Genomic DNA, 126622 nt, shown 5'->3' with positions numbered 1-126622 from the left:
CACAAAGGGCCCCGCGCCACAAACGAATCAAGTCGCGCCAACGTTCATCGACCGCTTTGTTTTCCACTCATTTCCGCAACAAATGTACATCAGTGTCCCGGTTTCAATGAGACCTCAACCATGTCTGTGCGTACTGCGGTTGCTGTGTTCAGACATTTTTAGCCCGAAAAATGGCAAGAAGATGAATAATAATAATAATAATAATAATAATAAAAGTAGTGAACTGATTCTGATTAGCTATTATTAGCTATAAGCTTCATAGCTACGTTAGCGGACAGCATCGTACCCTCAGTGGAAGTTTCGGACATTTCCAAACCAGGAACCGTGGGTGGATAAATCCATCCGCACGGCCCCTTACAACAAAGGCTTTGTATACGGCAACATGGACAATTACAAAGGGGCGTCATACAAACTGCGAGGGGCGGTGAAGGATGATAAACGGACGTACAGAGACGCAGTGGAGCTACCGGTGGAGCAACGAGACACCAGACGCTTGTGGCAGGGGCTGCGGACTATTCCTAATTACAAGAGCAGCCCCTCCCCAGCCACGAGTGTGGACGCCTCCCTAGCCAACGAAACTGAACTCCTAATCCTCACCACCCCAACTAACGGACTGTTCCAGCTGCTGCGGTCGGGCAAGCGCCCCCGCGGTCACACAGCGAGGACAGAGAGACTGAGACAGAGTTTCTTCCTGCAAGTCATAAGGACTGTCAACGCTGAACTCACCAGGGGCCCTCACTGAGAGACACAGAGGCCCCACTGCCGTAGCTCACTGTATGTTGCCTACTGTACTGCATACTGAATCACTGTACTGGGTTACGGCATACTGTGTTGCTGTTCAGTGTTACTGTATTGCTGTGTCGTGCCGTTGTATTACTGTACATCTCAGCACACGCTACCCCTCTTTATTCACATGCCACTTTACTACACATATCTTTATATACGTAGTCTCTTCCTCTTATTTCTATTTTGTATTCCCACTCAGTTTATTACCTTTTTACTCTTATTTTATTCTATTTACTGACTGAATTACGTTTTCGGAATCAGTTAGTTAGTGAATTAGTTAGCTACTGTTAGTAGTTATTGTGCATAATCTCTGGGTGCGTTGCAATCACATTTCACTGCATATATGTACGCACGTATGTATATGTATGTGATAAATATACATCTTGAATATATGTATATACTTTATACTGTATATGTGTGTGTGTGTGTGTGTGTGTATATAGGTATATATATATATATATATATATATATATATATGCTTGTATATATATAAATCTTGAATCTTGTATATATGTATACAGTATATGTGTGTATATATGCTTGTATGTATACTGTATGTACTGTATGGGGTAAATAAAGATCTTCAATCTTGATTTAGAATACTTTACTTGGCCCTATTGCCTTTCCACAAAACATTTCCTTACTTAGTGTCTGTGAAAATTCAGAAATTAATGTAAAGTTTGGTGATTGTATTAGTACCAGACATGTTTAGTACAGTTTCCAGACATGTTTAAAACAGTACCAGATATGTTTAGCACAGTACCAGACATGTTTAGTACAGTACCAGACATGTTTAGTACAGTTTTCAGACATGTATAGTACAGTTTCCAGACATGTTTATTACAGTACCAGACATGTTTAGTAGTTTCCAGACATGTTGATTAAAGTACCAGGCATGTTTAGTACAGTTTCCAGACATGTTCAGTACAGTACCAGACATGTTTAGTATAGTTTCCAGACATGATTAGTATGGTACCAGCCATGTTCAGTACAGTTTCCAGACATGTTTAGTACAGTTTCCAGACATGTTCAGTACAGTACCAGACATGTTTAGTACAGTTTCCAGACATGTTCAGTACAGTACCAGACATGTTTAGTATAGTTTCCAGACATGATTAGTATGGTACCAGCCATGTTCAGTACAGTTTCCAGACATGTCTAGTACCGTTTCCAGACATGTTTAGTACAGTTTCCAGACATGTTCAGTACAGTACCAGACATGTTTAGTACAGTTTCCAGACATGTTTAGTATGGTACCAGCCATGTTCAGTACAGTTTCCAGACATGTCTAGTACAGTCTACAGACATGTTTAGTACAGTACCAGACATTTTGAGTAGTTTCCAGACATGTTTAGTACAGTACCAGACATGTTTAGTATGGTACCAGCCATGTTCAGTACAGTTTCCAGACATGTCTAGTACCGTTTCCAGACATGTTTAGTACAGTCTCCAGACATGTTTAGTACAGTACCAGACATTTTGAGTAGTTTCCAGACATGTTTAGTACAGTACCAGACATGTTTAGTACAATACCAGACATGTTTAGTACAGTTTACAGACATGTTTAGTACAGTTACCAGACATGTCTAGTACCGTTTCCAGACATGTTTAGTACAGGTTCCAGACATGTTCAGTACAATACCAGACATGTTTAGTACAGTTTCCAGACATGTTTAGTATGGTACCAGCCATGTTTAGTACAGTTTCCAGACATGTCTAGTACCGTTTCCAGACATGTTTAGTACAGTCTCCAGACATGTTTAGTACAGTACCAGACATTTTGAGTAGTTTCCAGACATGTTTAGTACAGTACCAGACATGTTTAGTACAATACCAGACATGTTTAGTACAGTTTACAGACATGTTTAGTACAGTTTCCAGACATGTTTAGTACATTACCAGACATGTTAAGCACAGTTTCCAGCAATGTTTAGTACAGTACTAGACATGTTAAGTACAGTTTCTAGACATGTTAAGTACAGTTTCTAGACACGTTAAGTACAGTACCAGACATGTTTAATACAGTTTCTAAACATGTTTAGTACAGTTTCTAGTCATGTTTAGTACAGTACTAGACATGTTTAGTACAGTTTCTAGACATGTTTAGTACAGTTTCTAGACATGTTTAGTACAGTACTAGACATGTTTAGTACAGTTTCCAGACATGTTTAGTATGGTACCAGCCATGTTTAATACAGTTTCTAGACATGTTTAGTACAGTTTCTAGACATGTTTAGTACAGTTTCTAGTCATGTTTAGTACAGTACTAGACATGTTTAGTACAGTTTCTAGACATGTTTAGTACAGTACTAGACATGTTTAGTACAGTTTCTAGACATGTTGAGTACAGTTTCTAGACATGTTAAGTACAGTACCAGTCATGTTTGGTAGTTTCTAGACATGTTGAGTACAGTACCAGACATGTTTAGTAGTTTCTAGACATGTTTAGTACAGTACTAGACATGTTAAGTACAGTTTCTAGACATGTTTGTTACAGTACTAGACATGTTTAGTACAGTTTCTAGACATGTTAAGTACAGTTTCTAGACATGTTTATTACAGTACTAGACATGTTTAGTACAGTTTCTAGACATGTTAAGTACAGTTTCTAGACATGTTTAGTACAGTTTCTAGTCATGTTTAGTACAGTACTAGACATGTTTAGTACAGTTTCTAGACATGTTTAGTACAGTACTAGACATGTTTAGTACAGTTTCTAGACATGTTGAGTACAGTTTCTAGACATGTTAAGTACAGTACCAGTCATGTTTAGTAGTTTCTAGACATGTTGAGTACAGTACCAGACATGTTTAGTAGTTTCTAGACATGTTTAGTACAGTACTAGACATGTTAAGTACAGTTTCTAGACATGTTTATTACAGTACTAGACATGTTTAGTACAGTTTCTAGACATGTTAAGTACAGTTTCTAGACATGTTTAGTACAGTACTAGACATGTTTAGTACAGTTTCTAGACATGTCTAGTACAGTACTAGACATGTTTAATACAGTTTCTAGACATGTTTAGTACAGTTTCCAGGCATGTTTAGTACAGTTTCCAGGCATGTTTAGTACAGTTTCCAGGCATGTTTAGTACAGTTTCTAGACATGTTAAGTACAGTTTCTAGACATGTTTATTACAGTACTAGACATGTTTAGTACAGTTTCTAGACATGTTAAGTACAGTTTCTAGACATGTTAAGTACAGTACCAGACATGTTTAATACAGTTTCTAGACATGTTTAGTACAGTACTAGACATGTTAAGTACAGTTTCTAGACATGTTAAGTACAGTACCAGACATGTTTAATACAGTTTCTAGACATGTTTAGTACAGTTTCTAGTCATGTTAAGTACAGTTTCTAGACATGTTTAGTACAGTTTCTACTCATGTTTAGTACAGTTTCTAGACATGTTAAGTACAGTTTCTAGACATGTTTAGTACAGTTCCAGACATGTTTAATACAGTTTCTAGACATGTTTAGTACAGTTTCTAGTCATGTTTAGTACAGTTTCTAGACATGTTTAGTACAGTTTCTAGTCATGTTTAGTACAATTTCTAGACATGTTAAGTACAGTTTCTAGACATGTTTAGTACAGTACTAGACATGTTTAGTACAGTTTCTAGACATGTTTAGTACAGTACTAGACATGTTTAATACAGTTTCTAGACATGTTTAGTACAGTTTCTAGTCATGTTTAGTACAGTTTCTAGACATGTTTAGTAGTTTCTAGACATGTTTAGTACAGTACTAGACATGTTTAATACAGTTTCTAGACATGTTTAGTACAGTTTCTAGACATGTTTAGTACAGTTTCTAGTCATGTTTAGTACAGTTTCTAGACATGTTAAGTACAGTTTCTAGACATGTTTAGTACAGTACTAGACATGTTTAGTACAGTTTCTAGACATGTTTAGTACAGTACTAGACATGTTTAATACAGTTTCTAGACATGTTTAGTACAGTTTCTAGACATGTTAAGTACAGTTTCTAGACATGTTTAGTACAGTACTAGACATGTTTAATACAGTTTCTAGACATGTTTAGTACAGTTTCTAGACATGTTTAGTACAGTTTCTAGTCATGTTTAGTACAGTTTCTAGTCATGTTTAGTACAGTACTAGACATGTTTAGTACAGTTTCTAGACATGTTTAGTACAGTTTCTAGACATGTTTAGTACAGTTTCTAGTCATGTTTAGTACAGTTTCTAGTCATGTTTAGTAGTTTCTAGACATTAGGGGACAGTACCAGACATGTTTAGTACAGTTTCTAGACATGTTTAGTACAGTTTCTAGTCATGTTTAGTACAGTTTCTAGACATGTTTAGTACAGTTTCTAGTCATGTTTAGTACAGTTTCTAGTCATGTTTAGTAGTTTCTAGACATTAGGGGACAGTACCAGACATGTTTAGTACAGTTTCTAGACATGTTTAGTACAGTTTCCAGGCATGTTTAGTACAGTTTCCAGGCATGTTTAGTACAGTTTCCAGGCATGTTTAGTACAGTTTCCAGGCATGTTTAGTACAGTTTAATCCCCTCTCTGTGCGAATTGGATGGAGGGCGCGCAGCGTTCAGCAGGTGGGGGGCGTTGCGTAGGTAGAGCCAGGCCGGAAGTGGAACGCCCCAAAGGATTCTGGGAAGAACGCTGTCAAACCTCCATCGCGGCGGCAGGGTGACACGCCAACAAGGAGTCTCTCCGCCGAGTTTTCCAGGTACATTCCCGTGTGGTGCTACGTCTCCGTCTACACCTTCTCCTACCGGTTGTAAAGACGCTGCCAGCGTGTTTGCTGTCCGCTAACGTGTCTGATTTCACTCACACAGCGTACATGCTGGCTCGCTAGCGTTAGCATGCTAACGCCAGATTCGCTAGCAGTGAGTGAGTGAGTGAGTGAGTGAGTGAGTGAGTGTGTGTTGGGGGATGGGGAAGTGGATTCCCATGGTTAAGACGGGGCGTTTACACCCTAAGTAGTGAGACAGTTCGCTCGAATGAGTTTCGATTTCCACCGAGACGATTGCGAAGTTTGAGGCAGTGGGGTAGTCTGGCAGCCTTCACTCATAAAATGATGAGCGTAAAAATCAGTCACTAAATCTCATCCGATCGCTCCTACGTTTGGGACGTCTGCAAAGCCATATAGATGCTGAGGCTTCTTGTCTGATCCTAATCTGCTTATCTTGTCGTTTACATCCATACTCAGTGCATGGCAACAGGATGAGCGAGCTGATAAGAATGTTTGTTTCCTTCTGAGAGACATACAGTCTAATGTAACATGAGCAAGTATTCATGTTTTTTCTCTAACATGTCACATACCAACTATTCGCCACTGAAATCTAGTCTTAGTAAGTACAGATGTGAGCTCTAGTCAGAGAATGTATTCTGTATTACATGGCTACTGTAAAATGTAACAACTTACTATAGATATTGTGCATGGTATATTGATCGGACCAAAATAAAAAGTTTTTGTTTCATATCTGGCACTGATTGCATCCCAATCTTATAAAACACTTTAAATACTATAATTTAAAATAAGTTAAGATTACACTTAATCGGTCCCTGAGGGAACATTCAAGATTCAAGAGGTTTATTTGTGACATACATACATGTTCATACATATATGTAGCAAAATGTCTTTGCAGGAAATACACCTACCCCTCATTTACAAGATCCAGAAATAGGGGATTTATTAGCTATATTATGAGCTGTATACATTATTAGCTTAATAGCTGTGTCTAACATTGACTACTTGACATGTCTTTACCAATTTATTAAGGTAAAAAAAAAAAAAATTGACAATCCAGCAATGTACTCATTCTCTGTATTGCCTCTCTTAGACCTTCACTTTCACTCTTATATCTACCCTTATAAACATGTTTCCCCTCACATTTCTGCAACCTTTCTTTTATCTGCCGCCCCACACAGGTCCCACAATGAAGAGTTTGAATCTTCTCTTGATCCCCACCCTGCTGCTGCTGCTGCTGCTGCCTCTCTCCAGCGGGCGCTACAATGATGATTTTGATGACAGGGAGGACCTCGCAGACTTTGACGACAATGACTTTGCCGAGTTCGAAGACATGAATGGGGATCTGGCGGCCGAGGCAGAAACGGTCCCTCCGCCCAGGGCTTCAGAGCCGGAGGAAGATGAGGATGAAGATGAAGCCACCGTTGAGCTGGAGGATGGCCAGGATGGCTTTGAGGACGCCGACGCAAATGTATGTTGTGCGGTTTAAGGCCCAGTATCTCAGCACGGATCTCATTGTGTTACTGGTTGGAGCTCATTGGTATCTCTTCTGTCTTTAAGGATCAAGATAGGTACAACAATTACGATCAAGAGGAGTTTGAGGGAATTAAGAAGCCCATTCATTCCATTCAGGACCCACTTATCATCCATAAGGTAAGACCATGTGAGCCATGTAGGATATGAACTGGCTTTGTAACCTCAGCAACAGCTTTTACGGTCAATTTATGCCTCAAATTAGGAATTGGGCAACATCCCACATCTGTTGTCCTCACACATCAAACACGACTACAGAGAAATTATAGATCCAAGTATGGCTGTTGCTGGGTTGATGACCTGCTCTGCCTCTCTGCCAGGTTCCTGCTCACCTACAGAACAGCTGGGAGAGCTACTACATGGAGATCCTGATGGTAACAGGCCTGCTGGCCTACATCATGAACTACATCATTGGCAAGAACAAAAACAGCCGCCTGGCTCACGCCTGGTTCAACTCCCACAGAGAGCTCCTAGAGAGCAACTTTGCCCTAGTGGGTCAGTACTCCCTTCTCCGGTTTGTCTTGTTATTGGTAGCAACAGTTTCTGTGCTGTTGTTTATGGTTAAAGAACAGTAGTGAGCTGAAGAGAAGTCTTCAGTTGTTTCTGCCTCACCAACCACTGTGTGATAATAGGCGATGATGGCACCAGTAAAGAGGCAGTCAGCACTGGAAAGCTGAACCAGGAAAATGAACACATCTACAACCTGTGGTGCTCTGGGCGTGTGTGCTGCGAGGGCATGCTCATCCAGCTCAAGGTGTGTGTCTGTGTGTGTGTGTGTGTGTGTGTGTGTGTGTGTGTATGTGTGTGTGTGTGTTTGTTTAATTACAGTTTTTTGTGTTTCACTTTTTGTGCCATTACTTGACCTATACCTTGCCCTCCTACGTTCCAGTTCCTAAAGAGGCAGGATCTGCTCAACGTTTTGGCCAGGATGATGAGGCCAGCCTGTGATCAAGTTGTAGGTACCAGCCAGACATCAGTCAGGCTGAATTTTGTGCATGTTTAATATGTTTCAAAAGGACCATAGAACCTCTTGAGCTGTTTTCATCAACAGTGTTTTCACAGCTCCTAATCTTACAACCATTTCCTTAGCAAATCAAAGTGACGCTGAATGATGAGGACATGGACACGTTTGTGTTTGCTGTGGGCACCAAGAAGGCCATGGCCAGGCTTCAGAAGGAGATGCAGGACCTGGTACATTTCCAACTTGTCTTGTAGTCTATTGGGTTGTTCTATTTTGTAAAAAAAAAAAAAAGAAACAAATACACTTGGTATAAATGAGTGAAAAGCCCCCTTTCCCCTAATTCTGTTCTTCCAACCCACCCACAGAGCGAGTTCTGCAGCGACAAGCCCAAATCTGGAGCAAAGTATGGCCTTTCAGACTCCCTCGCTATTCTCACAGAGATGGGCGAGGTCACAGACGGTGTGATGGACAGCAAGGTCGGCCGTTGTCCTCCTCATTTTCCCAGAGTGCTAAAAGTGATGACCCAGAAGATGGCTTCTGAGAATAAATGTTGACACAACGCTTCTGCTTACTTTCAGATGGTACATTTTATTACCAGCCACGCTGACAAGATTGAGTCCATCCATTTCTCAGACCAATTTTCTGGTCCAAAAGTTATGCAAGAGTGAGTATTTGTTTGAAGATTGCAATATTAAGCGTTTTGTAGTCACTCTGTATCGGTAGGATCTGGAGGATTTGTATTATTTGCGGTAAAATCGTTTGGTTTGCACTTCAGTATTAAGTGCGAACCAAGTGGGTGTTAGTTTGCTTATGTAGGTCGGGACTAAATGGATGAATGGATGCTTTATTAATATTATCCACCAGAACTATCACAGAGGCGGCAGATGTTTTATGACAGGAATTGGAGCAATGTAGTATAGGAGCTAATGTGTTATGGACTTTGTATTCCTGCTATCTGACGAATGGACATGTAGGTATAATGTAAGGAGTACTGGTATGCCTCCATCATTTCGGGTGAACCATTTTTGATCAGACATTACAATCATTTGAAAAGGAAACGGGTAAAACGTTTATTTGAAGGCGACACGTCAGTCATCCATCATCACAGCCTTGCAAGTGTCTCATTTAGTCTGTTAATGTGTTGTGTTTCAGGGAGGGCCAGCCCTTAAAGCTGCCTGACACCAAGAAGACGCTATTGTTTACATTTAACGGTGAAGAATTTCACTCAAATTATTTTCTCATTAATAGATTTGATTTGATAAATGTATTAAATTATTTGTTTTCCTTTTTTAACATATATGTATATCTAGTGCCTGGCATGGGCAACACCTCCCCCAAAGACATGGACTCTCTTCTCCCTCTCATGAACATGGTGATCTACAGCATCGACAAGGTCAAGAAGTTGCGGCTCAACAGAGAGGTGAACAGCTTCCCCGCACCCTGTCCCGTCGACGCCCGGGGACTCCCGCTAGCCTACCGTCCTGTCCTAAATCTCCTCTCTGCATCCAGGGCAAGCAGAAGGCCGACAGGAACCGCTCCCGCGTGGAGGAGAACTTCCTGAAGCAGACTCACGCTCAGCGCCAGGAGGCGGCGCAAACCCGCCGGGAGGAGAAGAAGAGAGCGGAGAAGGAGAGGATCATGAACGAGGAGGACCCAGAGAGACAGCGCCGCCTGGAGGTGCGTCTGCCGACATCACAGTTCAATACCAGTAGAGATTTCTAAACCAGCTGGTGGATAACTGCGAAATGGGGATTTGGACGTGTAATATACATGACATTTAACGCAGGTGCCTGCAGTGTGCAGCCCAAACCGTCTTTTTGCCAAGTAGATACAATAACATGGGGGAGATAAAACTTAAAACAGCATAGACTGACAAGGATGGCAAATACAGTAATTGTAAATTCTGCATATATTAACACTTTATTGATCCCGGGGGAGAATTCCAGTGGCGAAACAGTGAATTCCTAAATAAAATGTGTCAAGAAAATATAACTACATACACATATGAACAGAAGTTAACAGAGTTATCGCTTGTACAGCTGACTATGCTATAGTAAGCCCAATAGAGTTTATGTATATATAGCAAGCGTGTGCAACAATGATGGTACTTATGGAGCTGTTTAATGACTTTTATATTTTTAACTGTTTGTTACGTTTTTTTTTGTTTTTTTTTAATTGAATATTTAAATATAGGTCAATTGAGTGTATATCCTCTCACTCTATTCCCCACTGAGCTGTTGTACTCTTATCTCAAGTGTTTATCTTACTGCTAGTAGCAACCTGCATGTGACTTTCCACAAGTCTGCCAGTGTGTGTTGTTACAACAGCTGAAGTGCCTTTAAGCAAGGCATCTCAGCACTACAATCGCAGCAGTTTTTTTCTGAATTTCCCTCCGGTGATTAATGTTAGTGTTATCTTATCTTAGTTATGGTGACACAGCTAATGGCATTCTTCACTCTGCGGTCGCAGGAGGCAGCGCAGCGTCGTGAGCAGAAGAAGATCGAGAAGAAGCAGATGAAGATGAAGCAGATCAAGGTGAAAGCCATGTGAGCAGGAGCGGCTGCTGCGAGGGAAGAAGGACGCCCTCTCCCTGCCCTCTCTCACGTACCACAAACACTCCACGGGGCGTTCCCTATATTTGGGCGTGTCGCGCTCAACTTTATCCGTCTCCATGGAAACGGCTCGAGGTTGGCTGCGAGCGAAGTCGATGTCCAGTGAGAGGGGGTCGGGGAACTCTTCAGCATCACATCTGTTAGAACAACTCATGACAGTTCTTTTTGTTTTTCCCTGCTCAACAATCTTAAAACTCTTGTTTCACAGTGGTGTAGCTCAGTGAGCTTTTTTTTTTTTTTTTTTTTTTTTTTTTTCTTGATCTACAGGGATGGAGCGAACCATACGGTGATAATAACCAGCTCGCTTTTTAAATGTAATAAACGCATTCATGTCAATCGATTAAAATTTATGTTAACTTGTGACCTATCAAGAATTTTATAATTTATATCTATTATGTGATTGGTTTCTTTAAGGCAATGTTTCTCCGATAAATGTCCGAGCAAGTTCAATAAAAGGCACTGGAAACTAATGATCACCATGTTTTTTGGAAAGCCAAGTTCTAACCCTCTAATCCAAATAATGTTTAACGCAATAAAGGATGGTTAATCATCGTCGTGGACCAGAAATGATTGGAAAATGTATAAAAGGTTACCGGGCAATTTAGATATTTTTATACCGTTGACAGACTGGGTGTTTAGTGGCCAGAGAGCAGGGTGAGATGTATCCTAAATTTAAACTTCCTGTCAGTGTCTGGGCCGGATTGGGTTACAGGAGCGAGGGTGGCTCGGAGCGCCTGAAACAGAATACAATGTCTGGAAAATGCTCTCACATTGGATAGTTAGTTGGAAGGCAGTTTCCACTTGGGCTTATTTGTTTTAAGACGCAAGATTGCCGTCATTCACCTGCTTTTACAACAAAAATAGATCACTTTAAAAACAAACTGCTGTCACAGGACACAAAAACACTAGAAGAAAAAGGGTCAACCATTTAAAAAGAAACAATATATATAATTATACTGTATAAGTTAATTATATTTTTGAAATATAATAAAATAGCCAATAAGTTACAATACATAGTTTAAAGATTCTGATTTTATTGGACAAACTACTACACAAGATTTTTTAATTTTTCAGCAGCCACGAAAGTAGTACAATTCAGCTCTTGTCACCAAACGCCCAAATATGGCGAGAGAAAGACAAACACAAAACTGTCAACACCGATTATTAGTTAGTATGTTCGCTTAACGTGGTTCCATATCCTGTGTTGAATGTTTAAAAACATTCCAACTGCTAGGTCCAATATTTCTCTGGGCAAGAAAATCCTTTTTTCATGAATCATATATCACACACACACACACGTGAACAGAAAAACCTTGATTTAATGCCCAGGAAGCCCATCCCTCACGACGCCGCCGGCCATTGCTAACCCGAACTGATGTTGCAATTTGATTGGCTGGTGGCGGACATTTATTTGGACTAATACCGGCATGTCTGCCTCCTGTGCCAATAATGGGACAGGTTGTATAGCCTTCGGTGAGGAGAACGGAGTTATGGCGGATTATGTTAAACGGGTCCCGCCCAGACATTTTTTGTAAACTTTGAAAATTGTGGCCAAACTATGGCCAAAAATCCATTGGATAAATTGTATTCAGGCAGCTCAGACATGCTGTGGTCCAATTTTGGTGAACATTGGACCAAATTCTAAATGGATGCCATTGAAAGTAATACGATTGCCACAGCACCACCGAACAATGCCAATGAGATTGGCCCGGCCCTTTGGTTAATTGGCCCTGCCCAGGCATTTTTTGTAATTTTCAAAAATGCTTTTTTTCTCCTCCCACAGATATGGTCCAATGTTCATCAAACTTGGACCATATCATCTAGCCGGCCCTGAATACAATTTGTTTGTTTTTTCTCTGTGGGTTTCACGGTTTCTGAGTGCCGGGCACCTTCAGCCGGAGAATGTCTATAATGGTAATAGTAATAATAAATCTAGCTGCAGGCAGCAATACACAGGCTCCAGTTTAGTCGTGTTAGGTACGTCTTCGTGTTCCCGGTTCTCTGAAACGCAGCATGCTTTTCCGAGTTTACGTTGGAACGCCTCATTGGCTCCCCTGCAACCACTAAACCGACCGCAAACAACCCACACGAGGCCAGTTCATGATGTCACAAAGGGACCCGCCCCCGAAACGAATCAAATCGCCTCAACGTTCTTCTACTTCCGGTAAAAAACGATTTGAGTTTTATCCCACTCATTTCTGCTCCAAATGTACACCCGACATTGACGAACACTAAAAGACGTCCGAAATGTCCCGGTTCCGACGAGACCTCAGCTGCGGGCCGCGCGCGTACTGCCCCCTGTCGTGTTTGAGATTTGTTTTCTTTTTCGCCCCCCCCCCCCCAATAAACAGAAGAACGAAGAATAAAAAAACGAAACGCAGAGCGATAACAACGGGGCTCGGACCCGCAATACAGCTGCAGGCAGCGGTGCAGCGGCGGCAATAACGGGACCAATGGAGGGCAGAGGCATCAAACGCGGCCGCTGGCGCGTTTCACCTTGTTTCACGGACAATACGCCTCGGTCATGCCTTTGCCCCACAAATACCGGCTCGAGTGATGACGTCACAATGCGGCGATGCGTACTTCCGGCTAGCCCCTTTCCACGACTTCCGGGGACTCCGCTCCGCTGCTTCCGCTCGTTCTGAAAAACGAGCGGAAGCAGCGAACAAACACGTCGGCGTCGTTGTCAAATCGCCATTACAACGTTTGACGGACTGAACGACGCAGTAGCGCCCTCTGGTGGATGCACCCTGCGTCCCACATGACAAACCTCAGTGCCCTGTCGATCTGTTTATCTGTCTCGCTGTCTCTCTGGGGTTATTTGTATTTTGCCACTTTTTTTTGATTTTTCTTTTTTAAATGATTATTATTATTTTCCTATCCTACATTAATAACAGCTAGACAGGTATATTACAATGTTCCGTCACATTATTACTGTTATTTCGTTTTCATCATTAGAGTTATAATAGGTGGTGGTAGTAGCAGTTGTTGTCGTAGAAGTAGCGGTACTAGTGATAGTACTAGTTCTATAAGTAGAAGTAGTGGTACTAGTGATAGTACTAGTTATATAAGTAGAAGTAGTGGTACTAGTGATAGTAGGAGTAATATCAGTAAAAGTGGGAGTACTAGTGATAGGAGTAATATCAGTAGAAGTAGTAGTACTAGTGATAGTAGGAGTAATATCAGTAAAAGTAGGAGTACTAGTGATAGGAGTAATATCAGTAGAAGTAGTAGTACTAGTGATAGTAGGAGTAATATCAGGAGAAGTAGTAGTACTCGTGATAGTAGTAGTGTTATTAGTAGAAGTAGTGGTACTAGTGATAGTAGTCATATAAGCAGAAGTAGTCGTAGTATTTTTTTATATTGACGTTTTTTAGTGTTTTGGGTTGGAAGGTCCCGTTTCTCCAAACACAGCCCCAAGAGGGCGCGCTGTACCGCCGGCGCGCCAAGGGTCGAGCCTCAATCGGCAGATTCGACACTCTTTCCCCCAACGTCGGGTGTCCAGCGCGTCGCTCCCGGTGTCGCACCGCTGCACCGCAACGACGCGACAATTCCCCGCGAATTGTTGTTGTGCGCATCTTCGCCCGGAGCGCGGCCGCCTCCCCGCGCGGTACTCGGCGGTTGACAGTACAGAAAGTGCCGCCGAAGAAACGCCAGACTGCATTCGCCTGGGCCGATGGAGAACAGGCGAGGCTTTCAGGTTGGTTACGCGAATGGCCGCGGTGGCTCAATAATATTTTGATTTTTAGCCGAAAACAACGGGTTGGTATTTCCGAGCGGCGTCCCGAGGCGATCGCCGGGCACCGGAATGATAGCGGCACCGTTTGAGCGAGTCCGCTTTTGCTCAAGGGCACGGCCGACGATGCCGATTTAGTGTTTGGGGCTGTGTGTTTTTCTAGTCCGTCTCCGAGGCCTAAGCGGCGGGTTCGCTGCTCGGAATGAGCGGGCAACGGAGGCAGGTCCGGGCCACGGTCTGTTCGGGTCCAAATTGGACACTCGCCCGGCTACTTGAAGAGCGGGGGCAGAGGCGACGCCACGGACGATGTGTTTTCTCTAGCCGCCCAACGGGTTAACAAACAAGTTAAACGGAACGGTTTCCAACTCGGTGTGCTAGCTAGTAAGCTAACGTTAGCGTGTCCTCACCCCGGACCGGCCGAAGGGGTTTCAGCCGAGCCCAGGTCCGCCGGCGGCATTTGGACCGACTTCGCTCGAACCGAAGCACCCGGCACGGGCTCTCGCGTGGGGAACCTCGGCGTTAGATTGTTTTACCCGTCCCGTTGGTCTCTAGCTGAACTCGGAGGTCAGTGACGTCACGCTGCTTATTGTTGTGACAGCAGGACGCCTCTCCGTAGAGTGCGCTGGATGGAATCTGACGCCGTGTTTGGGTGGAAAGTAACTATTTGGTGACAGCGATCGAGTAAAGGGGTTGTCTGCACTGTGTGACGCAGTTTATTGCAACGAACATAGCTATGTAGATCGATATATGGATAGACTGCAGCTTATTCATCCCCCGAGGAAAATTGCTGTGTTTACAGCAGCTCACATAAGCAATAAGCAGAAACAATGAAGTTATAAGTTCGAAAAAGAAAATTCAATATGCAATAAGCCATTAAACATTAAGATAAAATAAATTGGCATCGAAGAAGAGTAAGAAATTACAGTAAACCCCTGTTTCAACAATTCAAGCTGTCTAAAAGGGAAAATTGTGCATGTTTTCATACATGTATATACAATGTAATATGTACATATACTATGTGTACCAGGGTAGGAAACAAAATGGTTGTAACAAAAAGACAATACATGTACTGTATACATATTGCTAACGGTGAGGGTTATAACACCCCCCTGTGTGACTTCTCTGCTCTGCCACAGTGTAATGTAGGGGTGGGAGGGACGGTGCTTTTGATGACCAGGGGGTTTCACTGTTGTCGTTTACCTTTTGGTTGAAAGTCGTGCTGTTTTTTATGCCGCTAAAATGGACATTTGCAAGTCAAACTCGGGACAATAATCTGAATGTTGTATTCTTGTGCTCACTTGAAATATTCAAATAGTGCCAGCTGTAGTATTTCAAATCAAGCTTTTCATTTTTGCACTCAGTCGTAGGATGGATCCAGACAGTGGGACGGAAACACAAAGAGCCCTCAGTTTGCAGTGGAAGAGCTACAAGCTTGTCCAGGACCCAGCAATCCGGAGGGTCACACAGAAAATATACAGATATGATGGCGTGCATTTCAGTGTGCCAGTGAGATCATTTTCCTTCCTCTGCTCTATCATGCATCGAGATGTGTTTCCTACTCGTTGCTTAAACATGTTTCATTTTATTTTTGTGCAAGGACTCTGGGTTTCCTCCTGTGGGAGATCTGCGGGACCCAAGACCTCGCAGAATCTGGTCCAGATACACAGAGCTGTCCCTGCCGGTGCCCAAATTCAAGGTGGGCGTGACTATCTATATTACTTGTGCCAAGCGACATCTCTTTTGATGTATCTCGGACCTTATCCAGTCTGCTTTTGCTTCGCAGCTCGATGAATTTTACGTGGGCCCCATACCCCTCAAAGAGGTGACCTTCGCCAGGCTCAACGACAACATAAAGGAGCCGTTCTTGGCCGAAATGTGCGCCAAGTTCGGTGAAGTTGAGGAGATGGAGATCCTGTTTCACCCCAAGACCAGGAAGCATCTGGGCCTGGCTCGAGTACTCTTCACCAGCACCCGAGGAGCCAAGGAAACTGTCAAGCACCTGCACAACACCTCTGTCATGGGCAACATTATTCATGCTCAGCTCGATGTAAAAGGTAAAGCAATGCACATGTGGCTTTTTATACTTCATATGTATCAACCATTATGATTTTTTTTTAGACACTTGAATTTTCTATTTCTAATGCTGTACAGTGGCATGTTATAACTCATTAAGAGCATGCTAATTTTCTATAAAGCTCATATTTGCATTTGCGCCTTAAGTGTTATAAGAGGATATTTGTTTTAGATATTCACCTTTTCATAATTAAAACCCAACAAAGATAATTGCACAAAGCTCCTGTCGAGCAAGTGTTACATTCTGTTATTTATTTGAGTGTTTTCCAAAATGATGTGCAGCGCTTTGTGTTTGTTAACTAATAATAGTTTTTTTGTTACTTGTTCTTCATTCACTTGTAGCAACCATGCAATTTTGTCTATGATCAGGATGGAGTTTGCCATATTACTTCTGGTGCACAGTGTGTCATACAGGGTGGCATTTCATACAAAGCTTAATTTAAAGTCAGCTTGTCAGTAAACATTACTGTCAAAATCAACATGCAACTATATCTGCTAAATAATATGCCTTCTAAAATATTTGTTGAACCTAGAGGCACAGAAACTTACACCAAGAATGGGCTTATTAAATTAGATTGTTGAAAGTTAACAACAACAAAGAAGTTTAGTCAGATTAATGACAATCTTTTAGTCGGCACAATGAGTCAAATTAATTTAACGTGTAAAAGTAAGAGATTTCTATGGTCATTTGTGCTGCATATGTGTACAAAGCTTTATCACTCACGTGTGGTGTCAGGTGAATTACCCAGCTCGTCCTTGTGTTTATCTTTCTGTGCCCTCGTTCTTTTCCAGGCCAGCAGAGGCAGAAGTATTATGACTTGATAGTCAGCGGCTCCTACACTCCTCAGACTGTTCCCCTCGGAGGAAAGGCATTGACAGAGCGGCTGCAACCTCAGGCTCCCACACAACCTGACACGGTTTGTGTTAAACACATAATATGCAGCTAGCTAGTCACGATAAGAATGTTAATGAGCAATGGTAATAATATAGTAATGTCATTCCTTTCAATAAATTCAAGTTTAGTCTGAAATAAATGGAACAAGAGCAGCAAAAGCTGTATGGTAATGAAAGAAACATCACATCAAAGCAGATTTTCTCAGATAAATTTGAGCCCTTTTGGTTGTTATTCATTTCGTTTTTTTTGCCTCTTGTTTCAGTCGTCGGATATTAGGCGGAGACTCTCCAGCGACATCGCTGTTCTGGCCGCCGGGGTGCAGGCCCTCACTCCTGGAAGCGCAACACCCTGCTCCGTCGACACAGTCTTTCCTGATCAGCGTCTGGACACGCCCCCCTCTGCCCTTAGCGGGCCCTACACCCCTGGCTCCTCTGCCTCCTCCCAGGGCGGTGGGACGCCCTACTCGTCCCGTTCGGGAACGCCTTTCTCGCAAGACTCTGGCTACGTTGGTGCAAGGTTCGTTGTTGTTGTTTTTTAAAGCAAGTGTGTTCAACTATTGTGGGTCCACAGCCTCTTCCACATTTATATCTTTGTATTTTTATCACCTTGTGTTTTTGCACTTTGGGTTTTCAGGGTATTTTAGAATGTGTTGATGCAGATGTATTTTTTTTTTTTTTTTTTTTTTTTCATCCCAAAATATTCACCTGTATTAATTACAGATCATTGGAAATATTGGCTTACATAGAAAACTGTAAAATCCTGCATTATTTGAATCTGCTCTCATCTTCTTTTAGACACCCTGGTTTTAACACCAGTGCTTTGGGCAGTGGCTACCCTCCCCAGGACATGCTCCCCTCTTCCTCCTCCTCTTCGGCTGTCTCTTCCTCAGTCGGGGGGTACAAAGTCTCCCGCAACCCTGAGGACCCGCAGGAGCCCTCCGTGTACCACAGAGGGCGCCCCATGTACCCCCACACGGCCTCCTACCGTCCTAACGAACCTCCCTGCTACCCTACGTACCCTAATGCCGGGATGCCCGGGCCATACATGGCGCACCACTCTTCAATGCCTCCGCCGCCACCCAGTGGGGCCCCGTTCGAGCAGCCCGTCCCCTCCGACCGGGACAGGGAACGGGAGCGAGATCGGGACAGGGACTCAGGCGGGCGATACAGCGGAGGGAACGGCTCCAGGAGATCCTCCTATCACCAGCAGGAGACCAACTCCTCATCCAAGCACCACTCTCACCACTCCCACCACCACTCTGAGCGCAGGGACGACAGGGGCTACCGGCGGGACAGCCTGGGGTCCCGCACTGGGGACCATGTCCACCAGAGACATCGCAACCACCACCACTCTCACAACCATCATGGCAGCGGCAGCCGGAGACGCAGCAGTCACGACCGGGACCGGGACCGAGAGAGCGACTACTCCAACAACTCGGACCCCCGATACAACTCCTCCAACTCCTACCGCTCCTCCTCCAACAGCATGTCTCCTCCTCCATCCTCTTACTCCGCCTATCCCTCCTCCAAGGAGCCCGCCCTGGCTCCTCCCCAGGAGCCGCCCGCCGCCTCTTCTCGCCTCGGGGAGAGGGGGGGCAGCACCGACAAGGACTACCATGCCGCTCACCACGGCCCCCTACCGACCCCTCCCCCGCCGCCACCGCCTCTCCCCCCGGCCTCTGTCATCGCGGCAGCTGTAGCCGAGACTCTGGGGGTGGACTTCAGCCAGGACAGCCCGGTGGAGGAGCAGTGGACCAAGCCCAAGCGGCGTCCCAGCACACCCCCCGCTCCCCCAAAGACACCCCTGCCCTCGTCGCCACCGCACTCCTCCATCGCCTCTTCTTCCACGTCGCCTTCCTCCACCTCCCTTCCTCACCACCTGCCGTCCTCCTCAAGCTCCCCCCCGCTCCCCCAGCGTGACTCCTCCTCTCCGGAGCCGGACTCCACCAACGAGAGCCTGCCCTTCGTCTACCACAGTAGCAGCCTGGACTCTCGCATCGAGATGATCCTGAAGGAGCAGAAGGCCAAGTTCTCCTTCCTCGCCTCCGACGAGGAGGAAGAGGAGGATAGGAAAGAGGAAGCACAGAAGGTGTCGGGCGGGGAAGGAGGACAGCGAGCAGGGGGGCCCGGGGACGCAGCGAGGGACCATAAGAGTGTGAATCAGAGGGGGGAGGAGGGGGATAGAGAGCAGCACAGGAGCAAAGGGGAGAGGGACGGCCGCAGGGGGGGTAAACTAGGCAAGGGAGGAGAGGGAAGGAAGAGCCCCCCAGTAATAGCAGCAGCCACCCCATCTTCCTCCACCTATTCCCCACACGTCCCAGCTTCAGAAGAGCCCCAGACCCAGACCGGCCTCCCTCGTACCGGGGCCCCACAGGAGGAGGCCCCGCAGGCTGGTGGTGCAGAGCCACAGAGGGTTGGTGCCCACACGCCACCGTACAATGGACAGAGTCAGGTAAGAAACTACTTTCTATAGCAGCGGTTCTCAACGTGAGGTCCTTCAAGAGGTTCGAGTGGGCGAAAGTTCAATTTAGCACCATCAGTTTCACTGTCTTCTCCCTAACTATAGGATAAACTGGGATGGAAGTTTGGACTAAATCATATCTAACATTAAAAATCTTCTCGGATTTAAGTCCGAGAGACAAAATCTCATATCAGATGTGGCCAGTAGGGGTGTAAAGGTTCACAAAAAACAGTGGTATCGCTTAAATAGGACACAGTGGTGTCACGGTTCAGAGAAATTTCCTTGGTTTTTAAAATACTAACAATAGTGGTGTCAAGATTTCGATTTGAAATTAAAAATGTATCAAAATGAGTTAAATTTCAAACTTCAAAATCCCAAGCAGGTGCGCGGCTCTCTTAATATTTTTGTGGGTAATATTGTCCGACATGGTTGCTATATTGGGGCGGTCGAAATCTTTTCTTTTTACTCATCAATGAATTTATATTGACATTTATTTATATATTTATTGCCTCATTTATTTATTTCAGGATTTATTTCATAGGCATATTTATTTTTATTTAGTGCTACGTCCACATACATCCTCTTTGTCTGCGCAAATGTATGAGCTCCGTGCGCTGCTGCTCCGTCTGTTGCTCTCCGACGCGGGGGTGGGGACCGGGACCGGGACTGTACCGGGTGACTTCTGCTGGACAGTCCCTTGCCCCATCAATTCCGGCATTATCATGGCATTTGTGAAAAGGTGCAAGATGGAAATTTTTCTGAATTTAGCTGCATGTGTGAGTAGTGATAGACTAGCAGTGCCAGAAAAGTTATCTCTGTAATTCACCAGGAACTATGTATGAAAGGAGCTTAACAATTTCATAACCGTCAGTGCTGAAAAAAAAATTACGTATGTTTAAATTGAAAATCTAATTTAATTGTGACCTTAAAATCAGTGTGTTTTTACAAATTTTCAACAAGATAAATCTATTAAAAGGTTAACAATATTTAAATGAAGGAATTTTGCACAACATCGTTATACACTCCAGACACGGCTATCGGGAAGGGTGAGCCCTGAATACATGTTCAAGTTAAAACATTACAACATTAGTAAAAATAAATAAATAAATCAAAATTAAATATTAATACAAAAGAGGTAAAATGTTTAGATAACAAAAATGTTTTTATTCTTTTAAGCATTAATTGAACATTCACAACGTAATTAGTATTTACTAAAGGCACGTAAGAGGACAGCTTATGCAGCCCTCGGGTCCTTCTTTCCCAACCAATTATACCGTTATTATCGTAAACAATGTGATATTGCACACCCCTAGTAATGGGATTAGCTCAACGAATCTTTCGGTTTGTCATGTGTACCGAACTGAAACCTCCTACCAATGAATGTGTGTTGTTACACCTCTAGTGGCCAGTCTTTGATGTCAAAAAGGTTGAGAATCACTGTTCTACCGAAGATGACTTTAAATTTAACTCATTGTTTGTAAAATTGTTTGTTTAAATCGTTGTGCCGGTGTCAACTGACAAGTCATTCCATGTGTCCGTTGTGTTCTGCTCAACCCTCGGTGTCGTGTTGCAGTTATCGCCTCATTCTTCTGGCGAAGACATGGAGATCTCTGATGAGGAGGAGGTGGAGAACCCCATCACCACGGTGACAACCCATCAGCCCTCGTCTTCTTCCGCGTCCTCCCCCTCTTCCTCCCAGGCCGCCCTGCCCTTGCAGGCTACGGACCCCTCCTTGTCCCCCGGGCCCCTCTCTGACTCGGCACAGCACTTTGGCACCTCCATGCACCCCCCCATCCCCTCCTACCCTCCTCACCTGCCACCGCCGCCTCCCCCGGGCTATTCCCTCCAGCCCCCGCCCCCTCCGGGCATCCCTCCTCTGCCCCACATGGAGCTGCACCCGGAGTACCCCCCTCCCATGCCCCACCACGTGTACGACTACGCCTCCTCGGTGGAGCTGATGAGCCAGTACAGCAGTGGCCCGCCCATGTCCTTCCAGATGCAGACGCAGATGCTCAGCCGCCTGCATCAACTGCGTCTCTCCTCGTCCAACGGCACCACAGCCTCGCCCGGTGACTCTGCCGCACCCCCAGCAGACTACCCCCCTTCCTACCACCTCCACTCCATGCCCCCGCCCCACGGACACCACCCGTATATGGACCAGGAGGGCGGCGCCACCGGGGCCCACTACGACCAGGACCACCGCTACATGCCCCCTCACATGCCTTACGCCTACCCTGAGCCCCACACCTCCCAGATCCCACCCCCTCCCCACCACGGCATCCCACTGCCGCACACCACCTGGCCCCCGCACGTCCTGCCCCCGCACTACCCGTCCTACCTGCCCCCTCCCGGATACAGCGCTGCGCCGCCGGGGGAGGGAGATGAGTACAGGGCTCCCGGGGAGGAGATCCCCCTGCTGGCCGACAACCCCAACGAGGCCACTGTGCAGATGGTCCTGTCCACGCTTATCCAGGAGATGAAGAACATCATGCAGAGGGACCTGAACCGCAAGATGGTGGAGAACATCGCCTTCGCCACCTTCGACGAATGGTGGGAGAGGAAAGAGACCAAGGCCAAGGTAACGGCAGCAGAGCCAGAGCAGCGTGTCAGTCCTGGGTTATGGTTGAAGTCCACAGGCTCATATTCTCTGCACCCAGTTGATTCAAATGAAAACTCTGATATTTTTCAACCTAAACCTTGTTATTCGATCATTTGGAGTCAACCTGTTGTACTACGTGTTGCAACTCGATGTGAATGTTTTCTCACAATCCTCGATCAATTTAAAAGATACTGATGCCACTCACTAAGGTTGACTTCCAATGATAAAAAATGGGGTTTAGCTCCAAAAATACACGTCTTCCTGTCAGCATAAAGTCATACATGGCATGTTCAGATAGATGTTTCATGGTAAAAGTCATTGTGAAGGAAGGCTGTGTAAAGGTTGGTCAACATGTCAGTCGACTCTCAGGCAAGTACCTCAATTCAAAATACCACTTCTAAGCAACTTGGTTGTTTATCAGCTAACGCATGTTTTGTGTGTGAAGCAACCAACCAATCAAGCAAGCAGCAGCACACATATGCACGCTGAACCCACTGCCTTTAAACATAGATACGTATGTAACCGTATAACAATACGCCACGTTACAGAAATCAATTCTTTAGAACTCAACAGAATTCATTGATTGGTTGAACGCCTGTGGGGTTGACATTGTGGCAAACTTATGTTTTTGTCACATGCAACGTCTAAAGCTGAGGCCACATCACGTGATTTTATTTTTAATTTTTTAATTTTTCTCCAATCGTGAATTGTCGGAGCTGACATTGCACACTCATGACTCGCCACAATTTCACACGGCACTCCTCCATTTCTGAAGTCTACACTCGACCACTTGCCGCTTTGTTTTGACTTTGTCGTTGACTATTGAAAATTCCCTTTGCGATTTGAGGCTGCACGCGCCAAATAATTATGAAATTGAATCATGACCTGGACGATTGGGCTCGTATTGAGAGAGAGAGGAGTCTTGAGTCGTTCACTCACACACACAAATACACACACATATCAATGTCAGATACGACTCTACAGCATGACTACCCTGGTCTACCACGACTCTTCCCAATCTCAACTCGTTGCCAAATCGGCCTTGAAAATCACGTAATGTGGCCCTATGTTAAAGCACTTTTTAAGTAGTCATCCTAGAGTTTGGGTTGTAGCAGCAGTCAAGCAATAGATCCGCTGCGTAGAGATGCATAATTATGGTAACATGGATGAATCGCCAACTCAAAGACCATTGCAATTACATTGTCTTTTCTGGACACCATGGCTGCCAAACAGTTTTGGGGTGCCTGTGATAATTATTACGCATTATTAGGCGTTTTCGCACTGAGCAGTTCTGGGGACACACTGAGGGGAACGAGGAACTGGGAAGGTCCCCCAAGAACTAAATACCGTCAAGGGCTTTTTTTTTTCTGGTTGCCTTCGCACTGCACCAGAACTCTGAAGTGAAGTCACCCGAGAGGGTTTCAGCGTAAGTTCTGTGCTGTATTTACTCTGTAACTTTCACTTATATCACCTTATCGGTCCACTAAAATCTCTTTCTGAACAAATTTGAGGCGAAAAATAAGCAATCCAGTTGCTCAATATTCACTCATATTAGATCTAAAAGCAATAATTTTAAAGTTTGTTCTAACCTTCATAATGCACAGGCTCGCATCGGGACAGCACGGGGATTACGAGGCGCAAGTTAATTCATTCAGTTAACGTTGAAAAATAAAATAAAATACGTCTGTAATAAAAATAAAATTTTTACTGTTTTTGTTTTTATTGGATTTTATATTACCGCTGTATGTGGGCTGGTCCCCACCCGGCGCAATGCGACTCGACCGGGCAGACTGTCCTTAGTGCGCCGGGGGCGAGGGACCGCGGACTTACGTTTGGACCAATCACCGTGCACCATCAGTGACTGGTGGTTCGTCTTGTGCCGTTTAGTCCTTGCCCTGGAGTAAGAGTTGAAAAAAAAAAAGTCCCTCAAAACAGAGATGTAAGAACTACCAACATGCCTAGTTCCTGCAGTGCGGACAGAAAAAAGGGATGGTTCCTCTTAAGAGTTCTTAGAACTATGAAAAGGTTCCTGCGGTACAAAAACTCCTATTGATTGTACATAACAATTATTCCTTTAGCCATTCCAGACAATGGTGAGGGGGGTGTCTGCAGTGCGGGACGAGGAGAAGAAGGAGGAAAAGGCCAGCCGTCCACGCGAGCCTCTCATGTCCTTGGTGGACTGGGCCAAGAGTGGGGGCATGGAGGGCTTCTTCGTGCGGGGGGCGCTGCGCCTGCCTTCGTTCAAGGTACAGACACTTTCATTTATCGTTACAAGGTGCTGCAATTCCACAATTCTAACTTCACTTCAGCAATTATTATCAACAATTTCAACCATCATCCGTGTCTGGCCAAGCAGGTGAAGAGGAAAGAGCCTCAGGAACTGGAGGAGGGCGACATGAAAAGGCCGCGACCTTCGACCCCGCCAGACGAGGATGACGAAGGTTAGCTAAGTCACTAATGTTAACACTTGGTTGGCGGGATTGAGGTGGGGAGGTGTTCTGACGTTCCTCTGAATGGCGTCCAGGTGCAGACAGCAGGCATCCCGACAGGGAGCGTCACCGAGTGGAGAGCGACAGCAAGAAGAGGAAGAAGAAGCTGAGGAACCGGAAACCTTGGGAACTAGACAGCGAGGGGGAGGAAACCTCCGACGGCTCCTCCTCGGAAAAGGTGCGTTTGATATTGATAAGTTGATTGAGTGACGGTTGATAACTGTGGTACCGGCTGGTGGCACTTTGTGTTGTTTATGTCGTATTAAAATCGTATTAAAAGTAACTTAAAATAAAAAAATGTAGCTAGTTAAAATGGCTCTGTTTGGTAAAAAAAAAAAAAAAAGTTATGCTTCTTATCCTATAGAAGGGTTAGCTGACTGTAATGTACAGTTGGTTTGACTACCAGCTACCAACAAAATGTACTTATTGTAAGTGGCTTTGGGCAAAGGCACGTCATAAATGATGTGTGTGTGTGTGTGTGTGTGTGTGTGTGTGTGTGTGTGTGGGGGGGGGGGGCCGTAGCTCCCGGAGGACTCGCATAGGAAAATAAAAAAAATATTCAGTAGTTACCAAAATACCAATAACTAATAAAAATAACTGTATACACATCTATCTACATATATACCTTCAAGTGCAAAAATATTGATTGAAATTGGTAATACATGTATAATACCTTATTTATACATTTTAACTCTGTCCGGTAATTTGGCTCATCAGTCGTCTGTTCAGATTGAAGTTGTCCAGAGCTACATTTTGAGGCTTTTTGTTATTAGAACTCTCAAAATCGGTGCAAGTAAAGTGTGTACAAACCCAGAGAAGAGTTCTAATCAGCAGAAACAAGTCAAAAAATGGGGTGGACACTTTAACACTGGATTGTTTAATATGAATACATGTGAAGGTTATGACATTTCACTGCATATATGTATGAATGTATGTATGTGTATGTGACAAATAACCACTTGAACTTGAACATGAACTTGAACTTGAAAAATGTCCTGGAAAATCTTCTTAGCGAGTAGGAACCTTGTGAGTTGCTTTTTGGTGTTCTCATAGTTTGGGCTAGGTGGCAGCATTTGACTGTACATGAATAGTTGAACCAACTTCCACACTTTCTTTTCTAATTTCTAGGAGGATGAAGAGGAGAGTGAGAAGGAATCTGACGGTAAAACCACATCAACAATTCTACAGTCTATTATCTTCTATTATTGTTGTAATAATAATATTCTATGTTATTATTATTATTATTATTATTATTATTATATTTACTTTTTCATTTATTATAATGTTTTACTATAAAGGCAGGAATCTCTGTATGTATGTATGCATGCATGCGTGCACGCGCATGTACAGTATGTATGTCCTTCATTCATCTCCACAACCATTCACCCGATGCACTTCACACTTGGTTGGAACCCATGGATGTGCAGTGTCGAATTTAGTGCAATTTGGACATGCGACGTGTATTATTAATAAACGATTACGCACATTTCAGTGTTTTTAGAGCTTATTGTGCATAATCTCCGGGTATGTTGCAATGACATTTCACTGCATATATGTATGAACGTGTGTATATGTATGTAACAAATAAGCCTCACTACTACTACTACTTTCAATAAACAGTGGGGACGGGCCTTCAGGTCTTTGCGACTGAGTTACAAAGACTGTCTTTCCCCGGTGTATGACTTCAACCGGCAGTTTCATCTTCCATTGTGGCGCACAGGACTGAATCATTGACATTTTGTTCAACTGTGCCACTAAAATGTATTAGAAAGTTTACAATTTTCAATGGGCATGTACTAGTAAAAATAATACTGATAATAATGAAAGAAATCACCACATGGCACACTATACCTCGTCTTTCATACCTTTCACCGTATGCTGTACCCTGGATCACCCTTCCTCAGATGACGCCCTCAGCGCCGACAGCGACGATGAAAGCCTCTCCTCGTCGTCGGATGGTTCCACCTCATCGACGTCCTCGTCCACGACTTCCTCTGAAGATGAGGACGAAGAGGAGGGCGAGAGGGCTGACAGCGAGGGCCCGGAGACTATGGACGAGTCGACCATGGACAGCACAATCTTGGACCGTGAGAAGCATGGCAACAGGTGTGACGACTGTGTTTGTGCTTTATTGAATACTGAACATTATTTTTATTTGTTCCCCCACGTCCATGTTTACGGGGTTGCTTGACCTACTGTGCTATCTTTGCAGACAAATTTCCACGGCGGCTGTTTTGAAAACGGATGGCGGGCCAGGTGGGTGAAACGTCAATTCCAGACTGCTTCGTCTGGCTGTTATGAAACTCCCCTAGTTCACATTCTAATTTTGCAACATTTCTAAGATTGGCTTCAAATAACCCTTTAATTTGGATGGAAACGTATGATAACAACTTATAATAACAGCTTTTCTTTTTATTTGTTTACTCATTGCATATTTTGCTTTAGGGGGAGTCGGGGAGCTCAAAACGAACGCAGGTGCCAAGCGCCCTCCCTCGCCCCCGTACCCGCGCCCCTGCTCCCCTGTGGTTCTGGTGCCCCCTCTCAAGAAACGCAGGAAGACTGTCTCCTTCTCCACGGAGGAGAGCGACAGCAAGTTGCCCCTGACTGTCCCCGCCCTGTCCCCGTCTCCCCAGCGGGTGGCAGGAGAGTCGCCCCTACTCTCCCCCTCCAGGCTTCCAGACTCCCCCCTAGCCGCCACCCACAGCATTCAGCTGCTCCCTTTTGCTTCCAAGCCCGGCGAAGGCAACGCCCTTATTGTGCCGCCTCCTGGACGCCACGAGGAGTCTAAGAAGAGCCCCGGGCCCCCGGCCTCTCCGCAGAGCACCCCCGTGAAATGTCCCGGGAAACGGGGTGTGGGCAAGGACTCCCCGAAATCCACCGCTCCACCAGTTATGGTGTGTCTCACTGTGCAGAACCTCCCTCTCGATCATGCCTCCATGTGCAGGATGGCCTTCGAGGAGGCCCCCCCACCCCCTCCCGCTGCCGCCAAACGTCCCAGGGGACGGCCCCAGGCATCCGGCCTGGCCACGGCCTCCCTCAGGGAGGAAGAGGAGGATGCAGAGGAAAGCGAGCAGAGGCTGAGACTCAGGGAACAGCTTGGGGCATCCAGCCTCCTGCAGCTGGCCTCCGCCCCGACTGCCGACCTCTCCGTGCTGGCAGATGTGGCCCTGAAGATGGACCCCGACGCAGGGGACTCCGAGGAGACGGAGACGTCGGACGAGGCCGAGGAGCAGAAGATGGACGAGGAGCTCTTCCTCTCCCCAGAGCCACTGGCCCTGGTCATGAACGCAGAAGGCGTAACAGTCCTCATGGAGCACAACTACTCCAAACCCCCCGTCCTGCTGGCCCCAGCCCCAAGGAGGACTTCCCTCAAACAGGAACCTTCGGTCCTGCTCCCAGCAGACCTCAACAGCATTTCTGGGGTGCTTGAGGCACCTGAGGAGGTTATCGGCGAGGCACCGGCCCTCCGAGCAGACACAGGGGACTACTTGTCCGCCATGGACGTGCTCTGCGAGGCAGGGGACGTCGCCAAGGCAACTGCTTTGCCTCCATCCTCAAAGAGGAAGGGTGCGGCCACCAAGGGACTCCACCTGGAGAAAGACAAGAGTAACAAGAGGAGAAGGAAAGACAAGGAGAATGTGGATGTTCAGCACAAAAAAAAGCAGACAGAACGACCAGCTAAAAAGCAGAAGAAGAGGAAGCTAGAGGTATGTATAATGTTGTGGTGTTTGCTCTCAGTTCCCCAGGATGTCCTAATTAATGCTCTTTGCATCCAAAGTTGCTTTCATTTCATGTTTACAAGTGTTCCACCGCAGAATGGTGACTCAGTGACAGGATGACAGATAGATAGATAGATAGATAGATAGATAGATAGATAGATATAGATATATATTAGTCCTTGGCCTCTGCACCGCGTCTCAGTGCTGATCGAACATTTCTCAATTTTAGGACTCTGAGGAAGATGTCGACGTGGAAGAGCTGGAGTCCGGAGAGTTGTCCAGCTCCTCTACGGAGGATGAGCTTGATGAGGTGAGGAAGAGCGAGCGTCTCTTCCTCCAGGAGGCGGGCATGACCTCGCCCCAGCACTGGTCCAAACCCGTGCCTGCTCCTGTGCCGCTTGCCATCAAGTTTGACCAGCGCAGCGAGTTTGAGCAGATGACCATCCTGTATGACATCTGGAACTCCGGCCTGGACACTGAGGACCTGATGCTGCTGAAGACCACGTACGAGAAGCTGCTGCAGGACGACCATAGCACTGACTGGCTCAACGACACCCACTGGGTCAACCACACAAATATCCTTTCTCACCCTGCTCAAAAAAAAAAAGTTACTGTGTGTAGCTGATCGATTTGAAAACGGATACTTTGTTATGCAAGTTATGTAACCATTATTGGAATATTTCAGATTCAAGATTCAAGAGGTTTATTTGTCACATACATACTTTCATACATAATTTCTTTATTATAATCGTAGAGTGAGCCATCTGATCAATATTGGAATCAATTAAATTCTGTCCATTTGTATAGAATTCGAATCGTGAGACCCAGCCCTAATAGCTACGAATACTGCCGAAAATCTGAATTGGCTAGATCTAATTGGATTTCTACATGTGCAAAACTATGCCATGGCAAAATCGTCTCGGGCCAGTACAACCAGTTTTTGCATCATAGATAATAGTACTAATGTATTTCATTTAATGTATTTAATACTTAATGCTAGTATTAAGTACTAATATTTAGTACTTAATACTAATTATAGAGTTAATAATAGAGATGCACTAATCGATCGGCCGGTGACCGGCTGGTTTTAAGCTTGATCGACTGTGACTGGCCAATCAGTGTATGATATGTGTGCAGCAGATATATCCGATTCTGTACTGGTCAAATTTACAGGGCTGATACAGTGCTCACATACTCGTAAAAATCTTTGATATTCAAGCCTGATACCAACGTAATGTCTTAATTGCGTAGGTTACGCTCAAAAAAGAGCGAGAGAAAGAAAATATAAGGTAAACAAAGATGATTAGATCAATTATTTATCTATTGCCGGACAATATTACAAAATTGGAGAATAAACAAATAAACAAAAATAAACTAGGAATATTATAGGAGTTATTTATTTATCGCCTGACAAAATTATGAAGACTAAATATTTATTGCTCTCACTACAGCCGAGCTTCTGCTCTGGTTGTTCCTCTTGCACTAGCCCCACTCCTGATGAAAGGTTTGACCCTTTTTGTTTTATTTATTTCTTTTACATTCATTAAAACAAGTCGTTTGATTTGATTCCGTTGGTTTAATGCACGGTGAGCGAAGGAGGAATTCCAGTGAACGAGAGTCAGAAGAGTTGGCCATTTATTATTATTATTTCAAATTTTTTTTTTTTTACAATGATTGTAATTTATTTTGGAATGGCAAGTACCATATAAAAATAACAGAAAGGTATATTTGCACTTAAAACTGAAAGAGACTTGACTTGACAGATTTGCATCTGTGTGCGTCGTTGTGTTGTTCCATTGTTGGCCTTGACCTTGGGCCTGCACTTACCAACTTGCCAAACCCTCAGCGTAAGAAGAAGAGCTCAGACAACCAGCTCCGTCAACACGTGACGGGCTGCGCCAGGAGCGAGGGCTACTACGCCATCAGCCGCAAGGAGAAGGACATCTACCTGGACCTGGACCTGCCGGAGCAGGTCATCCAGGAGATGGAGAATGCCGACAGCTCGGTACGCTTTCTGCCTTCAGCCATGTTCATCTTCCTCTGTGAACTTAAATCTAACTGCCTCTTAGGCTTTGGCGATCTTGCAAAATTCCAATTTCCAATCTCTGGGGTGCAGCGATAGCCCAATCAACGATTTTATCTGGAAGGGGTGGGGGGGTGCACAAGCATAGAACATAATGTAATGCGGCGAATGCTGTCTCTCTGTTACAGAAATGCAGGATTTATTATTTCCAAGTAAAGTATTTACACAAATTATGCAGTTTTTACTAAATTAATTCCCATAGCAACGGAAACAACCGGAAGATGGGGAGGCGGAGAGGGCGCAAGCCTCTGCCCTCTCCCTATCTCCATCTCTCCTTCTCCGCTCTAGTTTCAGAACACGGAAAACTGCACCAAGACTGTTTCAATGCTAAGATTTTTCCTGGCGGATAAAACTTTTTTTTCGTTTTTAATCATGTCATCAATGTCAATCGCTTGATGATTTGTGACCCACTGCGTACTTTGGGGTCATTTGGCAGTTTTCAAGATTTTTTTTTTCCGCACCATTTGGAAGTGGAGAATCAGAGCTTCCAAACTGGTGCAAATCAAGCAAATATTTTTAAAGCTATGACTTGTTAATGACAACGGTGTGGCAAACCATGTTTCTGAGATAATCACCTTCAAAGTTTTACCCACACCAGGTTCATTCAGACAGCTCCCAGAATGCAAATGCAGTTGGCGGACAAACAAAGCCTCATGGCTACTTAACATACTGCTGAATGGGCCAATCACGAACAGCTCAACAACACAACTAATTTTGCTTTTTAAAAAAAGGCTTTTATTTAACAGTAAGAATATACATGTTTTATAAAAGTGGAATTATTTTGGAGTTTATAAGCACGGACAACACAACAAAATATAATAGTATCAATATTATGGGTCTCAGAAAATCTGAAATCTGAAAATCTGTCACCAACCTCAACGGACTTCATCACGTCATCGACATCTTCTATTGTAACAACAACGGACGTATCGTCGGTCTCCTACGGTGGTTCTTGAAAATATTCAGTTTCATCGTCACATTAAATTAGAAATCCGCTGTTTGAAACGTTCTCCAAGACGGAGTAATATCAAATTCAGCAGCGCTGTCGTTCTCCACGTCGCTGTGGGAGAACTGACTATCATCGTGGAGAGTGAAGTCCAGTACACGCTGCTAACACTGACTTGGATCTATCGCACTGGTCAGATAAAGGTCCGAAATATGATTCAGAGCTTACGCCACCCGCTTTACGTAATCCATAACAATACGTAGAAGAAATTTTTCACAGACAAGTGAGACCGAAACACCCCCGTGCTGCGCCGCCTGTTTATGGAAGTGACGTAGATGCGTGACGCGAAGGGTTTTTCTTCTTCGCCGTTTCACAACAGTGGCTGTGTGTGTAAAAGTAGTACGATTTAAAGGTTAAATTCTATCAAAACGGTTGCAAATTGTGACTTCATATCACATGGAATATGGATGAATGATCTTCACCTGGACGCTCGCTGTTAAAGGAAACGATCGACTGGCATTATTCAGTGCTGGTAAGTAAACTGCGTTTCCCCATGTAATCTAACGGGAATATTTAACTCCACGGTTTAACATTTTTCAACTCTTTATAAATAAAAATCGGTTTTGAAACTCTGTGGGAAATAAAAAAAAAACCCACAAAGGAACACGAATCTGGAAAATCTTATTTTCCTCCAAGAAAGGTTTTTACAACTTATTTGACTGCTCCTGGCGATTTTAGAAATGCGCAAGATGGGGAGTTTTGCTGTGGTGGGACACATTTAATCAACAATCTGCTCAAGCCTACTCTCTTTGGTCACAATGCTGCATTTCAATGGGAAATTATGAATTATCATAACTCTGAATCTGCCTTCGGCAGATATGGGTCAAGGTGCCTTTTTTGTTGTTGTCGTGGTGGCGTCAAGGCCATTCAGTGGCGTAATCTTTGTCAGTAACCCTGTTTGCATGTTGTCTCCTTTAGGTCACTAACCGCCTGCTATCAGAGAGACGCTCTGAACAGCGCCGCCTCCTCACGGTCATAGGCACGCCCGCCGTCATGGACTCCGACCTGCTCAAACTCAACCAGCTCAAGGTAAAGATGTAATTCATTACCTAAAAATACCTTCAGCACTCTGATTATTGGGCTTTATATTGCTGTTCAGTGCCAGTGTACTTACCAAACATAGAGCTTTGTGATGAATTCCCATATTCTCACGTTGCTCTTTTAACTGTTAAAGGGGACCTATTATGCTTCTTTTCAACAAGTTGATATTGTTAATGAGGTGAAGTTATTGAGGTCCTGAAAACATGTTTTTGGAAATACCACTCAGATTATGCATTCTAGCTATTCCAACATGCCTCTAAACCATCCTGGAATAGGATGGTCTGTTTCTGTGGGGTGGTGCCACAGTCAATGAGGCCCCTAGTTCTGTGAGCCAATGGGGTTTGAGCATGACTTCTGGGGTTCTGTTGGGGTTCCGAACAGTTCAATAACATACTATGTATTGTGCATTCCTAGTTTGGAGAAACACAGCGGATTGCGCTACAGACTACAGTCGTCCTACTGCATACTTTTTTCTTTTTTCTTTTAGAAAGAAACACACAATAGAATTATTTTTTAAATACTTACATTTCTATCGTCTGCAGTTTTTTCACGGACAGTTGGCATTAATTCCGCTTTTAAGATTTGTGCTGGTCTGTAAGCCAACAGAGCAGTTCCCAGCAGCACTTGTTGTTCTCTAGCCGTAGGTGGAGTTACTCAGATGGAGGGTGGTTCTAATCCTAAAGCCCCCACTTGACATAGGCTGCAAATCCGAACAGCTTTTTGATGTTTTCTGAAATAGGCAGCTCACAAAAAAACTGACAGGGTTGTCCGATTTTATAGTTTGTGTTTGTAAACCCATCAGAGACCCAAATGTATGTGCACAAGCACTGAAAAAGTGAGTTTTTCATATTAACTTATTCATATTTGTGTTCATAAATAGCAGTGTCTGTCATTACACGTTTGGAGACACTACTATTAGGAGCAGAGATTTGGAGTTGAATGTTAAACTTGGCTTTGATTTGTAGACCTTTGAAGTGACTTATTTTGGACTTTTAAACTTCATGATCTGGTTAAACTTGATAACGCCTGCTTCTGAGATGTATTCATTAACCACGGCGATCAAGGTTTCTCCTTCTTGTCTCAATAGATTCGTCGAATGAAAAGCTTTAAAAAAGAAATTCCCACTGCTCTTTAAAATAAATATCAGCAGCTTTAAACAGGCCTATATTATTTAATTTGTGTTGCTGAAATGTGTGTTGAAGTCATTTTCATCTCAATTCATCATGATGAAGAGGTTGCATCAAAATACATGTCAGTGTCATGTAAGTAAAATAAAGTAATCAGACCTCATTTTTGTCGAGACAAATTACATTTTTGTCCATTTCCACTGCTGATCATTGTACATGTGCACGTGGTCTCGGTTATTCTGGTCGCCTCATCCAGAACTTATTTTTTAGTTCTGGAATTTAAAAATTGCGCTTGGGTAATTCAATTTTCTCCGGACTTACCAAGATGAATCCCTTCATTCAGCTCATGGTCGAATTTCTCGACGGGCCTCGATTCAAAATATTCCCAGAGTCACAGAAATGACAATGTTTTATAAAACCCCCAAAATTGGTTGATTTTATTCTGGGTTAAAATTAAAAAGAAAAGTTTTTAAGGGGGATATATTATGCTTACCTTATTTTCTGTCATATATTTATAGTGTGACAATGTCGGATGTTCAAATTAGACCTGGCCAACGTGTCAAATAAAGATGTAAACAAATGATAAAGTAATCGCCGTGAACAAAACTGAGGCGTCCGACTGTTCTGAATCCTTGGTTTGCGTCTTTTTTTTTTTTTTTTTTAATTCTGCTCCGCACGAGCAATTTCTTTATATGGTCATCTGATCCACTGTGCGTTTCTCCAAACAATACCAATAAAAATAGTGTGTTTTTATAGTAGATGTGTTTATTTACTTTGTTTTTTTTTATTTCACAATGTTTACATGAAGCAAAAAAAATCCGTGCCGGAGAGCCCCAGTGCGTCCTGGTGCGTCGTGGTACGGTGTCCGTGTCCTGTGGTATTTCCTGTAAAATAAAAACATATTTTGGGGACCACAGACACCTATATTAACAAGTTTAAAATGGAGCATAATGGGACCCCTTTATAATATCAATATCATCTGTTAACCCCCGCCTGCAGTTCCGTAAAAAGAAGCTTCGTTTTGGGAGAAGTCGGATCCATGAGTGGGGTCTGTTTGCCATGGAGCCCATCGCTGCTGACGAGATGGTCATCGAGTACGTGGGTCAGAACATCCGACAGGTATGCCTCCAGTTTCTAAGCCACTGGTTTCCAGTTTCCGGTTAGATCTCACACAAACGTAAACCTTCACATGAGAACACAAAGACCCTCGTTTCAGTTTACCGAACAGTCCTGTGTAGTTCAACCGTTTGAAGAAACGAAAGTTTGAGTTGACGATTGTCATACAAATAATTCCATTAATTGAAATTTGTCTTTTTTGTATCATTTTATGTCACTATCATAGTTTATTAAGTCTATATTTGTGTAAAAATACACATTCACCTTGTGAAGAAATGCCGCTTGCTGGCATTGAACTCTGGAACATAAGAATTTGGGTAGATGGTTAATTTTCTTCAATGCAATGATGATTAAATGCGTCAAATTTGCACTCGTCTCACATGAAATTCCCCTTAAAATTGGATGTAAACGTGACTTTGGATTTGAATAATTCAGAGATTAGCCTAATTGCCATCGGGTGGTTATGTAATAATTGCGACGGGTCAACTGTTTGGAAATAAAATCCTTAAATCTCCCGCTGTTTTATTTGCTTGATTTGGTCGTCAAGCAACAATGCCTCATTGTCTTGCGTCTGCGTGTTTTCAGATGGTGGCCGACAACCGGGAGAAGCGTTACGCCCAGCAGGGCATCGGCAGCAGCTACTTGTTCCGAGTGGATCACGATACCATCATTGACGCCACAAAGTGTGGCAACTTGGCACGCTTCATCAACCACTGCTGCACTGTGAGTTGGCAATTCCCCGCCACTTTATGTAGACATACACGCAAATGACTGATAACCATAACAGACAAAACAAGCTTAAGCAACCAAACAGGGAAGTGCCGCCTCACATCAGTCAACAATGCTTCTGAACAGAAGAGAAATTACACGAAAATCGGAGCACAAAGCGCCCCTCATATCGGAAATATTCAGCGTGTGTGCACACATTGAAAATATCTGCATGTGCTTTCATAAACATTAACTTATTTGCTTGTGAGTTCTCATTTACTATTACTCAACAATTGCGTGTGAGTAATAAAATGAGAGCTCAGGCTTGATGGCTCATGCTCTTTCATATTTTCCCACACATGCATTGTTGTCTCCTCCACACATCATTAGTGGGCAGAATGCCTTCTCATAAGGAAACGCGGCCCACCCATCCCTGTCCACATGGAATTCAAAGTTTCACTCGTGATGATTATACTTTGTCACAAAACTGAACTTAGTAGTAGTGGGAGTGGTGTGGATAAAATGCAGCAGGCTGGTATTTAGGTGCAGCGGTGGTGATTCATCACAGGTAGAGACTGGTGTTTTTGTTGCCACCACCTAGGGATCTTATCCGGGATCTTCTCGGGATCACAGCTGCCACAGCTGCGACTTGCACGTTGTAGAGAGTTAGGCGCTGTCCACACGTATACAATTTCTTCTGAAAATGCATTTCCCCCTCCGTTTAATTAAAATAAAATCAAAATGTATTCTCTGTGTGGCAGTTTCGCCTAACACGCCCCAGAGTTTGGTGTTCAAGGCCCTCCGGCACAGAGACACAGAAGACGGGGTTGTAGAGACCAGTCACACCACACCAGACACACCAGTTTATTGTAAAGAGAAGGCTAGTTGGAATAAGCCCAGGAGCAGATGGAGGTGTGGCATGACAGGGGCTCCTCTCCTGAGTGTGTGTGTGTGGGGATGGCGGTTTTTACCTGCTGCTTGTTAGACCGAGCAACAAGTATGCAGCTGCTCTGATCCTGAATCCACCAATTACCTAGATCCATCCCCACACCACACTCCCATCTTCACAAAACAATTTAAAATACCTGTCTGCACAAATACACAAAAACTTGAGTTTTGAAAAATCTCCACCCTGGTCAGTGTTTTCCAAAAGCTTTGTTTTCAGTGACCTGAATCGCAGTGTCCGTGAGGACTGGAGGCCAATACACCACATTTTCAAAAATATCCGTATACACGCGGACAGGGCCTGGAGGACAGGGCACCTGGAGAGCCAGGCGACATCTTCCTCAATTTCAAACACTCTTATTTCACCCCCTTAGGGTTCAACACTAACTTTTAAAAGTGGTTGTCAGGCTTGCAACCAGGGATTAGCTTTTGGTTGCCGAAACTGAAAATATGGTTGCCGTTTTTGTCCAACTTATAGTTTGAGTAATTAGGATGCTATGAAATTATTCGTCAGCTTAATAATGAAACTGTGACCAGCGATCATCCATTGGAATTTTGCACGATCGCCCGAGTCGAATAAGAACTGGTTATTGTATTGTACCGGCTATATGTTGACAAATTTGACCAAATTGACAAGAAAAAAAAACAAACTAAAGATAGTTCCATTATATCTTTAATTTTATTTGAATTAGTTTTGTAAGTACACAATATCTTTTCAGTTAGTTTTTGTTTTTTTTCTACAATCATTTTTCACACCTAGTTTAGTTTTTAGTTTTGGTTAACTGTACAGGGATGCGAACACATGTATGGTGGGGAAAAAAGGTCTGAAATAAACTCTTTTCCAAGTTAACGCATCAATTCTGACACACGTTACAATTTTCCGAGCCCGTGAACGCAGCATCGCCTCGTGCTTGGAGTGCTTTCAACGTCAGACTAGAGCAGTGTCCACGTCTCAGTTCCAACGAATACCAGAGAACCAGTCCACTAGTTAATCGATCGCTGATAACTTTGTTCTCTCTGACGGATAAAAAAATAAAAACTGCTAAAATGGGTTGCCCCCTCGCATATTTAGGTTTTGTTTTAAGGTCATACCTTTGTCTGTCTAACCAATTTGCACATTTGTTTGTTTGAATATTGAGTATAAGTATGTTGACAGGTTAGTCTAACTTTTCACTCCACAGTCAAATAGCGTAATATCGGCAATATTTAAATATCACTAATGCGATACATTTATTCAATTTGTTGTACAGGTTTTGCTGTTTGCTAGCCCTATTTTCTATGTGGAAAAAGGGTTTGTCAAAGATGGCAACCAGAGGCTATAAAGTGTTTGCCAATTGACTTCATCTGGTTGCCGAGGGCAACTGTTACTGTTGAACCTCTGAAGGCTTGCTTCCAGTGGAAGCACAGACGTCAGCCCCTCATTGTTGCCCCAAATTTTGTATTATTCATTTAAAGGCAAACATTTCATGTTTGTGAACTCCCCTGATGTTCGACATTGTCAATAACTAAACAGGAACAGGTCGCAGACTGCTCTGCGACCTGTTCCTGTTTTGTTATTGTACAGGCACAACCCCCCCCACACATCTTCAGAAGGACATCTACGGAAAATAGCGCAGATATGTCTTGATTGTGATTTGTTTTGTTTACAAAACAAATCACATCGGTGTTATTGTACTTAGTTGTAGTCATGTACTAGCACTTATTATAGTGTTCTTACCGGGTGTTTCAAGTGCTTGAATTTTGTCCTCAAACATTTAAGGCCTGGAAATTCTTGTAAATAGATGATGACATTATTCATAGATATATAGATCTAATATATACTAGTACTTGAAAGGCCTTGAATTGTTTTGTATTTGCTGGAATGCACCCTGCAGAATGCACCACTCATAAGCACTCACTCTTTTTTTCCATGTTCTAGCCAAACTGCTATGCCAAGGTGATCACCATCGAGTCCCAGAAGAAGATTGTAATCTACTCCAAGCAGGCCATCGCCGTAAACGAGGAGATCACCTATGACTACAAGTTCCCGCTGGAGGAGAACAAGATCCCGTGCCTGTGCGGGACAGAGAACTGCCGTGGGACGCTTAACTAGCTGCCACCGCCACTCCTGCCCCCGCGCCCCTCAGCTTTTCCATCCAGGCACACGCACCTCAGACTGAAATCACACCCTCCCCTGTCCCGTCCCATCCCGTCCCACTGTAAAAACAAAACAAAGCCCCATCCCTGTATTCAGGCAACAGAGACACACATTTGCACTTTTAACGCGCACACACACACACACACACTCATCATTCACTCTGCAGTTTCAGGAGGCTTCTCAGTTGGGCCCACTGTAGCAGTGTTACTCTGACCGGGGGCCTCAGTTTGCTCACTTGTTCCATGTGGTCAGGAATGAGCATCTGGACTTTTTTTTCTTCCCTTTTTTTTTTTTTTTTTTTTTTTTCCTTTTGTGCCGACTCCCAAAACTTTCTCCTGGAAACAATGAAAACGATCAACACTGGCATCGCCTGTCCCCAGCTTACGTAACCCTTGAACCGGACACTCTGCCAATGATGACATCGCCCAGCACCTCCTCCACCCTGAAATCCATACGGAGAGAATCTGCACACAAATGCACAGGACGAGCAAAACAAATTCAGGGTTTTTAAAGGCGCATGTTCAGGGCGCAATTTTATTGTTGATTTGGTCCTCAGTTATGCAAGATTTTTCGGAGTATGATTTTCTTTATTTTCTGGTTTTTTTTTTTTTTATCATTTAATAGTACTATAAAATAATGTTACTATTAACGTTGTTGTTCTTGTTGTTTAGTTCCGTGAGCTGTAAGTATCTTACAGTGACCTGACCCTGCCACTGTCGATGCGTTATTCACCAGCCTCTTCACATCCGTGTCCAACCCGTCTTCCTCCTCGAGCTTATGTTGGGAAGAAGGTTAACAACCCCTTGTTTTGTTTTCAACATTAATTTGTAACGTGGCATAATCTTAGAGAAATACTCCTTTTAGGCAAGTAGTGTCGTATTATTTAAGACAAAGCTGCTGAGGCTTTGTTTTCCCTTCTTTAGCTTCTAAGGTCAAGGCATCTTAGCTTCCTAAAGCCAGGTCAAGGTTTTTCCTGCCCTGCCCCAAAGGTGTGAGTTACTGATTTACTGGTACCACAGTGTCTCGTTTCAATTGACCCCTCTACGAAAGGCAAATACCAACAAATACCACCCCAGACGCTGGTTCAGATACCGCCAGTTTTGTTTCACCACCACTCGGGGCAATCTGAATGTTTTTAAGAAAAAATGGCACACGTATTTCCATTTGGTCGGGTCTGGTCGGTAGCTGTAGTCCATCGCCAAGACATTTTTACTACTTTGGCCTTTTCGAAGATTAATAAGTGACTTGGTGGTGGTGTAACTCTGGCCTATAGATAAGCTTAAATTAACAAAAATGATTTGTCAACTCAGAATGGAAGTTGTTTTTCCTTCTTGGTTTTGGAGTGTCTGTGTGTACTTGCTAGATAAATGAACCCTGAGTCCGTTTCAGACGAGCTGGAGAATTGTTCCATTGTTGCTTGCTCATCACTTCCAGGTTCGTGCATATGGCCGTCCCAGGTCCTAAGTTCTTGTTTTGGATTTTTATTTTTTCACCGACGGAAGTGTCCTCACGTGTTTGTTCCTTTCCGAGCAGTGAACTGCTAAGGTATTTCTTGTTGCAGTTGCAACCTTTCAGTAACCCCTCCCCGCCCCCCGTCTTTACTACAGGTTAAAAAGAAAGAAGAAAAAAAAAAAAAAACTCAAAGAAACTTGTGTAAATATTGTAGAGGTGTCTGTTTCTCGTAGAAACACACCAGATTCCAAGCTGTAAATAAGTTCCTCTTCCTCTTGCCACCAGGAGGAAACATGTACATACCTTCCATTCAGTTATTTTTTATTGTTTTTCTTTCTTTTAATTGAATGATTATTATTTTAATATTATTTGCAATATTTCTCTTGTATTAATGCGTTGGACTCTTTATTAATGGTGCATTAAAATATTTTTTAAATAAAAAAAAACTGCCTCTGCCCGTGTCTTTTCGAAAGGGAGGGTGTGTGCCCCTGTAACTTTTTGGTGTCATCAATCGTCTCCCTGTTAAAAGATAATGAGGGATAAGTGACATGCAGCTTGTGGTGCATCATCCTATGTGCGAATGAAACGGGAACTTGCTGAACCAGTGGAAATAACCGTCTCTTTCTGACAGCTCGGTGGCAAATGAAGTTGCACCTGCGAACCTCCACGTCTCTGTTTTTTTTTTTTTTGTTGTTTTTTTTTCATAAATTGTATTATTTTTGAGCAATTGTATTATTATTTATCCGACATTCTCATTGAAGAAACGGGACAATCTGGATAAAACAACGTTTGGTTTAAAAAAAAAAAAAAAAAGGTATTCAAAGAATGAAAAGTTTGTCGCCGTCAAAAACTGCGGTCACACCGTCTTGCGCTCCAAAGCAGTTGCGCGTCAACATCGATGTACGCGGCGAAGAAGCCGCGGCGGCTGCTTGAAACGGCGACGCTTCCATTTGTTGTCTTTTTCCTTTGTTGAAATACACGAATGCGTGTTCTTTGACTGCAGATTTTCAGTTTTTATTTATTTATTTATTTATGTATTGATTGGACGCTCAAGTCATACGCAATGCGCATGCATCGCTGTAGAGGCAGCGTTTGAAAATGCCGTAAATATATGCGCTACGCATGCGTATTGCGTATGACTTTAACGTTCATTATTACAACAAAAGCTGTAGGAAAAGAACGAGACCGTCAGATCGGATGTGTGTCCCAACAAAGTAAAATAAATAGAAACTTTAGATGTAGACGCGCACGGATTTTGAAGTGCGGGCACAATCTGCTTTTGCTCGACTGCACTCACCCAAACCGAGATAAGGGGTGCGGAGAGTTGTTATTTATTTCTTATTCAGTTTTCATTTCACTTCACGGTCACGTTGTTGTTGTTGTTGTTGTTGTTGTTGTTGTTGTTGTTGTTGTGCAATAAACATGCATGAATATACACACCGCGTTAAAAAAAAAAAAAAAAACCCCAAAACAGAACAAAGCACAGCGACAACGGACTGGATTAGCTCTAGGAGTGGTTTAACCCAGCGAGTAACGGGGGGACGTCACAGTTCCTACGTTTTGCTCCGCTCGACACGGGACCTGGAAGGACGAGCTGGTCCGCTACCCGAGCACACCAGCCGAGGAGCCGCGGGAACCGCAACATGTCTGACGGCGAACGGGACCGTGTGTATTTAATCACTGGAGGCTGCGGCTTCCTGGGCCAGCATTTGCTGCAGGTCCTGCTGGAGAAGGAGGACAATCTGTCCGAGGTCAGGCTGCTCGACAAGCACGTCGACCCCGGGCTGACTCAACTCAGCACCGGTAAGAACAGCTGAGCAAACGTCAAAAAAAAAAGAAGAAGAATAACAACAACAATATATATGTATATATATATATATATATATATATATATATATGCATCTATCGCTCGCTCTCGATATATTTTTTGTTTGTGTGTTTGTTTTTTCTGTTTTCTTACGTAAATACAGGTTAATAAAAAACCCAAACTATTGATACCGATATTTCTATACCGGGGATGCTGAGCTTATTTGTTTATTTATTTATTTATTATTATTATTATTATTATTATTATTATTATTATTTTTACATTTATTATTATTTATTTTTTTAATCTTAGAACGATAACACGTATTTGTTACATACGTTCCAGAAACGTCTCACTTTGGTAATAACATTAGGAGCCGAACAGGGTGAGCCTGTATGAAACGTTCCTTGTTTTATATTATGTCATACAAAGTAAACTTAAATATATGTCTGTACAGAGTTGTGGTATTATTCGCTAACCATACTATTGCATTGCGTTGTTGTTTTTCTTATACAACTCGGGTAGTTGTTCTTTTAACCGTCGATTTGACGAGAAATGTAAAAGTGCTGTTTTCCATTATTTCGGGTTTTTATACCAAACGCAGTGTGCAATTATGGTGTTCTGGAAATCACAAGGTTGAGTATGAGTGCATCGAATAATGTAAGTGATATATGTGTACACGTACCAATCACAAGTCAAAACATTGCGGAATTGGGCTGAACGTGAGACGTTAGCCAGAAGTTGAGCCAAATGATCTCGCTCACTCAAAAGAGCCCGGGTTGCCGTCACTACTTTATGTCTGTATATAGACAACCCTTCATCCGATCTGCCTCACACATGGCAGGTGTATTAGCCGGGCATGTACTCTTTTTTTCAGTTGGAGTTAGAAAAACCCCGCTGTGGTTAAAAAAAATAATAAATCACCCACTGGCTTGAGGTCGTATACTTTTTTTTGTTTTTTTTCTAAACGTCTCTAAGTTGCTTAAAAATGCCCTATAAAAGGAAATTACACGACACACACGCTATTTACCGAGCCAACCATAAAGGGCCAATCCGTAATTTTGAAAACATATTATAAATATCTAAATATATTAAATATTTTTAATCCTAATTTATACCCATACCAATAACCTATCCTGTACATCGGATCGCATTGTACATTCTGTATATTTTATATTTGACTACCCTTGTTTTGCTTTGTTTTTAGCTATTTGTGTATATTTAGCAGTTTTATTTTTGTTTTTATCTTTTTCTCAGACTGTTAAGACTAATTGTCTGTATTTGCACGCGCCAATAATCACCACGTCACGTGACAAATTCCTGGTACTATACATATAAATGCACCTGGCGAAATAAAGTCATTCTGTCAAAGATCCTCATTCTGAAAAACAGCGCCCCTCCCAGGCTCCAAGGAGCGCTAGGGCTCCGTGGAGAAGGAACCGATCACAGCTCACATGCAGATTAGAGATTTAAGAGGTTATCTGTCACAGACATATACATACGGCCATGCAGTGAAATGTCAAGACACCCGGTAATTACGCACAGGAATCTCTAAAAAATACTAAAAGGTGTGTAATCGACACTAGGTGCTCGCGCAGGCCGCCTCAAGGGGCGGCTCCACAATCGCGATTCTGGGTTCTATAATTATATAATAGTATTAATTGTCTTTGTTGTATTAAATATACATTTAAATCCTCCTAAATGAAACTTACCATAACTTACCTCCAGTACTTACCTCACCAAGCCATGATTGATTGGCGTTAACAGGCCTAATGTGTGCATAGAAAACATTCCCCACAACATTACACCACTACCACCAGCCTGGACTGTTGACACAAGGCAGGTGTGGCCTGTGTGCCTCAGTAGATATGGGGATCGATCAGTTTGTTTTTCCATTCTTCAACTCTCCAGTTTTGGGAGCCTTTGCCCACTGCGGCCTCAGCTTTCTGTTCTTGGCTGACAGGAGTAGAACCCGACGTGGTTCTGCAGTTGTAGAGAGATACTATTGATACTAGCGGTCAACCGATGAATTGGTCGGCCGATTAATTGGGGCGATATTTGCACATTTGTCTGTCGACACGACTACACGAAAACTGAGTTTTGAAAAATCTCCACCCTGGACAGTGTTTTCCAAAAATATCTTACTTCACCCCTTCATGGTTCAACACTAACTTTTAAAAGTGGTTGCCAGGCTTGCAACCAGGCATTAGCTTTTGGTTGCCGAAACGGAAAATATGGTTGCCACACAACTTATATTCTGAGTAATTAAGATGCTATGCAATTATAAGTCAGCTTAATAATGAAACTGTGACCAGCGATGATCCATTGGAATTTTGCACGATCGCCCAAGTCGAGTAAGAACTGGTTATTGTATTGTACCGGCTATATGTTGACAAATTTGACCAAATTGTTGAGAAAAAAAGACTAAAACTAAATATATTTCCTATATATCTTTAATTTTATTTGAATTAGTTTTGTAAGTACACAATATCATTTCAGTTAGTTTTCGTTTTTTCTACAATGTGGTGTTATACTAATGTTGCTGCTGCTTACAAAGTCACATCCCTCCCCCACCTTGGTCAGTCCGATCACATTTCTCTGTTTCTCACGCCAAAATACTCCCCACTCATTAAACGTGTGAAACCAACCACAAAGACTGTTAAAGTCTGGATGGAAGATGCAGATCCCACTCTTCAAGACCAGCTCCAACACACTGACTGGAAAGGGTTTTTTGCTGATGCCACCAAGGACTCTCATACCAACATTCACACAGTAGCCAAATCTGTCATGGATTACCTCAACGAGTGTGCAGAGAGAGTGACGACACATAAATCAGTGAAATTATTCCCTAACCAGAAACCCTGGATGAACAAAGAAGTTTGCCTTCTCCTCAAGGCCAGGGACGCAGCCTTCAGGTCGGGAGACCAGGAGGCCTACGGCTCTGCCAGATCCAATCTGAGGAAAGGAATGTCCAGGGCCAAACACAACTATAAGCAAAGGATTGAAGAGCACTTCAACTCCTCCGACCCCCGGCGTATGTGGCAAGGCCTACATACACTCACCAACAAATCCCCAACTCCCCCACCCTCCTCCACTTCCCTCCCAGATGAGCTGAACCACTTCTACGCTCGATTTGATCGGGAGAGCAAGGAGGCAGCCTTCAAGTCACCAGACAAGGACACATTCCAATTCTCCACCTCAAGAGGTCTGCGACATCCTGAGCAGGGTGAATGCTCGAAAAGCTGCTGGCCCTGGTGGAGTCCCCGGACGTGTGCTGCGAGCCTGCACAGAGCAGTTGGCTGGTGTCTTCACTGACATCTTCAACATGTCACTAGCCCAATCAACAGTCCCACACAGTTATAAATCTGCCACCATTGTTCCGGTGCTTAAACATTCTACAGTCAAGGAACTGAAAAATTTCCGCTCTGTTGCACTGACCACGATCATTGCAAAATGTTTTGAGAGGCTGGTCCTCTCACATCTGAAAGCCTGCCTGCCCCCTTCACTGGACCCGTACCAATTTGCCTACCGACGCAACCGATCAACAGAGGATGCTATCTCCACAGTGCTCCATCCAGCACTCACCCACCTGGATAGCCCCAAAACCTATGTGTTAGAAGGCTTTTTATTGACTTTAGTTCTGCATTCAACACTGTGATCCCCTCCAAGCTGATCTCCAAGCTCAGCCAGCTTGGCATCAGCAACTCACTCTGCAACCGGATTATGGACTTCCTAACTAACAGACGGCAGGCTGTTAAATTGGGGAGTCTCTCCTCCTCCACTATCACCCTGAACACTGGCGTGCCGCAGGGTTGTGTGTTGAGCCCTCTGCTCTACTCTCTCTTCACTCATGACTGCGCCCCTGTTTTTGGCTCCAATGCCATAATCAAGTTCGCAGATGACACCACTGTGGTGGGCCTGATCAGAGATGAGGATGAAACAGCATATAGGGATGAGGTTCAACATCTAACTACGTGGTGTTAAAACAATAACCTGGAACTCAACACCTAGAAGACCAAGGAGATCATTGTGGACTTCAGGAGAACCAGGAACAGGGCACACCCCCCCCCCCCCTCCAAATCAGCGGTGCTGAGGTGGAGTGTGTGTCTAGCTTTAAGTTCCTTGGGGTCCACATCACAGAAAATCTCTCTTGGTCCCTCAATTCCTCCAGTCTGGTGAAGAAGGCGCATCAACGCCTTCACTTCCTACGGACCCTTAAGAAAGCACAGCTTTATCCTAGGATTCTATCGGACTTCTACCGGACTTCTACTGCTGTACCACTGAGAGCATACTTACAAACTGCATCTCTGTCTGGTACGGTAACTGCAACGTTGCGGACTGCAAGGCACTACAAAGAGTAGTGAACTCTGCCCAAAGGACTATTGGCTGTATACTCCCCCCCTCATCGCCACTGAGGGGGGGAGGACTTTTCACCCTTCTCTCATCTGACAAGCGATACAGGAGCCTGTACTCCTGCACCAGCAGGTTCAAGTACAGTTTCTTTCCAGAGGCTGTAACACTGTTAAATAAACCCCCACCCCACCTCTAGCACTGGACTTTTAAATGGTTACCTGCTTACCTGTTGTTACCTGCTTACCTGTTGCGTCTCACTTTCTGCAATGTTCACCTGTTTCATCAATCGCCCTTGCACTGCTATCACCTAAAAAACTGCACAATACTTTTTTTAACTGAACTTTTTTTTTTATATTCCATAACCTGACCAAAACCTGCACAATATACATAGATATACTACATGTATATATATAGTATTTATATAAAATGTCTATTTAAACTCTCTGTACATAATCCCCCTATAATCCTGACAAACCTGTATTTATAACCTTACACTGTTGTACATAATACATCTCTTTTGCCTACATAACTGCACATAAACACTGTACTCAAATAGCACTTTGGTATTTAAATGCTTCTTTTGCGCTTGTGGTTAGACGTCAACTGCATTTCATTGGTTCTGTACCTGTACTCTGCTAGTGACAATAAAGTTTACATTACATTACATTACATTACATTTAGTCATTTAGCAGACGCTTTTATCCAAAGCGACTTACAAGGGAGAATAACTTTCAAGCTACAAACTAGTTTAAGATAGTTTAATCTAATCTCATCTAATCGAATCGAATAATTTTTCACACGTAGTTTTAATTAGTTTGTTGTGCAGGTTTTGCTGTTTGCTGTCTCTATTTTTTATGCGAAAAAGTGTTTGTCAAAGACGGCAATTTGAGGTCACGAAGTGTTGTGCCTATTGACTCAATCGGGTTGCCGAGGGCAACTGCAACTGTTGAGCCCCTGAATGCTCACTTCCAGCAGAAGCGGCGATGTCAGCCCCACATTGTTGCCCCAAACTTCGTGTATGTTTGGCAGTTTCATGTTTGTTTTAATCTTTTTCTCAGACTATTACGATTTTTTTTTTGTAACGCCAATCATCTGTAGATACACGCAACAATAATCACCACATGACAAATTCCTAGTACATGTGAATGCACCTGGCGAAATAAAGTCTTTCAGTCAAAGATTCTCATTCTGAAATACAGCGCCCCCTAGGCTCCAAGAAAAGGTAGGGCTCTGTGGAGAAGGAACCAATCACAGCTCACATGCAGAGCGATACTATTGACACTAATGGTCGACCGATTAATTGATCTGCAGATTAATTGGGCCGATATTTGCACATAATGAGATAATCGTATGGGCCGATGCTTGCGCTCACAAGGCCGATTAAAAAAAAATGTTATCATAAAAGACCAGGGAATCCGCACATTTGAGTATTTTTCGAGCTTATAGAGCTTGTGCGTAATCACCGGGTGTCATGACATTTCACTGCTTATAAGTACGACCGTATGTGTATGTATGCGACAAATAATCTCTTGAACTTGAATCCCAAGTATTTTTGTTACTTTATGGCGTTTAGATATAATAATATCAAATATATATAGATTCTGATGTAATAATATAATATTGTAATGACTTTTGATGTGTCGGAGAATTGTTTATTGTCAGTTATAATGTGTTTTACTGTGGGCGGTTCACAAGCCTCGTAAGAGGGAATGTGTGCACATGATCTGGTGTAGGAGTCGGAGAGAGCGTGGAGGGAGAAGTGTTCGGTTGTTTGATTGTCTGTTTAACCACAACATGGTGTTCAACGTTCAACATGGCCAAAACAGTACCAACAACCGCGTGACTTCTCCCGTCGTCTAGAGCGTTACAATATCGTCATCGACATGTACAAAATCAGTTGAAGCTCTGAATGGCACGTCGAGACACAGCGCAGGGCTCAGGCTGAACAGGGATTTAGAGAAAAATTTGAATTTATTTTGTTTTCTAGTTTTCTAGTTTTAGTTTCTTAGCTTCGTACGCGCCGTGCAGGTTCCCGTGCCGGTTTTCCCGTGTTTTCGATTTTAGATCGATTTGTTTTTGATTCTACCTGTATGAAACAAACATTTAAACTCAGCTAAGGGTGTCATCGTATGGGTGAATGGTAACACCCTTAATAACCTGTTGTGAATGTTAAAATCGTTTGTTTGGTCAGCTCAGTGTGTTAAGTAGCAATTATCCTGGCGTATGGCTGGCTGACTCATAAGCACAGCCACACAGCCACACAAGCCAGAAGTGTTTGTGAGCAGATTTAGTGTTTTGAATAACAGCATTTGGGTGTACAGTTTTTGGTAGTTTTAGCCCCCCCTATGGATTTGGGTATTGATTGATCGCATTAATTTTGTAAACATGCTTATTTAATAGCCTATCTTACATCTAATCCCCAGCCTATCTAATTCCTTGACATTTATTCATATATATGTTTCATAAGAATTGATAATCCTGTAATGAAGTTATATCCAAGACCAAGGGCTTAATCCTTACACGCTTCTGGCCATAAAAATCGAAATGGCGGCAACGTTGTTAAGGAGCTTGGTAGTCCATTGGGCAAAGTTGCAGCTATGCACCGCCTGGATATGAACCTTGGGTGGAAAAGCTGTTATGTAGGAATTATTGGTTTGGCCTCGTTCCAGGCATTACGCCCTCTTCCTATCCCCCGGCACATCCAAGGTTATTACAACAATATTTGATGGGGAGTGGAAGTGAACTAGAACACTTCTGACAGCGAGGAGGGAGTGTGCCTTTATTCCCACTGGTGACTACACTTTGCTTACACTAAACGGCTCATGCAAGAGGGTGGAGGAAACATCATAGAAATACGAATTCCACTGCTATTTTGTCAATTATTTTTGTGTTATGCACATAAAGATGGACTCACCTCACACTGCCGTTTTACAGAAGCTTTAAACGGGACCTATTATGCTAATCTCACTCTCTTAGTGCTTGTGTACATACATTTGGGTCTCTGATGGGTCTACTGACACACAAACTGTGAAATAAGACAACTTGGTAAATTTTTGCTTTTCCTTAAAACAGGCTCTCCATATGAGAAACTTCAGCCACAGCTAGACATCAAAGCTAAGAGCTAATCATGGGAACTGCTGTATTGGCTGCAGAGACCAGCACAAAGAAAAAAATATTAATACCAACTGTCCGTGGCAAAAGTGCAGATGAGGGAAATGTAACGATTTAAAATGAATTCTACTGTGTTTCTTTCTGTGTGTGTGTGTCCACGGTAGGTTGACTGTACTCTAGACTGCGACGCACAATCCGCTCCACGTTTCTCCAAACAAAACCGTAGATGTATCTATTTTATTGTATTTTCCGTAATTCAATGAAACAAGCCCAAAGCCATTGCCGTTTCCTGCGGCGCTCCAAGCTCCGCACTGCTCCAGACACGGCGGTGAAAGTCGAAACAACCTTTTAAATTAGGTCAAGATCTAACATGAGTGAACATTCAGCAACTGGATTGCTCATTTCTCGCCTCAAATTTGTTCAGAAACAGATTCTGGTGGACTGATAAGGTGAATTCAGTGAAAGTTATGGAGTAAACACAATGAAACCCGGAAGCCATGCTCAAACCCCATTGGCTCACAGAACCCCGAACTTGTGCTCAGACCCCATTGGCTCACAGAACTCAGGGCTTTGGGAGGGTGGCTCTTCCCACAGAAACAACCCATTTTCAGACAGGGTGGATTGGACCCATGTCTCACATGCAAGATTCAAGCTTCAAGAGGTTTATTTGTCACATACATATACATCATCACATACATACGTTCATACATATAGGCAGTGAAATGTCATTGCTACACATTTAGCAAAGAACTTTAAAAACATGTTTTGGGGACCCTAAGAGACCATTATATTAACTTGGTGAAAAGCAGCATAATAGGTCCACTTTAAATAAAATCACAGAATGTGTGAAAGTTGGCTAAAGAAATAAGAAAATATCAGTTTGTTCCTCTCATTCACTTCACTTGTATCCATAATACAAGCATCAATTAAAAAAAAAAAAGGAGAGATGCTTTTGTGTTCCGGACGTGCAGCTGGATGAGCAAAGTGTCTCTCAGAAGCTGGTCGTGATTTTAGGGGCGGATAGAGACAACATCCTCGCCCTACCAAGCAAGGTCCTGCACAGTTGTTTCTGGAAGGGCCACAGAAGATTGTGACGGTCACCATTGTGTCATCATATACAAAATCCTTCCTCGCCAGCACTAGTGGTTGAAAACAACGTCTAAGATAAGAGAGTTATGTTACTCTTCAACATGTCAGTCTCCATTAATCAAATAACCTCTAATAACCACTGGATTCTCAACCGTATTTAAATATGTATCTGTAGCAGTGTTGACAATTGAATTGTCTTCAAACCATATTCTAGCCCCAAGCATGGCGTGATGTCTGACATTTAATTAGGCAAACATGCATTCTTGTCAGTTGCCAAATACTTGAGGTTGAAGTTTCTCTGACTAATTCCTATCTCATGTTTTCATTCTAACAGTGTACAACCTGTCCATTTGTTCTGTCTCTCCTGCTCTTCCTCACAGTCTGCTCTCTTTTCTCTTCCCTTCCGCAGATCGGAAGAAGGTGACTGTGGTTCAGGGCGACGTCACGGACTACGCCACTGTGCTGCAGGCGTCCCGTGGGGCTGATGTAATCATCCACTCGGCCAGCCTCGTGGACGTCTGGCACAGAGTTCCCGAGGCTGTCATCAGAAGTGTCAACATTAAAGGTAGCGACGAGTATGAGAAGGGTGGTGGTAGAGGACGGAGAGCGATGAAAAGAGGCGACGTGCCCACGGTAGTTCAGTTGTCCCACTGATACAACATCGGTACAGGGGTAAACCAGCCTTTGAATTGGACACAGCCCTGCTTGGACTCTGGAAACAACAAACCAACCCCAGATATGTCCCCACTTACATGGAAGCTGCTGGAGATCCACTAGACTCCATTCCCGCTGCCTTCCTTAGTTTTCCAAAAGGTTACGGAAGGTTTTTCCAAAAACCTTCCGCAATTAACATACCATTAGCAGTTCTAATTTTGCACATTTAATGACTTAAGAAACTCTTTGTGCGTCACCAGTGGTGAATAATGAAATGTGTAGTGGAATATGTTGTGCAGAGAGTAAATCTTTCATGTCTCCAAGTGGCGATTTATGTTTGCTGAATATTTTAAAAGATCCAACAGCTGATACAGGACTTTGTGTATAAGTAGTAGTAAAAGGCACTGGCCGCAGAAAGGCCACTTGGTCTGGAGTCCGGGAATGTTTGGTTAACCGTGCAATTGAGCTGGTTCTGCCTAAATCACAAGTATGGAGGTGTGCTCCGGCCCATTGCCCGGGAATAAAGAAGATTAACCAGGCGGAGGCAAAACAGCGCCAGTTGGCGTGTATTTATTCGCTTGTTTAAATAAAAAGGTGGCCCGTGGGTCAAAAAGGATAACTTAAATGCCAATGCAATTTGTTTTCATGTATCTCCAGGCAGGCAGTTACAACAGAAGCTGGCTTGAAATGTTTTCTACGGGCAGGCTGCATTTTCTCTACTTATTTTTCAGTGCTGTGTACGCTGGACGAAATGTTTGTTGGTCTGAACTTTACTGCTGCTTCATATTGAGAGATGTTTGGAAACTACTCCTTAAGAGCCCAATGGCTCATCTGTATGTGCCAGGCACAGCCTATTACCGTGTAGGGTGCTCCACAAAGTTCATTTCACATGTGCTGGATTGGAAACAATATTTGCAGAGAAAAGAAGCCTGCAACAGGTGTAAGCCATCTCCAGCAAACCACCTACAGATGTGCCACGCACAGCCTATTACCGTGTAGGGTGCTCCACAAAGTGCATTTCACATGTGCTGGATTGGAAAAAATATTTGCAGATAAAAGAAGCCTGGAACAAGTGTAAGCTATCTCCAGCAAACCACCTACTTATGTTCTGGACATGCCCACGGCCTACTTCTGGTCCTTTTTAAAGAAACCCATAACCCCAACCCTTGAAGGGCGTGGATGGGGGAATGGGTTTCTTTAAATAGGACACTTTTCTAAGACTGATTTCTCAGAATGTACTGTTTTGTCTGCACAAAATTCAATAGGAAGATTTTGGGGGAAAAAAGTCCAATGAGAATTTTTTTAGAAGTCAAGCACAATTTGAATCACCTTACAATTTACTTAATGAATATGGCTTTATTTGAAAACTGTTTTTCTTTCAGGTTTCCTCTATCAAAATAACACTAAAAACAGAAAGAGACCAATGAAGGAAAATGGATTTCTTATTAAACACAGCAAACAAAACATTACTACAAAATCCTGTCAATAAAAATGTCTATATGATAAATGTGTGTACATTTTGAAACGTACACGTAGCTTTTTCTCTGATGATAAAACAAATACATTTCACAAGTCTTCTATCTGGTCAGGAAGAAAATCTCACTGGCCTGAATATGACTCTGCTGTTCCAACCCTTGGAGTATTTGGCAGGGATTTACACACACAGTGTTTCCTAAGTCAATTTTGATCACTCTTTCCACATTACTGGTAAAATACTGTTAGGGCCAGTAATAATTTATACCCTCTTTGTTTTGCTTGTAATTCTTCATCTGGTTTTGTCTTAAGTTCATTGTCCTGTTTAAGACTCTAAATGTCAATTTATTCTTACTCCTGGGCCACATCAGAAGCCACACGTCAGTGTTGAGCAAGCGGCATGGCAACGCTTCAGATATGCTTGGTCGAAGGTCACACAAAGCAGAAGCGTCAGCATCGTGAAATCGTTGTGAAAGTGGCATGACATAAGGCTCCTAAACCCCTCGCGTTTTTTTAGGACTCTTTTCCAGAGTCAAAGCGTTAACTGGAGTGTAGATTCCCATAGAGGTCCATTCAAAATGTGTATTTAGTGAATGTATTGAATTACCAAGCCTGGTATGCATCAATCACATTTACATACATATGCATATACAGTATACACACACACACACACACACACACACTATATAATATATAATATATAAATAATGGCTGATGTGCATTCCGTGGATAACTTGGGAAGTAGTTATAGACTTTATTGGTCTGGTATACCGTACCTGTCAGCAACATGGAGGCGGGACGGTCTCCTTGCCGCTTGGAGTCACTATGTGTGGGCTGTAGTCAAACTGACAGTAGATTTTTGTAGTAGAGAAATCTGTTGATTTATTCATAAGGTTATTAAACTATTAATATGTTTTTTGCATGTTTTTCTTAATTTAATAATAGAGCCACAAATAATCCATAACAGATACAGATCAATGAATAGACATGTAGAGATTGTGGAAATCTCCTGCATCCTCCTCTGGTTAATGGGACGAACCCACCACTGCCGTCCCTGGCTTCTCCCGCAGACCCACAGAGGAGAACCAGCACCACATTCCTCCTGTCAAAAGCTGCGATGTATTTAAAGATTATTATTCATTCCAGCGATAAAACCCATTGTATTTCTTCATTCCAATGATAAAATACGTTGTATTCAAGCCAAAAGCTGATGTGTGAAATAAACAATAAACACTTAACTCACAAACTAATCCTACTACTTTGCTAAACCCACAGACTCCAAATGCAATTATAATGAAAATTAAATGGTTGAAAACGAAAGTAAACATTCACTTAATTCACTTACCATCGAAAGTTGAGAAATTTCACAATTTGAAGTGTAAAGTCTCGAGAATGCTGTTCATGAGAAAGAAGTTGACAAAACGATAAATGACACGACACTTTTGTGTTGCTGAGGGGTCGCTGACGATGAGGCTTCTGGTGTGGCCCATGGGTAAGAGAGGCATCCAATTTAATACTTCAAATCCAGTGTCTTTCTGTCTGAAATGATTGATTTCTCCTCTTCAGGCACTGAGAATGTGATCAATGCCTGTGTGGAGAACAGTATCCAGTACCTGGTGTACACCAGCAGCATGGAGGTGGTCGGCCCCAACGTCAAAGGAGACCCTTTTCTAAGGTGAGCCTTCAAACTGAGAAATAGGAAGACAAATGGCCGCACCATGGAGCTGCCATGACAGACTGTTTCTCAGCCCAACAGAAGATCTATTCTTTCTCTTGGCGGTGGAACATTTATAATGGCCGTGCATCTCCTGGATGGATCCGACATTCCAAGGAATGTTCCAAGTGCTTAGCAAGGGAGTACATGGAACGTGATACTCAGCCAAACATGTGGCCAAATAGAGACGAAAACCAGTCTTCTCTATCATATTGAGATTATATCATATCATATCATCATATCATGTCTCTCCACCCAGCTACATAATTCCATATTTATGGGGAAAGTCCCCACCTGACAGAAGACCTGAATAATTATTTAAGACACGACGCTGCATTGTTGAGGTAAAATGGGAAGTGGGGGAGTAATAATTAAGTACAAAAATGTGACCGTAATGTTAACATAAAAAGTGTTGGAAACAGAGATGCACCGATCGATCGGCCGGTTTTCAGCTTGATCAGCCATCACCGTTGACCGGCTGTTCAGATATATTTTCCGAATCTGTACCGGTCATATATACACGCCCGATACTGAGCTCATGTACTGTACTTGTTAAAATGCTCCGATACGCAAACCTGATACCAACACAATGTGACGTAGTTGTGTAGTTGACACTCAAAAAAGAGAGCGATGTTTGGAAGCAAAACAAAGATTAGATAAATTATTTATCTATCATCTGACAATATTCCAAAATTGTGCAGACTGTATATCGTATCGCTGTCACTACAGCGGAGCGTCTGCTCTGGTTGTTCCTAGTGCACAAGCTCCGTTAGTTATGAAAACTTTGACTCTTATTTGAGACCAGTTCTGGATGAGTCACTCAGTAAAACTAGTCGTTCGATTTGATTCAGTATGTTTAATCCATGGAGAGTTCCAGTGAATGAGAGTGAGAAGAGTCAGTAATTTATTATTATTACTTTTTTTGTTGCGATGACTGCAATTTATTTGGAATGCAAGTACCATATTAATATGACATAAATTTATATTTGCACTTAAAAGTGAAAGAGACTTTTATTTGAAGTTTGAACTGGACATTTCCATGTAGGGTACATGTTGTCTCCTACCAAAACTGTGACAGTCCCATTTTATTGGAACTCAGTGACCGTTCCATGTTGTTATTTATTTTATTAGAGCTCAGGACCAGTTTCATGTTCTATGAAACGTTCAGAGTGAAAAATGAACAACTATTAACATACAGTGTCCAAATCAGAAATCTCACTATTGTGGTCACTGAAAATTGCAGCAGTAGTCCATATGTGCAGCCGTCCAATCACGTGAGCGTGATCAGATCAGGCGATGTATTTGTCATTGACGTACAACAGATATACCCAATGAGACCAAATAATAACAACATTTGATTTTTCAGATCACGGATATAAACTCAAAACGATAGGATGACAATGTAAAAGTTATTTAATAGTCAATGTTTTATTATAAACATACAATTGACTGAAATTCTGAGTCTGCAAAAATCGGAATCAGCAGGTCAGACTTCTGAAATCTGAAATATGAATCGGCCAAGAAAATTGCAATCGGTGCATCTCTAGTTGGTAAACGTGTTCGGTAACTTTACAAGATGATCCATTTCAAGGGGTATATCCTCATGAGATGTATTTATTTAGCCGTAGTATCTCGCATACAATGTGATTAGCCTCATTACGAGAGGGCTACGGTGTCTGCAGTAACTAACGCCACGGAGACTCCCTCTTACACTATCGTGGTACTCAAAAATATTTTCCCAAGGTTGGCAGGTCTGGATTCAAGACCTGCCAACTGACCAATCCTGGACCTCAGGGGCCTCAACCGGTTTCTCCGGCCCGTGAAGTTCAAAATGTTGACAATTCCCAGGGTGAAGCAGCCGTGGCAATTGGTTTGACACCAGACCTCAAGGACGCCTACTTTCAGATCCCCACCTGGGAGGGTCACAGATGGTTCCTAAGGTTAGCCTGCGAGGACAAGATCTTTGAATTCTGTGTCCTCTCCTTTGGGATCTTGCTGGCCCCTCGCACCTTCACCAGGTACATGGACGCAGTCCTTGGGCCGCTGCTGTGGGAAAGACTCAGAATTCTAAATTATCTGGACGACTGGCTGATATATGCCCGGACAGAAGAACAGGGTCGCAGCCATGTGGTCTGGCTCCTAGATCACATCGGGCCTAGGTATTCACTTCAACCAGGAGAAGAGCAGGCTGGTGCCATGTCAAGTCACCAAGGCCTGATAATGGAGGAGTAGTGCTGCGTCCCGACCCGGCCCTTCTCCCCAAGGTCCTCTCAGACTTACAACTTAATCAGATGATTGAGCTCCATCCCTTTTATCCACAAGCCGAAGGAGGGCATAGGTGGAGACCCGTGCGAGCCAGTACTACCGGTGTGTCTTAAATAATCATCCATGTCAGGTGGGTACATTTCCCATACATATGGAATATAGCTGGGTGAAGAGAAACCTTGTTTTACTGTTTGTTAACAATTATTTAGCAGATTCCTCGCATAGAGTTTTACCTCCTCAAGGCGATATCCGAGCCCCGGAGAACCTCATGCTAGGCTCATGCTACCAAGTAGCATGAGCCACGTCCTCAATTTCCCCATATAACAAAGTTCCTGCCGCTCAAAGATCAGGCACTGAGCAGTTCATGTTAGCGCTGCAGTAACAGAGGCTATGGACGCCATAACCCCTGAGGTTCACACTTTGGCTGAAAAAAAAAAAAGTGGATCAATGTAAAAGTCTGAGGCAGTTCTAAATGTGTTCATAAAGTAAGAACAAATTCACTTAAGAAATAATCGGTGGAGCCCAAATTTTTGCTCAGAATATGCTCACGCAGGATTTAACATCCCATTCACTGCTGCAGCTGTTTTTTGTTTTTTCAACCCCCACCTCTACTCTTACCATGTTTAAGATACCTGGATAAGTAGTCTTTGCTGTCGAAAAAGGGCCTATTTATCTTGCCCGATCCCCTCTCTTTGTCTCTTTCTACAGTTTTGTGCACTCTACCCACAGTCTTGCACCGTGTAACTCTACCTGTCATTCATCCCTTTGATACAAGACATTTGTCCCTTCGGCCTGTGGCGAGGTCACAGAAACTCTGCATCATCGATACTTTCCTCTGCCTATTTGTCTGCACTGAACAGGGGAAATGAAGATACGCCCTATCACATCCACCACACAATGCCCTACCCGAAGAGCAAGGCACTGGCAGAGCGGATGGTGCTGGAAGCTAACGGCACCAAGGTACAGCAACGTCGAGGCTGGATTATGCTTCTCCATCTACACATTAGTGATGGGAATTCCGGCTCTTTTTAGAGAACCGGCTCTTTTGGCTTGGCTCACTAAAAAGAGCTGGCTCTTTCGGCTCTTCAGATTTTTTTGTTGCTTAAATTAATTTATTACCAACAATAATGTAAAATTATGCGCAAAATGAATTACTAATGTAAAAAAAAACATGCATTGTGTTTTTTTTTTTATATATACAGTATGTTTATTATATAAATATGCCTTTATTTATTCACTCTACAGAGTGCGACAAAAAATTAATTATAAAATACAAAAACAAACATAACTATTTACAATTGAACTTTTAACAATTTTAAACTTTTAGCTTTTTTCTACTAAACACATTTAAAGGGAAACAACACAGAATCACTGGAAAACACACAAAACAACAAAATATAAATGAAAATATGTAAAACAAAAAGAAAAAAATCAGCATCCAACTAACTTGTCTTTAGTGAAGATTGGCATTGAGAAACACCAAGTGCCTCAGCTTTGAGGGGCTGGTCCGGTTTCTTCTGTCGGTAATTATCTGCCCTGTTTTGGAGAAGATTCTCTCAAGGGGACTGACGTTGCTACAGTGCACAGTCTCCATGTCATCACATGTGTAAGACGTGGGTAAACCGAAGCCTTGGTCTCCCACCAGCTCAGTGGGTCTGCACTTCTCTGGAAAAGGTGCTCCTCAAGGTAGGATCTCACTTCCGGTATTGAATCTGCTGAGGGATTCCTTCTTGTAGTGTCTCCACTTGCTCGTTCTTCAATTACCTCCAAACAGCAGGTGCTTGTGGGTCCTCTTGTTCATCCTCTGCTGCCTCTTATCCCTCTTGCCCCCCTGGCAGTGGAGTTGGCTGGCTGGATCTTGCTGCTGCTGCAGTTATTGTCTGAAGAGCTTCATCAACTGCTCTGTTGTCATTAAAGGCCAGCTTCTTGAATCTTGGGTCAAGAATGGTGGTTTCTGAGAAAACAGTGTTGTATTCCTTTCTGTCCATGGATGCACAGAGAGCATCCACCAACTCTTTTACTTTCCCTGTGGTTACTCTGGTCTGGTGCTCAGCTGTAACATAGCTGAAAAAGAGTAAACAATTAGTGTTAAAATTATGCTTTGTTTTATTTAGCAGTGTATATTATTATTTCCGGTCATGTCTAATCCGCTTTTCATACCAGTGATGCAACAAGAACAACAACTAATAATAATAATTATAATAATAATAATAATGTGATAACATTTGTATACTGCACCTGTCTGCACTGATCTCCACAGTGACCTGCTCAAATGGCTCCAGAACAGTGCATGCCTCCTGCAGTACCTCCCATTCCTCTTGGCTCAGAGGATCGACCGGTGCATCGATAACAGCCAGGGTAGAAATGACTGCATCCTTGGACTCCAGAATCCGTTTTAGCATATGAAAGGTGGAGTTCCACCTTGTGACACATTCTTGTTTGAGCTTCAGCTCAGGCATGCCCACCTGTCGTTGGGTAGATTTGAGCTTGTGTGTGGCTGTTGTGCTCCTGAGGAAAAATTCCACTATCGCCTTCACTTTGTCCACAGCAGGCTTCATCACCTTCAGAGCATCTCTTACAACCAGGTTAATTGTGTGTGCAAGACATGGGTGGTGGGTCCATTTCAGGGTTTTAATTGCTTTGGTCATGTTGGCTGCATTGTCACTAACACAGCAAACCACTTTGTTTTCCACATCCCACTCTTTTGCCACTTTGAGCAGCTCCTGTGGCATGGTGGCGCAGTGCATTGCACTGCTGCCTCACAGCAAGAAGGTCCTGGGTTCGATTCCCGCCTGGGGCGCTGTTGGCACCGTGCTCCGGCGGGTTATCTTCCAAAAAACAGGAGCCTTTCTGTGTGGAGTTTGCATGTTCTCCCCGTGTTCACATGGGGTTTCCTCCACCTCACGTCAGTAAGGACCCCCACCAAAAACATGCACCCATCATCGTCTGACCAGCGATGGACACTTATCACCTGGTCCCCGGGCGCGTCCACGTATGCTGCCCACTGCTCCTGGCTGTGCCCCCGGAGGAAGGACAAGCCAGGATGGGTTAAAAGCAGAGGAGCCATTTCACCGGCCACCATCAAGCATGTGCATGTGTGTGCAAGCATGTGTTGTGGAGTGTCGTGTGATGATTAAAGACTGTTTCTTCTTTCTTTCTTTTCCTCTGAAAAGTTCTCAGAAGTGTGTCTGTCACTGAACTCAAAACAATCCAGAAGACAGGACACCATTTTGTAATTTTCAAATGGTTCCGGATGTCCAGCTGGCAGTTGTTAGACAAACTGCTGTGGCTTTTTTAACCCTCTCTTGCAGTGAAGCACGTTCTCTGTCATATAGGCCTGGGATGATTTTTTGGGAGAGTGTTTTCCTGCTTGGAATTGCATACATTGGATTGAGTGCATGGGTAAACCTTCTGAATCCTTTGTCATCCACGACTGAAAATGGTTGGAAATAAAGTGCAATAATTGCAGCCAGTTCTTAATCAATTATGTTCTGTCTTGCTGGGGTCACAGACTTCTGCAAAAACTGTCTCATAGAGCTCTGGGTTGTAGGTTTAGGTGGTTGTGGTGGTGTACTGCATGATGCTGTAGACACTGCAGCATCAGCAGCAACAGTTGCAGTAGACACACTGGCACCTTCATTAATATCAGGTTCTAATTGCTTGTCTTTTTTCCTCCAATTGCACTGATGGGTGGACAGTTCTCATGTGCCTGTGCAGGTTGATTGTGGAGCCGGCTCGATAAGAGATTTTAATATTGCAGACTCTACACTCTGCCTTTGTATTATCAATAGAATTGAAATGGGTCCAGATTTTACTCCTTTTCCTGCTGTCACTCATTTTCTTAACTTTTACCTTTCCAGCGCGTTCGTGTTGTCTCTCCTTGTGGCCCCATCGCTCTCTTTCTCTCCTCTCCCCGACTCCCTCCCTCCTGTCCTGCGGTTCGTGTGTGCTGTGTGTGTGTGTAACTTCCGTCCCTCCCACCTCTGCTCAGTGCAGACACATAGACGACACCGCCACACATATTGACCAATTACCTGCGGCTTGAAGAGAAAAAAAGAGAGAAAAAAGCCCAATAACAAAACAAAGCGGCTCTCGTGGTTCACTTCAAAGAGCTGGCTCTAAGCCGTTTCGTTCGAGACCGACCGTCACTCCTACACAACACCAAAATATTCGCCTGGCTGTTTCCTTTTATAGTTGTTTTTTTTTTAACCTGTGCTGTCAGCATGCTGGGCATACAACACATAGTATCTGTATGCCATTGCATCAAGGGCAGGGTTAGTCTGCAAGTGGAGTTCAACTTCTCAACCTCTAATGGCACTCTTTATTCATTCTTTAATCGTCAAGAACTGCTTGCAACAACTCTGTCCTGTGGACGTGGGATGACAAGAGCACAGCTTTTTTGTGACACAGAACCGCCATCAGTCCCCTTCATTGGAGAACACTCTTAACCATGTTTTGGTCTACATGGTATGGTAGAAGTGGACAGCTCGGCTCTTCCTATAGGCGAGATAGGCACCATCCCGAGGTGGAGTGTGAAGAGGCATTTTGCGGACCTGTCTCCTTCTCCAACAGTACAGATGATGCATGTGCTAGCGATGCAAGCTTGAGCGATGGGTTGCCCGCGATCGGCACGCCGGAACAGTGTATTTATTTTTTGTCTCCTTAGGGGACAAACCATGTGCATATGGAATGAAAATGTGCATAGCGGGGACACTATCGCCGTGGCTCTCTCCCCGATCACCCCCTCTCTGTTAGGAGGTATGCTGGGTGAACCCAGGTGCAGAGAACAAGGCAGAGGCGAGGTGGCAAAAAGAGAGGTTTACGCAAAACAAGTACAAAAAACTGGGCAAAAACAAACGAGACGTCTCGGGAGCTTGGAACAAGCGCGTTGTCATGAGGTTAGACAAACTCAAGACCTAGCGCCCGAGGACACAAACGACAGGGTCTAAATAGGGACGACCAAACGAGACACAGGTGAAACATGTAACCTAATGAGGCAGGGTAATCAGGAACAGAAATCGGTGAAGCGGCGCAACCTTGAAAAGGCAGTGCTGGCGGCATCTGGTGGCCGATGCCGGTAGGACCCGGGCGAACCCTGACACTCTCCATGCGTTATGCTCAGAAAATGATCTTAACGACTCTATGAGTCGTGCCCCGTTTCTCCCTGCCCCGTCCCAGCACTGATTTGAGTTGTTTTATTTGGAGGAACGGGGCACAGCTCTCCGTGATGCTCCCCGCCATCGGGGCGCATGGAGAGCCGTGTCCTGGTCTGTACATATGATGACATCCACAAAATAATTTAGTTTCAAATATTTAATTGGCGTCATCACCATAGCAACATATTTCTTGTTTCATCATTTGAACGCAGCATTAGTTGAGTTGAGCAACAATAAACATATAGTTTCCTCCTCGGCATCAAGAAACTCCCATTTTCTATGCGCAGCCATGTTTGTTGTTTGTCGTTCTTCTCTAGCCTCCATATTTTTCTACTACTACTACTACTTCTTCCTGCTCCACTGGGTATTTTTTGAACCCACCTGACGTTGGGAAGTGGCACAATTTAACCTATCAGCTTGTTTTACGCGCAGGACATCGCAATGTGTTGTGGAGAGTGGGGAGGTGATGTTCTTGCTGTGACTTTCACAGCAAGAAGGTCCTGGGTTCAATTCCTGCCTGGGGCGTTGTTGGCATTCTCCCGATTAGGGGCCTTCCTGTGTGACGTTTGCATGTTCTCCCCGTGCTCACGTGGAGTTTCCTCCATATAAAGGCCTTTCAAAAACATGCAAAAAGATTGTTGTCTGACCAGCGATAGACATTTGGAATTGGTCCCCGGGCGTATCACTGTATGTATACTGTACGTCGTTTTTTGTACAAAAAAGGCGTTACAAACGATAACAAAAATGGTTCTATAATTCCTATTAAACTCAAAAGATATCGAAAGAAAACAACTGAAAAGATTCAAGATTCAAGAGGTTTATTCGTCACATACATATACATACTTTCATACATATATGCAGTGAAATGTCAATGCAACGCACCTGGTGATTACACACAATATGTCCTAGACTGAACACAGTAGCTACCTAAGAATTTATACTTGACCAACTAACTGATTCCTAAAACGTAATGCATTAAGTTGAATGCTATAGAATAAAATAAAAATATATACAATAAAATAAAATAAGAACTCAAGGGTAATGCAGGGTGGGGGTACAAAATAGATAAAAGGAAAAGGCTTATGTATATGGAATAGGCTATTTATGTATATACAGATATGTGCATTAAAGTGGCATGTGGATAAAGTGAGGTAGTGTTTGTGAGATATACAGCACAGTATACAACAGTACGGCGCAGCAATACGGTAACACCGAACAACCCTGAACAGTGACACAGTATGCAGTACAATATGCTACAAACAGTACAGTAAGGTAGTGGAGCCTATGTGTGTGGCTCAGTGAGGACCCCTGGTGAGGTCAGCGTTGACAGTCCTTATGGCTTGCGGGAAAAAACTCAGTCTCAGTCTCTCTGTACTTGGTGTGTGACTGCGGTCACACCGCTTGCCTGACCGCAGCAGCTGGAACAGTCCGTTGTTGGGGTGGTGAGGATCCTTCATGATCCTGCGGGATCTGCTATTTCACCTCCACAAGTCCTGCAGGGAGGGGAGGGTAGTTCCAGTGGTACGTTCAGCTGAACGCACCACCCTCTGCAGGGCCCGCCTGTCCTGAGCAGTACAGTTCCCAAACCAGGCAGTGATGTTGCCTTTCAGGATGCTCTCCACTGCTCCACAGTAGAAGGACTTCAGGATCCTCACAGAGACCCAGAATTTCCTCAGGTGCCTGAGGTGGTAAAGACGCTGCCTCGCCTTTCTCACCAGAGTGTCTGTTTGTAAAGTCCTTAAATGTTAAATCCTCTGTGATGTGGACTCCCAGGTGACGAATAAACCTCTTGAATCAGGTACTTGAAGCTGCTCACCCTGTCGACAGAAGTCCCATTAATCACCAAGGGTGCGTGCGTCCTCGGTTGTAATCCACGTCTAAAGTCCACAATCAGCTCCTTAGTTTTGCTGACGTTCAGGTGTAGGCTGTTGTCCTGGCACCAGTCTGGAGGGGACTATGGTATTGAAAGCTGAACTGTAATCGATGAACAGCAATCTCACATAGGCGCCCTTCCCCATCCAGGTGCGTGAGCGTGGTGTGCAGTACCTGGGAGACCGCGTCATCTGTGGATGTGTTCTGCTGGTACGCAAACTGCAACGAGTCCAAGGTGCGGGCGAGGGAGGTGCAGATATAATCTTTAATCAGCCTCTCGAAACACTTCATGACCACCGAGGCGAGAGCCACCGGACAGTAGTCATTCAGGCAGGCTGGAGAGGCGATCTTCGGGACAGGAAAGATGGTGGACCTCTTGAAGCAGGACGGGACCACTGATTCAGCCAGGGAGATGTTGAATATTGTAGTGAACACCGGGGCTAGTTGGTTAAGAAACAGGTCTTCAGTACTCGTCCAGATATGCCATCTGGGCCCGCAGCTTTCCTGGTGTTCACCCGCATAAGAGCCCTCCTGACGTCACGCTCGGACACTAAGAGTGCGCGCTCATCCACAGCGGTGTAACTCCAATTAGCCGGCGAGCCAGCGGTGTTGTTGCCAGACTCAAACCACGCATAAAAGGAGTTCAGTTCGTTGGAGAGGGAGGCGTCCACACTCGTGGCTGGGGAGGAGCTGCTCTTGTAGTTTGTTTTAGTCTGCAGCCTCTGCCACAAGCGTCTGGTGTTCCGTTGCTCCATCTGTAGCTCCACAGTCTCTCTGTACGTCCGTTTAGTGTCCTTCACCGCCCTCCGCAGATTGCATGACGCCGCTTTGTTATTGTCCATATTTCTGGATACAAAATTCTAGGGAATAGCGATAAAGTGGTCAAAGCTGGCATTGAACTACAGATCGAATCAAACCTCATAGAACCATGGACAGCTCCGCAGGCCATGGCCTTTCCCGTGCAGCGGCCCGGAACTTGGTAGGGTAAAATATGTGACCCACTGCAGCAAAACCCGCTGTCTCGCGCATTTCTACTTGATTTCCGGGATGAGAGACAGTTCTCCGACAACGCCACCGAGAACGACAGCGATGCTGAATCTGATATTATCTCGGACTTGGAGACTTGGAGACCGACGATATGCCCGTTGTTGTTACAACCGAAGACGTTGATGACATGATGAAGTCCGTTGAGGTTGGTGGCAGATTTTCAGATTTCTGATTTTCTGAGACTCATAATATTGATACTCTTATATTTTGTTGTGTTGTCCGTGCTTATAAACTCCAAAATAATTCCACTTTTATAAAACATGTATATTCTTACTGTTAAATAAAATCTTTTTTAAAAAGAAAAATAGTTGTGTGTGGATGACGCTGTTCACATTCCCTCAAAACACAAGAACAAAGCAGTGATTGCCCCATTCACCAGAATGTTAAGTAGCCATGTGGCTTTTTTTGTCCGCCAACCCCATTTGCATTCTGGGAGCTGGCTGAATGAATTAAGTCCGGGGAAACTTTGGAGGTGATTATCTCAGAAACACGGTTTGCCACACCCTTGTCATTAACAAGTCATAGCTTTAAAAATATTTGCTTGATTTGCATTAGTGACGCCTTGTTTGGAAGCTCTGATTCTCCACTTTCAAATGATGCGGAAAAAAGAAAGTCGAAAGCCGCCAAATGACCCTAAAGTATGCGGTGGGTCACATATATGAAATTAACTGTCATCATTTCTCCATTTTAATATAAACATTCAGTGAGAACTAGAATTCAAGTAAAAACTGTAATATATACACATTTTATTGTGGGAAGAGTAAGTTTTATTAAAGATTTACTCATTCTATTTAAATGTTTTATAGTCACTGCACATAAAACAAAAAATATTAAGTAAAACCTGGGATCCCCCGACTCCCCTCAGGCTCCACACACTCATTATGCAGAGACCCCTCTGTGCTTCCTATCAGATGGATTCTCATCTCTGATGGAGACCTGCTTCAATTCTGTTCCTTCAGAGCTTTCGAGCAAGGCATAGAAAGCAAAACAGATAAATGCAAGACAGGCTTTATTATTTAGGGCAGTACACAATGGGGTAACCTGGACAACTAGTATGCAGCTGTGCGCATATGGAACCGAGCAAGGGATATAATCATAAATTAACCACAAATTCCTGGGTGCTGAATCATCCTTGATGATTCAGCACCTAGGATTTGGGTCACAGACACCATCGCAGACTCTAAGGGATTTGTTTGTTGCGTTTGTCTTAGAATACAAGCAACTGAACTGGAACAAACCATTCCCAAGTTATGCCTTTTATTGGAGTCTCCTCCGAAATGCACACTCTGCCCGCTGTTGGAGTCTGGAATCTCTGACTCTACTTGTGCACTCACAAATCCACTCCGTTATGCTTGCATTCACTACATTTATACACAATATATTTTCTCATAACCTGCATACAATGCATACTATTCATGCATACATTTTTTTTAATTTTTGAAATAAGTTACTCAACAATAATTAGGGGCCTGAATGTTGTAGCCATTTTTTGGTTTAAAGTGAATGTAATCATGTGAATTATTGTGTGTTACATTTGTGTATCTGCTACATATTTCCTGCAACGAGCAAGCACAAGCAACGAACACGTTTCTGGTACCTGACAATGATCACAAAAACTGGTTGGATGCTTTGCTATAATGTAAAGTGTTGTAGCCATTATTGTGTGTATGTGAATTGGAGTTGGTGTATGCATTACAGTGGAAATGTGGAATTTTGAGTATAATTTGATGTAGATACCTTTGTTTTGTTTTTTTCTTTCGGGGCCTTGGTTCTTTGGTCAGGTGACGAACTGGCACGTGTGCTCACCTGGTCATGGCTGCTGGTGATGGGTGGAGGCTGCGGTTTAATGCCTTTTTTGACCACTTTGTCGCTGTTTACTATAACTTTTAGTCCTTTTTTCGATATCTTTTGAGTTTAATGAAAACGATGGAACCCCTTTTGTTAACGTTGTTAACTTTTGCAAAATAAATTATTCAAAGTTGCAACAAGTGCCGTTTGGAGTGCATCTTGAAAACATGCCACGGTCTGCTACCCAACCAAGGCATCGCTATGTTCAGATGCCGCGACATGAAGTGTACTGTTCAGATTACTGTGTCCTATTCTTAACCTAGTCACAATTGTCTCCTCTTCCCTACTTCCTCCTCCCTAGTTCCTCCCCTACTTCTCACCATACAAACACTATTTTGAATGGAATGTAAATGTCTTCCTCTTACCTCCTGATCCCAGTGCTGCTGCCACTCTTTGATTTCTTTCCGTACAATGCCCTTTCCTTCTGATTTTAAGAGACTTCCCCCTTCCGGCTTTTTCTTCATCTTTTCCTTTTATGGCATACTGCAATCTTTGACTTTGAAGGCACATACTGCCACCTACTGTACCAGAGTATGCAGAATGATATTTACACTATAGGCTTGGGCAGAATCACAATTGAATCGGCATTCGACTCCATCGATCGCCAATAGACTTCAATGACATACGATTTTTAAATATTTTGTAATCCGCCAGGAAAAATCAGAGCATTGAAAACGGTGTACCGTGATTGCCATAATTTTTGTCCATGCCATTTTCATTTGTTTTATTCGGGGGCGGTAGCTCAGGAGGTAGAGCTGGTCGTCTAGTAATCTAAAGGTTGCTGGTTTGATCCCAGGCTCCTCCTGCTAGCATGCTGTAGTGTCCTTGAGCAAGACACTTAACCCCTAATTGCTCCTGGCTGCGTCCGTTGGTGTTTGAATAATTGTAAGTCGCTTTGGGTAAAAGCGTCTGCTCAATGCAATGTAATGTGGTGAATGCTGTAACCCAGAAACTTCCCTTAACCATCGCAACATTATTAGAAACCTAAACAATGACTGATGCCAATTACTTATGTGAGTTTCAAGTTGTTTCAGAGAAATAACGAAGGGTACCAACAAATTTGTCCATGTCTGTACATCCATAAATACATACATACATACATATAAGTTAAATAAAGTATGTATTGAATAATACTGGTTCATGTATAACATAATTGCATAATACGGATACCATATACTACGTAAATTTTATACAGTACATATATTACAGATGTATTCCCACTCCTATTTTTCTCAAATATGAGTAGGAATCACCTGGGACCGAACAGTTGTGGGGACTCCCTGAGGCGAACTAGGACCTGGGGGAGCTCCTCGAGAACCACACACTGGCACCGGTGACACGGATGTGACTTCAGCCAACGGGGTTTGAGCACGAGTTCCGTGTTGTATTTACTCCTTAACTTTCACTGATTTCATGTTATCAATCCACTACAAAGCACGGGCTCACTCGCTCAGGGATTTGCTGTTTCATTCAATTAACGTTGTTAAATAAAATTAATACATAGACAATAAAAATACTATTTTATTTTTTACTATTTGTCGTGTTTTTTTATTACCACTGAGTATACGCGGGCTGGTCCCCACCCAAAGCAATGTGACTCTATCGGGCAGACTCAGTCAGAGGGACAGTGTTGTTGTTTCTGTTTCTATTGTTGTTTCTGTTGCTTCCGTTGTTGCTTTTGTTTCTGTTGTTGCTGCTGTTTGGGTTGTTGGTTCTGTCTATGCTGTGGTTGCTGCTGTTTCTTTTGTTGCTGCTGCTGCTGTTGTTACTGCTATTTTTGTTGTTATTACTGCTGTTGTTTCTGTTGTTTCTGTTGTTGCTGCTGTTTCTGTTGTTGATTCTGTTGTTTCTGATATTATTGCTGCTGCTGTTCTGCTAATGTTGCTGCTGCTGTTCTGTTGCTTCTGCCGATGTTGATGTTGTTTTTGCTGCTGATTCTGTTGTTGTTTCTGTTGTTGCTGCTGCTGCTGCTGTTTCTGTTGTTACTGCTGCTTTTGTTGTTATTACTGCTGTTGTTTCTGTTGTTGCTACTGTTTCTGTTGCTGCTGCTGGTGTTGTTGCTGCTGCTGTTGTTGCTGCTGCTGCTGCTGTTGTTGTTTCTGCTTTTGCTGTTGCTGCTCTTATTGCTGCTGCTGTTGTTGCTACTACTGTTGTAGTTGTTTTTGTTGTTGCTGCTTCTGCTGTTGTTTCTGTTGTTGCTGCTGCCGATGCTGATGTAGTTTTTGCTGCTGATTCTGTTGTTGTTTCTGTTGTTGCTGCTGATTCTGTTGTTGTTTCTGTTGTTGCTGTTGTTACTGCTGTTTTTGTTGTTATTACTGCTGTTGTTTCTGTTGTTGCTGCTGTTTCTGTTGTTCATTCTGTTGTTTTTGTTGTTGATTCTACTGGTGTAGTTGTTGCTGATTTTGTTGTTGCTGCCGTAGTTATTTCTCCTGTTTATGTTGTTTCTGTTGTTGTTTCTGTTTCTGTTGTTGTTTCTGTTTCTGCTGCTTCTGTTGTTGCTTTTGTTTCTGTTGTTGCTGCTGTTTTTGTTGTTGTTTCTGTTGTTGCTGTTGTTTCTGTTGCTGCTGCTGTTTCTGTTGTTTCTGTGGTTGTTGTTGCTGCTGTGTCTGTTGTTGCTGCTGCTGTTGTTGCTGCTGTTGTTTATGTTGTTTCTGCAGTGTCTGTTGTTGTTTCTGTTTTTGCTGCTATTGTTGCTGCTGCTGTTGTAGTTGTTTTTGTTGTTGATTCTGCTGGTGTTGTTGCTGCTGGTGTTGCTGCTGTTTTTGCTACTGCTGTTGTTGCTGCTGTTGTAGTTGTCTTTGTTGTTGATTCTGCTGGTGTTGTTGCTGTTTCTGTTGCTGCTTCAGTAGTTATTTCTCCTGTTTATATTGTTTCTGTTGTTGTTTCTGTTTCAGTTGTTTGTTTCTGTTGTTGCTGCTGTTTCTATTGTTGCTGTTGCTGCTGTTGTTGTTTCTGTTGTTGCTGCTGGTGTTTTTGCTGCTGCTGTTGTTTCTGTTGTTGCTGCTGCTGTTGCTGCTCTTGATTCTGCTGCTGTTGTAGTTGTTTTTTGTTGTTGTTGCTGCTGTTGTAGATGCGTTGTTGTTTTTGTTGTGTCGATTACGCACATTTTAGTATTTTTAGAGCTTATAGAGCTTATTGTGCGTAATCACCAGGTGTCATGACATTTCACTGCATATATGTATGACCGTATGTATATGTACGCGACAAATAATCTCTTGAACTTGAAGTTGCTTTTGTTGTTGCTGCTGCTTTTGTTGTTGCTGTTGTTTCAGGGGCATTCTTTTGAAATGACTAGCTAACAACAGTGTTAAATAAAAAGTGTGACTTCAATTGACTAAGAACAGTGATTGTTCTTACAATAATGTTTGCAGTGTGGAGACAATAAAAGCGACGGTTCCTCCAATAAGTCCTTAGAACTATGAAAAAGTCCTCTGGTGCAAAAACACACAATATGGCGAGTTTTGTGATACATTAATTATTGCGATTATATTTGTTGCGATGTTTCACAACTATATTATGTAAAAATGGATACCTGTTTTCATTAGTTTCATTAAATTAAATACATCTACAAAAAAACCCCACTGTTTCAATCATTCTTTCTAAACATTTGTTCTTTAAAATCAGAGATAGTATTTGTGACCCACCCCAGCAAAACCCACTAAGCAGCCAAATAAGTTGAACAAACCTTTCTAGAATGAAAATTAGAATTTTCTGTTTGTGTTCCTTTGTGGTTTTTTTTTAATCTCTCAACATATTTTCAAAACCGAGTTTGATTTATAAATGGTAGAAAAAGGTTAAACTGTGGAGTTAAATATTCCCATTAGATTACATGGAGAAACACAGTTCACTTACCAAGACACTGAATCGCACTGAACAACGCTGATCGATCGTTTCCTTTAAAGTTACCGTCCAGATGAAAATCATTCCTCCATATTTCATGTGATATAAAGTCACAATCTGAAACCGTTTTGATAGAGTTCAATCTTTAAATCATACTACTTTTACACACACAGAGACATCATTGTGGAGGGGGCGTATACCACCAATGAAGTCATGTTGACGTCACTTCCGTAAACAAGACGAGAATCCTTCGGTTTCACTTGTCTGTGTAAACTTTCATCTCCTTGTTATAATGGATTACGAGAAGTGGGTAGGGGAAGATCTAAATCATATGGGGGACCTTAATCTGACCAGTGCGATAGATCAAAGTCAGTGTAAGCATCGTGTACTGGCCTTCATTTTCCATGATGATAGTCAGTTCTCCGACAGTGAAGCTGAATCTGATACCGGCGTTATCCCGGACTTGGAGAACATTTCAAACAGTGTATTTAAACCTGAATGTGGCGATGAAACTGATTATTTTCAAGAATCACCAGAGGAGACCGACGATACCCCCGTTGTTGGTACAATGGAAGAAGTTGATGACGTGATGAAGTCCGTTGAGGTTGGTGATGCAGATTAAGCAAGGAGCAATGGACAAGATTCTCAAGTTTACCTGCAAATGCAGCCAGAGGCGAAAAGAAAATGAAAAGAGGCCCCAAACAGGCTCACAAAGTGTAGCTTGGAAGGGTTGGGGTTATATAATAACTTCAAGAACTTAAGATATTTGGCATACACACATTTATATTTTAAATGACACACCGAGGCTGATATACAGAGACTCTTATTATCGAGACTCTACATTTTGTTGTGTTGTCTGCACTTTTAAACTCCTAAATAACTTGTACTCCACTTTTATAAAAAAAAAAAATTCTTACTGTTAAATAAAAGCCTTTTTAAAATCAATAGATTGACAAAAAGTTGTGTGTCAATGACGATGTTCAACATTCCCTCAAAACACAAGAACAATGCAGAGATTGCCCCAATCAGCAAGTCATAGCTTTAAAAATATTTTCTTGATTTGCACAAGTGACACCAAATATACCTAAAGTCTGCGGTGGGTCACATATATTGATTCCATTAGATGTACAGAACATATGTTCTATTCCAAAACATGTATATTTTTCATTACACAAACGCAAGATTGTCCCATATACGCGAGTCACTTTACGTTTTGAACCACTGCTCCCCCCCAGTGGACAGATTAAGCATTGCAACTGCTTTTCCACAAATGCAGCCTGGGGGGTGTTCCCAGGAGCCGGCGCAAAATTACATCATCGAGGTGGATATCATTACAGGCAAGATCTGAGCACTGACCCGACATGGTCCCTGCATGGGTCAACCACGCCCAAATCATGGATCAGCCTGGGCTCTGTCATGTTCCAGCTGCCCTCTCCAAGTGGCTCTTATTGTAAGTGCAGTTCACCATGTGAGCGGAGAGAGAAGGGTGGGGCCTTCTCCGCTCATAGCTGTTTTGAGCCATTTTCACACATATTTCCCGATAAATTACAGGGATAACCTTTCCGGCACCTCTAGTAATTTTCACAATTCACACATGCAGCTGCATTCCGTAAGATTTCCATCTTGCGCCTTTTCACACATGCCATAATAATGCAGATGAGGCATTAGATGGGGCAAGGGACAGTCCAGCAGAAGTCATCCAGTGCGGTCCCGGTGCACACCCCCCGTGCCGGAGAGCAACAAACGGAGCAGCAGTGCACGGAGCTCGTTCATTTGCGCGCACAAAAAGGATGTACTGTATGTGGACGTAGCATGCAAATAAAAAATAAATATGCCCATGAAATCCTGAAATAAATAAACAAATAAACAAATAAACAATAAATATATAAATAAATGTACATATAAATAAATTGATGAGTACACACATTTTAGTATTTTTTGTTGTGCGTTATTGTGCGTAATTGCCGGGTGTCATGACATTTCACTGCATATATGTATGACTGTATGTACACTGCGTTCCAAATTATTATGCAAATTGGATTTAAGTGTCTTTTGTTTTTCAATTAAACTCATGGATGGTATTGTGTCTCAGGGCTCTTTGGATCACTGAAATCAATCTCAGACACCTGTGATAATTAGTTTGCCAGGTGAGCCCAATTAAAGGAAAACTACTTAAGAAGGATGTTCCACATTATTAAGCAGGCCATGGGTTTCAAACAATATGGGGGGAAAAAAAGGATCTCTCTGCTGCCGAAAAGCATCAAATAGTGCAATGCCTTGGACAAGGTATGAAAACAGTAGATATTTCACGAAAACTTAAGCGTGATCATCGTACTGTGAAGAGATTTGTGGCTGATTCAGAGCACAGACGGGTTTGTGCAGATAAAGGCATAATGGTTTCTGCCAGACAAATTCATGGGATTAAGAGAGCAGCTGCTAAAATGCCATTACAAAGCAGCAAACAGGTATTTGAAGCTGCTGGTGCCTCTGGAGTCCCGTGAACCTCAAGGTGTAGGATCCTCCAGAGGCTTGCAGTTGTGCATAAACCTACTATTGGGCCACCCCTAAGCAATGCTCACAAGCAGAAACGGTTGCAGTGGGCCCAGAAATACATGAAGACTCATTTTCAAACAGTCTTGTTTACTCTTGTTGTGCAACCCTGGATGGTTCAGATGGATGGAGTAGTGGATGGTTGGTGGATGGCCACCATGTCCCAACAAGGCTGTGACGTCAGCAAGGAGGTGGACTTAATTAACTCAGTTTTTTCCAATACATGTTGTCGTCTGATGTTTATGCTTTTCCGTGAACATGGTATTTGTTTCTTTCGTTTATGTTTTTTCCACGTACATGCTGTTGTTTGGTTCTATGTTTATTTGTTCCCCCTGTGGTGATTCTCTTGACCTTATAATTGATCAATCAAATTTTTACCTAATTTGGCATTGTGTTGTCAAACTGACAAGCTGTCTGATTTTACATCGCCTTGTTTGATTGGAGTTTTCTGGCCTCGATTACCTTTCCACCTCAGATTTCCTTCTTAACTTCTCATTTCTAGTGGCACAATAAAAATAACTCCTCTCAGTTTGGCCGCTGCCCCTGGTACATGCACTTTGCTATTTCCACCGCCAAGAGTACTTATTTTTAGAATGTTTTCCTGCCGTTTCCTCATTTCTAGTGGCACAATAAAAATAACTCCTCTCAGTTTGGCCGCTGCCCCTGGTACATGCACTTTGCTATTTCCACTGCCAAGAGTACTTATTTTTAGAATCTTTTCCTGCCGTTTCCTGTCTGTGGCTAAGGTCAAAATTATTCTGTTGTTCAACAGCTTAGCAAACTAAATCTTGTCGATTTCTCTCTCTTGATTTGGTAACCTTAACTGGGTGAAAGTAGCCTTATTCCCCAATATGATAACTTTCCATTCCTCCTCCTCTACCTGTTCTTTGCCAATATTAGGTTTGGTCTTATTAATAGATGATCTATCCTTTCCTTCCTCACGACTTACATCGGATGATGAATTCCTAGGTTTCCTTGGATTCTTTCCCTGCATCTCCCTCCATTTCAAATCACCCTCCATCTGAAGTGTCACCCATGACTGCACTCACGGCACAGCTCCATTGTAATCCGCTTGCTCCGTCTTTGACGCCAGTGCACAGCTTGCACAGTGTCACTGAAAATCGGGGCTCTCCTCCTTCTGTCAGCCATCTTGCCTGCTTATGTAGCTTCTGCCACACTTCCACCAACCCATGGGGCCAATCAAGTCATGGCTCTGTAATTGGCTCCAACAGGTTGCACCTGGAAACATACATTTTACACATATTTTGTACATTTTATCTGTCTGCCACATAGTACAAATGCACACCTTTAGTAATGCATTTAGTCCGCTTTTAAAGTGGACAAAATTAAAGTTTAGAATAGGAAGCAAAATTTCAAAACAAAATAAGTCTTAAGTTATGACAGCGAAAACATTCTCAAAAAGATCAATGCTCAAAAATGTCTTGATGTCTTGACCTGGTGTTGCTCCACCATCCTGGAATTTGGTTTTATAATCTCTTGCCTCATCCCTCCTGTCTGTTGGTGGCTGTTCCCTCTCTCAGGTTAGCAGGGGGGAAGCACTATGCACATGCTCGCTGAGGCCGACGGGGATCTACGGCGAGAAGCACCAGCTGATGAAAGACTTCTACCAGGATGCCGTGAACAGGGGCTTCCACTTGACCGGGATCCCGAAAAGCACGGAGCATGGGCGGGTATATGCAGGTGAGGCATGAAATCTATGACTACTGGTTCCTGAAAGCGTGAATGTTCACACCTGTAGTTGAACCAGAAGTGGAGAAAAAGGGAACAAACCTCACCACAGTGAGTAACGAGTAGCTCCTGCTTCTTTTGAATCCCAATACTGTTAGTTACTCACATCGTATTTTAACTCCTTTCAGTGCAACCGTTACCATTCATAAAATCTGTTAATGTTAATACAAAAAGTACATCGCAAATACATTTGATTCTCATAATCAATTTCAATTTGAATGCTTTTATTGCTTTCAGTCAAAAAGGATACAGACAAAAACATATACAATTTACATTACAGAATAATTATTCAATAATTCTCACGGTAATTCAGTTTTCTTTGTGTTAAAAATGTCTTGCCCCCCCCCCAAAATTAATTTCGTTTTTTTCCTTATGAATACATGGACCAATTTTCCAATGATAAAAACATTCCTATGTTTCCAGAACTCTTTCAAGTCCACATTTTTAAACTTCCATTTATTCATAATATAATCCTTTGCCATAATGAGACTTCCATTTATCACTGATTCAGGCCGTACCGAATATTTCTTATATAAAATTAAATTTCTACAATTTCTAAATTCCTTCCTTCAAGTTGACTAGTGCATGCCGTTCAAAATTTAAGACTTTCTAAGAAATGTTGATGGCACAGTTTAACAAGATGTCAATAATTCAGTCCTGTGGGGAAAGTGTTATTCAGACCCTAACGTATATGTACTGTATATATACATACAGTACATATATACAGAGATTCCTGCCTTTATAGTTAATAGATAAGATAACAGCCCACCATATAACATGTCTGTGGTGTGTGGATGGGATGGTCTAGGTGATTGGGTCAGGGTGGCTGTATACCTGTTGCTCATTGGTTGGGCAAGGAGGATAGGAAGATAGGATTCAAGATAGGAGTGTGAAAACATGTTGCTTGTTAGCCCAACCAATGAGCAACAGGTATACAGCCACCCTAACCCAATCACCTAGATCCAGGTCAGGTGTGGCTGCTCAAACCATGCCATCCACACACCACAATGTCCATTTATGTTGGGGATCTAGTAAGGTCTGCCATAACACTCTGCAACTTTAAGCAGCTTGGACGAATTAAACCCAGATAGTAAAACACCCCCCCCTACTCCCGGTACAAAACATGACACAACAAACTCAACACGCTTCTCGCTATAATACAGCAGAAATGGAGCAAATAAATGCAGAAAACATCTTTTTGAATTAAAGGAATAATCGTCTCTTCTTTCAGTCATTCAAGGTTGACTGTTTAAAAATAAGTTTGCCCTGCTGCATTGTGGGTACTCTTTAATATCCCACTCCCCTATTTTTCGTTTCATCAGGCAATGTGGCGTGGATGCACCTGCTGGCTGCACGTGGCCTGATGGAGCAGCCGCAGACAGTGGCCGGGGAGGCGTACTTCTGCTACGACGAGTCCCCCTACAAGAGCTACCAAGACTTCAACATGCTGTTCCTGGCAGGGTTTGGCTTCCGCGAACTCCGACTGCCGGCGCTGGTGCTGTGGTGTCTGGCGTACACCAACGACCTGCTCCGCTGGTTGCTCAAGCCTGTGTACAACTATACGCCGCTGCTCAACCACTACACCTACACCGTGGCCAGCACCTCCTTCACTGTGCGCACAGACAAAGCGCTGCGTCACTTCCAGTACCGGCCGCTCTATGACTGGGAGCAGTGCCGAGCAAGAACCCAGTCATGGGTCAACACATTCCCTCTGGACTTCAACAAGGTAGCCTAAAACTGGGCCCCAAATATACAACCATGTGACCAAATCGGAAATATGCTAAGTGCCTCAGCATTTTAATAAAGTTAAATAATTAATTAATTAATATATTATTTACAATCACTGAACACTTTATTAGGAAAACTATGTAGCCTGATGAGGACCTAGAATTAGAAACAGACTTTATTAGTCACGCAACACACCACACTACAACACATGCTTGCACACACACACACGCACATGCTTTTGATGGTGGCCGGTGAAATGGATTCTCTGCTTTTGACCCATCCTGGCTTGTCCTTCCTCCGGGGGCACAGCCAGGAGCAGTGGGCAGCGTACGTGGACGCGCCCGGGGACCAGGTGATAATTGTCCATCGCTGGTCAGACGATGATGGGTGCATGTTTTTGAGGGGGGTCCTTACTGACGTGAGGTGAAGGAAACCCGATGTGAGCACGGGGAGAACATGCAAACTCCACACAGAAAGGCTCCTATTTGGGAGATAACCCGCCGGGGCACGGTGCCAACAGCGCCCCAGGCGGGAATCGAACCCAGGACCTTCTTGCTGTGAGGCAGCAAGGATTAAGGATGAGTACATTAGAGGGACAACTCAGGTTGGACAGTTTGGTGAAAAATTGAGAAAGGCCAGATTGAGATGGTTTGGACACATGTGTAGGAGAGATGAAAGTTACATTGGGAGAAGGATGCTGAGGATGGAGCTGCCAGGCAAGAGGAAAAGAGGAAGGTCAAAGAGAAAGTTTATGGATGTGGTGAGGAAAATGTGCAGAACAGAAGGGATTGGAGGCAGATGATCCGCTGTGGCGACCCCTAACGGGAGCAGCCAAAAACAGACAAATAGTTGAGCCCCACCAATTTTATAATTAAAATTTGAAATTAAAATTTGGTCACACGGGTGGTGATAGAGGTAATTCTCACATGGAATATCAGATTAATACCTAACTACTTCTTAATCAAACAATGAATGTTTATTTATAATAAAATAATTTGGTAATATGGTAAAAAGGTTGAGGTAGCAAAAGGCAATTAAAGCAAGTTAAACACAAAGACACACAAAGGGAAGTGAAGAGGTTGTTCTGGTGAGGGGGGAGTATCAACTATAAATTGAAATGGAGGGATTGCATCTGGATGCGCGTAGAGGATGCGACTACCTCACTCTGAACTGAAGAATAAAAATAAAGAAATCTCCGTGCCCACACCAACATCACTTTGCCATTAGCTTACCGGAGTCAGAGCTTACGGGATCACAGTTCCTTGGATCACCTTGGTTCAGATTCCGATGGGTGTAATCTTGCCTTTGGCCCTGAAAAATGTTGCGTATCTCCACGTACTATTGGGTCCAGGACAGCAAGATGCTGGTGCGAAAAAACGTGGGTTCAAAAGTACAAATAAAAAGAAGGTGGAGTTTCTCTGTGAAAGGTGGTTGTGAGAGATCTGAGCCTAAGGGGAGGAAAAGAACTGGTGAGATACATGGCGAAATATAGGCAAAATATATCTTGAAATAAAGATGATAAAACCACACAATTATAAATCTTGAAATAACGGAAGGAAGTCCATATCCCATTATCAAGTGCCCACAGCATTCATTTCTTATTGGTGCAATTGGCGGACTGCATAGGAGTTTAGCAGTGTGTGGATTATTCTTACTGGAGTGAGGATAATGTGCGGGTATAACGTGCTGTACGCTCCTGAGATAGATTATATAATTCCTGAGTTTGGCGCACTACCATTGTGGCAACTAGGGGTCATCCAAGTTCAGCAAAAGGAACACAGTTTAACCGTACTTCATCATCAGTCGTCTAATTTTGTGATTTATCGTTCTTCAAAACATCACCTCTGGGAAAACATTAGGGTGGTTACACTTTAATTTAGACATTTAGTTCAGTGCAATCTTGTTTTTAGGAAAACACAACAGTTCATACTGTGGGTGTTCTTGTGCAAATGGCCCACAGTCACTGAGCTGGCCATTTGCACTGGGGTCTACAACAGCGGGTATGGTGAAGTGTGATTGGGAAATAAAGAGAGGAATTGAATGCGTCTGCTCCCTTACTCTTTTCGATGCCGTCTGATTATCTTATTTGGCGTGTCTCCTTTAAAGTTCACAGTCTCTCGTTACAACTAATACTGGTTGGGCCTCCCTTTGCCCTCAAAACAGCCTCAATTGATCTTGGCATGGATTCCTCAAGATGTTGGAAACATTCCTTTGAGATTATGGTCCATGTTTTGACATGATTGCATCACACAATTCCTGCAAATTTGTAATCTGCACATTCATGCTGCGACTCTCCCGTTTTATCACACCCCAGAGGTGTTTATATTGGATTCAGATCTGATGATCGGGAAGGCCACTGAAGAACATTGAACTCACTGTCATGTTCATGAAAACAGTTTGAGACAACTCTCGGTTTGTGACATGGTGCATTATCATGCTGGAAGTAGTTATTAGAAGATGGGTAAATTGTGGATATGAAGGGATGCATATGGTCAGCATCAATACTCAAATAGGCTGTGGCATTCAAGCGATGATTGATGGGTATTAACGGACCCAAATTGTGCCAAGAAAAAAATCTGCACACCATTACACCACCGGCACCAGCCTGGACAGTTGACACAAGGCAGGTTGGGTTCATGGATTCATGCTGTTGACACCAAATTCTGACCCTTCCATCTGTGTGCCTCAGCAGAAATCAGGATACATCAGACCAGGCTACGTTTTTCCAGTCCTCAACTGTCCAGTTTTGGTTAGCCTGTACCACTGCAGCCTCAGCTTTCTGTTGATGTCTGACAGAAGTGGAACCCGACGTGGTCTTCTGCTGTTGTAGCCCTCAAGGGTCAAGGTTTGACCTGTTATGCATTCTGAGATGTTTTTCTGCTCACCACAACAAAAAGTTCAGAGTGGTTATCTGAGTTACCGTAGCCTTTCTGTCAGCTCAAACCAGTCTGGCCATTTTCTATTGACCTCTCTCATCAACAAGGTTTTTTGTTTATTGCACCATTCTGAGTAAACTCTAGAGACTGTTGTGCGTGAAAATCCCAGGAGATCAGCAGATACAGAAATACTCAAACCAGCTCATCTGGCACGAACAATCATGCCACAGTTGAAAACACTGAGATTACATTTTTTTACCCATTCTGATGGTTGATGTGAACATTAATTGAAGCTGCTGACCCGTATCTGCATGATTTTAAACATTGCACTCTTTCCTCACAATTTGCTGAATAGATAATTGCATGAATAATTATGTGTACAAATGTTCCTAATAAAGTGTTTGTGAGTGTATATACAGTATATATTGTTTGTCTACTTGTAGATCTAAATGTATCCAATGTCTAATCTATTAATTTGACAGACAATACACGTAATATATTACAACATTACCTTGCATTTGCTCTACCCTGTAGCTTGGCATAGATGAATTTCTGCGATTTATTTTATTTAATCTCTAATTAAGTTAATGTTTGTTCATGATTCCAAGGTTGTACCACTAATGTTATTAAAGTTAACATCAAGTCAAACATGTCTCAGCTCTATCCCTGGACCCTGCAGCACACCGAAAACTAACACGCCCCCAAATGGAGGACAAGAGGAAAGCTTAAAAATGTAAACTATGTGATGTGTTATTTTAAGATGGATTTTCAAGTGTAGAGATGCAAAGCAAGCTCATATTGAAACTACACCTGTGATTCGAATTCCAATATTCTGGACAGCAATGCATTTTTTCTCCGGGGACTGCACAAATTGCGAAGATCATTTGAACTTGGAGGTTTGAACTGGTTTCCACTGAATTGGGTTCCAACACCTGGCCAATGCAAGATACTCCGACTTCTAAAAATGTTATGACCACCCCCCTCTCACCCTGCCCTAGTACTCCCACTGACTCCATACCCAACACTCTGCCCGGCAGACCCAGCTGTCGTCCATCGTTGTCCATTGACCAGAAGTAATACGGGCGCCAAACAGCGTTCTCAGAGGACGTATATTTTAACAATCATGTGCATTCTCATACATACAGTGCAGTAGTGACAAAACAAAAAAAGAGGTGGATTAAAAATAATCATATACTGTATCTATGGAACTTCCGTGTAATGTTAGTAACAGTATCTAGTAAGCACTGTCTGAAGGGCGCAGTGTTTTGATTGTAGCCTAATGACTCACGCCAGCGCTGATAAAACTAACAATAACAGGAGCACATTAATATTAACTCACCTAATGAGAAGGCTGATGTTGCACGGCAGACACCAAATGCTTGATCTCTGGCTTAAGGGACGACAGTCTCAGGCGAAGATCTGGCTCAACATTCAGTTTATTCCTGTATTTCGTCTTCAATGTCACAAGTGCCGAAAAGCCAGTCTCACAGAGATATGTCATCGGGAAAGGCATCAGAAATCGCACAGCTCTGTTGAACAGATTGGGATACACATAAGCAACATGAAGACAAAAGTTTGTCAGGTACTTCTGTGAGAAAGCCAGTTTCGATACGCTGTTGCAGGAGAGATCCATAAAATTGTCCTTCTCTTTTGCACTCAGGCCTGTGAGAGTCTCGTCACTGTGACTGACAAAGGGGTTTTCGATCCAGCTGCACTGAACATCTGGGTTGGGGAAGTATTCGCGCAGCTTGGTCCTCAAGCCATGCAAGTGCTCTTTGACATGATTGATCACGGCAACGGAAAGCTGCATTTCTTCCTTTGTCAAAAAATCGGACAGATTCTCAAACGACTCTAAGTTTGACTGGTCAACTCGCCTGGCCCACATATCCATTTTTCTTATGGTCACTTCCACTTTATTCTGGACATTGAACATGGTCACTGCTTTTCCTTCAAGACTGAAGTTGAGTCCATTTAAGTGGCTGAAAATGTCGGCCAGGTATCCCAATTTAGCTAGCCACTCAAAATCACTGAAGCAATGTGCAAGTTCAAACTTTGTGTCGGCAAAAAACACCCTCACCTCATCACGCAATTCAAAAAGTCCCATCAGTGCCTCCCCCCTTTAGAGCCACTCGACTTCGGTGTGTAACAGAAGCTGCTTGTGGTCACTGCCCATCTCGTCACATAAAACGGAAAATAAACTTGATTGCAGTGGGCAGCTTTTGATGAAGTTGACTCTTCTGACAGTCTCATCTAAAGTCTTTAGATTTGCAGGCATTTTCTTTACAGCTAGTGCTGCTCTGTGTATACTGCAGCGGACAAATGCTATGAGTGGAACCACAGTTTTCACCCGGGTCATGACTCCACTGTGCTGGCCCACCATCGCACGGGCCCCATCAGTGCTCACTCCCACACATTTGGACCAATCAATCCCGTTTGAAACTATGAACACGTTCAGAATGTCAAAATGGTCTCAGCAGTTGAACGCATACTCATATTTTACAAAGGCAAGCAGGTTTGACAGATTTGAGATGTCTGTCGATTCATCCAGTTGGAGGGCATACAAATGACTCATCTGCTCGTTATCAGCTGTTCTGACACATTCTCTACCCTCTCATCATCCCGGTGTTTGACTGAGTTATCAGACAATGAGATGAGGTTGATTGGCTTGCATGCCTTCTCTCCCAATATCACCCCAATTATCTCTTTTGTGGCAGGAAGAATTAAGTTCTCCCCAATTGTACAGTATGTGGCTTATCAGCCATGGCTATGAGTTGGGCACCTCCACTGCCTTTGCGTTCTTGGCGCCCATACATGACGTTTCGATGACTTTCTTCTTGCCTTGATACTCCTTGAGTTTATTATCAAAAAAAATCAAGTGGCTTGGAAATGTACTGTCGGTGTTTTGTCTCAAGGTGACGGCGCAGTTTACATGGCTTCAGAGCTTCATTTGATAAAATCTCAGAACACACCACACACAGAGGTAACGAATTGTCTTCCGTGCCTGACCAAAAAAATCCCAATGATAAATATCCAGCGCTATACTTTCTCCGAACCTTTATTTTTTATTTGGCTGCAGGACTGTCCCGCTAGGATTTCGCTTGTGGATGATGTACCAATGGCTTCTTTTCTTTCTTCTTTCTCCTTTTCAGTGTGCCTGATGCCGCCAACTATCCATTTTGATTATCACCTCAAGTTAAAAAATGTACAGGTGCACGTCGATCGTGGTCTGGCTTGGACGTAGTACGCCCTACCATAAGTTCCTATTCATCAGTGATGATGCATTTTTGAAGGTTTTAAAGAAAAAATACCATGAAATTATTTTTTTTTTTTACATTTAAAAACGTTTCTGTAATTAATATATATATATATATATATATTTTTTTTTTTTTTTCAATAAAATCTGTGTTTTGCCAATGTTTTGGTGGCCCACTTGCAATACCCTTGGCGGCCCACAGGTTGGGAATCGCTGTTCTAAGGCCTTGCAGTACTAAAAGGGCAAAGCAAAGAACAAAACGACTGAACGGCCATAGCTTAACAAATGTCTATTTGGATACATCTTTCCAAGTTGCTTTGTAGGGAGTTGGACCTGTTGCAAAGCACCAACCATAGGTGTCATGTTGCTACTGGATATGCAGATTTCTTTAATTTATCAAGGGTGACAATCTCAGATCATGACGACATGTACCAAACATGGATCAGATAGTAACAGGATAGTGAGAAATTAACAGAGAATTGAATCCACACTTCAGTGACAGTGACAGTCACAACAAAAACTACATGCTGTGAGCTTCCCAAAGTTGTAAGTAATGGCAGGGCTGCCATTCAGAGACGACTTGCACAAAGACACAGAACATGGTGTGATGAGCACAAAGCCTAGACCCCTTGACTCGGTTGTTGCATCAAGCGCACTATCTGAATGTGCAAGTTCCTTTGTTTCTGAGGCTTCAGAAACACTCGACTCTTAAAGCTGAGTCGGATGATAAAACGTCATTTTTTTATGATAGAGTCCAATTGTCTGGCTGTGAACGTATTGATCACCAAATGTTTATTTTACAGGCTGTTTTTTAACAAGTTCTTCCAGCCTTTCATTAAGGAACACTTTGCCAACTTTCACCTATATTTATTTATTTGGGTTGGGGGTACCAGGCCGGTGCAAGGTACTCGGTGTTATGCGCTAACAAACTTAAATCAAGTTCACCATTATCAGGACGCTCGGCGGCTGTCATGGGAGCAGCACGACTGAGATTGATGAAAAGTTTCACTGTACCCTTAGAAGTAGTGGACAATGAAGATGAAGCCAACACTATGACATTCCGTCACAGTTTCATACTCTCCAATTGTTGCCCCGTTCACATTTGTGGCCGGGAGCTAATGTGTTTGTTAGGCATCATCATCGAGAGTTTGACATGGTTTTCTTAATGGCATCCCAGTCTGGTAAGCTCCACTGAGTTTCATTCCTGCCATTAGTGATGACAGGAATGAGTGGACAATCACATGGTGTGACCGGACTGTCCCAGCCTGAAGTGCTGACTGGGAGACCAATGCGGTTAGGTCTGTCTTCTGTCGACAAAAGCCACATATGAATTACATCACGTAAACCAGTAGTGATCAGATTGTCCAGTTTTAGTATTTATCATTTTAGACTTTAGTTTATTAATGGATTGTGTAGATGGGATTATGTTCAGGCAACATTTGAGAAATGCATTCTGGGACAATTTTAAAAACCTTGCATGATTTACACACTGTCGGTTATTTTGTAGCCTAATCGATATTCTATTAACATTATCTCCTACACATTGTGATAATATTATTCTCTTTTTACACTAGGGTGACTGCATACATTTATTTTGTAATGAGACTATAGTTGGCTATTCAACATAAGTGTTTTGGGAAATCACAGAATTATTCCCGGTACCCCATTTTACATTTGTGGACCTAAACCAAACAATGTTGTCATAATGTGTGTCTCTCACCCAAGTGTTTAAGTCGATGTGCCCAGGTCAAAGCAGCCCTACCCATCCCACTCGAAGGACCACTACGTGACCTTCGACCAAATGACTGGGTGACGACTTCCGGTGGAAAAGCTGGAACTCCGCCAGATTCCTGGAACCGTTCCAGATCCTCCTCACTACCCCAGCAGCAATTAAGGTGGCATAACAACCAATGTGGGTACACGCATCTCATTGCAAAAATTTTGCAAGCTTCCAGAGGACCAGATAAACAACAATGGAGAATCATCGGACGTGAACTGAGATCACGATCCTGGCGGAATATGTGCTAGTAACCTCTGTCTCCGCGAAGAGGATATGCCACTACAGTATTTCTACTTGAAAAGGATGACGCCCCATCAACAGGAAAAGATTGGTCACGTCTGTGTGATCATCCTTCTTATCATCATTGCAATCATTCTGTTAATCATCCAACACTGTAACACAGTTCCACAGCGAAACTTAAATATATGTAATAGCCACTCCCCCGCCCCACTCTCGCTCCCATCAGATCCAGAAGAAGAGCCCCAAGTGAGAAAGGAACGTTCTGTCATTAACATAGTCCACCCATGGCAAAATATGTAGTAGAGATTTTTGAATCATTCACTTAAAGAGGAGTATGGTGCGGATCATTCCTGTTATGCATGGAGTACATAATGCCTCACTTAGTGCAAACACCATTCCTCCTCTCACCTATATCAACATCATGGGAAGAATCTATACCACTAGATGATTGGAAACCACCTTATGATGATGATGGAGATGTTGAAACACATGTTGAAATATGACGATGTTTGTCTAATTATGTTTATCCCTACTTATAGGATGTGTGAGTCATTACGTCCACAATGAATTTTGCTGTTGTCATTATTAAGTGATAACCATTGATTAATCTGCATAGCATTATGTGTTAGTGGAATCGCTCTATGTTTATTCCTGTTAGGGGGTATGCTGAGTGAACCCAGGTGCAGAGAACAAGGCAGAGGCGGCAAAAATAGAGGTTTTACTCAAAACAAGTACAAAAACTGGGCAAAAACAAATAAGAAGTCTCAGGAGCTTGGAACAAGAGCGTTGTCATGAGGTTAGACAAACTCAAGACTGAGCGCCCGAGGACACAAACGACAGGGTCTAAATAGGGACGACCAAACGAGACACAGGTGAAACATATCATCTAATGAGGCAGGGTAATCAGGAACAGAAATAGGTGAAGCAGAGCAACCTTGAAAAGGCAGTGCTGGCGGCATCTAGTGGCTGATGCTGGTAGGACCCGGGCGAACCCTGACAATTTCATAATGTGATTCATGATTTTTTATTTTCTTGTTAGAATTTGAAGATGGCTTCACATAGGATTTTCCTCTATACGAATAGGGGGTTTTGTACTGTGCATTGTCATAGTATAGTTTAGATAACCCTTACTAGTCTTTTACTCTTCTCGAGCCAAATGTGAGAAGAGAGGTTTGGCAAATTTGAGGTGGAGATATCCTTGAATTATATCTTGAATATTTGGTTACGTGATTTTATGTGTTAAATTTAGTATTAGATGTGTGTTTTCCCAGTAGATTCCGATAACATAGAATTGAGGGATATCTCTGAAGTATAATTGTATTGTATCCAATTTACATTATAGTTATATTCTGATCCCTTTGCCTAAAGTATATGAAATTTTTGCATTATTGCATTTTCCTTGAGGTGTTGTTCCAGTAGGAACAAAATAAGGGAGTGTGAGAGAAAAATTATTTGAATGATGTCTGACACCTGACCAAAGGTACACAACCTCTCATCGGTATAAAGCCTTCGGCAGAAGCAGGAGCAGACTGGTCAGAACACTGCTTTAGAGCAGTACTGAATCTTTCTCTTTATTCTGCAGAATAAATATCTTGAATATTCTCAGTTTTTGTTTTCTTGTAGTGGGCAGATTAACCTCACCAATCATTGCAGAAGAATTTCTTCAACAGGGGACATAATAACAATTTAATTTCCTAATCCTAATAATAAATATAGCTGCAGGCAGCAATACACAGGGTACAGTTTAGTCATGTTAGGTACATATTACAGGTTCCAAGGTTCCCGAATCTGCACTCTGTGATTATATGTGGGGACGTTTGGAGCGTACCAAGGGACTCTCTCTTACCGCGGATTCTTTCTTTAATCACTCTCCTCTCCACCCTAGCCTCCTCTCTGGGCTTGGGTTGGGAGGAGTGTGAGTTCCAGTTCAAATTGGCGTTTTTGGATTAACCGCCAGCTCTGGGGGGCCTCATCCCTGCTGCGTGCTGCCAAGCAGAGGAAGCACTGGCGCTCCTGCTGTACGATTGTCTGTTTGTGTCACATGTTTTAAGGGGCGTATCTACAGAGGTTTACGATGGTAGTTGATTTTAGTGGTGACTTTTTTCCTTGGATTACATTTTCAATAAGTTATTGAGGTGTCTGGAATGTTTGGGGTGAAGAAGGGGACTGGGCTCCCATGAAAGATTAACATATGTTGCTTCTAAAGTGACACAGAGAACGTCAACATTAGAGTGTTTACGTTGGGGGCCCTGTGAGTAGAGAAGTGGAACATGTTGAGATTCATGTCAGACAGGGGCTGAGCTGAGACCTATGGATTGGAACCAGATGTGTTATGTTATCTCTGTACAAGTATATAAGACAAACTTCTTGATCCATTCGGGGGGGAATGCATTTGATTTCTGTTCTCTCCCAGACATCCATGGCAAGTCTGGTTTGATGCTGTTCTTTCTTGTAATAAACGTATTATTATAGTCAAGTCAGTGTCAGTGGAGATTCCTTCTTCATCAACACATCATCGACAACAAAGACTCTACAAGAATGGCGTCACGACCAGGATGTGTTGGGCCTCACCTGCCACTGCCGTCAGCTTCAGCGAAGTTACCACTTTAAACACCTCAGGGTGAGTGTTCTCTACTGTGTGGTCTGTGAAGCGGTTGTGTTTTGTGCAGGTAGGCTGCACTGACAAGAGCAGATTGTGCGGAGATGAGAGATAATGTGTTGATGTGTGAAGTGAGTTTCCGTCTAAATTGGGGTTTATTAAGTTGTAAAAGATGTAAATAAGGGGAATAAGAGAATAATAAATGAAGAAAAAGAGAAATAGAGAACAGAGACAAGAGAAATAAGAAATAAGTTAAAAGAGAATTTAGTTGAAGTAAAAAGTAATAGTAGAAGAAAAGTGCAAGATTAATGAAGACAGGGCCCGTATCTTCTTAACGGTAAGACGTGTACATTAGCTGCTGAGTGAAAGTTGGCCGTATGAAAGTATAGTATAGTCAAATCTGTGTAAGAAAAACAAACCTGTATAAATAACCCTGGCCAGGGGAATTGGCTAAATATTAAATATGATGAAAAAGATGAAAGTGAAGTGAAAAAGAGTTAAAAGTTAAAGGCTTAAAAGAGGAAATAAGATGAAAGATAAAGTTTGAGAAAAGTGGAAAAACAGGGCTGAACCAGCCTAGGAGAACTAGTGTACATTGAGCATAAATGATGAAAGAATCTGATTAAAAAGAGAAATCATGAAGGACTGATGGTAGCACCCCCCGACCTACTAGGTCTGATGATTTAGGTGATTTTAGATGATTTTGAGCAAATTGATTATGTCATAGGCAGATGTACAATCTGTCTTAAAAACAATGCTTGTAGGGGTGTGATGGATTCACCCGGTCACATTCCAACTCCGACAGGTCCTATGCGTGAGTTGGTTGTGGATTTTGTTGTCATGATAAGACCAGTAGGAGGTAAAAGATACATGTTAGTCGTCGTGGATAGATTTTCACGGTGGCCTGAGGCATGTCCAACCAAGCGTAAAGATGCTCAGTCAGTTGCCAAGTTTAGATAATGGAAAAGAGTTTGTGGATAGAACAACAAAATTAATTCTGCAAAAATTAGGAATTAAACAACGTCTAGGAGCTGTTAATTATCCGCAAAGCCAAGGTGTTGGTGAAAAAATGAATGGTGTGCTGAAAAATCGGATTGTTAAAATCTTTCAGCACACAGGTCTGAATTGGGTAGAGGTGCTTCCGTTGGCATTAATGGTTTTTCGTTCAAGTGGGCTCCGTGATTTGCGCGTGACGGATGCCAACACCTTGTGGAAAGAGTCCAATTTTAGCCCTTTTAGAATATGAAATGCGAGTTTATGTTAACTATATGGCTGCACTGCCTAAGAGAATACACACATATGTCTCTGACAGGCAAAAACAAGAGGAGGTGCTAGAGAGACTTGATGAGCAAAAGAGGAACGTGGTGCAACCTGGAGACAAGGTATTCGTGAAGATGTTTAGGAGGAAGTGGTTTAACGAACGCCGCAAAGGACCATTCAAAGTTGTTCCCAGTACGGGAACAGCGGTTCAGGTTAAAGGTTCTCCTACATGGTACCATTTATCACATTGTGTTAAGAGCGCCAAAAGAAGAGGCGTCACGATTACAAAGCAGAAATGTTGAAAGCTCAAGAGACCCAACAGAAGCTGCAGACACAGCAGAGGTTCATGAGGACCTCCAAGGTCAAGACCCAGAAGAAGGGATTGACGATGATGTGGGTGTGCATGATGATGTTCAGCACACTTTTGATGATCCCAGGGATGAGTCGTCAGTCCCTGAGCAAGAAAGACACTTTGGTGACATTGATTTACAACATGTCCCAGAAACAACAGAGTCTAACTCCAGAGAGTATGAGTCGTCAAAAACTCCAGAGGGCTATGATACCTCTCCAGGAAAATACACAGACCCAGTTGGACCAAGGAGTCCAAGGCCACCCCAAAAAAGGGTTAGACCAAAGCGATACGAGGACTAGGGTTGAAGTGACTTTGGGAAAGTCAGTTCAGCTGCCATGTCAGTGTACAAAAGAAAATGAGGAAAAAGGGGAATTCCGAGTGCAGTGGGAAGATAACCATGGTAAGGTAATTGACTTGTCAGGAACATCATCACGAGAGAAGTATGTGCTGACTCAAAGAAGGCTGAAGATTGAGGAGGACTGTAGTCTTTATCTACGTAGATCCCAAGTTGAAAAAAAAAAAAAATAAAGCAGGCGTCCACCTCTTCAGTTCTGAAAGTCACTAATGTTGTAGAGGTACTGCAGTTAACTACTCCAATTTCTGCGAATACTGTGATTAGAACTAAATTAGGAAATGCAGCTTACCTTCAATGTAAATGTAGTAAATGGAATACTGGTGGAAATATTTCCCCTAAATGGAAAAATGGTGAAGACATAGTGCTAACAGGACCTGATGTTAGCCATGGCCTCGCGATCAACAAAGTATATGTTGTTTAATGACAGGAGATGGTTTAAAGTTCAAGATGACTGTTCGCTTGTCATTAGTAATGTCCTATGGGAAGATCAAGGAGAATATACATGCACATATTTGGATCCAAAGTTTAAATATATCCCAAGGCAAAATTATTGGGAAGCGGGATACAGAACTCATAAGATAATGCTTGTAGTAAAAGGTCTGGTTACTAAAGAAATAAGTACGATTGCTCAAGAAGTTCAAAAGCAACTAGTCACACCAAGGGTGACTGTTGGACCGATGACATCTATTACCTTAGCTCGGGGAATAACTAGTAGTATTAACGTATCATCGTCAGTTACTCCTCCAGCTACAACATTGGCAGAAAAGGATGTTACAACAACAATGATGACAACTTCTACTTCTGTAACTCCTGGTAATCATGCAAGTTAGGTTGTGAGGATGAGATCCACTACCAATAAAACAATGACGACTTTTTCGGTGTCTACAAAGTCTGTAGATTAGACGCTGACACCTATCACTACATCCCCATCATTTAAGAAGTTGGTAAATAGAACTCAGAAGCCTATGGTGAAGTTGGAAATGAATTTTAACAATAGCAAGGAGAGCTCTGTAATTAGAGAGCCAATTGCTGAGGAGATTGATAGGGATTCAGGTGAAATAGTTCAGATGACTATGTGGGATGGTGTCAATGATTTTCTTGATGCTGAGTGGACATCAAAAGACATGACTGAACATCTTCATGCTTTACAGAAGCGAGAAACCCAGTGGAATGCATATGGGTTTGATTCCTCTGTGCTGCAAATAGCAGACCCGTGGGCAAATAGAAATCTGTGGTTCCAACAACCTTTGACGCCTGAATGTCAAAGTAATGCTTTATTGTGGCTGCTATTCAAACAACAAGCAGCAAATGAAATATGGATGGCTGTGTCTGTCCATCTATTTAGACCTGGACGTAGGTGTTCCTGGTTGAAAGAATTATCATATTTAAATCTTCTTGATAAGTATGAAGATATTAGAACAGCAATACCTGATTCTATGGAAGTGACACCTGCGAAAGGTAGAGCTTGTTTTTGTTCAAATGATACTCATGGTGGAGATGGTATGTTTATGGGGATATCAGAATGTGAAAGCTACATGATGCAATTTGGACAAAGTGTACAAAGGACGGTTGATGACACATATACAGTGACCATTCATGCACCACATTGTCGACAGAGTAACACTTTAAGCGTAAAGAATCAAACTTTACCGGGTAATGTGACTATAGGAACATTTAAAGATATTTGGTGGGTATGTGATGATAAAGCATACCGTATGGGTGGATTGGATGTTGCTATATGGCACAGTTGAAACTTCCTTATGATGTTTTTGTTAAGGGACAAGAGCCAGATGAGGGTAACTCTACAAAGACTGCCGAAAGTAGGAAGAAAAGAGACTTGGCACAATTTGGAGTCTTATCATTGGAGGATATCTTTAGGAGAAAAATGGGCCATAGGATTGTTTCCATGGTATGGGGTCACATTCTTAGCTGATCATATTGATAATATCACATATATCCTACAAGGTTTTGCAAATGAGACCATAAGAGGTTTTGAATATTTGTCAAACACCCAGAGGAGCCATCGATTGACGTTGCTGAAACACAACATGGCTCTTGATTATATTTTCACCAAAGAAGGTGGCCTCTGCGTGGCTTTAAATCTAACCGGAGATGCCTGTTATACGTTGATCCCTGATGTCGCCGATAACATGACTAATGTCGTAGATGCATTGAAACTTATAAGGGATGCGTTTGGGCCTTCAGAAGGAGCTGGGTGGTCAGCTAATGCTTGGTGGCCAGATAAATTAGCACCACTAGGAGCTATAGTAGTTCAGGTTCTAGGGGCTGCTCTTCTATCACTGTGTGTGATGTTTTGTTTTTGTACGGTGTTGTTGACCTTTGCTAAAGCCATGATATTGAGATGGGTAGGAGTTGTAATGCTCAGATGCCACTATTGGGTGGTAATGACATCAGTGAAGCTGAGGAGCAAATAGTGATGAAGGAGGAGCTAACACTAGTAGAGAAATAACCATTCTGAATATCTGATTCCGTCATAGACTCACAAAAAAAATGCATGGACAATATATGATTAACAAATGTTAATCATATATTGGAATAATGTTAAAGTATAATGCAAAAGTGAAATTATTATACTGTATCTGATGATTTTGCAAGATATTGGCTGGTGATTTTTTCTTTCAGGACCAGTCAGAGGGTGGCTGTGTCCAAAAATCCTAACAGCCTAATGGACTCAAACATGGTCACTCAAAAATGGAGGATGAAAATGGACGGCGGACCCTGAATGAGGACATCATGATCAGGGGTGTCGAGTGAAATATCATTAAAAGTTGATGGTGTTAAAAAGCAACAGTTCAATACATACATATGTGTCCTGCATGTTTTTTATAATATTGGAGCTTGTTTATTAACCTGTATTATTGATGAATATTCTGTTTTCTACACTAGATATTTTTAGCAAGACATATTACTTTGATTTAGTATTGTTTTCTTTGGAGTTTTCTGTAATAGGGTGAAGTGAATACATTGGGACCTCAGGTTTTTTCTTTTTTTGTGGTCTTGAGGGACATTGGTGTTAGGCAGGGAAAGGTCTACTGAAAGGTCCGATGGGTGGACCAGCCTGACTTTGGACACATTTTTTGATTTATTTCTGAGGTTCTTAATGTATGAATTTTTATGTAACATCCTATACCGTTTTCTAAACCCTTCTTTTTCTGTTAATTGATTTGGAATACAATAGGTGGTTGCCTGGGGCAGAGGGACCGTAAGAGAATTTTCCTGTCTAGATTGTTTGATGGATGTACTAAGAAAGGAAGCTGGCAGATGAGTTTTTCGCTCTCACACTCTTTACTGTATTGCTACGACTAGGCATGGTCAGAAGGGTAGATTATAATCATTTTGTTTGTTATTATATGATTTCTATTAAGCCAATTTGCATCCTAAGTGCATAATCTTCTTTCTTTCGAGACTTTGTGTAGTCTCGAAGGGGAGAAATATGAAGTGTCTGGAGGTGTCTGGAATGTTTGGGGTGAAGAAGGGGACTGGGCTCCCATGAAAGATTAACATATGTGGCTTCTAAAGTGACACGGAGAACGTCAACATTAGAGTGTTTACGTTGGGGGCCCTGTGAATAGAGAAGTGGAACATGTTGAGATTCATGTCAGACAGGGGTTGAGCTGAGACCTATGGATGGGAACCAGATGTGTTATGTTATCTCTGTACAAGTATATAAGACAAACTTCTTGATCCATTCAGGAGGGAATGCATTTGACTTCTGTTCTCTCCCAGACATCCATGGCAAGTCTGGTTTGATGCTGTTCTTTCTTGTAATAAACGTATTATTATAATCAAGTCAGTGTCAGCGGTGATTCCTTCTTCATCAACACATCATCGACAACAAAGAAACTACATAATGTTTCCATGAAATACGAAAAAAAGTTGTGGTATTTCTGTGAGTAATTACCATTTCACGGATTCTATTTTTCTGATGTCTCGCTGAATCTTGAACGCATCACTCAGTCGCACATTAGGATTGGATGGATTCGACTGGACGTGGTCACAAGTTTTTGTGGATTACTTTATTACATATTTTTAATTAATCAGGAAAAATAATGGCGACCAAAGAGATTAAATATCAATCGAACAGATCTACTGACATCTGCAAGGTAAGAAAGTATAAAATATACACATAAATAGTTTGTTACGTGGAACCACTACAGCACGAGAGTCTACACCGCACAGTGGACACGGTGCCAATAGACATTCTGAATCAGAATCTGTACATTTATAGTAAATAGTATGATGACGTCATAAAGCATCTTACTGTAAATCTCATCTTGTTTATTTTGTTTATGAACAGTGATGTGTTAGTCAGGCAGGACCAGCTGAATATTTGCGGTCAAAGTTGTTTGGTTCTTCACTAATAGCTGCTCCATATGTGGATCGATTTGGATAAAATTTGAACCACGAGATCCTTCCTGACATACCGGTTTAAACGACACCTCAACCGTGTTCAGAGCTTCAGTCATTGTTGTGTTCCAGATAGTTTTAGTATTTTTATAAACATATTTTGGCGTGAAATGCATTGGACCGCATCTGTGATATAGATCAAATTTGGTTGGTTTTTCACTCATTTCTGCCCCGTATGTGGATCGGTTTGGATGAAACTTCAACCATGAGGCCTTAGTGTCAATACCGGTTCAAACAAGATGTACCGTGTTCGTAGCTTCTGCTGATGGTTCCAGTCGTGTTAGATTTCAAAATTCTGAGAATTTTATATTGATAATAAAAACAATGACGATAATAATAATAATAATAATATATATTTTTTATAATAATCATAATAGTGATAATGATGATGAATGAATTTAAGCCCTGCGTATGTGTGTGAGAAAGGATTTGTCTGCGTTGTCTAAATTGGAGCCGATAAAAAAAAAGGAACTGCGCCATCTAGTGGCACGAAACGGATGTTACCGGTATGGTTGCAAATTATACTTAGTGGTTGGTCGCCCTATTCTTGAAATTATTCATATCCCAGTAATCAAACATGTGGCCGCACAGTGTACAAATAGTCATCAAAGAATGACGACACATTTACCTACAAATAGAGTTTATCATGCCGCATTTCTACGACGTCGGAACTCGAAACAAAATCCGTCCTTCTCCGAGGAGCGGTGCACAGAAACGGCCCTGAAAGGGGTTTTTTTTTTTTTTTATCGCTTTAGTCCGAGCTTTCCGAGACGACAGAACCGAGAAAACACGATCAACGGCGACCGAAGCTCCCTATTAATCCTTTGAAACTGCGTCTCACTCCGACCTGGACGTCAACTGTGGTCGTGTCACGCTGTGGCGACGTGCGTTCCGTGGCTTGCGAAACCGCTCGGGCGCGACCGAACCGACGCGCCTCAGCGGCAGAACGCGCCTGCGCTCGGAAGCGGCGGGACGACGCGGGGCCGGGACGACGCGGGGCCGGGGCGGGACGACGCGGGGCCGGGGCGGGACGACGCGGGGCCGGGACGACGCGGGGCCGGGACGACGCGTCTCCGGAAGCGTGCGCGGGCCTGCCTGACGGCGAGTGACGAGAGCGCGCACGTCGCTGTCAGTAGGAAATGCGGGCGGCTGGCGTCGAGCGTTGCCCCAGACGATCGGCAACAGCTCCGACCTGGATCGTTGAAACGGAAGAGATCCCAAGTAGATGGAAAATGACGAGGCGCCTTGTAGAGTGCGAAGCTTGTTTTAGCCGTGAATGGTCGCTGGGACTCGGACAAGTTTGCCGGTAGCCGAGGGTAGGCTAACAACAACAGCTAACATTTCCGTTAGGTGGGAAGCTAACACGGGGCTAGTTAGCTGGGAACTTAGCTAGCCTAGCTGCTCCCCGCAGAACACTTGCGCCTCCAAAGGTGTCCTCCTGCGGATCCTGTTGGTGTTTGTCCATCTCGCTGAGGAGGTTACGGAACCGGAGTTGTGGGAGGGAGGGGGGGGGCTGCCGTGGACAGGAGCCCCCTGGCTAGCCGGGCAGACTGAGACCCGGGCCGCCGTCGGTGAGTTGAATTGCGGGTCTGGAAGTTGTTAAGAGCGGGGTAGCGGATGGCCGAGGCCGCGGGCTCCGCTCGGCCCAGGCCAGTACCGCTATTCAATCAAACTGATTAACTCCGCCAGGACCCCGAAATTACAGTTCCGTGTGACAAAATAATATTGGAATGCATCTGTAACGGGTAAAAAAAACAACAACTCAACACTAATGTGATTGTAGGTTGTTTTTTTTCTCCAGTGACAAATGAACTTTTTAAGACACATGAGATATAAGTTGAAATGACTATCTAAACGCTCCCGTATTCCATTTGGCATTTCTGTTGAATCTGCAGCCGTAATGTAATTCAGTCGAGTCTCAGAAAATTCAAAAAACATTTTTTTTTATTAATGTTGTTATTGGTGTCACAAAACTACCTCTGTCCACAGGGATACCTTTATAATTCTTTCAGCTTGAAACACAGATATACTTTGACTTAATTCCTGTTCTTACCCACTTTAACACTCATGTTTCAAATCATACACATGCCCATTTGTATATTAAATTAAAGCTATCCATCCAGCATGTCATGCTACTTATCCATACACTGTTTATTTGATTGTACAATGGCTACAATGCTACTGTTACTTTATTATTTCTACCGCTTGTCCATTATGTCATTTATTCTGTTATATCCATAGATTTTGAGTCAGCGTTACGGAACTCGAGGCACATTTCTCATACCTTCAGAAGTCTTTTGACTTGTGCTTTGTGAATGACTTTGATTCTGAATATGAAGCATGTTCAGACTGTTAGACTAAACAGTAGAATCAAATATTTTTCTCAAATATTTTTTTTTGTTTTGTTTTTGGTGTAGTTTGAATTCATTTTAAAATAAGAAACAAAATCAACAGGTTCTATTGGAGTATTGTATATGATATGAAGTTATGTAGGGATAAGAAGAAGGGTGTGATTAATGGTGCTCTTGCATACATTATTGTCATTTTCTTTCTTTTAACTATCAATTATAAATCTGTGCTCATATGTCAAACCCACCCACACAGGAGAGGATACATTTTGGTATGTTAGTTACCTGTTGATATGAACATACTCATAGCCAGGTTGGGAAAACTCTTGAGTCAATTTAGACAATTAACAATCGCCTCCATCGTCCAGGTTGAACTCGATCGCAGCTGTCAGGTTTTGTCAAACCAGCTTACTCAAAGAAGCGCTGATGATGTCAACACTCTGAACATGGCCTTTAATGCAGACTGCCTTGAAAAGAGCTGGAGCTATTTGCATTTTAGACACCCTCTTCTTCCATCTTTTATTTTGCTTACATAAAATGGCTTGGTAGGTCATTAAATTTTATTCTTACCCACTAAACTAAGCTGATTTTTTTTATTTATTTATTTTATAAATTTCACAGCTGCAAGGTTTATTTGTGAGAATGTTAATGTAGATATGTATCAATGTAGACAAATGTCTGTCTTTCCTTTTATTTTTTTCTGTTTAGGGGAGAAAGTGAAACCATGGCCGAAATCTTCACCTTAACCCCAGCACCTCCTGCATTAGGTGATCCTCATGCAGCTCCACCCCTCCCTCCACCCCCTACAGTCCTCCCTGCCCCAAAGATCACCAAGGATGAACCCATTCCCAAATCCTCTCTCTACCATGATAAAGCAATGATTCGCCCCAAAGCAATGATTGGCCCCACTCCTGAAACCCCACCGGTGGGAGAAGGAACCCTGGTTAAGAACTCCACAATGAGAGGCTCTCCTCCAGGTCCCCCCTCACCGTCTGTGGTTGGTGTCAATGCCCGGGATTCAGGCACCACATCGCTAGACACTGCTGTTCCACAGAGTGACAGATTGCCAGATGCACAGCCTTCAGACGTGGGCGTTCCTCCGCTGCAGTTAGTTGGTCAGGAGAGCGGTGTCCCGGCTACTTCAGACTCCTTGAATGCTTCACAGGGGAGCCCCGATCCGCCAACCAAGCAGTCAGCTCAAACGCAACAGGCGTCCCCCTCTCCCAATCTTAATCCCACTCCTAATCTCTACCCCAGCATCCATGTCACCCACAACCCTAATCCTGTCACAGATGATGCTCAGACTGTAACAAGCCAAGCCCCGACTACAGTTGCCTCAGACCTCACCCCCCCTCCCCCAGACCCGACCCCCACACCGGGAGAAGCCACTTCGGAGGTGGACAAGCCTCCCCAGCCACCGCAACAACCCCCGAACCCTGAAACTCCGTCCCCGAAACCCACAGAGCTGCCCAACACACCTTCCAGAGGCGAGCCGCCAAGCCCCTCGATCCCAGTTATCTATGAGCCAGCCTCCTCTTCCTTCTCCCCACCCAACCCCTATCCCAGCCCCCGGCCGGCCCCCGACACCCTCAGTTACCTGGAGTCGGCCAGCCTAATGTCGGGGACTCTGGAGTCGCTGTCTGGTCTGGGAGAGGACGGCAGCTCTGTGGGTTCAGACTCCGAGATCAATGGCATGACTTCCAGACGCACCGACAAATACGGCTTTTTGGGTGGAAATCAGTACAGCGAGTCTGGGTAGGTATCGAAACAACACTGCATAGATCATATTTCATCATTGTCTGATTATGGGAACTTGCAAATACAATCTTTGTTTCCTGTATCTGTTACAGTGTTCCTCCTCAGTATTATGGAAACATAAAGGCACATTTTGTCAGGGTTCTCTTAATAGAGAGTGAAGTGTGGCGCCGTCTATTTCCCCGAGTGGCTCCATGCAAACCGCTTTTTCTTCGCACCATGAGACAGAATTGGATTGTGGTTGATGTCTCAATTTACAAAGAGAGATGACAATCCTCTAGTGATGATCCATGCCTTCCCTGTGCATCTTATCTTCCAAACAATCAGCTATCTTTGCTTCCCCAGGTGATTTGACTTGCATTGCGTGCCACCATCCCAAACCAAGTGCTCTCCTCTATCATCCCATACCCACCCTGTCTCTTCTGCTCCAAACATATCTGTCTGTCCTCGATCTGTCCTTGGTCTGACTCAGATAGTGCTGAGAGCGCTCATGTGACTCAGTGTGCACTGACCGCTCGCCTCTTCCTCATATCGCCCTTTGCTCGCCCATCCCCTTGTTACCATGCCTCCTTCTTTTCTTCCACATTTACTTCCTCTTTGATGTTTTTTTGTGTCTGTGCTCCGACAGACTAATTGCTCTTCACCTGTTGAATAATTAAACATTTATGGATTTACACCGTAGTACATTATTGATGGGGTCCTGGTGTCAGCATACTGAGTATATCTGGGCTGATCACAAGGTCTGCCATTTGCAAGGATTATGACGTTGGTTTCAGTGGTAGAAAATATAGCCCCTTTTGACACTCTCCGTACTGGGTGTATCGCTGGTCAGTTTGGGATATCCATAACTCTGTCCGCAACTAACGGGAAAGGGCACAGTGAGCCACCTTTTCAGAGACTTTGTTTTAAACTTCAAACTACAAATACAAGCAGCGCTATAGGGTCATGCATAGCTACGATTTCAAGTTGAAAAGCTAGTTGCAGAACTGACGCCTTTTTAGAAGGGTATTGGTTGTGAAAAGTTTGGCCTGTTGCACAAGAGGCTTGGTGAACTGGAGGCGTTGTGGGTTTGGACCAGTCACTACGTGGTGGCTAGTCTCAATTCAAGTAACGTTTTGATGAAAGGGTATGTATCCCTCGAAATCTGACTTGATTAAAACTATCTTCTATTACTAGCAAACTGAAGGATCAAACCATATTATCACATTAAATAAATACCCTCAAGGATGTGTAGATCATCATCAGGTATATCTGAAATGGAAAGCAAACCTCATCCAGTTCCACTAATGACTCAATCCCCAATTCCTTTCAGTGAAAAGGAAGTTCGAGTTGAGGTGGCCAGACAGAGGGAGATGAAATGGATCGATATGTTCTTCAACTGGGACAAGTGGGTCAAGCACCGCTTCCAGAAGGTATTTGAATCACACAGTTTAATGTGTCGTTGGGTTTTTATTTAGTATTTGTGTTGACGTGCGCAGGTGTGGTGGTGTGGTGGTGGGGTGTACCCATTATGCACGGCACCTTGTTGGTTTCCTTCAATTACAATAAATACATCTACAATAAAAACATCAACAATAAAAACAATCTGTATTTGTTTTCTTTGGAGAAACGGTAAACCTTTATGCCGAATTGTGGAGAACGGATCGCTTTATGCCACTCCAACTAGGAAGTTGTGTGTGGGCATTCGCGTAACGTGCGAGCAAAAAGGATCTCCCGTTCACCCCGCAAACAGTGACAGGCACCAACCATGCCCATGTGAGGAAATATATACGTAAAATAAAAAAAAAATTAAAAAGGGAATTTGACCTATTTTGGGATTCTCAGCGTGAAAAATCCGAGGTGTGGCGTGTGAGGTGGTTGATAAGCATGAATATCACGGTCAAAGCGTGAGACTTGGCAGCTCTGTATAACAATTATTCAAAAAACCTTTTTATATCATTTTAGTAATGCAAGTAGTAACTTGGAGCAACAAATTAATCACCCGACCATCCGCACGATGCGTGCCACCATGTCCAAATCCTCCATTTGCTCCCTCGGTGTTGTGCACATACGTCCACACATCCTCTTTGTGTATGCAAGTGAATAAGCTTTGTCCGTGCACTCTGCGCGATATCGCATATGGTAGCAAAAATCGCAATATTCGATATGATCTAATATCGGCCCAAGCCTACCTCGCAGTGTGACTAAGACAAATGCGTTGTGCATGCTTGTGTTTTCCAGGTGAAGCTGCGCTGCAGGAAGGGCATTCCCTCATCACTCAGGTCCAAAGCCTGGCAGCTGCTGTCCAACAGCACAGAGCTCCTGGAGGCCAACCCTGGGAAGTTTGAGGTATTAGTGTTAACAACACCCTCGCAATAATGTGTATAGTCAGGCCGTGCAGAAGGGACCGTTTCCTTCATCAAAGCATTAATTTAGGATGACGTTTATAAAGGTAGGCCGCTCGCAAGCTAGCTGTGACGGGTCAATCACAAAGTTCAGGGGACAGGAGAGCAGTCACTTAGCCAGGCAATTAAAGCCACGGGGGGCCAAACGGGCACAGGCGCAGAGCCAATGTGCTGTAAGCCTCTTACCAGGGGCTGTAATCCAGCCCGGCTGGGCTCCATGTCTAGCGAGGCACGGAGGTCTGGCCTGGGCTCGGCCTCAGCCTCAGGTGTTTGTGCTACAACTTTCTGTCCTGCTCTCGTTTCGCTATCTAACATCTGTTTTTTCAACTATCTGCATGTTTATAATATATTGTTAAAACTGACCCACAAATTAACTTTAAAATCACTCAATGCTTAATTAATTCACACAAATTGAGATTAATGTTTTCACAATATAAAACTGAATAAAATATAATTTACCTTTTTTTGTGATTAGGTGAGACTAGGTTTAACAGATGAATTAGACAATCAGACATCAGACAATCAGACAATTCACTAATGTGTGGTGTAAAAGAACCGTGGCCCCCCCCTAGAAGAACAGAACCTGGCCAATGTGTCCCAGGTCATTTGAGTTTGAGACCAATATACTGTAGTTGTGTATGTATAAAAAAAATAAAATACAATTTTAAAAGGTTTTTCAAATATTTCAGTGTTCAGGCGTACTTAGTTGTTGTTTTTCAATTACCCGTTTATCGAGAAGTCATATGAACCCTGTCCTCCTGTTTCTGCCTTGCTGCAGGAGCTGGAGAGGGAGCCAGGAGAGGCCAAATGGCTCGACATCATAGAGAAGGATCTCCACAGGCAGTTCCCCTTCCACGAGATGTTTGCTGCCCGCGGTGGACATGGGTATATTTGGCTGGCCAAACATTTATACAGTTCTATACACTGAGGTCGTTTCTCAATACCAAGTACGCGAAGTCCGGACTTGCGAACTTGGTAGTTCAGACTTGGCAAGTTCGACTCGGGAGTACAGACTCCTCTCTGCCATTGCCATTACCACCGCTTGGTGCAAACTGCATTCTGGGATACTTGTCTGTCCCAAGTCCACACAAGTCACCACCGATGCATCCTTGATAAAAATGGGCGGAGCCAGTCCCCATCCGGGCATTTGGACTGGACTTGGCTTGATGCGGACTTTGAATTGGAACAGTTCTTGGGCTGCGACTGATGACGTTTCACAAGTCCACAAGAACACAAGTACAGACAAGAACGCAGATTGAGAAAGGCCTTGAGTATCCAGTGTTCAGTGACCCTTAGGGGTGATGTGTTTCAATTAATAAATCAATAATTCTTTTTTCTTTGAACTTGGGCATTTATGTATCCAAATATGTCTTTTATTTATATTATATATATATATATATATATATATATACACACACACACACACACCCACACACACACACACAGGTACTCCACACTTAACGACCTACCTGTTTAACGACTGTTCAGACTTGTGACCAGCTCTCTGACCAGCCTGTATTGTGCGCTGACTACAATACCGCGGCATGCATGCTGCGTGCGCGGAGTCACAGCGTCAAGCACCTCATCACGCATAACCATTCTCAGTCTCGTTCCCTCAGCCTGTCAGTATTCACTACACTAGTGTTCGCAATCACCACGCCCCCTTACTGTGAAATAACAAGGGTCCTCACTTATTGACCAATTCGCTCAACGACCTGGTCCTAGGAACGAAACTCGGTCATTAAGTGAGGAGTACCTGTACAGTATATAGTCTTATATGTTCTTGCTTATTTGTTCCAGAACTTCTGTTTATTTCGTTGTGGTATTCCATATATTAGCGAGTTAATAACAATAGATATTTCAAAACCCAAAATTCCAGAAAATGTTAAGGCGTATTAGACAATTAATTTTGTTTGCATGACTGTGTGTGCAGGCAGCAGGATCTGTACCGCATTCTGAAGGCCTACACCATCTACCGGCCTGATGAAGGCTACTGTCAGGCCCAGGCACCAGTGGCTGCAGTGCTGCTCATGCACATGCCTGCAGAGGTAAGGGGGACGTCGGGGGGGGAGGTGTCAAGGATCCATTTGATCCAGAAAGAGATCATCAGTAGGCCTGTCATGATAACTACTTTTGTTGGACGTCATATTGTCCCAGAAATAATTGCGATAAATTATATTATAGTCATTTTAAGACCATTTATGCCACTGATATAACATATAATAGCATAATAACGCAAGTATAACCCTTTCAAATAGCAATTAACTTTTAATTCTTAAGAATGTTTGGACATTGTTATGTGACAGAGATATGAAAATATCCTAAATTAATTAAACAAATTAAAAAAAAACACACAACCAAAACAATAAATAAAATGAACTCTCCGGCTCGAATTACGTGTGTGTGTGTGTGTGTGTGTGTGTGTGTGTGTGTGTGTGTGTGTGTGTGTGTGTGTGTGTGTGTGTGTGTGTGTGTCAGACCTGCCAACCTGTGCACGCATTTTGTGTACCAATCAACTCAATTCTTGGTCAAAATATGCAGGTACGAAATGCCAGCTGAAACTACGCAAAAAAAATCAGTCAATAGAAAACAAGAACGTACATTAGATTCAACTAATTGTTATTGCACAGAGTACTGAGGCAAGGAAATGCATTTCTCTGCATTTTACCCATCTTAGTAACTGATGTATCTAGGAGCAGTGGGCTGCCATACAGCCGCTCCCGGGGAGCAGTTAGAGGCTTAAGTGTCTTGCTCAAGGACACATCACGAAAGAAAATGTTGGCCGTTTGGAGTTACCTCAAGGTCAACAAAAATGATTAGATAAATAATTCATTCATTCATCATAATTCAACTATTGCCTGACAATATTCTAAATTTTGCATTCTATGTTTTTATCGTTGTCGCAGCGGAGCGCCGCTTGTGATGAAAGGTTCGATTCTTTTTTGAGACTTTGTTTTTGACAAATCATCCAGTAAAACAAGTCATTCGATTTGATTCGGTTGGTTTAATGCACAATGAGCGAAGGGGGACTTCCAGGGAACAAGAGTGAGAAGAGTTGGCCATTTATTATTCCTTTTTTTTTTTTTTTTTTTTTTTTTTTTTTTTTTTTGCGATGATAGCAATTTATTTTGGAATGGCAAGTAACATAGACATATAATATAATGGTATATTTGCACTTAAAACTGAAAGACACTTTAATTTTAAGTTTGAACTGGCCATTCCCATATACATATGTTGTATCCTACTAAAACTGACTGAGAGTTACAGGTTGCATTATACTTGGTGACAGGTCCAAAATTCTGTTTTATTGGAACTCAGTGACCGTTCCATGTTGAAATTTATTGGAACTCAGGGACGGTTTCATGTTCTATTATTGTTCCATAGTGAATATTGAACAATTTTAAACACAGTGTCAAAATCAGCAATCTTACAGATTTTGGTAACTGAAAATTGCAGCTGTAGTCCATCACCTGAGCGTGAACAGATTACGAGGTTTATTTTTCATTGACGTACAACAGATATACCCCTGAGACCAAATGATAAGAAAATTCGATTTCTCCAATCACAGATATAAACTCAAAAAGATCGGACGATAATGTAAAAGTTATTTAACAGTTAATGTTTTATTATGAACACACAATTGAACGAAAACCGGAATCGGCCAAAATTGGATTCGGCAGGTAAGACTTTTAAAAATCAGAAATCAGAATCGGCCAAGAAAATTGCAATCGGTGCATCTCTAGTTGGTAAACATTTTCGGTAACTTTACAAGATTATGCATTTCAGGAGGAATATCCTATTGAGATAAATTTGTGTATATATAAGTAGCCGAAGTAGCCTTTCATACAATATGATTATCCTCGTTACGAGATGGCTACGGTGTGAATAACTGATGGGGTAATATAGCTGCAGTTACTCAAATGCCACGGAGACTCCCTGTTACACTATTGTGGTACTCGTGCGTGCGTGCGTGCGTGCGTGCGTGCGTGCCCACGGTGAAACTCCGACACAAAGAGCAGATGAGAGGACAGAAGCAGCACGACCAGAAAGGACAGCAGAACATTTCTCAGCATAATGTTTTTCTGTTCATTCGGCTCAGTTACATTCATTTGTGAAATGGTTTACACAACGTAATTAATACATTACTTATTTGTGGATTTAGAAATACATTTGTCCCAGATTTTTATTTTTTAAACCTTAATACAGATTTGTAGATTATAGTATTTACTGATCTTTTCCCATTTGTATTTCTTGCATTATATGCATTTGGGAATTGTGACGCACAATTCTTTCCATAACATATTTTTATTAACTTTGAAACGTACAACATTTCAGCTACATGAGATAATTTATCTGGCACTTTTTTGTATTTATTTACTTTATTTATATTTTTATTATGGTAGGGTAAACCCTGCTTTTTATTCTGGCATCATGTTGGCTAAAATGTTCATGACATTCTTATGTAAACAAACACACATGTAAACATAACGGGCAATTATCGAGGACAGAAAATTGGTCGAGGTCATGTTCATATATCGCACAATAAGTCAATATAGTAACTACCGCGACAGGCCTAATCATCAGGTATTTAAAATGTCTGACTGTCAACTTATATTAGACTTCAGTTAGGGTTAAGTATAAACTTGAAACTTGAAAAAAGCCTCTGAAAGAAAGATTTTATCGAAAGGGTGCCACAGACAGTAGTTTTAATACCACATGTTTGGGTTAAACAGCAAGCCTTCTGGTGCCTGGTCCAGATCTGTGAGAAGTACCTTCCAGGATACTACAGCGCCGGCCTGGTGAGTAAAAGAGCTCCGTCCACATTTAGATGACTTCATCTTTCTACGGCCTCATGGACATGCCTTAATTTTTTTTATTGTGGATTGATTGAATGATTCCTTTCCTCAGGAAGCGATCCAGTTGGACGGCGAGATCTTCTTCTCGCTGCTGCGCCGCACATGTCCAATGGCCTACCGCCATCTCAAGAAGTTCAAGATCGACCCAATCCTCTATATGACAGAGTGGTTCATGTGCATCTTCTCGCGCACGCTGCCGTGGGCCTGCGTGCTGCGTGTGTGGGACATGTTCTTCTGCGAAGGTACCACTCTCAACACACACAGCAGAACACACGCAGATCAGGTACCAGGTGGTCCTGGCTCGTGCTCGTGTCTAACGTGTGTGGTGCTGCGTCTGCAGGGGTGAAGATCGTCTTCCGTGTAGGTCTGGTGCTGCTGAAGCAGATGCTGGGCTCCGTGGACAAGCTGCGGGAGCTACAGGGCATGTACGAGACAATGGAGCGTCTACGCAACATCTCCCCTGACATGATCAGAGAGGAAGTGATAGTACAGGAGGTGAGTTGGAACACCAACAGTTCTTTAATCATTTGAAAGATACAGAAGTGGACAAATGTGTTGGTACCCTTACAGCTCATTGAAACAATGCTTCATTCCTCCTGACAAGTGAGGAAATTAAAAGGAATTTTCTCATGTATACCTGCATGTCTTTGGTATGTCATAGAGTAAAGCAAAGAAACTGTGAAAAGAGATAAATTATCGCTAAAGAGATCAATTATACTCTAAAATGGCCTGGACAAAATGATGGGACCCTTAACCTAATACTTAGTTGAACAACCTTTAGAGGCAATCACTGCAATCAAGCGATATCTGGAGCTCTCAATGAGACTTCTGCACCTCTCAACAGGTAGTTTAGCCTACTCTTCCTGAGCAAACTGCTCCAGCTGTCTCAGGTTTGAAGGGTAGCTTCTCCAGACTGCATGTTTCAGCTCTTTCCACAGATGTTCGATAGGATTCAGATCAGGGCTTATAGAAGGCCACTTCAGAATAGTCCAATGTTTTGTTCTTATCCATTCTTGGGTGCTTTTAGCTGTGTGTTTTGGGTCATTATCCTGTTGGAGGACCCAAGACCTCCGAATGAATGAGACTGAGCTTTCTGACACTGGGCAGTACGTTAAGCTCAAGAATTCCTTGATAGTCTTGAGATTTCTTTGTGCCCTGCTCAGATTCAAGGCACCCGGTGCCAGACGCAGCAAAGCAGCCCCACAACATAACCGAGCCTCCTCCATGTTTTACAGTAGGTTTGGTGTTCTTTTCTTTGAAAGCTTCATTTTTTCGCCTGTAAACATAAAGCTGATGTGACTTGCCAAAAAGCTCTGGTTTTGACTCATCTGTCCAAAGGACATTCTCCCAGAAGCATTGTGGCCTGTCAATATGCATTTTAGCAAATTCCAGTCTGGCTTTTTTATGTTTTTCTTGCAAAAGTGGAGTCCTCCTTGGTCTTATTCCAAGGAGCCCACTGTCACTCAAAAAGTGACGAATGGTATATCAGACGCTGATGTACATTGACATTGGAGTTCAGCTTGTACCTCTTTGGAAGTTGTCCTTGGCTCTTTTTCTACCATTGGCACTATCCTTCTGTTCAATCTGGGGTCGATTTTCCTCTTGTGGCCGCGTTCAGGCAGGTGGCTTCAGTCCCATGGACCTTAAACTTCTTCATAATATTTGCAACTGTGCTTTGCTTTCTCTGGTCCATGTTCAGTGTGGTTCACACAATGATACGAAACAGTGAAGTGACTACTTTTCTCCATTTAAAAAGGCTGAATGTCTGATTATAAGATTGAAGACATGTGTGATACCAGTTAAAGAATACAGTTAGTTTGAAATATAACTATAATCCAATTATTTATAATCTTTTCTAAAGGGTACCAACAAATTTGTCCATGCCATTTTAGAATATAATTGATCTCTTAAACAATAATTTATCTCTTTTCACGGTTTCTTTGCTTTACTCTGACATATCAAAGGCATGCAGGTATACATGAGAAAATTGCTTTTGTTTGTTTGTTGTTTGTTGTTTTGCTTTTGTTTCGAGCTGTAAGGGTACAACCAAATTTGTCCACGTCTGTATATACAATACATCATATTAAAGCTCATGAAGATGTTAATAGTTGTTTCCTATATTGCGTAATTTATTTTCAATATTTCAACCTGTTAAGTACTTGAAGGCAATTATTTTTTTTTTATTATCTTTTTCTTAATGATCATACTAGATTCTTGAATTAAGGATTGTTTGCTGAAGTATTTCTGGTATCATTGATATCCCTAGCTGACTACTCTACTTTTATGTGATTCTTTTATGTGTGACTGTGTTACCATTAATAGAACAAACAGAAAATCAAGCAGGCGAGCTCCACAACTCCACAGCATGTTAAATTTATTATTTAACTCTGTGGTTAATGTGTGAACACAACATGAATCAACCCAAAATGCCTGACTTAAGCAATATGCAAATGAGTCACGAGCCAAGTGGAGTGAACTGCATCTGTGGAAGTAAAGCTGTTTGCATAAAATGCTTAATTTTTTGCGGTATTTGCTGTGTATTTGAATCCTAAACCTCTTAGTGACACTAGGGTCTGTCCAGCTGTTCATGTGAGACGACGTTTAAATAGCCTGAGAAGCTTTATAAATGGAAAAGTCAAAAATCTGCTGCTGTTGTTACTCACTGCCCCACGCTCTGAGTCACCTGGTACTTGTAGCGTCTAGAAGCGTTTTGTTCACTTCTGTGTCTGTTTCCTCTCGTCGTGTGATGGTGCAGATCATCATCCTCCCGGTGACGGAAGCCCTGATCGAGAGGGAGTGCAGCATCCAGGTGAGGAAGTGGAGGGAGTCCCGGGGGGAGCTAATGCATCAGCCCGGCCGCCGGTTTCACGGCACGCGGGCGATCCACGAGTACAAGCGTCGCGCGGCCTCCATCAGCTCGGGGGGCAGCTTCTCCTTCCTTGGCAGCTCGGTGCCACCCCCGGGGCCCCTGCGCACCTCCTCCAGCCTGCTCTCGCTCCCGGGCTTCCGCAAGTCCAAGGCGCCTTTCCATTCCCAGGCCAAGAAGGGCTCCTTTTCGGGGCCCTCGGGATCTGAGGGCCCCTCCCCCCAGCCGCACCCGCTGGCTTCTGCGAGCCCCAGCCGAGGCCCCGCCCACAAGCCTCCTCTCCCTGGGGGGGGTCCCAAGGCACCGGCACCCCACGTCCAGAGCCCCCTCGCCGGGACGTCGGAAGGCCTCGCGGCGGCGAGACCTCCCCTGGCACCGAAGGCCCCCCCGGCGCAGCACCCTGGCTCAGCCCCCATGCGGAAGACCCCCCCAAACACCCTGATGCCCTCCCCCGAGATCGTCTCGGAGCAGATCACTCCCATCCTCCCCTCACCCCTGGCCAACAACACACCCCTGCCCCCCTTCCCCGAGGTGAAGAGGGAGGCGGCGGCCGTGAAGACAAGCGGGGGCACGGAGGAAGGAGAGGGGAGAGCCAAGAAGAAGAGCAAAGAAGACAAGAAGAAGGAAAAAGAGGAGGAGCGGCAGAAGCTGAAGGAGAAGAAAGAGAAGGAGAAGGCGGAGAAGGAGAGGCTGAGGAGGGAGAAGGAGAAGAAGAAGGGGGCGAAGAAAAAGGACAAGGCGGGTGCAGAGGCCGCGGATAGAAACGGAGCCACCGCAGCAAAAGATTCAACCTAGTTACCCCCCGACCCCCGACCCCCACCGCCAGGCTACAGAAGAGAGGCGGGGGGGGGGGCGGGTGAAGGCGGACAGAAGAACAAAAGAACTCCAGAAGAAGAAGGGGTGAGCTAAAAATAATAATAATAGAGGAGAGTGGTGTCACAGCAAACACTCAATATAGTCCTGGGATTACGACGGAGACAACTGGATGGTGGTTTTAAAAAGCACCTGGGGCAATGGAGGAGGGGGATGGTTATTATTCCCCCTCTGCCAATGCTTCTTTTGTTTGGTGAACTATTTGCGTGTGGAGGGACAGGTTTTTTGTTTTGTTTTTGTTTTTTTTGCAGCCTGAGTGCACTGCACTGTGATTACTGTCTCTAGGTCATCTCAGAAGACCATGCTCTCGTCGTTTTTAGTTTTTAGGGTTTTTTTTTTGTGTGTTTTTTTTAATAGTGTTTTTATTTCTCATGGCTCCAATGGGATTGAAGGAAGGAGAGAGAGGGAGAGGCGGAGGACATGAACTTGAAGGAATTCCGTGTGGAACCGAGGACTTGGTGAAAACAGTAGGGGTGCCATAGCGTGATGTAAATAGAGAAACCTGGAGACGCTGTTGGTGTTGGGAGAATCTTTTTTGAAGAATCCTCTGAAACGGAGGCAACTTAAAAACCGAAAAATGCTCATAATGTTGTGCGTTAGGGAGTATATATATATATTTATTGTAGCATTAAATGTTGTGAGTGAGTGTTTGCCCTTGTAGTGTCGTGAAACGTGGAACCACTTGTCGCCATCTTCCCGTCTCTTGCCTCCCAGACTCCCCTCCATCGACCTCTCGCTGTCCCACTCACCTAGTGTCACCTCAGACCCAACTCCTCCCCTCTGCTGTCTGTGGTGTTTTAGGAATAAGTCCCGTGGGGGAGGTGTTGCAATCAGGCACAGACGGAGGGAATGGGAAGGGGGGGGGGGGGGGGGCATGCATCGCTTTCTCCAGGCTGTTTCTTAATGTTTCAATTGACGTGTATATTTTCCTTGACAAGACAACACTTGGGGAGCATTTTCAAGCTGTCCTTCTAGTTTAATTTATTTTGTATTTTATTTTATTTTATTTTGATGAGTTCTTATTTTTTAATCCTTTTGGCTTTTCATTTTCAATTGTAGTGGAAGAGATAGCGTAACGATACACTGGTCGTGTACACAAGGCTATACTATTTACGGTGACATGGAATGTGTCACACAGACCAAATGTCCATCTGTCAAATTACTATTATTTTGCTTTTAATGAACAAAATAATGTTTTTATTTAGCCAAATGTTATATGGGTGACTATTTTAGTTGATGACCCCATTAGAATGTAATTCTTGAATATATTCTGAGAATGAAATATTGGGTTTGCACTGTCGTGAAGCACCACTTAGTCGACCACTCCCTGTTGGTAGTCATATAGTAAGTAGTAGTATTATTATTATTATTATTATTATTATTATTATTGGAGGACAGGTTCCTCAGCAACCTGCGCCTTTAGGAAGGATAGGAAGCCACTTGAATGGGTGTGCCAATGTAGCATTAACCTCTTTAACCTTTGGGCTCTTATGTATTTATGTACAAAGTGGTTAATTTAATCAAATATATTATATTATGAATTATTATTTTGTTTAATCTGATATTTTTCTATTTAAGGATAACAGACACCTGGTTTACTGGAATGATGGGCGACTATAAACAGTATAGTCAAAGGATTATATGAGGTATTGTTAATTTAACTTGTTTTTTATTTTTACTTAGTTATTTTTAAGTTGCACCATGTCTCCTCCACACTTACACAATGAAACTCAATGCATGTCCATACAGTTTTCAAGTTTACCGTCAAGGTTCGTTCGGCTCACCTCGGGTTCACAGGTGTCTGATTAGCTGAAACACAGTATTAAACACACCGGCGTGCGAAAAGAAGGAACAAAACACATGGTAGACCTGAGTGTTGTGGAGCGAAGAAGCTCCGGCGTGTGCTGTACGATGAACAAAAGGTTGAGTCGTGTGCTCTGAGCGGATCCGAAAGCCTCTCCGTTTTAGCCCAGTCGTGACGTTGCGGTCATAATGAGTTATGAACTAACTTCCTAATCTATTCACACTCAGTGTTCTATGATATAGCCTATTTATGCATAAATACGTTAAACGGCACTTTAAGTCCATCAGTACGAGAGCAACAGTGCCACAGTAGTTACTGTAAAACTGTTTTAATAGTAGGGAAAAGAGGAAAAAAAAAATAAAGAAGAAAACATTGATGCTCATTAACAGTGACTGTACTGTTAATTCGTTTTCGTGTAGATCAGGATTTCAAGTGGACTCGGCTGTAATCTGTCCCCAGCGGATAAGCGTTTCTCCCACCTATTTGGGGGTGCCGCCGTTGCTGTCATTGTTTTCTCCCCCTCCCACCTCCTCTTCCCTGACTCTTGAGGCACGGGCTAGCGTAGTTAGCGACAACAACGCCCTGAACACATCTATGCAAACCCCCGGCGGCGTCCCAAGGCTGCGGGCGACGGGAGAGGCCCGCTGACGTCACCAGCCACGGGGCGGTCGGCCCCCCAAGAGAGGTCGTTGCCGTGAAGCGGGAGCTGTTAGCACTTCCCGGAGAACGCAACCACTCAGACCCGGGCGGCGCGTTCACGCACAAGCGGGGTTTTCTGCAAGCTCCAGTCTTCGAATCTCTCGATGAGTTTAGTCCTTTTCACACGACTCCCTCGCTAGACGATGATTTCAAAGTGTGGAAATTGGTGCTCAACTCTGCAATATTGTGGATGAAATGGAAAGAGTAGACTCCCATATGGTCCGAGCGTGTAACGGCGTTGCAGCTTAAAACGGCCTCGCTGGGCTTTTAGAATAACCCCACGGATGCAAAAATTAAAAAAAAAAAAAAAAAAAAAAAGATGTTTTTGTTTTTTGTTTGCCCCAACTCTTTCTTTTGTGTTTTAAGTTTACATGAACATGACTGATGAAAAGAAAAAAAATCATGGCTAATGAAATTCATTCCTTAACTGAAGAAGATCTACACCTGATGTATTTAATTGATGATGATAATAGAATTTGTGATGATGAGTAATAAACCATAATATATTAAATCACCTCTTGTTGTCTGCAATCTGTCCTTACATCAGACTTTCCCTCTCCATTCACTGCCCCTTTAGTATGTGACGCCCTCCATTGGTAGTGTTCATAGTGTCTATATTATGGACATAATTCTATTGTTCTTTGATATATTTACAGCTTTGTGCATTGGTCTATATCAATGTGAGTTGAAATGTGTTGGCCAAATCTCAATTTGAAGAAAAATGTGTACACTATTAGTTATCGTCTTCTAATGAGGTGATAAGAGTTAATTTCATGCAGAATGTGTATTGCATACAGCCATTATGGGAATCAAATGAATGTGTTTCTTTGTATTTATTTATTTGTTGTTGCTGCCCTATTCGTCTTTTTTTTTTAATGTTTTATTTTTTGTAATTCTTTTGCAGACCCCTTCATCCCTCTGGGAAACTTTATTATTATTATTTTTTTACAAATCAACCACAACAAACATTTATAACCAGTCCTACTTCTATTCTCTCCTTCTTGTATTCTGGCCCACAAATATATATTTTCCAGAGACGGGAGTATTTTCAATCCACTTAATATCAGTGTCCTACCAATCAAACCAGTGAGGTACTATTATGGTCTGCTTACGGAGAGTTGCAGGACCTTGGTTACGAATGATTATCTCGATGCTGTTTTATGGGAAATGTTTTATGCACGTGTCTTAGGCAACTCCACTAGATGGCCCTGGAGTCACACGAGGGTTTTTAATGGCTGTTTGGAGCAGTGATTCCCAACCTGTGGTGCCGGATCTCAGCCGGGTCGTCAGAGATCGCAGGGTGGTCGTGAGGCTCTAGACAATTTGAGGCGCATGTTTCCTAGCGTTCATATATTGGTTAAAAAAAAAAACAACAGATGAGTGAGTGTATTGCGTGTCCTATCGTACAACCTTAATCTCTCGCTAATAAATATGTGGCAAAAAAAAAGGTGTTGCCTTTCTAAATCGGGCAGTCTCATTGAATCAGGTTTGAATTAGGGGGGCGGTCCCCTGATTTAGAAAAGAGATAAATACAGGTCAAACCCTCGTTCATAGAACCACCGAACAGAGACACGATTGTACAAAAGAAAGAGGTTTTATTCACAGTTTGTCCCTTTTTATTCATTACAAAGGAGGGTTGAGGAAGAGCACGTGGCGAGCCCGAATGAAACAAGCTTACGGGGAAACGTGGTTAGAGCGCCACACAGGGAGGCCTGGCGAGAAGGGACGCGAAGACTCAAATGTTTTCTTTCGGCCCCTTCTCCCCACCCCTTCCCGGCGTTTTTTATTCAATTACGAGGAAAGAGAAAGCAGTCGTCGCTTTAAGGAGACCTTTCTTTCTCTTTCCGTGAACGTTGTCCGACTCCCTCTCCTCGCCTGCTCTGCCAAAATAGAGGACTCCTTCAAAATTTGGAATGAGGTCCTCGGGCACCCGGGGGGGGTGAGGGCGTTAGACAGACGAAGAGGGTGAGGCGGACAGAGATCTCGATGGCAAGGAGGGGGGGATGGATGGGATGGACTGGTGGGTGGATGGATGGATGGATGACAGAGAGAGAGTGGGTGGGTGGAAGTGATGTTTCAAGATCATTTTATTGAAAACTATCCCCGTTTCCCCATAAGCAAACACAAACGCCCAACAAGTCTTTTGTCATGAAGGCGAGCGACAGAGCACGTGGAGACACGAGAGGTGGGGAGGGTCGGGGGGGAGGGTCGAATAGCAAGGGATGGCTTGTTTCTTCTCTTCTTTCTCGCTCTCTACTCCTCTTTCTCCTCTCCGTGTGTGATGACGTAGCAGATGTTCTTGTAGTCCACGTTGCCGGCAACATCAGGAGGGAAGGCGGCCCACAGGTTCTTCATCTGAGGGGGGTAAGGAAAGAGCCCACTGGTGTCATAAAGGTTGTTATACTCTTTTTTTTTTTTTTTTTTTTTTTTAATTTGTTGTGTTTTAACACGTTTAAATAATGATGTGATTATTATTGCCACGTCGTCATTGTAAGAACATGCATCACCTCCTCTGCGCTGAACCTGTCGCACTGGGTGGTCAGGAGCTCCTGAAGGCTGAAAACGCACACCACATTTTTATTTTCATTTGTCATCAGACGTAAGATTCTGGAACCAATAAATCGCAAAAAAACAAATTTGACCCCCCCCACCCAAAAAGAGTACTCACAATTCCTTCTTGATGCTTCCGGTCGCATCGGGGTCCAGAACCTTGAAGGCGCTTACGATGACGTCCTCGGGGTCAGCACCTGAGCAGGTAAAAAAAAGAGGTGAGATTTCGGGGATGCGAGGTGCTGTCCCCTTATACGATCCAGCACCAATAGTCATCTATGAATGGATGACGCCACAGAGCGGCCGGAATGAAACGGCGGAAACGGAAAGGCGGGGAGGACGCCCACCCTTGAGCTTCTCTCCAAACATGGTGAGGAAGACGGTGAAGTTGATGGGGCCGCTGGCCTCCTTGACCATGGCCTCCAGCTCCTCGTTCTTCACGTTCAGCTGGCCTGCAGGGGCATCGGGAAAAAAGGGAGGACGCGGCGGTCAGGAGGCGTGCCTTCTGCGTTTATGTGTGTAATACAATACACAGGTTCTGTATCTACACACACATCACACGCTTACACACACGTCCGGACCTTGTACACTTACCCATGGAGGCCAGCACGTCCCTCAGATCATCTTTGCTGATGATACCGTCTCTGTTCTGGTCGATGATTGTGAAAGCCTGGGAGGAGGAGGAGGAGGAGCACAGCAGCCCTTTAGAACCGTTTATTCTTTTGAGTTTGTGAAACGCAGAGGCCGCGCCCGCTCGCCGTTCGGCGGCAACGCGGCGAGGGAGTCCCTTGCGTGGGGTCGTCCACCCCGCGATCCATCGCCGGGTGGACGCGCGTCGTCGACAGGAGGTCCGTTGAGGGCGACGGTTTACGGTGACGCTGTGTAAACCTCGTTAGGAGATCAATCGTGCGAGGAGAGGCTCGCGCCGAATAAAGGTTAATGGGGTTGGTGGGGAAGTCAGAGGGCAGCGGGGGGCGGGGGGACGTTTTTTTTTTCTTGCATGTTAATTTGGGAAAGTATCATTGGGGGAAACAGCTGTCTGATCCATCTTCCGTCTCCGGAGTGGCGGCTCTTGTGTCGCGGAAACCCAAGATGACCCCTTGGAATTGAACTTGCATCCGTCATCGCCCTGACTTAACTCACCCCCGCCCCTCCCCAGCTCCCCCGGCTCCATCTACGTCCTCATCTAAGCCCCCCACCCCCATCATTCCTACCCTCTTTCCCGTCCTCCATCCCTCCTTGACGCACACACACACACACACACACGCACACATTCCCCTGCTCGCCGTTCCTCCATCCGCGGCGAGCGCTAAGACCGTCCCATCCCATCCCGTCGTCCGTGCCATACATTCCCCGAGTGGCACTTAAGAAATCTGTATCACTTATCGTGCCGGGAATGTTCCCGTCTATTCGGAGACCGTCTCCCCCTGACAACAAATTGAAAACACAGACACCACCATAATCCAATCTCTTACCGGGCCCTCGCTATATCAAATCCCTGCCCTCATTCAGTCGCCCGCGTGGCACAGATGTATTTATACAGCAATTACAGTTTACCGCCTCCGAAGGGCTTTGAAAGGGGGGGGCGAAATTAACAAAGAATATTAGAGGGCATAACAGAGCGCTCAGTTGGGGGAAGGAAAGAAACAACAAAACAGGAATTCCCGCGACCGCCTCCTGCTTGTGTATCCGCTTTCCCCAACATCGGCCAAATTCGAATCAGTGTAACGCGATCACGGATCATGTTGCGCCTTCCGACCGTTGCTGAGATGTTTCAGTTGCCTGTCGTGGTCGCCCCACATCGACGGGGACATTGGCGTTTGTCTCTGTGGCACAATAGCTCTATAATAAGCGCAAACCTTCCTTTGAAAACAATTCCTACTCTTTCTCCCTTATTCCCTCCCCAATGGTGCTCCAGTTGTCCCGGTTGCCTCTCCCGTTCGTCAGCGGGAGGCCTGAGGAGATGCCTGTGGAGCAGCTGGGGTGGGGGCGGGTGGGTGGGTGGGCGGGCGGAGGGCGGGGGTGGTCTGCCGAGCTTCAGAGGATGACGGACACATCAGAGCTCCCTCATGACCCCCCCCCCCCCGTTTCGCTTAATTCAATCAACAAAAGGGGCGCGTGCACGGGGGGAGGAGGGGGGAGGATGGGAGGGGGCAGAATAGCAACTGCTGTGAAAAAGAATCCGACCACCGGGGCCCGGCAACTGCTTAAACCCCAACCTCTAATTTTAGTTAGCGCTTTCAGAAAAAGAAAACAAAAAAAAAAAGACTGTCAATTACATTAGAGATTACATCGGGCTAAATTTAACTCCTGGGGGGATTCTCTCTCATCCATCGATGTGAACCGACCGGGGACAATAAAGGGAGGTGGGATGGCGCCTGGCGAGAGGCGGCTGCAGGGATGAAGCCCTCACCTCCTTGTACTCCTGGATCTGGCTCTGCTCAAACATGGAGAACACGTTGGAGGAGCCGCCGTCTCCGGCTGCTGCCCTCCTCTTGGCCTTCTTTGGTGCCTGGAGGACGAAGGATGATGGACACATTTACATCCCCGTGACAACATCCGCGCTTAAGTCTTTCCACTGTGGAGTAAACCCGCTCAGCTTTGCCCTTGACCCCCGTATTAAGTCCTATATGCTGTGTGGCGGTAAAACAGTATGCACCAACAAAATGTCCTAGTGGATCCTGTCCAAGGTGTTTGTGCTGTGTGTGGGCCCCATGCTGATGGTCAGTGCAGTGAAAATAAATTGTGTGTCATTTTTACAGAGTCTAGATTGAAAATATCAGTTTTTTGTTTTTTTTTAGGAAAACTCTCTATTCACTCTCTCTGAAATTCATGAGTAAACAGGTTCTTGATGATGATTCTGATGATGTATTAATAATTTAATTATGTAATAATTCAAGATAAATAAACGTAATTGAAATTATAATTATTATAATTATTATTATTATAATAATAATAATTATTATTATTATTAATAATAATAATAATAATAATTTTATTATGATTATTATTATAATTCATTGTGGTGGTAGTATTAATAATAATATTCATAATATTAATAATATTATTAACAATGATAATAATAATAATAATAATAATAATAATAATAATAATAATAATAATAATGATAATAATAATAATAATAATAATAATAATAATAATAATAATAATAATAAAATCACTAACACACATGCATCTTCATCATTGTAACAACAGCTTGCCTAATCCCTTCACTGTTGGATGAGAAAAGCGCCAACAGCGGCTCAAGGGCAACTCAAACTCTTCATGTTAATCCCGATAGTTTGATGGTTGTGCCGGCGTGGCGTACGGTGGCGGTACTCACCATCTTGAGACGGTATGTGTGGAGGTTCCGAGGATCAAGAAGAAGAGAAGACTGTGTGAAGCCGCGTTATGCCAGCATCCCGGGGTGCTTATATACCCCTCGGCCGGCCGGGCTAACTTTAGCCACAGCCTCAAGTTTGGGTTGGGATAAAAGAGGCGGGGGGGGGGGGACTAGAGAGAGAGAGAGAGAGAGAGAGAGAGAGAGAGAGAGAGAGAGAGAGAGAGAGAGAGAGAGAGAGACAAGTAAAGGATGAGACGGTGGCTTTCGGTGAAGGAATTGGGATGGTGGGGGGGGGGGCAGTTGGATGGACCAGCTATCACCTTACGGGGGATCCGAAATAGACCCAGGAGTCTTGGAATTAGGTAAACCCGATAGCGCCGGGACCCTGGTCGTAGGGCCGCGGTCCCACGTGGACTAATATGGACATTCAAGGCTTAGAATCCTGTTGGATCCATCGCCATCGCCAACACTGGCCTCTCTCTCTCTCTCTCTCTCTCTCTCTCTCTCCCTCTCTCTCTCTCCCTCTCTCCATCTCTCTCTCTCTCTCTCTCTCTCTCTCTCTCTCTCTCTCTCTGACGTTATTTTTGGTTTGTGATAGTCAATGCAGTATTACTGCCTAATTCTATAGCCTCAGCAACTCATATGGGCCAGGCCCTACGTTCATGCATTAGTTATCCCTGGCAAGGACAGATTTTGGCTCAGCTGCGGACGTTTAGGATGGTGAAAAGCTCTTCAGCTGAATATCTAATATCTCTAATATCTAATATCTCTAATATCTAATATCCCTAGTAATGGTGGTGGTGGTGGTGGGGGGGGTTCATTCATTAATCTGAACACTCACGTCACCATAGACTCGCCCAAGAAGGGAGCGTGCGTATTTTAGGTGTCAAGTAAATTAAACGGGCCTGCGATAGAAAGCATGGAGGAATTCATTACACATATAGATATGAATGAATCTACATATGAATTCCGATAGTGAGTGCAAATGAACAACTTGCCAAATTTCCTATTGGCTCTCTGAGCGGAAATCTTTCAAAATATACCTATTGACAATATTGTTTGACTGAAATCCAATTGTTGTTGGAAATACAAAGAAAAAAAGGGTGTATATTTATTATATATGTAAAGTTGTACATTTGCAGAAGATTACTCTCTTATATATTTTATAAAACCTAATGACTATGATGAGTTTACTTTATTTTGTGATCTAAGGTGTGAACTACAGATTTAAACGCAAGATCCAATATATTGTTGAGTGTTTCTATAATCCCCCCCAAAAAAGCCTCAACTTCAAAATTTTACTTCAGCCTGAGTTCCCACAACTTTTACAACTTTTGTTCAATTTAGGTGATTGCTTGACTTAGAAGGCTTAGACACGATTTTGTTTTATGAAGTATTATTTCATATTAAGAGTAGCTCCCCACATCTCTAATCACTCAAAAGGTCACTCCACCTGTACAGCGTACACGCTCTCAGACAGACCCCCCCCCCCCCCACACACACACACACACACAAACACACCTCACCCCCACCACCCTTCATCCCCCCTTCAAATAAGGGGATTTACTCCGGCTGCCAGGGACAACGGCAGCGGACGATCAGGAGGGAAATATATAAAAAGGGTGAGGACAGCTGATGGGGATGGAAATAACCAAAAATAAACCTGGTAGTTGTTCATCCACCCCAGAATATATTTTTTAGGTTCAAAGTGAATCAATTTGTGTACATCTAATATTTTCTTGACTGTATTAATCGCGAGAGATTATTTCTGCTCCACCGTTTGTCCCCCCCCACGTGTGGACAGGTGAGAGAGACGGGGTCATGAGTGGGTGCAGGCGCCTCGTCACTTTGGTCTGTGTGGACTTTTGGCAGGCGGCAGTAATTTGGATTAGAGCGACTTTGTTATCCTTCAGAACAACCGGGGCCCATTACTAGCTGTCCTTTCCATGCGCTGTGACCTTTGACCCCTGGATTATCATGGTCATCATCATTGGAGAGTTTTCGGGAGGGAACGTATGTTGTTCTGTCTATGATTTACTAAGGTTTCGATTTTTTTTTTTTAAGATTTCTTTTTTTTTTGACTAAGTTGAATATTCAGTAATTAGAGGGAAATGTAATAAGCAATAAGAAATCAAAGAGACTGACTTGATCTTAATTACCATCTTCTATCACACACAGTATATGCACAGATTTTACTTTATATATATATATGTATCCATCTTGTACAATTTAGCATGAATTCATTCATTTTTTTGGTTGGTTTATTGTTTATGGTTAATTTTCAGGTTTATTTTATATTGCCAATTTTTTCATGTATATTATTCATTTCTAGGTTCATTTTGACTGTTTACTAGTATTGTTTTTGTACATTTTTAGATTTATAGTGCATTGCCCAATTCTTTAAATCTGTCTTCTTATTACTTTATTATTATTGCCAATTTTTTTGATTATCTATCTATCTATCTATCTATCTATCTATCTATCTATCTATCTATCTATCTATCTATCTATCTATCTATCTATCTATCTATCAATTTATCACGACTTCTAGAGTGTCTAATTAGGATTTCTTTCTCATCTCCAAAGCAGTAGAAACATGTTTTCAGGGGTTCACCATGGACCATATTGTCAGGTTGTAAATAATTGACTGATTGATTGATATGTATACAGCATTTACTGCCGATGAGAGAAGGTGTTTATGCATGTGCGCCTGTGTGCATTCCACTCTGCGTTTTGCGCTCTGTGCAAGGTGACACGTCTCGCCACACTCCTCTAGTCATGCATCACTTTACGGACGACTGGAATGTGGGCCCTGTAATGCGGAGAAGCTCTGCGCTTGACCCATCAGGGAAAACAACATAGTGGGAAGGGACAGTGAGTTACAGCCAGCGTGGAATCCTACACCGCAGTGTTTGTCTGTTTGTTTGGGTGGCACTTTTAGATATTCAGCGCACTTAATAGATGAATTTTACCACATATCAGTGTAATAACGGCTTGTCACAAGTGATTTTTTTTATAAAGAATAGAATACAATTAAACACACAAAATAAATAAATAGATGAATGAATAAATAAATGAATGAAAAAATTAATTGATAAATGATTAAAATACAAACTAATTTATTCATTACATAATTTTATTGACACAATTTCAGTCATTATGAATGGTTTGCTTGGAAGTGGGAGGGCAGGGGATACTGGGATATTTAGGATGAGGACAATATAATACTGACAATAAACCTATACAGTTATATATTATACATATGTCAACCTATCTACATTTATCTATATTGTTCACAGTACGAACAGTTTTGTTTATATTTGACACACATGAACCACGAGCATCTCCGGGTCTTATTTCTTTCACAGTTTTGTTTTAAAATTAGACTTATGCTTGGCCATTTTCATCCCAGGTCTATAAGGTCTCCATGGCAACGCTCCTCCTTCGCCTGCTGGGTCTTCAGCCATTCCTCCCTGACCTGCAGCACCTCCTGGCCATAATACTCGTGTAGCTTGCTGAATTCTTCCAGGGGATCCAAGCCCACCAGTGGCCATTCCCCGTAAAGAGGTGACGGGCCGTTTAACGGGGTTACATGGGCATTTCTTCGAGGCCAAAGCTTGGGGGACTTCTTATTTGCCATTTTGCAGGGAAGAGAAGAAGGTCCTTGCAACACAGGGCTGGAGCCGAGGCTTCTCCCCTCCATGGCGCTGCCGATTGCCTCCTCTGAGGGTAGGAGTGGGACCACAAACTGGTCCAAGCACTTCACAGTGGGACCACTGGCAGAGGTAGGGTGAAGGGATCCAACACAACCTTGTTTCTGTTTAGCTTCTGCAGGAGAAAAACAAACAAACAAACAAACAAACAATCAATAGAAAGGCAGTTCAAAGGGAAATTACATTCACATCTACAAGTATATAAAAAGGATGACATAGGCCTAATGCAACAGTCCAAATATCCACCCTCATCAACTACATGGAAGCTACTTTGGGACTGTACTTACTCGGGGACATATGAGTTTTATTCCACCACATTTCAAAGCAAATATCTACCCTTCCCTTTTGTGGTTACATTACTTTAGTTAAAAAAAAATCTGAATTGATATGTACAGATAAATATGAAAAGCAATAGAAAGCTAAAAAAAACGAGACGAGATCTTTCAAACTGTTGTTTTAGGATTGCTCATAAATGATTCATTAGGTCAAGATTCCTGTCAATGACTATGACACAACTTATACTATTTTGTCGTAAATTGTTAGGAGGACATGCATGACAGTGGGGTATTATGGGCTCTCTTATAGCAGGGCATCAAATAACTGTACTTTATTTACTTCCATGTACTGACATATTGAAGTACATTTCAGAGAAAAGTACAAATAACATCGTGGTATTTGTACCTCCATGGGAGTCAGCTTGTGCCACCCACCTTCATACTGCTTGCCCAGGTCCCTGACCAGCAGGGACAGGTAGCAGTGGCTGGCAGACAGCAGCGCCGTCACCCAGCTCTCCTGGCTCGGACGGTCCTCCGCTGAGAACCGGTAGCTCTTCCGTCCGGGCGCCTGGAAGAGCAGCGAGAAGGAGCAGTGTCCTCCATCGGCCTCACAGCGCCGGACCGCGCACCCCTCCAGGATTATGACGCCCAGCAGGCGGCGATCTGCGGGCCGCTCCTGGTAGAACAGCAGGTTGGCCTTCAGCACGAACCAGCGCCTCTGGTACGAGGCGTTGCGCTCCTTCTGCGAGGAAATATACTGTGCATAATTATCCTCATACTCATTTCCTTCCTTTTTAATTTCATTTATTTCATATTTAGTGTTCATTATTATTATTATTATTATTATTATTATTATTATTATTATTATTATTATTATTATTATATTATTATTATTATTATTATTATTATCGTTGTTGTTGTTATTATTATTATTGTTGTTATTATTATTATTATTATTATTGTTGTTGTTGTTGTTGTTGTTGTTATTATTATTATTGTTGTTATTATATATATATATATATATATATATATATATATATATATATATATATATATATAATAATTATTATTTTTTTAAGTATTTCTTTTTTTTTTGCATTTTTGGGGTCGGAAAAAAACGATTTGCATGTTAAAAATATGCATAACAGTAGTATAAAACGGTTAGAATAATTTAGAGAACACATGTCCTTTGTTTTATTCTTTCTGTTTTCTGATGAGTTGATTTGATCACATGTGGTCGGAGGACCAGTAATTGATTTTAATTCTTGCTTCATATCTTGTCCTTTTACTTACCTGTTTATAAAGATATCCCTCTTTGTCCACAGGTGATGTGCAGGATAGGTAATGGGTTAAAATCTTCTTGTGGATTTTCATCGCAGCACCTGAGGAAGAAGACTCACAGTGTGCAAGATCCATTTAATGTCTTTTAAAAGCAACAACCTATGATAGAGTTTCACAGGGGTGTCAAAGATATGGCACACAGGTTGGAATTTGGCCTGCAGAAAGGTCCAATACGGCCTGTGTATTTTGGGAAAAGGGAAACAAATTGTAAATATATATATTCATATATTTATACATATATAAAATACTCACATTTAGCTGTTACCTTAACATGTGCAATTAGTATATGTCGGCTGGTCCAATAACGGATAAGGCAAGAGACTCCAAAGATGTTCGGCATGTAAATCTGTTCAGAAAATACCAATACAACAATCTGATATTCATAAATATAATTGGGTAGCATAGCCCCTCTTCTATTTACAGCTACTGCAAATTGATTGCAGTTTAGTTGAGGTCTCCGAGATATTTCAGGAAATCGAGTCAATGTTGTTCATTCAATTAAATTAAATTTGAATTTGTGAAATGAAGTTAAAGAAGAAATGTGAGAGCAGTTGGAATCATGGTTCAGCAAAAAGTAATCAGAAAAATGAGTTTGACACCCCTGGACTGTGCAACGTTATCTTTGGACAAGTTGGATCATTTCTTTGCTGAGTTTCTGTCAGTAGAGCCATGACAACCATCACACTTTGTGGCTTTTTGAAGCATCTGCATCTATCGTACCAGTGGTCACTTCTGTTTTCGGTTTAATTTAGTAGCTATGTGGTTTCGCTATTACACTGCAGCAGATATTTAGGGTTACTCCCTGGTATGAACAAGGAAGTCTTTGCCATATCAAAAAAAATATATACTCACTATATTTATATATACATGCATATATGTATACTCACTTTACTGCACATTTCTATATATACAAACAGCCTATCCTATATACATAACTATATTCCCTTCTATTTTGTACCCCCACTCTGTATAATCTTTTTGAGTCTTATTTTTTTTAATTTAATTTTATTGATATTATTCTATTCAATTACTGCATTACGTTTTAGGAATCAGTTAGTTTCAGTTAGTTAGCTAGGTAGGAATTAGGATAGCTATTGTGTTCAGTTAAGTAACTATTGTGCATAATCTCCGGGTGTGTTGCAAAGACCTTTTACTGCATATATGTATGAAAGTATGTTTATGTATGTGACAAATAAACCTCTTGAATCTTGAATCTTAAAAAGTTAACTTCAGGTTGTTGATATTGCAGGTTCACATGTTTCTCGAGCTATAGAATGTACAATCCATAGCGCAATGAAAGCAGTTAACAATAAATAATACTAATTTTGATGCACAGGGTGTCATTGTGTTGTCTCAACCGAAACAATATGATTTTGTCCGAGTTAACATTTGCAGATACAGCAGATAACAATGACAGTGATATAGTCCAGTATGTTCTGCAAATAACACCATGATTCACTCGGTGCAGTCCCCTAACACCCCCCCCCCCCCGGTGAGAACAGTATTACTTGGTCTTACCTTGAACAGCGCAAAGTGGCTCACTACGTCATCAATCCAGAGGACACAACACTCTGTATCATGTGTTATTTTCCATTTACCGATATGCTCTTCTGATCGCCGCCGTTCTCGAGTGGACCGTCATTCTGTGGCTCCCAGGTTTCGATGAATCTAGAACAAGACAATGTTCAAATATAAAGTTTCAGGTTACCAACACTGGTTCTCCCACGGGTACAAGAGGACAAGTATTGAAATATAAATAACTCGACCCACTTCCTGGTAACAAAACCCTGACACACTATATTCTCTCACTCCTCCAAGCCTGAGCCCACCTTGTGCCGGTGGGTCAGAGTTTGGCCGAAACCAGACGTTCGGTGACTGAGGCCGGCCTCGCTACCTGGAAGTGGGATGAGTTGGCATGATGATGTCTCTTCCTTTTTTTTTGGTTTTGCTTCCTACATTTTTTTTAGTATGTAATTTTTTTTCCCATCAGCGTGTCTCATACTCGGTGAATGGAGGAAAGTGTAACATAACCAGATAACTCTCTCTCTCTCTCTCTCTCTCACACACACACACACACACACACACAAACACCACACACACACACACACACACACACATGCACGCTGACAACCCCTATAGATCAACGTGGCCAAACTGTCGACAAGCTATTTCACTCCTCTCTAGTAACAAACCATGTATCATAATTACTTGTGACACTGAAACATTTTTTTATATACAGTACTTGTATTTTTTGCGTTGCTTCTGATAGGTTTATTGTTGTATGATTTTTATTTTTGGGACACAGTCAGAGGTCACACAAGCTCCTGGAAACGGACCCATAGCTTTTCTTATATCTTTAATTTCACTGATTCTGAGCAGCGCCACACCCTGCGATGGCCCGGCGTCTCAGCGATGCCTGGTACACACCGAAAGACTTCAGGCGGGACTTTTGAGTCCCGGATACATTTCCAAGATCCTCAGAAGATCAGGAGAAACTCTTTCAATTTGAGATGTTCAGATGCGATCAGTCCCCAGATGGGTGGGGGACACACGTGAGAACATCAGGTCTCATGTTACGTCTTCGGTCTCGGGTCCTGAAGTGTGCGCCGGAGTCTCCAGATGTGTGATTCCCCTCTGATCGCCGTCCTTGCTAAATCCCGTACTGTGTGCGCGTCTGGGATGGAGCGCGTATTTGAATGTGCGCCGCCGTCATATTGGAAGTGTTCGGGTGCAGCCCTGCGTTGAGGGTGTCCATGTGGCTTGTGGAATGGGATGAATGGAACCAGCATGGAATAAATGGGTTTCCAAAAAAATTGGATGCTGGACTGAAGAAACATATTGTTGTGAAAAACAATCAACATAATAAAATGGAAAGTAAATTTAAAAAAAAAGTACAAAAATGAATACACATTTTTTGCATTTTATAAAATATGCATTCATAGTATTTTAAGATCCTATTGCCTTTCTTATCGTTTGTTAGGTGGAGATATTTGAGGAGTACATGTAATAAAGTTACAAAATGGGGAAGAGATACATGTCTTCAAATAATGAAGTACTTTAAAAGTACTTTACTCTAGTTCTTTAAATAAGACGTATAAAGTAGCGAAAAACGGAGAAATCCCATTGCATGCGTTGTTATTATAACAAATAACATCTCTGAGATTAAAAGAAAAAAAAAATTCTAAAGAAAAAAGAAGAAGCAACTCCATCGATAACGTGCGTTCGTGTTGATATGAGAGCGACGCCACTTCCGCCAAGAGCGGAATCGGATATGACGCATTGCTATGTATTCAAAGCGTGTCACGCAGCGCGTTGTTTTTCAGGTCAATCGTCGCCAATGGCTGCATGCGTTGTTTTGTTGTATTTGAATGTGGCTCCGTAGATAATGTATCGGGGGTTATTAATATAAATATAATACCAACATTGTATATATAAACATTTGAGGAGGTGGTGGACTCGGTGGTGTTTTGGTCTGTGCCTCCAGCCGCCTAGTTAGCGCGCGAGCTAGCAAGAAGCTAAATGTAATCTGGGGAAGGCGAATACATATAACTCCTTAACGGTTGTGGCTGACTTAAGCAACTCACTTGTTCTTCCACCTCCAGCGTCATGTCTAAAAGAAAAGTGACATTCGAAGACGATAACGGGGATTTGGATCTGAAAGATGACCCTCCAAACAAAAAGGTACTACCGGTCTTCTTATCCATATTTTGAGAGTGTTTTTCTTAAAAAAAAAAACAAAAAAACTCCAAAACTATTTCATTATCAAATTGGAAGGCTAACAGCAATATAGGGGTTGCACTTCTGAGTTACATAAATGCATAACTTCAATGACCTAATTATAATGCATTTGTTGAACACTAAGCATTATTGTCCTAAGCTTTATTCTTTGTTGTGTATTGACAGAAGATCACAACAGACTGAATGTTTTAGAGACAGGACAATGCGAGAAAACGTCACCAAACATATATGATCATATCAGTACTTTTTGAAGATGATTTGTTTGTCTAAGCATACATATGTGCGCCAGGATTTGTCATATAAGTGAATATGGGTGTGGCAGCTCTGCAATATTGATTACAGCCAAATGCATGAAACAGTAGAAATCAAATGAAGGTGTGAATGAGCCGACAACAAAAAATGACTGAATATTACAATTTGATGTGTAATCAATATTTGCTGTGTTAACCTGTGTGATACCGA

At 43.0% G+C, this 126622-nt stretch overlaps 7 protein-coding genes across 10 annotated transcripts in view; 5 read left to right on the top strand and 2 right to left on the bottom strand.

The window, feature by feature from the left end:
* Nucleotides 1–5424: 5424 nt before the first annotated feature.
* On the top strand, nt 5425–11084 carry ccdc47 (coiled-coil domain containing 47). Its single transcript, XM_080009425.1, has 13 exons — nt 5425–5500; nt 6706–6995; nt 7085–7177; nt 7378–7552; nt 7690–7811; nt 7947–8012; nt 8147–8248; nt 8384–8494; nt 8597–8682; nt 9171–9229; nt 9329–9438; nt 9528–9695; nt 10488–11084. Exons 2-13 carry the CDS (start codon nt 6714–6716, stop codon nt 10566–10568), a joined length of 1455 nt encoding a protein of 484 aa, XP_079865551.1. The 5' UTR covers nt 5425–5500; nt 6706–6713; the 3' UTR covers nt 10569–11084.
* Nucleotides 11085–14240: 3156 nt separating this feature from the next.
* setd1a (SET domain containing 1A, histone lysine methyltransferase) lies at nt 14241–39496 on the top strand. The gene is made up of 20 exons (XM_080009749.1): nt 14241–14330; nt 15728–15872; nt 15964–16062; nt 16150–16420; nt 17232–17356; nt 17597–17850; nt 18129–19785; nt 21368–22372; nt 24472–24639; nt 24750–24834; nt 24918–25060; nt 26011–26044; nt 26787–26999; nt 27328–28589; nt 28831–29176; nt 30425–30606; nt 32609–32719; nt 34858–34977; nt 35560–35697; nt 38546–39496. Exons 2-20 carry the CDS (start codon nt 15735–15737, stop codon nt 38717–38719), a joined length of 6525 nt encoding a protein of 2174 aa, XP_079865875.1. The 5' UTR covers nt 14241–14330; nt 15728–15734; the 3' UTR covers nt 38720–39496.
* Nucleotides 39497–41797: 2301 nt separating this feature from the next.
* hsd3b7 (hydroxy-delta-5-steroid dehydrogenase, 3 beta- and steroid delta-isomerase) lies at nt 41798–79990 on the top strand. The gene is made up of 6 exons (XM_080009148.1): nt 41798–42019; nt 50986–51141; nt 54270–54378; nt 57543–57642; nt 74537–74696; nt 76067–79990. The coding sequence occupies exons 1-6, from the start codon at nt 41860–41862 to the stop codon at nt 76477–76479; spliced, it is 1098 nt and encodes a 365-aa protein (XP_079865274.1). The 5' UTR covers nt 41798–41859; the 3' UTR covers nt 76480–79990.
* Nucleotides 79991–96880: 16890 nt separating this feature from the next.
* On the top strand, nt 96881–109527 carry tbc1d10b (TBC1 domain family, member 10b). The gene is made up of 9 exons (XM_080009817.1): nt 96881–97718; nt 99031–99130; nt 99939–100046; nt 100881–100987; nt 102036–102150; nt 104836–104901; nt 105011–105200; nt 105299–105453; nt 107714–109527. The coding sequence occupies exons 1-9, from the start codon at nt 96922–96924 to the stop codon at nt 108617–108619; spliced, it is 2544 nt and encodes an 847-aa protein (XP_079865943.1). The 5' UTR covers nt 96881–96921; the 3' UTR covers nt 108620–109527.
* Nucleotides 109528–112775: 3248 nt separating this feature from the next.
* On the bottom strand, nt 112776–117233 carry mylpfa (myosin light chain, phosphorylatable, fast skeletal muscle a). Its single transcript, XM_080009687.1, has 7 exons — nt 117094–117233; nt 116164–116262; nt 114345–114420; nt 114098–114202; nt 113869–113947; nt 113708–113756; nt 112776–113555 (listed from the first exon to the last, which is right to left on the bottom strand). The coding sequence occupies exons 1-7, from the start codon at nt 117094–117096 to the stop codon at nt 113454–113456; spliced, it is 513 nt and encodes a 170-aa protein (XP_079865813.1). The 5' UTR covers nt 117097–117233; the 3' UTR covers nt 112776–113453.
* Nucleotides 117234–120239: 3006 nt separating this feature from the next.
* pheta2 (PH domain containing endocytic trafficking adaptor 2) lies at nt 120240–124242 on the bottom strand. Of its 3 annotated transcripts, XM_080009838.1 has the most exons (6): nt 124193–124242; nt 123941–124090; nt 122675–122768; nt 122375–122463; nt 121517–121823; nt 120240–120921 (listed from the first exon to the last, which is right to left on the bottom strand). In XM_080009838.1, the coding sequence occupies exons 3-6, from the start codon at nt 122760–122762 to the stop codon at nt 120497–120499; spliced, it is 909 nt and encodes a 302-aa protein (XP_079865964.1). In that variant the 5' UTR covers nt 122763–122768; nt 123941–124090; nt 124193–124242; the 3' UTR covers nt 120240–120496. The 3 variants fall into 3 exon arrangements, with proteins under 3 accessions (XP_079865964.1, XP_079865963.1, XP_079865965.1); XM_080009837.1 differs by lacking the exon at nt 124193–124242 and having other exon boundaries at nt 123941–124142; XM_080009839.1 differs by lacking the exons at nt 122675–122768; nt 124193–124242 and having other exon boundaries at nt 123941–124142.
* A 1472-nt stretch (nt 124243–125714) lies between these two features.
* cd2bp2 (CD2 (cytoplasmic tail) binding protein 2) overlaps nt 125715–126622 on the top strand; it is a 4427-nt gene continuing 3519 nt past the window's right edge. Inside the window, exons 1-2 of one of the 2 annotated variants that reach the window (XM_080009330.1) lie at nt 125715–125745; nt 126025–126103. In XM_080009330.1, the coding sequence (XP_079865456.1) occupies nt 126029–126103 (75 nt within the window). In that variant the 5' untranslated portion in view covers nt 125715–125745; nt 126025–126028. The other variant, XM_080009331.1, reaches the window with a different exon arrangement.

Source organism: Zeus faber (genome assembly GCF_960531495.2).
Source record: "Zeus faber genome assembly, chromosome: 11".
NCBI lineage: Eukaryota > Metazoa > Chordata > Actinopteri > Zeiformes > Zeidae > Zeus > Zeus faber.
Note: the sequence above shows the minus strand (reverse complement) of the source record. Positions and strands in the feature narration are given on the sequence as shown.

Bases quoted from the DNA above. Each gene is read 5' to 3' on its own strand.
- tbc1d10b (XM_080009817.1), top strand. From the start codon at position 96,922: ATGAGAGGCTCTCCTCCAGGTCCCCCCTCACCGTCTGTGGTTGGTGTC. The intron at 97,719-99,030 runs GTAGGTATCGAA...AATTCCTTTCAG, and splicing joins AATCAGTACAGCGAGTCTGG to TGAAAAGGAAGTTCGAGTTG. The intron at 100,047-100,880 runs GTATTAGTGTTA...GCCTTGCTGCAG, and splicing joins CCAACCCTGGGAAGTTTGAG to GAGCTGGAGAGGGAGCCAGG.
- hsd3b7 (XM_080009148.1), top strand. From the start codon at position 41,860: ATGTCTGACGGCGAACGGGACCGTGTGTATTTAATCACTGGAGGCTGC. The intron at 42,020-50,985 runs GTAAGAACAGCT...TCCCTTCCGCAG, and splicing joins GCTGACTCAACTCAGCACCG to ATCGGAAGAAGGTGACTGTG. The intron at 54,379-57,542 runs GTGAGCCTTCAA...TGCACTGAACAG, and splicing joins AAAGGAGACCCTTTTCTAAG to GGGAAATGAAGATACGCCCT.
- mylpfa (XM_080009687.1), bottom strand. The intron at 113,948-114,097 runs GTGGGCGTCCTC...TTACCTGCTCAG, and splicing joins GTTTGGAGAGAAGCTCAAGG to GTGCTGACCCCGAGGACGTC. The intron at 113,556-113,707 runs GTGATGCATGTT...TACCCCCCTCAG, and splicing joins ACAGGTTCAGCGCAGAGGAG to ATGAAGAACCTGTGGGCCGC.
- pheta2 (XM_080009838.1), bottom strand. From the start codon at position 122,762: ATGCCGAACATCTTTGGAGTCTCTTGCCTTATCCGTTATTGGACCAGC. The intron at 122,464-122,674 runs GTGAGTATTTTA...CTTCTTCCTCAG, and splicing joins TGTTAAGGTAACAGCTAAAT to GTGCTGCGATGAAAATCCAC. The intron at 120,922-121,516 runs GTGGGTGGCACA...TTTCTCCTGCAG, and splicing joins CCTGGGCAAGCAGTATGAAG to AAGCTAAACAGAAACAAGGT.
- setd1a (XM_080009749.1), top strand. From the start codon at position 15,735: ATGGATCCAGACAGTGGGACGGAAACACAAAGAGCCCTCAGTTTGCAG. The intron at 16,063-16,149 runs GTGGGCGTGACT...TTTGCTTCGCAG, and splicing joins TGCCGGTGCCCAAATTCAAG to CTCGATGAATTTTACGTGGG. The intron at 28,590-28,830 runs GTATGTATAATG...TCTCAATTTTAG, and splicing joins AGAAGAAGAGGAAGCTAGAG to GACTCTGAGGAAGATGTCGA.
- ccdc47 (XM_080009425.1), top strand. From the start codon at position 6,714: ATGAAGAGTTTGAATCTTCTCTTGATCCCCACCCTGCTGCTGCTGCTG. The intron at 6,996-7,084 runs GTATGTTGTGCG...TCTGTCTTTAAG, and splicing joins TTGAGGACGCCGACGCAAAT to GATCAAGATAGGTACAACAA. The intron at 8,495-8,596 runs GTCGGCCGTTGT...GCTTACTTTCAG, and splicing joins ACGGTGTGATGGACAGCAAG to ATGGTACATTTTATTACCAG.